We start from the raw sequence: 139,661 nt of genomic DNA on the forward strand, positions 1-139,661 counted from the left end.
AAAGTCCAGAGGGAAAAAAAAAAAAGTCCAGAGAGTGGTTACCGTTGGGGGAGGGGGGTGGACTTGAAGGGAGCTTCTGGCGTTTGTTTTACATTCTTTCTTGACCTGGGTGCTGGTCATATGGGTGTGTTTAGTTTGTAAAAATTTAATGAGCTTTGTAAACTTACGGTATGTACACTTTTCTGTATGTACATTTTAATTTAATGGTTTAAGAAGAGGTGGCCAGTGTGGCTGGGGCCCATGAAAAAGAGGAAAGGTTGCTGTCAGAAAGGGGGCAAGGACATGAATTTTAGGATTTGGTCTAAGTGTAGCTTCTTGTTTGACCAGAATGGAGGTTTTTTGAGAGCCTGAGAGCTTGATGAGGAGGCGGGGGGGGGGGGGGCGGAGGGGGGCGGAGGGGGCGATCAGAAATGCTCTTCCTCAGGGGCTGTAAGCCTGAAGGGCATTGATGGTAGGGAATGGCACCTATAACAGAGGTAACGATACCAATGTGTTGCAGCACATACTGTGCCAATCCCTGCTCTAAGTGAACAGATATACCCAAATACCTGCCCTCGTGGAGCTTACATCCTGGTGAGGGTTAGTGGGGGGACATGTTCTCTGGGCCAAGGGTAGCTATGGCTGCAACAGGCTGAGGTTTATTATGGGGTTATTCCCCCCATATACTCAGGTACTTGGTGGCTGGGATAACATGCCGCTTTCACTTCCACAGTCCCTGTAACTGCCGGCTGGAGAGTGGAGAGTGCTACACATTAGTACTCTCTGCTTTGGAGCTGCCCTCGAGCTGGGAGACTGGCTCCACAAGGAAGCATTCAGGGAGTGACACTGCTCACTTCCAGCAAGGTTCACCCGGCCATTGCTCCCACCTTAGCCTCATACAAGTGAACTAGGGCTCCTCCTGACTCAGAAGCTAGGGTTAGGGGCATCACCTGTAGTGGTGGGTCCATCAGGCCAGATGTTCTTCTGGTAGCCAGTGACTGGGGGCGCCTGCACTCTCCGACGTCCCAGGTAGGGACATGCACAGAGATGGTAGCAATGAGCATGTGATGTGGGAATCTGAAAGTGTGAGCTGTGGAAGGGGGCCACAGGGGAGAGGGCAGAGATGCCAGGGGCACGAAGGGGAGCCCAGATGCCCATAGTTAACGGGGATCTAGGAGAGACTCCCTGGAAAGAAACAAAGACAGAGCCAGAGCAAGTGTCCAACTCCATCTGCCAGATCCAGAGAGAGCCTGAGAATGAGCCCCTGACGCAAGGAGATGGCCTATTCCCAGAGAAAAAGAACGGGGGATGGGGTGGGCAGTGGAGAGAGACTTCCTGCTCGAAAGAGAGACACAGAAAGAGAGAGAGAGATAAGGGGGCAGAGAGAGATAAGGGGGCAGGGAGAGAAACAGACACACATGCACACACACAGAGATGTGCATCTTGAGTTAGAGACCACCCAGATTGGGGTAGAGGGGAAGAGAGAGGCATCCAGACTCACAAAGACACAAGACAGAGGCAGAAACTCCAGAGCTGAGAGAAACAGAGAAGAAGGCAGGGAGGGAGACAAACACTCATCCTCAGCAATAGAAAAGCCCTGCTCTGACCCACCACCCTCAACCCCTGGTCACCCTGGCCCTTCTTCCAACATAGGCGGTCCCAGTGTGGTAGCTTTTTTCTAAATACGGCTGCCGTCAATTTCTTCTCATATGCTACACCTTGATCCAGAGAAGGCCTGAGCCACCACAGAAAAAGCCCAGGCTATTCTGCTGGAGAGAGAGGCCACATAGAAGACTCAAGTACCAAACATGGGAATACAGAAGCCATCTTGGACGTCCAGCCCAGTTGAGCCTCCAGATGATTCCAGCCCAAGCCACCCAAGACCCCAAGGACCACCTAGTTGAGCCTGGTCAACCACAGGACCATGAAAGGTAATAGTAAATTGTCGTTTTAAGCCACTGAGTTTTAGGGTGTTTGTCACATGGCAACAGATAACCAGAATACCCAGAAAAGGCTTTTCAAGCCTGACATCCCACTCCCACATCCCCCTCACAACAAAAGCAACACCAGCCAGTCACAGTTTCAGTCCCTTTAATTAGGTGCTCTGAAGAGAGGGCAGAATGGCAGACAAGGGGTGGAGAAGGTGGTGCTCTTAAGCCCCTTTCAGTAACCGGTCAGTCCTCATCCTCTGGCAGCTGGATCTTGCTGGGGTCGAAGCAGTTGGAGTCCATGATGGGGAGGCCATTGGCCTCTCGGTATTTTACAAGCCTCTCAGCTTCCCGGCGGGCCCACTCCTGCATCCTGGAGGCAGCAGCGTGGGGGTAGACGTGAGGGAGCCTCAATGGACACCAATCCCCATCTTAGCTCCCCAGGGACAGGATTTCTGGCAGTCTCCTTCAATCTCCACCCCTGCTTCTGCCCCGACCCGTCCCACTCTCTTTGACACCCCATGCACCTGTAGTCAGGCAGATAAGCCACAAAGGTGCTGCCGAGGACCAAGACGATGGAGAAGCCAAAGAAGAAGACGACCCGCATGTTCCAGAGGTCCACAGCAGGGTCCCTGTCATAACCGTGGGAGTCTGGGTTCTATGGCAAAGAGAAGAAGAGGTCAATGAGGGCTTCCTGCTGCTCCACAAAGCCTTATGCTGGCACTGCATAACCTGGTCTCCAATTTCACCTTGGACCAATCTCCCCTCCCTCCCTAAATTCCTCTCTATTCTTAGGACTTGTCAAGCTCCTTCCCACCACAGGGCCTTTGCACCTGCTGTTCCCGCCGCCTGGAAAGCCTTTCCCCCAGATCTAGTCGTGGCTGGATCTGTCTCCTCATTCAAGGTTTTGGCTTCATCATCACTCCCCTTAGGAGGCACTCCCTAGTCACCTTATCTATTAAGTTGAACTATAGAAAATTGCCATTTTTACAGGTCAAAAATGTCTCAACCTATTAACTCCCTACCCCCAAGTCACTCTCCATCCTCTTACCTTGCTTAACTTTCTAGCATTTACTAGTTTACCAAAGTAGCATATCCTCCAAATCCTCTGATCACATCATCTTATATTATTGATTACATACTCTATATTACTGTTTCCTAACATTTTACATGTTTATTTTCAGTATTCTCCACTACCACGTAAGCTCTGTGAAAGCAAGGGCTTTATCTGATTTCCATACTGCTGAATCCCTAGCACCCTGAACTTAACCTGGCATTACAGCAGGCCCTCAATACATAATTACAGAATGAATGAATAAATGAATAAGCATCCTATATATCCCAGCCCCTCAACCAGAGATTAGTATTAATGAAGTACCTATTGTATGCCAGGCCTTTTCACAAGCACAAACTGCACAATATCCCAGTGAAGTGGAAAGTGGCAAGAATAATTAACAACCTTCTAATGGTGAGTACTTACTAAGTGCCACCTGCTGTTTTGAGCATTTTGACTCATTTAATTACACGAGGCAGGTGTACTGTAGTATTTTATTTTTTTAGAAGGTGTCCTAATACTTTCCCCATCTTACATAGAAATTGAGGCACCAAGGGGTTTACCTACTTGCCCAAGGTCACTGCCTGTATTCCAACTCAGGCATTCTGATTTCAGTCTCTGATATCGGTATAGCGCAGCAGACCTGGCTCCACCACACATTCAGTTATGTGAGCTTGGACAAGTCACTTAACATCTTTATGCTTCAGTTTCCTCATCTGTAGAATGGGTACACTAATACTACCTACCTCGAAATAAGGTTGTTATGAGGATTAAATGAGTTAATGTATGTAAAGTGTTTCAAACACCTGAGCAAGCACTATATCAGTGTTTAGAATTACTGTTGTTATATTGCTTCAAATGTGTTTTGAGCACTGCCCACTTCAGGGTTGATATCTGTCTGCAAAATAAGGCCAATCTCGCCTCTGGCCCTGAACCCGAGGGTGATCAGGGGACAAAGGAGGAAAACAAGCTAGGCAAAATTCCCAAATCTTCGAGGATTTCGCCAGCTGCGCAATCTTCAGCCGACTAAGAACGTCCTCTACGGCGCCCCATCCGCCGGTCCCCGATTGACCCTTCCGGCGTCCGTTTCCCCTCCCTCTCACCTTCTCATAGAGGTTTTCGTCCTCGGGATCTGGGTCCTCCTGCCAGCGTAAAGTCGGTTCCGGCGGCCGCTTTCCCGCCACAGCAGACGGGGCGATCACAGCCCTGGAGGAGCTGGATTCCCAGCGAACACGGGCAGCCGGGAGCCCTCGCCTCGCCGCCAACGCCAAAAGGCGGCGGCCGCACAAACCTAACATCCCGGCCGCCATGACAGATCGTTCTGCAGTTTCTCGGGGGCGGGGACGGAAATGTGACTGCGCAGCTGCAGCTGGTCCGAGCGCGAGAATTGTCGCTCCGCCCCCGCCGCACTAAATAGGTCCCGAGTCGAGATTTTGTTTTCAAAAGGGCGAGGCGTCCTCTTTCCCTCCCTCCTGTCATGGCCTCACGGAAGCAACCATCTTCTTATCCTCTCGATCAGGCTATGGAATTTCTGACCGAAAGGCTGTGGAATTTCCTTGAAAATAAAGCGGTAGCACTTGCTTGGATTCCGTTCCCAACCAATCGCACAGAGAGCTCCCTCACCCTCTGGCGAAAAGGGCGGAACTTCCATTGATCTTTCATCTTAGAAGGAAGCCAAGCTTTCTTAAAAGCGCCTCGCTGGATTGGCCAATTGCTGCTCCTTTTCTCGACTTGTGGGAGTATGCACGGAGAGCGGGGAGGTGGCGTACACTTGCCAATCAGAGCAAGCCGGGGCTGGCCGACTGCGGATGGCGACCAATAGACTGGGCAGGCCAGAGCGCGCTCCCTTAGTAGGTGGATGGTGGTCGAAGCGCCGGCTCCCTTCTTGTCGTCGCCATTTTGTGCTGGTGATCGCGGCCGGCTGGGAGTAGGCGGCAGTGGGTTTCCAGGGGAGGGTAGCGCGCCTCGCGCTTCTCCCCTTCCTCCCTCCTCCGCCCTTCCCCCCCCTCCTCCGCCCTTCCGCCCCTAGCCTTGGACTTGGTAGCTGTGCGGACCGGCTCCGGCTGAGCTGGGAGAGTTGGAGGAGGTGGCGGCGGGCCGAGGTGATGTCCGAGAGCCCTCCCTTGACAGCCCGGGCCGAGAAGGTGAGCGCCGACGCTGGTCGTGGGGGCGGAGGTAAGGGGCCGGGGTGGGGGAGGGGGTGCGTAGAGGACTGCGGGCGGCGGGTCTGGGCTTCGCGAAGAACCGATCGATGCTTGCACGATCTGAGCCGGGGAGGGGGTGTCTTTTTGTTTTTTGTTTTTCTCCTTTAGAGAGCAGAGGCGCGTGCGCGATTGGGACACTGGATGGGTGCACGCGGGTTGGGGGAAGGGAGGGACGAATGGGAGTGGGCTACTGTGGCTCACTGTGTCTGCGACGCCTAACTTTATCCGTGGGAGGCGGGTGTCTGCGACTTTGCTTTTTATTCATAGAAGTGTGCGCTCTGCTCTCGTGTGTGACTTTGGTACTTACCTACCCATGGGGAAGTGTTTTGTGGCTCTGGTCCTTATTCTTGGGTGGGGGAGGAGGGAGAACGTCGGTATGACTCGGGTCTCTATCCTCGGAGTGTGTCTGTAACCTTGGTCCTTATCCATGGGGAGGGGTCCTTATCCATAGAAAGTCTTCTTACGATTGGCCCTAATCCACTTACTGGGTGGGGGCGGGGAGTGCAAGGAACGTGTGTAAGACTTATTTCCCCTTCTTTTTTTGGGAGGGGTTTCGTATCTGTTACTCTGACGCTCATCCTGTGAAAGGGGGCCTCAGTGTGTGATTATGGCCCGTGTTGATTGTGGGTTCCTGTCTGTGATTTTGGCCCGTAGTTATTCGGGGCTCCAGTCTGTGACTTTGGTCCCTGTCTGTTGTGGATAACCAGTGTATGACTCTGGCCCCTTTGCCAGATCTACTGAGGGTTTTGTCTCTGGCTCTCATCCACTGCGGCCCCTGGTTGTGATTCTAACTCTTACCCATCTGGGAGCAGGTAACTCTGGTTCCCTGTGGCTTGAAGAGGAAGAGAAAATTGGTGTGAGTGTATACAAGGAGGAAAGGTGTGGTGGCAACCTAGTGTTGAGCAGGTGCTGTTAACGCCTGACTTTGCCTGATTCTTGTTTAGAGGGTGGGGCCTGAAAATTCTGGGATACTTCGTGGTGACCCCTGGCCCGATCACATGGCTCTCAGGCCTTCCTTCGTTCTCACCGCAGCCCTGAGGGTTGCGGGAAGGGACTGCCCTTCCATCCCAGCAGAGTAACAGTGGTTCAAAACAGGCTCCGAAAGGGCTCCTTATTACCTCTGAATAACTTGGGCCCAGAGCCCTGGGGAGGGAGCCGCCTTGGGGGACCTGGCTGTGCATAAGAGACAGGGCTCAGGGCTGAGCCAGTTGCCGTGTGAGGGCCAAAACTGTGTTGGCCCGGAGCCTAGGGAGGCGGCAGCTGTCTCATTGCCAAGTTACCCCTTCACCCCCTGAGCCTTTTGTGGTCTCCTGCTGTCTCATAGTGGGCAGCCAGCATCTTCTTGGGAGGATGAAATGGCACCTGAGGGCTCATGGAAGAAGCCTGGTGGGTGCCTGGGACTCCGTTGTGAAGTCTCGCCTCCGTGCCTAATGTGCCTGATCTCAGACAAGTCATCCAGCACTTAGAGCCCCCCTGGGCAGGTAACTCCGGGCTTGACTTGTCTACCAGTCTCAGATGGCAAAGCCCTGATCACAGAATTGGTGGCACCATCGGGTCTCTCTGCAAGATGCTGTCTGCTGAAGGCCATGCTGTTTCTACGGCGGCCGGCTCTAGCCTCACGTTTGTAGGGAAACGAAGCAGCAGGCCAAATAGGGACTGCCTTCCTGCTCTGGTCCACAGGAGCACTAGGAGTTGGGAAACAGCGTCGCTGGGCTCAGGGACAGCAGAAAGCCTTCACAATAAGCGTTTCTCAAGGAGGCCCTCTCTGCCCCAACTGCCTTGACCCCTTTCTTCCTTCTGCTCTCTCCAGAGTCCCTGCAGGAGGCATCACCCAGGCTGGCAGATCATGGTGGCAGCAGCGGGGGTGGCTGGGAAGTGAAACGGAGCCAGCGGCTGAGGAGGGGCCCCAGCAGCCCCCGCAGGCCCTATCAGGACATGGAGTATGAAAGACGGTGAGTTACCCGCTCCCACCTCTGCCAGGCAACCTAGGCTTGTCCCTGTGTGAGAGTTGATCCAGAAAAGTGCTAGGAGGGGGCTTCTGTGCAGAAGAAAACAACAACAGAAAACAGCACAGCAGATGATTGGTTTCTTTTCAGCAGACATTTACTTGGCACTTGTGAGCCAGGACCTGTGCTAGGCTCTGGGAGTGCATTGGTGAATTGAGACAAATAAGATTGTAGCCTTCTCCTTACTTAGGGTCTCACAAGGGAAACCACACAGTTTACAGGTCATTACAAAACAGCTTGATAGGTGCCATGTTTGGTTGCAGGGTGGGAAGGGATCAACAGAAAGGGAGGAATGGAGACTGATGCCTAGATTTCCATAGATCAATGGAACAAGATAGAAATAGTTGGAACACTTGGTAAAATACAGAGATCCTGGGCCATACCCTTACCATACTGGTGGATCACCTCACTTGATTCTAATGAAGGTGATTTATTCCTGACATTTAAAGATTGTATAGGAAAGTAGACCTAATTCTCCCAGAGAGCCTCTATTAAGAGTCAGTAGATTTATGAAAAGTCAGGGAGGAAATAATTTTTTTAATGTCTTACAAAGGGTTTCTGCTACCACCACCTTTTCAAAAATATAGAATTATAATATTTTGTTTTCTGAAAGGTGATGAGCCCAAATTTGAGATGTCATCCTCTAGTGTTATTCAGCCTTGACTTTCTTTCAGAATGTCTTTTGAAAGGCATTCGATTTTGGATGGTATTCACTGGAAGAGCTCTGGTGGCAGTTCCTGAGTTTGAGTAGGTAAGATACTTGCCTCAGACTTTATTACCAAATAAAGCCACTGGCTTTCTTTTGGCTTTTAAAGGACCTCAAGTGCAGAGGTTTGAGTTAATCATACTTTTCCAGTTCAAGGTACATTTCTATCATAGGTTGGTACAAGACCTTCTCTTGCCATATTTATTTTTTCCTTTTTTATTTCCAATCCCCATAGCTGTAGGCAGCTGCTCTGTTGTGTTTGAAACGTATCCTTCTAAAATATGTAGTGTTGTTTCGAGTGTGTGTGTTTTCAATTTACACAGATGGCAGAGTATTACAGTCTTCATTCTGTTTCCTGGACTTTGTATTAATCAGCCCTGCATTTTTAAGGTCTGTCTGTATTGCCATGTGTGTTAGTGCTTTGCTTCTAGTTGGTCCCAAAGACGCCGTGGGGTGTGCCTACTGCCTTTTACTTAATGATTCCCTCAAGGATGGATACCTGTTTTTAATTTTGGTGTGCTGAAATTCATCACTTTTTTGTCCTATAACCTGTCCTTTCAGAATCTTCTCTATTCCTATCTCTGGATCACAAAGATTGTTCTCACTCTATAGTTTTACCTTTTGCATTCACATCTTTAAATCCATCTAGAGTCCACTTTTGAATATGTTATAATGTAGGTTCTGGTTTTATTTTCCTCCATATAGTGGGCAGTTTTCCCAGTACAGCCCCCCAGATAGTCCATTCTTTCTTTATTGATTTGCAGTACCTCATCTCATTTTAAGTTTCCTCATGTACTTGGATCTGTCTTGAGTGATCCGATTTGTTTCATTGGTCTATTTGTTATTCTGGTGCAGAACCTTACTGTTTTTCTTACTGTGGCCTTATAGAATGTCTTAATAGCTCCTACTTTGCTCTTATTTTTCAAAGTTGATTTAGTCATTTTGCAGCTTTATATAAAAAACTTATCAAGTCCTTCAAAAAGTTCAAGAATTTTGATTGAGATTGCATTGAATTTATATATTAATTTGTGGAGAATTGTCAGCTTTGTAAGTAGTCATCTCATCCTCTGAAACAGGCCACAAAGATCTATCAAATGCGTTTAAAGGACATAAAAATCTGAATAAACCAAAATACAGGTCTTTGGTATTCCTTTTTTTAAAATTGATGTATAGTTGATGTATAATATTATATAAGTTTCAGGTGTGCAGCATAGTGATACAGTTTTTAAAGATTATATATTCCATTCATAGTTATTATAAAAGACTGACTATATTTCCTGTGTTGTACAATATATCCTTATAGCTTATTTATTTTATACATAGTAGTTTGTACCTCTTAATGCCCTACCCCTATCTTGTCCCTCCCCCCTTCCTTTTCCCCACTGGTAACCACTAGTTCTCTATATCTGTGAATTTGTTTCTGTTTTATTATATTCATTAGTTTGTTTTAAGTTTTAGATTCCACATGTAAGTAATATACAGAATTTATCTTTCTCTGACTTACTTCATTTAGCATTAATACTCTCCAAGTCCATCCATGTTGTTGCAAATGGCAAAATTTCATTCTTTTTTATGGCTGAGTAATATTCCATTGTGTGGGTGTGGGGGGGTGGGGGTGTGTGTGTGTACACCACATCTTCTTTAGCCATTTATCTGTTGATGGACACTTAAGTTGCTTCCATATATTGGCAGTTGTAAATAATGCTGCTGTGAACATTGGGGTACATGTATCTTTTTGAATTAGTGTTTACATTTTTTTCAGATATATACCCAGGAGTGGACTGTTTTTAGTTTTTTGAGATACCTCCATACTGTTTTCCACAGTCGCTGCACCAGTTTACATTCCCACCAGCAGTGTACGAGGGTCCCCTTTTCTCCACATCCTCACCAACATTTGTTGTCTGTGTTCTTTTTGATGATAGCCATTCTGACAGGTGTGAGGTGATATCTCATTGTGGTTTTAATTTGCATTTCTCTGATGATTAACGATGTTGAACATCTTTTCATGTGCCTCTTGGCCATCTGTATGTCTTCTTTGGAAAAATGTCTATTCAGGTCTTCTGTCCATTTTTAAGTTGGGTTTGTTTGTTTCTGTTTGTTTGTTTGATATTGAGTTGTATGAGCTGTTTATATATTTTGGATATTAACCCCTTATTGGTCATATCATTTGCAAATATTTTCTCCCATTCAATCGGTTGTCTTTTATTTTGTTGATGGTTTTCTTTGCTGTGCAAAAGCTTTTAAGTTTAATCTGGTCGTGTATTGTTTGTTAAAGTAATTCCTAGGTGCTTCAGTAGTTTTTATTTATTCGCATCTTGTTTTTTTATTTTCCAAGCTGGTATTTACTGGGGTAGAGGAAAGCTGTTGGTTTTTGTAAGTTATCTTATCTCTGCTGTGTTCCATTGTTATTTCTACTCATTCATTGTTGACTTTGATGGTCTTTCTAAGTAGTTAGCCATGTTGTATACAAACCAATCCTGGCTTTTCTTATTTCTTTTTCCTCACTTATAGCACTGACCAGGACTTTTGATACCATGTTAAATAGTATCCGTGATGCTGATTAAGATTCATTTTAGTTAAGAATCACAAGTATAGATTCATTTTGGCAGGTTGTAACTGAAAATCCAAAGAATAATGGCTTAAACAATATAGTTTATTTTCTTTCCCATAAAGGACATCTGCAGACAGACAGTCAATCCAGGCCTGATAGGCAGCCCCTTTTGCTTAGCCATCAAGTGTGATGTGTACTGTAGGCTTTTAGAATATAGTCTTTAATAAATCAAGAAAATTCTCTAATTTTAGTTTGCTAAGACTGATCAGAAATGAGTATTGAGCTTCATAATTACATGCTTTTTTTCCTCCTTTTGTCCATCAACTTCATAAATTGCATTCAATTGCATCCTTGATATTATTGAGATATACCCTCCTTGATCATGGTATGTATATGTATGTTTATAACTTCTCATTTTGAAAAAACTTCAGATTTACAAAAAAAGAAATTGCAAGTACAACAAACTCCCTTAATCCTCTACCCAGAACCACTAATTGTAAACATTTTGCCACATTCACTTTACCTACCTGCAAGCCTACTCCTTCCTTCTTCCCCCTTCTCTTTTTTTCTCCCCTCTCCCTTTTCTCCTCCCCTCTCCCTTCCCCTCTTCCTTCTCCCTTCCTTCTACCCCTCCTCCACTTTCTATACATAACATTTTTTTTCTGACTCATTTGAGTTAGTGGCAGACATGACCGGTAAGTACTACAGCATGTTTGTCCCACTTTCTCTTTCATAATCACAGGATGCTTATCAATATGAAGAAATTTAACATTGATACAATAACTTTTGTCTCAAAGTCTATATTCAGATGTCATCAGTTCTTCCAAAAATGTCTTTTATAGCTGTTTTTCCCTAATCCAGTATCCAATCCAAGATCACACACCACATTGAGCTACTTTTGTTTTTTAGTCTCCTTTAATCTGGAATAGTTATTCAGTCTTTGTCTTTTATGCACTTGATGTTTTAAGAGTACATGTCAGTTGTTTTGTAGATGTTTCTCAATTTGTGTTTTTCTAATGTTTACTCATGATTTTTGGAAGAAAAATTATTTAAATAATGTTGTGTATACTTTTAAAACAGTGTTACATTTGATTAGATAATTGTTTTATTTAGGATATTTGCATCTGTGTCCATCAGTGATGGGGTCCTATAATTTCCTTTTCCGGTATTTATCTGGCATTGAATCAAGGTGGCCTCATGACATGAATTGGGCATCTTTTGCTATTTCTCTCTTTATTGGAGGAACTCATATAAGACTTATCTGTCCCTTGAAAGTTTGGTAAAACTCACCTTTAAAGGGGCCTGGGTTTTTGATGATCATTTTGTCTACTTCTGCCAATTATGGCATTTTATGTTTTCCAGAAATATACTCATTTTGTGGAGATCCTCTTATATTATGATTCAGTCCAGCTTCCTAGAAATGTATTATGAATGGGGACTACCTTTGGAAGGTATTTAGTCAAAGTGCTCTGTGGCCAATAAAAAGTATCCCTTACTATCCAAATCTTTTCCCTTCCTGAGTTTAGATAGCAAGAGTTCAGTATCCAAATTTATTTGGTTTAAATGCTGAGTTTCAGTTCAGGATTTCATCTGAACATTTATTCAACTCTATTCAGTTTTTTTTGTTTTGTTTTGTTTTGTTTTTTTTTTTTTTGGCTGTGTTGGGTCTTTGTTGCTATGTGGGGGCTTTCTCTAGTTGTGGCGAGCAGGGGCTACTCTTCGTTGTGGTGCGCGGGATTCTCATTGCCGTGGCTTCTCTTGTTGAGGAGCACCAGCTCTAGGTGCGTGGGCTTCAGTAGTTGTGGCACGTGGGCTTAGTAGTTGTGGCGCATAGGCTTAGTTGCTCTGCGGCATGTGGGATCTTCCTGGACCAGGGCTCGAACCCATGTCCCCTGCATTGGCAGGCAGATTCTTAACCACTGCACCACCAGGGAAGTCCCCAAATCTGTTCAGTTCTTAGATTCTGATAACTAAAGTACAACTATCGAGGGATACCTACATTAAGCAACAATGAAAAACATTGTTCATATCAAAAACCTTAAAAATACTCATATCTCTCATACCAGCCACTTCTTGTCTAGGCATTTATCATTAAGGAAACAATTTGGGTTCTAAGCCAAGCTCACAAGGACAGGGACTTCATTTTGTTCACAGCAGTATCCTCAGCACCTAGAATAGTACCTGACACATAGCAAATGTTACATTACTATTTGTTGAATGAATATATGAACAATTATGAAAAATTGCAAACCAACTGAGATGTCTGGAAACATTTTATTTTTCCCATTTGTTAATTACCTTTTAGCTTTTGGGGGTTTTTCCAGTATTTTATTATGAAATTTCAAGCATACAGCAAAGTTGAAAGAATTTTACAGTGAACACCTCTATATCCATCCACTGGATTCTACCATTAACATTTTACCATATTTGTTTTATCACATGTTTATTTGTTTATGGTATTTTTTATACTCTAGATATTTAAAATTTTTTATGAAGCCAGATTTATCAGTTTTTTTTAAAATTTTATGACTTCTGGGTTTTGCCTTACTTATAAAGATCTTCCCCATTCTTGAGGTAATCAGTTTTTTCTTACGTTTTCTTTCTAGTATTTTGAAGGTGTCTATTCAGGGACTTGTATTTTTGATCCATCTAGAATTTACTTGGTGTAAGAAATGAGGTAGGTAAACAACTTTATTTTCTTAAAGGTCAACAAACTTTTTCTGTAAAGGACCTGATAGTAAATATTTTTTGGCATCGAAGACCATACAGTCTGTCACAACCAGTCTGCGGAAAGCAACCACAGACAATATGTAAATGAACGGGTATAGCTGTGTTCAAGAAAACTTTATTTAGGTGACTGAATTTGGCCCCCTGGCTGTGGTTTACCAATTCCTGAGCTAGACAGTTATCACAACTAGTATTTATTGACTAATCCATTTTCTCCTTGTTCATTTGAAATGCAACCTTTGGCTGATTCTAAATTTCCATATGTGTGTTTGTATACTATGAACTCTATTTGATTTTACCGATCTGTCCATTTGTGTTTCAATTGCTCCACCTTTATAATATGTTTTAATATTTGGTGGGGTTCCTCTCTCCATCATTAGTCTTTTTTTTTAAACAGAATTTTCCTGACTCTTCTCTAAGTTGTTTCTTGTCCTTCGCTGTTATAAACAATGTTGCATTGAGAATACTGTTTCTGTATATGTGCAAGTGTATTAGTACATTAAATTCCCAGAAGGAGAATTGGGGGTCAGAGAGTATATAGATTTTTAGTTTTGCCAGCTATTGCCAAATTCCCCTCCATGAGGATCGTTCCATTTTCACTCCTACTACCAATATGAGAGTGCCTATTTCCCATACAGCCTTGCCAACAGTTTGTTGTCAAACATTTGGACTTTTGCAGATTTGTTGAGTTAAAAACATTCGATCACAGATCTTCCTTACAGAAGAATTCCAAATAATATATGTAGATACTCCCCACTCTAGGAAGTAGAGCTTAATTTTCCTCCTCTTGAGTGTGGGCTGATCTTAGTGACTCGCTTCTAAAGAATAGAGTGTAAGGGAAAAAGAAACTTTACAGCGGAGAAACCTGGCAGACCCCACCATAACCAGATGATCAAGTTCAGTGTCACCAGTGGTAAGTCACGTTGATAGCATGCCCCTGAGATCTGATGTGATCAGAAGGGCACCTCTATTGTATTCTTCAAAAAACCATAACCTCAAGTCTAATCACAAGAACACATCAGATAAACCCAAGTTGAGGTACATTCTACAAAATACCTGACCAGTATGCTTCAAAATTGTGTCAAGGTCATAAAAAAACAAGGCAAGACTGAGAAACTTTCACAGGCCAGAGGAGACTAAGGGGGCATGATGACTAAATGCAATGTGGTATCTTGGATTAGATCCTGGAACAGAAAGGGGATAGTAGTGGAAAAACTGGTGAAATGCTAATGAAGTCTACAGTTTAGTTAACTTTTTAGTTCTGGCAAATGTACCATGGTTCTCTTCACATTAGGAGAAACTGGGTAAAAGGTATATGAGAATTCTATTATCTTTGAACTTTTCTGTAAATCTAAAATTATCATTTCTTGAAAATAAGTTTGACTTTATCAAATTAGAAACTTTTATACATCAAAGAATGCTATTCAAAAGAATGAAAAGACATCCCACAGAATGGGAGAATGTGTTTGCAAATCATATATCTGATAAGGGATTAACACCCAGGATGTATAAAGAACTCCTACAAGAGCAATAGAAAAACCTAATTCAAAAATGGGCAAAAGACTTGAATAGACATTTCTCCAAAGCAGATGTGTAATTGGCCAATAAGCACATGAAAAATACAAAATAACAAGTGTTAATGAGGATGTGGAGAAATTGGAAGCTTTGTGCATTGCTGGTAGGAATGTATAATGGTACGGCTGCTATGGAACACTGTTTGGCAGTTCCTCAAAAAATCTGTTACCATAGGATTCAGCAATTCCACTCCTGGGTGTGTACCCAAAAGAAATGAAAGCAGGGAGTCAAACAGATACTTGTACACCAGTGTTCATAGCAGCATTATTCACAATATCCAAAACAACCAGTAGGTGGAAACAACCCAGGTGTCCATCAACAGATGTGGTATATACCATACGTGCATATATGGCCATAGAAAAAATGAAATTCTGATGCATTCTACAACATGAACCTTAAAAACATTCTGCTAAGTGAGATAAGCCAGACACAAAGGGACAAATGTTATGAGTCCACTTATATGAGGTACCTAGAATAGGCAAACTCATAGAGACAAAAAGTAGAGTAGGGGTTGCCAGGTGGTGTGGGGAATTATTGTTTAATTAGAGTACAGAGTTTCTGTTTGGGGTGATGAAAAGGTTCTAGAAATAGATAATGGTGATGACTGTACAACATTTTGAGTGTACTTTGTGCAACTGAGTTGTACACTTTAAAATGGTAAAGTCCTTGGGCTTCCCTGGTGGTGCAGTGGTGAAGAATCCGCCTGCCAATGCAGGGGACACGGGTTCGAACCCTGGTCCAGGAAGATCCCACATGCCGCGGAGCAACTAAGCCCGTGCACCACAACTACTGAGCCTGCGCTCTAGAGCCCACGTTCCGCATCTACTGAAGCCCACGTGCTCTAGAGCCTGCACTCCGCTACAAGAGAAGCCCATGCACCGCAACGAAGAGTAGCCCCCACTCACCACAACTAGAGAAAGCCTGCGTGCAGCAACGAAGACCCAACACAGCCAAAATAGTAAATAAATAAAAATTTAAAAATTTATTTTAAAAAAATGGTAAAGTTCTTGTTATATATATTTTATCACAATAAAAATGATTTAGGAAAAATATACAAAAATAAATTTTAAGTGTTATACAAATGACCTATCTGGTGTAGTTTTAATTTTCATCTTTCATTATGAGTGAGATAGAGCATCTTTTCAAATATAAACCATCTGTACAGTTGACCCTTGAACAACACAGGTTTGAACTGCATAGGTCCACTGATACACAGATTCTTTTCAATAGTAAATACTACAATGCTACAGGATCCATGGTTGGTTGAATCTGAGCATGTGGGGGAACCACAGATACAGAGGCCTGACTATAAGTTATACTCGGATTTTCAACTGAGCAGAGGGTCGGTGCCCCTAACCCCCGCATTGTTCAAGGGTCAACTGTATTATTTTCTGTGAATTCAGTTCCCTTTTTCTTTTTCCCTTATCTTTTCCCTGTTTATTGTTTGTCTTGACTTGGCTTGTGATGGTTTTTGTTTTTTCCAAGCAGAAATGTTTTATTTTTATGTAGTCAGATTTAATAGTCTTTTCTTCTATGGCTTCTGGATTTGGGTCATAGTTTTCCCCATTTCAAGATTATCAAAAAACTATCTCGTGTTTTATTCTTCTTTTCCTCTATGGTTTCATTTCTTCCATTTAAATCTTTGACCATTTCAAATGTATCCTGGCTTATATGTGTGAAGTATAGTCATAAGATCTTGCACATGTCTAGGTATTTAACCTTTTTGATGCAGTTATACTTGGGATCTTCCTATTTCTTTTTTTTTAAATTAATTTATTTATTTATTTTTGGCTGTGTTGGGTCTTCGTTTCTGTGCGAGGGCTCTCTCTAGTTGTGGCAAGCGGGGGCCACTCTTCATCGCGGTGCGCGGGCCTCTCACTGTCGCGGCCTCTCTTGTTGCGGAGCACAGGCTCCAGACGCGCAGGCTCAGCAATCGTGGCTCACGGGCCCAGTTGCTCCGCAGCATGTGGGATCTTCCCAGACCAGGGCCCGAACCCGTGTGCCCTGCATTGGCAGGCAGATTCTCAACCACTGCGCCACCAGGGAAGCCCCTGGGATCTTCCTATTTCTAAACAGTGGCTCTCTGAATACAAGCACAGTATTTATTTCTGCATGTTAATTTTGAACCCAGCATCTTTACTGATTTATCTTATTATTTATAATCATTTCTCAGTTGATTCTCTTAGGCTTAGGCAGATACATCCTCATATCATCTACAAGTAATGGTAATTTTACCTTCTTTCCAGCTTTTAATCTTTTTTTCCCTTTGTTTAATTGTTTAATAGCGAGTATCTTAGAATAATGTTAATAATGGTGTTGAAAATTCTGACCAGGATTGGGATCCTGCTAGTAGTAGTCTATGGTGGTGTCCATTTTTGTCTTGTTTTAAGTAGATATGTATTGGTTGCTTTTAGAATACTTTTAGAGGGAGTTTCCTGGTGGAGTTTCCTGGTGGTCCAGTGGTTCCTCAGTGCTCTTTAGAGTCATTATTTTATCAAAGAATAATTATTGGGCACCTGCTGAGTATTAGGCACTAAGCTAAGCTTTGGGGAATAGGGCAGTGAACCGAACAGGTGGTTCCCTCATCTCCCAAAACTCAAGTCTAGTAATTTTTTAAATCATCAAAGAAATGCACATTAAATCAATGTTGAGATAATTATTTTACAGTTATTGCAGTAGGAGAAATTTTAACAAAACAGCTGCCAGAGGCTTCCCTGGTGGCGCAGTGGTTAAGAATCCGCCTGCCAATGCAGGGGACACGGGTTCGAGCCCTGGTCCCGGAAGATCCCACATGCCGCGGAGCAACTAAGCCCATGTGCCACAAATACTGAGCCTGCCCTCTAGAGCCCACGAGCCACGACTACTGAGCCCACGTGCCACAACTACTGAAGCCCGCATGCCTAGAGCCTGTGCTCCGCGACAAGAGAAGCCACCACAATGAGAAGCCTGCGCACTGCAACGAAGAGTAGCCCCAGCTCGCTGCAACCAGAGAAAAGCCCGCACGAAATAAATACATACATACAATGAGAAGCCCGTGTGCCGGAACAAAGGGTAGCCTCCGCTCACCACAACCGGAGAAAAGCCCCTGTGAAATAAATACATACATGGATACATACAATGAGAAGCCCGCGTACCGCAATGAAGAGTAGCCTCCGCTCACCGCAACCGGAGAAAAGCCCACGCGAAATAAATACATACATACATACATACATACAATGAGAAGCCCGCATACCACAACAAAGAGTAGCCTCCGCTTCCCGCAACCAGAGAAAACCCCGCGCGAAATAAATACATACATACATACATACAATGAGAAGCCCGCGTACCGCAACGAAGAGTAGCCTCCACTCGCCGCAACCAGAGAAAAGCCCGCGCGAAATAAATAAATACATACATACATACAATGAGAAGCCCGCGTACCGCAACGAAGAGTAGCCTCCACTCACCGCAACCAGAGAAAAGCCCGCGCGAAATAAATACATACATACATACATACAATGAGAAGCCCGCGTACCGCAACGAAGAGTAGCCTCCACTCGCCGCAACCAGAGAAAAGCCCGCGCGAAATAAATACATACATACATACAATGAGAAGCCCGCGTACCGCAACGAAGAGTAGCCTCCACTCACCGCAACCAGAGAAAAGCCCGCGCGAAATACATACATACATACATACATACATACAAACAAACAGCTGCCAGTGCTAGCAAGGTGACCGTGGAACAGAGGGGCAGGGTAGCGCAGTGCACGATGAGGTGGAAGGAAAGAGGTCGGCAGGGACCTCATCCCACAGGACCCTGCAGACCTTGTAGGACCTTGGTGAGCATTTTGGTGTTTTGTAAGGAGCAATATGGTTGGGCTTGATTGACTTTGCCTTGTGAAACCCTCCCTCACACTTGGGGTATAGAGAGTGAACTAGGGGAGGCCTGGGTGGAGGTGAGGAGACCAGTCGGGGTTCCACATCTGAGGGCCCAGTGAGGGAATGGAGAGGTGGGGAAGGGAAGGAGAGAAGTGGGTTGGATTTGAGGGAGAGGTGGGAGCCAGCTTGCCCCACGGGGTCAGCGTGTAGGGATCCCTGTCAGGGGGCGGGGCTGAGGGTCTAGAGGGAGGGGGTGGGTGGGGTCATCCTCACCTCTTGCGCCTTTCAGAAAGGACTGCCCTCTCTTCCCTCCCCATCCTTCTTTCCCCAGAGGGGGTCGTGGAGACAGGACTGGCCGTTACGGAGCCAGCGATCGTTCACAGGATGATGGTGGGGAGAACCGCAGCCGGGATCACGACTACCGGGACATGGACTACCGCTCGTATCCCCGCGAGTACGGCAGCCAGGAAGGCAAGCACGACTATGATGACTCGTCCGAGGAGCAGAGTGCAGAGGTGAGGGCAGGGGAGGGCCAGCTCCTGCAGGGCCTCTGTCTGGCTGCAGCACCGTGTGCAGGTAGCTCTCAGCTCCCATGCCTTCAGACTGTGCTCGGTGGCTTTGCCTCACCTGGAGGGTCTGTCCCCACTCCCCTCTCTGAGGGCTCCTCTCCCAAGTTGGGTCTCCCTAACTTCCACGTGCTTGGCTCTATACTTCTGAGGGCCCCTGGCCACCACCTGTCTCCCTTCTTCCCTGTTGTTCAGGGTTCACTGCAAGCCCTATACTGCCTGCTCCCAGCCAATTTGGGGACCCGGCATCTAGGGTTGGGAGGGCACTTGGATATCACCAAGCAGAGCAGCTCTGGGGGGCTGACCGTGGGCATTCCCAGTGGTGGCAGAGCCTCTAGACAGAAGGGGAAGTCCCCTCAGGCCTCTCCTTTGAGCTCAGAATCTAGCCATTTCCATGTTGGATAGTTAGCCCTGGCCTGAGTGGGGAGGCATGATGCTCACCATCAGGGAGCCCCCATCTGACGGGAAGAAGCAGCCTTGCCTTATGGGAACTCCAAGTTGAGGGGGCATCAGGGCCCTGGTCCACACAAGCAGACAGCTCTCCTTTCCAGTGGGAAGCAGAGTGTGGGCTGCTGGCCACCCTCTGGGGGGTCCAGTGGAAAGACCCCTGTGGTGGGCAACCAAGTTTCCTCAAGTGGCAGCTGTGAGCTGTGCCTGGATGTCTCCAGGGCACTGGCTGGGCCCTGCGTGGACCAGGAAGAGTGGAGCGCTGAGTTATCTGGCCTCCGTGAGGGCAGGAGGGGTGTGGACCCAGGCCTGGCTTGCTTAGTCCTGAAAGGATGGTTTGAGCAACGCCCAGGAATCCAGTGACCACACCCTGTTAGGAGAGAGCCTGGTGGTGATGGAGGACTGGCCAGGCAGAGGGTCAGGGACCCGGGGGGCAGCGCCATAGCCCTCGCACCTTTGCCAGCCCCTGCTGGCTGGCTCTGGCTGAGGTCTTAAGCTATTCCTAAACCCACGACTTGGTGGCAGGGCCCAGGCTGGGAATCTTAAGCAAGGTGTGGCGTTCCATGGCACAAGGAACAATTGTGCACATGCTAGCTGAGCTGGCGAGGGAGGAGGGGGGAGAAACAGAGCAGGGTTTAGTGTGCCAACCCCAAATGGTCTCTTCCCAAGGAGGTTTTAAGTGGAGTCTGGTCACCTGTCTGTGGGAGTTCCTCTCCCACACCGATACTGCCACCGGCCTCTCCCCACTCCCCACCAAAGCAGCCCCCAAAAGCATCCTGGGGAGAATCTCCAACCCCAGAAGGGTTGCAGTCCAGGGCCTACCCACCTTGCCTGCCCCAAGCCTTTAGCCGGAGCCCGCCCACCCCTGGCTTTCAGAGCCTGCCTGCCTCGGAGAGCCAGCGGCCAGCTCCTAGGCCCACCCCAGACTGACTGCCCGTCTGGTGTCTCTCGTCTCATTCTGTTGGCCAGGATTCCTACGAGGCCTCCCCGGGCTCCGAGACTCAGCGTAGGCGGCGGCGGCGGCACAGGCACAGCCCCACCGGCCCACCAGGCTTCCCCCGAGACGGCGACTATCGGGACCAGGACTATCGGACCGAGCAAGGGGAGGAGGAGGAGGAGGATGAGGAGGAGGAGGAGGAGGAGAAGGCCAGTAACATCGTCATGCTGAGGATGCTGCCACAGGCAGCCACTGAGGATGACGTACGTGCCCCCCGTGTCCCTGGGCAGGTGGCAGAGCAGGAGGCCAGGCTGGGTCTCCTCCAGGGCCCTCAGCTTCTCCCTTACCCCCAACCTCAGCACCTTTCATCCCTTCTCCCCACTAGCTTCTGTCCGCCAGCACTGATCCGTCCCCTGGGTAGGCCCTGTTGTCTCCTAGTCTGGAAGGGAGGAGTGTTGGATAGGCTGACTTGGCCCAGGGGCTGTGGTGGTGGGTGGGGGAGGGAACAGAGCATTCCTTCTGCACATTCCACTGGCCATCCATCCATTCTGCAAATGTCCATCAAAGGCCAGATGCTCACCAGTCCCAGTGCCAGATACTTCTGGTGGCAGAGATGATGCGGAGACCCTGCGGCCTGGGAGGTGGGGAGGTTCCCCGTGGGATTTTCTGAGGTTTTATTCTCATTCCCCGCCCTCCTCCCTCTTTTGCCAGCAGCATCAGATCTCCTCACTGGCACGACCACAGAGCCTTGGGTTCTCCTTTGACTTCATTGCTGCTGCAGCCTTCCCACCCTGTTTTCCTGTGTGACATTCCCTCCCATCCTCCTCCCTTCTCATACAGACTTCCCCTAGAGAGCAGGAAAACCCCAAGTGGGCCACTAGAATAGCCTCCTCACTAGCCTCCCCAGTTCTCCCCCTCCTCCCCACTGCCCGTGAATTCTCTGCTCATCTCTCCTCTGAAACCTGCTGGCTGCCTGTGTTGTCGCAGAGAAAATCCCACCTGTGTGTTTGAGAGCTTTCAGGTCTGGCCCACCTGCACTGTTCAGGGTCAGACGGTAACTGAGTGCTGACATCTGCGGAGGATTTATCACAGGGTGGGCCACATGTCAGGTCTGATTTAATCTGCACAGCCACCCTGTAGGGAAGGTACTCTTTGTATTTTCATTCTGTGGATGAGGAAGCCAGGCCCCCAGCAGTGAAGCAGTTTGCCTCAGGTCCCACAGTCAGTGAGTGGCACAGCGGAGTTGGGGTCTGAACCTGGGCAGCTGAACCCCAGAGCCCACGTTCTAGCTGTTTCCTGAGCTCTCCCTGAGTGTTAGCAGTCCTGATCTGCTCCTCTGTGTCTTTCTTTTTCATCCTTGTATGTGTATGTTTAATTTCCCTTCTGTTGTTGAACCTGATGAGGAAACTGAGGCCCAGAGGCATTAAGGCTGCTGCCCAAGAATGCCCAGCACAGGCTCCCAGTCACTTGCGAGAGGCACCACTGGCCTAGAGACTCTGCCTCGCCTGGTCCAAATCCCAAATTTCATCTGCAGCTTCCCTCTGGCTTAGGTCATCCAGGAAGCTTTCCAAATCCCACGGCCATGCCTTTTGGTTTCCACCCCAAGTTACTGCTCCATTTATGGTCTAGCACACATGGCTGGGGTTTGCTCAGACCCCAGTCCTTCCCAGTTTCGTACTTGTGTCATGGGTCTCTCTGGATGCAAGCCGGAGGGCAGTCCCTTTGCAAAGGGCTAGAATTGCTTGCCAGCTTTCCTTGCTCTGTGGCTGCACCAAGCCTGTTGTCAGACCACCCCTGCCCACCATTCTTGAGCTGCTGGCTCGCTTGCTCTCTTGCTGTTCTCCACCCCTGAGGGTCGTTAATGCTGCCATGCTTCACCTTGCACCACGCCCCTTTTTTCATTTGACTCACTCTGCAAGTCTGGGGCTGAAAGCTGAGACTGGGTACTGGTGTGGGGCTGGGGCTGTGGTCACTTGGGGGAAAGCCCTGAGAGAGGGAGAGGAGACAGTGTGTGCACATCCCCTATGACCCTCTGGGGTCCTGGAGGCCTCCAGCCAGCCTCAGGTACCCAGTAGCCCCCTTGTACTGAGCTTGCTCCAAACCGTATCTCCCCGTACAGATCCGTGGCCAGCTGCAGTCCCACGGCGTCCAAGCACGGGAGGTCCGGCTGATGCGGAACAAATCCTCAGGTGAGCTTTTGTTCTAGTACCCTCCTCTTCCGCTGGCCAGCCTCAGCCTCCGAGTGTCCCTCCTGCCTCTGCCTTTTCCCTCACCCTCCCTACCCTGCCTTCCTGCCACAGCTGGGAATGGGCAGCTTGGGGGTACCCTCTCTTCTTCTCTCCCCCTCATCCCACTCTCCTCACAGCTCCGGCCAGTAGCCTCCTGTGCGAGGCTGTCAGGGAGGGGGTGCAGCTCTGAGATGAGCTGAGTGCTCCCCGGGGGCAGGGCCAGGGCCAGGCTCCGGGGAACCTCCTCTTTGGGACTCTGAGTATCTGAGATGGTAACCCCGTCCCCCCTAGTAGCCTCCCTTCCCTCTCCTTTCTTCTCCTTCCCCTGCCCCTTGCTGCCCCCCACATTTTTCTGGTAACAGCCTCTGACCAGAAAGTAGGTCTGACACGGCCCCACCCATGTGTCCCAAGAGGGGAGGCAGGGGATGGCTCTTGTCCAAGGGTGCATCCCAAGGAGCAGCCAGGATCGCTGGCCTCGCTTGTTCCCTCCCTCCCTCTTGCAGGCTGCTTGGAGCTGGCCTGAGGTTAGTAGGGTGGTGGGGGGTTGTCTCTGCAGGACCTCTGGCCCAGGCTCCCCAAGGCAGGCACAGTGGGGCCTCGTTCTGCCTGGGCTTCTCTCTGCATCTCTCAGTCTCTCTCCTCCCCACGCCTCCATCTCTCCATCTCTCCATCTCTCTCTCTCTCTCTCTCTCTCTCTTTAATTATACCATTCCATCCTCCTGTGCATCCTAATGGTTATTCTTTTGGAGATCAAGCATGCCCCTCAAGTCCCGCTGTGTCTAAGCCCTCCCTGTGTGTGTACCTCCAAAGAAGGAGCTACTTTCCTGTGGTCTCAAGCCCTGGATCCTTTTCCCAGCCCTGGCCAGGCCTGGAGTCTCTCTTGATAGCATGTAGGTCTTGCTCTGCTGTACCCCAGCCAAGCTGACAGGATTCTGGTCTCCCTGAGGCGGTGTCCCAGGTGCAGCCCTCTCTGTGGCCCTGGACGCTTCTCCCAGGCACCTGCTGATCTTTAAGATCTTTAAGATCTACCTGGACGATCCTGGCCCCCATTCTCCTGCTGTCTTAGAGGACCTGGACTGTAGGTGGCTGTAATCTTCCCAGCTTGGCCCTGAGGTGGCTCCCTGGTGAGGCCAACCTTCCCTGGACTGTGGTGAGGCTGAGGTGACATTGTGTCCCTAACTCCCTCTGGTTCCTGTTGGGCCTAGAGCCTTCCCAGCCTCACCGAGCAGCCTGGCCCAGCTTCTCTTTTGCTCCTTTGATTAAACACCTGTTACAGGACCCCTCCTGGGCTGCCCTGGCCTTGTGCTGGGCCCCACCATTTGGTTATTTATTCTGGCCCATGTGAAGCCAGCAGCCTGCCCATCTGTCCTCCTTCCTTCTCTGGAGACCTCTCCTTGTACCCTTTCCCTCCCAGCTCCTTCTCTCCGTCTCTGTCACCCCAGGCTGTCCGGGCAGGTGTACCTGAGCCCCATCTCTCTGTCTTTCTTCCCAGCTGGCGTGTGTGTATCCCCTGCCCCCAACCCCTCTCCAGCTCTGTTTTCTTCCCTCCTGCTTCCCTCTTTCCTGCCCCTCCCGACCATCTACCTTGCCTCCCATACCCTGGTCTTTCTTTGCTTCTCTCTCTCCCTTTCTTCCTTTTTCCTCTCCCCACTTCCCTCTCTGCCCCCCAGTCCTCTCCCCTCGGGTCCCGCCCCCGGGAACGCCGTGTGTCCAAAGCTGTTGACTAACCCACTGCGTCTGTATCTGAATGCTGTCTCCAGGTCAGAGCCGGGGCTTCGCCTTCGTCGAGTTTAGTCACTTGCAGGACGCTACACGATGGATGGAAGCCAATCAGGTTGCTTTGCCGCACTTGAACCCCCCCCCCAAACAAATACTACTTTGTAATCGAGCGCTCCCCATCGCCTGATTCTTACGGACACAGTTCCCTGCCCTGTGGCCCTGTGTCCCATCCCCCCACCCCCTCTCTCTCCCCCTTCCTGACCCTCACTATCTCCTCTTCCCATCTCTCGCTACCCACTGGGCTTCCCATCAAGAACCCACACTCACCACTGGCCCTTCCCACTGGCCAGGCACTAGCTCTGCCTCTCTTCCTCTCCTGGCTGAGCTTTCAGAGAAAGGGCTGCCTTGGGGGTGGGGTGGGGGTGGGGTCCTTCCACCTAAGTTCCCACTCCCCGGGGGACCACCCTGCTCTGGGGTCGGGCAGAGCCAGGACTCTGTTCCACTCTTGGGCACCGCTGGAAGTCCAGCCATTGGGGAACTTAGCTGTTGGCACACTAACTAGCAAGTCCTGTTTTGCCAGCTCTGTCCCTGCATGTGAGTTCGGTCCTTTGATTTCCATGGGACAGGCCAGTACCACTCTGTTGATCGAAAGTACCAGTCAAGAGTGATGGTTTCATTCACCAGGACTCACTTCGGTCACCCCACCCCTCCCACTGCACCTAGCTCCCACAGGAGTCACCACTTGCCCCACTCCGCTAGGGACAGGCCTGCCCTCTCAGCGAGGAGCCGTGCTGTCTGGAATGGGGGGAGCCTGCTCCCCCAGCCTGGCACGGGCTCCCAACCCAGCAGCTTTGGGACCTTCAGAGACCCAAGGCTTCTGCTCGCCCACCCAGAGCCCAGCTCACTGGTGTGGGGCACTGAAGGAAAGCCTCAGGGGAGGAAGGGGCGATGTGGTGGAAGGGAGGCTCAGCAGGGGCGGCCCTGGGGCCATCTCTGCAGGTCCACAGGCTAGTGCCATGGGCCCAGGACCCAGCCAGCCACGGGAAGACAGCCTCACAGCAGGACCGTCCATCTTTTAAATATGGCTCTTTCTTTTTCCCCTTCTCCAGCACTAGTGCGCGTGCGCTCTCTCTTTCTCTCTTTCTCTCCCCTCCTCTCCCTCCCCTCCCCTCCCCTCCCCTCCCCTCCCCGTCCCCCCTCATCCCAAGTGTAGCCTGTGTAGTGCTGGCCCTGGGTGTGGCCTGGCAGTGTCAGGGCCGAGTGGGGGCTTCCCCCGCTGTCCGGCAAGCTTCGGGCAGCCGAGCACTGTGTGCCTGGTGGCGTGTGTTCACGTGTGCGTGCGCGTGCCCGGAAAGGCAGCAAGCAGCTGCGCCCGAGGGCTGTGGCGCTTTCCCTCCCTCCTTCCCTTCCTTCTTCCCTCGTCAGTTCTCCGACCTCCCTCCGTTCCCTGTCCCTCATCCATCCAGCTGAAGGGCTCGCTCACTCTCTTCTCCTGTGCTGAGACGGTGCGTGGGGCACTGCTGCCCAGGCCTCACTGTGCTCTGCTTTTCCCCGCAGCACTCCCTCAACATCCTGGGCCAGAAGGTGTCCATGCACTACAGCGACCCCAAGCCCAAGATCAATGAGGACTGGCTGTGTAATAAGGTACAGGGGCGGTGGCAACGTCTCTGTCTCCCCGGGGCCTCTGAGTGGCGTGGGTGTGGAGGACTGGCTCAGCTCAAGCAGCGCTGCTCCTTGCCACCCACCCACCAGTTTGTACTGAGCTTTCACTTGGCGCCAGGCTCTGCCCTCATGCGGCACGATCTTGCCTGAAGCCCCAGTAGACTTGAAACAGATGTTTATGTAAGTGACTAGTGACAGTGGAGGCATAATGTGATCTATAAAATGTGGGCTTCAGAACCAGACTAGCTGAAGTTAGACTCTCCCAAATCTACCTTGATTTTCGTCAGGGTATTTAACCTCTCTTTGCCTCACTCTCCCCATCTCTACAATGCAAATACCAATGACCCCGCTCCCCAAAGGTGGTTGGGAGGATTGAAATGTGGTGATGAGAGGGTAACACTTGGAACGACACCTGGCCTGCTGTTAACGATGTTCAGTGTCAGCTCTTGTCCTGAAGGAACGTGTAGGGTGTTCTGAGAGCCTGTGTCAGGTGACCCGACCTCTGACAAAGCCATGTCCGCCTGAGACTGAGGGTACAAGCTGTAGCTCTTTGCAGTCAATATTCCCTAAGAGGAGGCTGAGGCTCAGAGAGATGGAACCTTGAGTGGTGCCTTGCTCCTGATCGTGGGCCATGGATGCCACCGTGAGTTCAGATCTCCCCTGGGGCCAGCCTCACAAGCAGCCTTGGGACTCTACAGCCTCACCTCCTGCCGCCGGCTGGCAGCCATGAGACCTAAGGGGAGACCTGAGAGCTTGCATAGGCCCTCTCCCCAAGAGGAACTCTGCCCAGTAAGGGGAGTGGTTCCTGCTTATTTCAAAGCCAAAAAAGTAATATCAGAAGGCGGGTGTCCAACCTCTCTGGAGAGGTAGGGACAGAGTGACAGGAGGACTCTATCCCTCCTGTATTTTCAGATACTCCTTGAAACTAGGGGATTCTCTTCTTTTCTCTCCTTTATCCACCACATCCTGTTGCTCTCCAGTCTTGTCACTTCCATCACAGAAATGCTCCCTCTTGCCATTCCCACTGCTCGGGCCAGTCCTCACCTCCTCCCCCACACAGTCGCCACAGGCCCCTCTCTGGTGTGCTGGCCTCTTGCCTCTTTCTCCCACTCCCTCACTGGTGACATTCCTCAGAACCACTTCTGACCACGCCCCTCCTCCTCTGCTGAAAACCCCCACAACTCTGAGCTGGAGTGTGACTACCCTCTGTGATCTAGTGTCACCTTCCCTGTCCAGCCTTTGCTTTTGCCTCTCTCCTCATCCTCCTACACAAAATCTCTTGCTGCCTCCGCCAGCAGTCGCTTCCTAGCAAAACCAAACCAAACTCTTGGACCTCCCAGATCAAACAGCCCTGCTGACTATACGCAGCTGAGTGAGCTGGGCCTCTAGGCCCGCTCCCCTCCCAGAGCCCCTGGGGGGGGACCATTTCCACAGACTCACCTGCTGCCCCTCTGTGCTACATCTGCTCCCCACTGTTAGGCCAGGAGGGCAGAGGCCACGTCCTGCATGGAGCCTGGCACGGGAGCAGTGCTTAGTACCTGACCATGGATCAGAGATAGAAATGTGGTGAAAGCTGGGGGTCTCCAGAGGCTGTAATACCCCAGGCAGATTTATTTCTCAAGAGCGGCAGGATCCAACCCAGTCCTCGAGATGAAGGAGGGGTGGGAGTCTGGCAAGAGAGGGGCTGCTGGATTTGAGGGATAGAAATAACGAAGGTTTCTGAATAGGGAAGTACATTTTGGGAAGAGGAACATACCAAAGGGACTTTGGCGGGGGCATTTCTGGGAGTTGGTACCTCGGAGCAGGCGGCAGTTGGTAACAGAGGTGGGGGAGTTATGGATTCCTGAGTTGAGGGGTTGGCACTGAGGACAAATTTGAGACCATGTAAAGGGAAGATTCACGGGACCGAGGATGACAGCCAGAGCCCCAAAGCCCCCTGCCACCCCTGACCCTGGGACCTTCCTGGGGCGTGGCGGGTTCCCTGGGGGATCTCTGGATCCACGTTTGGAGGGCGCAGTGGAAAGCCCCACCCCCTCTGATAGCCTGGCTTGTGCCTCACAGTGTGGCGTCCAGAACTTCAAACGCCGTGAGAAGTGCTTCAAATGTGGTGTGCCCAAGTCAGGTATGGCCCTCCTACCTCCCTCTTCCCCGGGACGTTGCTGGGAAGGGGGAGAAGGGTGAGGGGCCAGTGCTCTGGGAGGAGGGTGACCAACCTGGGAGCCCCTTCCCCTTTGTCACTGGCCTGTCTTCTGCCGCCCCTGACAGAGGCAGAACAGAAGCTGCCCCTGGGCGCAAGGTTGGATCAGCAGACGCTACCGCTGGGTGGTCGGGAGCTAAGCCAGGGCCTGCTGCCCCTGCCACAGCCCTACCAGGCCCAGGGAGTGCTGGCCTCCCAGGCCCTGTCACAGGGCTCGGAGCCGAGCTCAGAGAACGCCAACGACAGTGAGTCAGTTGTTCCTTCCTTCCTCCCTGCCCTAGGGTGTCTAGGCTGGGCTCTCCAAGGCCAGAGAGATGGTGGTGACCAGGACTTCATCCTCCCAGGGGCCTCTGCCTGGTGGGGGGACAGACATGTAATGTAGGGAGAGCAGAGGAAGAGCATTGCCAAACTCGACTTCGGGGGTGTGTTGAGAAGGTTCTCAGCAGGTGGGCGACTGAGCTGGGACTTGGACTGGCAAGCAGAGTTTATCTGAGAGGAAGAGGTGAGGGGAAGCAGCAGGCGCAAGGACGCGGAGGCCAGGGGAGAGGGAGCAGTGGGGAGCCACCAGAGGGTAGGGCCGGAGCGGAAGCGGAATAGCAGGGGTGCTCCCTAATGCTGGGCCCCTTTCTGCAGCCATCATTTTGCGCAACCTGAACCCACACAGCACCATGGACTCCATCCTGGGGGCCCTGGCACCCTACGCAGTGCTGTCCTCCTCCAACGTACGCGTCATCAAGGACAAGCAGACCCAACTGAACCGTGGCTTTGCCTTCATCCAGCTCTCCACCATCGTGGTGAGGGCGGCACAGGGGGGGGCCGGGCAGCCAGGATCCCGGCCCCCGGGGCAGGGAGGAGGGACCCTGACCCTAGCCCCCCACCGCGGCCCCAAGCCTGGAAATGGGGCAATGGAGCCGGGGACCTCCCCGGGCCTGACCCTTCTGCCCCTGCCCGCCCCCTTCCCCAGGAGGCAGCCCAGCTGCTGCAGATCCTGCAGGCCCTGCACCCGCCGCTCACCATCGACGGCAAGACCATCAACGTTGAGTTTGCCAAGGGTTCTAAGAGGTCAGGGCCCCACCTGTGTCCTTTCCCAGCTGGCCCCCCAGCTTGGGGCCTCCTGTCTCACTCCCAGTCTCTGACATCCTCCCCAGGGACATGGCCTCCAACGAAGGCAGTCGCATCAATGCTGCCTCTGTGGCCAGCACTGCCATTGCCGCGGCCCAGTGGGCCATCTCGCAGGTACTCAGAGACTCCCCTCCACCCCAGCATCCCTGTACCTGGGCCGCCTCCACCCTCCCGCTCCCTCTCTGCAAACAGGAGGGCTGGCTTGCTATTTTGGCTTCCTGTGGCCCCAAAAACCTCTCACAGTGGTCGCTGGTGGGGGCTGTGGGGTCCTCACTGCAGCTCCCTTCCCAGGCACCTCCTCCCAGGCTTTCCTTTTCAGCGCCGTCGCGGCTGCTTTTCTGTTCTGTTTGGTAGTTATATATCATCCTGAATTGTTACAACCTTTCTTGATAAAAGGGAATTTATAAGTGGCTGTAAGAAAATTGGCTGATGAGAATAAAGAAGGGGAGGATGGTATCTTCCTTGGTCTGACACCCAACACATGTATCACGCAACACACGTACCAGTGTCAGCCCTGGGAGCGTTTTGGCACGTGTCTTTGTTCCAGTCTTGTTTTTGTCACCACCCTGCTCTGCTCTGGCCGGGTGGCCCTTGTTTGAGGGCTGCATGCTTTCTGTCAGCAGACACTTGCTTCACCTGTGGGCAGACGTCTCTTAGCCGGTTCCCCTCCCCTCTGTGCCCCCTCCTCTGCTAATGAACCCCTCCCACCTGCCCCTCAGGCCTCCCAGGGTGGGGAGGGTGCCTGGGCCACCCCCGAGGAGCCACCGGTCGACTACAGCTACTACCAACAGGATGAGGGCTATGGCGGCAGCCAGGGCACAGAGTCTTCTCTCTATGCCCATGGCTACCTCAAGGGCACGAAGGGCCCCGGCATCACTGGAACCAAAGGGGACCCAGCCGGAGCAGGTTAGCCTCAGCATCTCTCCCTGAGCCCATGGTGGGGACTGGCAAGCATAGGGTCCTGGGCCCTGCCATTCACGTTCTCCTTTTTCCCTGTCCCCCTTTACAGGTCCCGAGGCCTCCCTGGAGCCTGGGGCAGACTCTGTGTCCCTGCAGGCTTTCTCCCGCACCCAGCCTGGTGCCACCCCTGGCGTCTACCAGCAGTCAGCAGCTGAAGCAAGCGGCAGCCAGGGCACTGCTGCCAACAGCCAGGTGAGGAAAATCAAGGGAGGTCCTGGGGGCCATGGCGGCGTTGGTAGACACTGAGCCCTGTTCCCCTGTCTTGCCCCGTGACTAGTCATACACCATCATGTCACCCGCTGTGCTCAAATCTGAGCTCCAGAGCCCCACCCATCCCAGCTCTTCCCTGCCACCAGCCACGAGTCCCTCTGCCCAGGAGTCCTACAGCCAGTACCGTGAGTAGCCATGGCCTACAGTGAGGGGTGGGGAATTCCTTAACAAAGCAGAGAGGAGTGCGACCCCCTCTTCTCACTCTCCAGCTGTTCCTGACGTCTCCACCTACCAGTACGACGAGACATCTGGCTACTACTATGACCCCCAGACTGGCCTCTACTACGACCCCAACTCTCAGGTGATAGGGCAGTCTGGGGAGCGGGTGGGGTCTGCAGTCCCCTCCTCGAGGTCTTCCCTCACGCTCCTTCTCCCCCACCTCCCCCAGTACTACTACAATGCTCAGAGCCAGCAGTACCTGTACTGGGATGGGGAAAGGCGGACCTATGTTCCTGCCCTGGAGCAGTCAGCTGATGGGCATAAGGAAACGGGGGCGCCCTCAAAGGAGGGCAAAGAGAAGAAGGAAAAGCACAAGACCAAGACGGCCCAACAGGTGAACACTGGGAGTCCAGCAGTCACTGGCTGGCCGTTAGGTGTCTTCTGATGAATGCCATTCTGTCATCTGTTATCCTCCGCTGCCAAGGGAGGGGATGGCGGTGGATGTGCACGTGGGCAGTATTTGTGCTCAGGAGAGACCAGGCTCCCGGTCCAGCTCTGCTCTTTGCTGCGTGACCTTGAGCCAGGGCCGTCTCCCTACCAGGTACATGGTAGGGCTGCCCACCTCCCTGAGGTGGCCAGTGCCATCCAAGTGTGCCCTGTCTGCTTTCCCATCCCCTGGTGGGAACCTTTGTGCTGTTGGTGGCAGTGTGGGCTGGTATGGGCACGCCTGAAGCCAGGCTAGCCCTGCCTGTGGAAAGAAACGCGCATGCATGCTCCTTTGGGCCCAGAACCCCACCTGAGGGTGTGTCCATGTCTGTCTGTGTATATATATCCCAGAGAACTTCTCGCGGGCCCATCAGGGGGTGGGCAGGAAGACAACCATCGCAGTGTTCTGTGGTGGTGGGCAGTTGGAGGGAACCTCAGTGTCTTGTCTGTGGAGGAAGAGTATGACAGTCTGGGTGCAACACTTAGAAGCAAGAACTACGTGTTCCTTTGGCAGCCCGGTAAATTCTAAAAATGGTGTTGTGCCTGGGGGTTGGGGTTGGGCAACGACATGGAACGTGGCATAGTATTACACGTGTAAATTAAAATTATACACAGAGCAAGCCATTCTATGCATTTTAGAATGATAAAATGAAAACACATGGCAAACCTAATAGCGTGGGTGCCCGTGAGGAGAATGGGGGCACAGCCGGGGAGGGGCTTAATGAGGAGCACTGATGACAGGATAACAGAGAAATGGGGACTTTCACCTCCGCCTCTCTCACCTTCTGCTTGAGGCTGCAGGGCAGGAAGGGGCAGGCTGCTGCAAGGGCAGAGGTTGGAGTTGGTGACCCCAGCAGTTGGAGGATTCCTAAGAGCCTCACCCCCACCCTCGCCCCTAGATCGCCAAGGACATGGAACGCTGGGCCCGCAGCCTCAACAAGCAAAAAGAAAACTTCAAAAACAGCTTCCAGCCCATCAGTTCCCTACGAGACGATGAAAGACGGGAGTCGGCCACTGCAGATGCCGGCTACGCCATCCTCGAGAAGAAGGTGTGTGTGGCTGTCCATCCGCGCCCTGCCCCCCGTCTTGTCATCCCTTTGGTCCTTCCGTGGAGTCTCTGAATTTCTGTGTCCCTCCACCCCAGGGAGCACTAGCCGAGAGACAGCACACCAGCATGGACCTCCCAAAACTGGCCAGTGATGACCGCCCAGTGAGTGCCCAGGGCAGAAAGAAGGGCAGGGCTCTGAGCTAGCCAGGCCTGACCTCTCACCCTCACCTTTTTCAGAGCCCACCGAGGGGGCTGGTGGCAGCCTACAGCGGAGAGAGTGACAGTGAGGAGGAGCAAGAGCGTGGGGGCCCGGAACGGGAGGAGAAGCTCACTGACTGGCAGAAGCTGGCCTGTCTGCTCTGCCGGCGCCAGTTCCCCAGCAAGGAGGCACTCATCCGGCACCAGCAACTCTCCGGGCTCCACAAGGTGACTGAGGGAGGCTTGGCAGGGAACCCTGTCCTGGCCCGGCCCAGCCGCTTCACTCCTTCTCCTGTCCTCCTTGCAGCAAAACCTTGAGATTCACCGGCGAGCCCACCTGTCAGAAAATGAGCTGGAGGCACTTGAGAAGAACGACATGGAGGTGAGGTGTGACCCACTCCTGGGCTCCATCCCTCGGTCCCTTACCAAGCGTTCCATCCGTGCAGGCAGCTGGCGCTCAGGTTCGTCAGCTAGACACAGCCTGGCTGCCATCAGCCACCTCACGTCCTGTCCCTGCAAGGCTTCTTCCCGATTCCCCCATGCTGGCTGCTGGCATTCACAGGACCACAGATCTGTTCGCCAGATCTAGCTCCCTGTGGGGGCCCCCCAGCTGTGCCCATGTTTCCTGCAAATAGCGATCAGCTCCTTCATTCTCACACACACTCTTTCAGCAAATGAAGTACCGGGACCGCGCAGCTGAACGCAGAGAGAAGTATGGCATCCCTGAGCCGCCGGAGCCCAAGAGGAGGAAGTATAGCGGCATGTCTGCGGCTTCTGTGTGAGTGCCCGGGGCCAGGTCGGGGGCCTGGGGCCGGCAGGCCAGTCACTCACACTGTGCCACTGTCTCCTGCAGGGACTTTGAGCAGCCCACGCGGGATGGGCTGGGCAGTGACAACATTGGCAGTCGCATGCTTCAGGCTATGGGCTGGAAAGAGGGCAGTGGCCTGGGCCGCAAAAAACAGGGCATTGTGACTCCCATTGAGGTGAGTCTGCGGGGAATCCCATCCCCATCCTCCAGTACTCTCTGCTGTAGGCCTGGCCCCCACCCAACCTGACAGAGTCTGCCTCCCTCACACAGGCCCAGACACGGGTGCGGGGCTCTGGCTTGGGTGCCCGAGGCAGCTCCTATGGGGTCACCTCAACCGAGTCATACAAGGAGACGCTGCACAAGACAATGGTGACCCGCTTCAACGAGGCCCAGTGAGCAGCTGCAAGAGCTACTTATACTTATGTCGGGTGTCCAGCCTGGAGCGGGGGAGGATGAATTGTTGGGTGGTCAGAGCAGGGGCCCTGCACCTGTCTACCAGCCCAACTGCGCAGCCAGAGAGGCCCTGACCAAGTCAGACTTAAGAGTTGGTGACTTTTATTGGAAAACTGGGCTGGGTTCATGTCTTTCTTTTTGTAATAAAAGCTGAAAAGTCCGCAGCTTGCATGTCTCTTTCTCATGTCCCAGAGTGGTTTGTGGCCCACACAGATACAGGGACATAAACACAGATGGACAAGGTCTTGGTCACAGCCCCTCACCATTATCGGGTCCAGCAGGTCATACTGTACCAGGAAACCAAGCACCACCAGGGCACCACCAAGCACCACCAGGGCACCACCAGAGGGTCAGGCTTGAAGACCCTCTGGGTCAGAGCCAGGACTAGGAATTCCCCATCCCCTTGCCTTGCCACCCCGCAGCTGCACTTGCTGTATGGCTGCAAGGCTAAACTGTACTTGGGTCTGGAGACAATGCCTGAGGGCATCTCTGAGTGAACAACAGTAGGCACTCTGGTGCCAGTGGGCCCTGTGCCCTCAACAGGCTGATGACCCCAGAGGTGTGGAGATAAGAGAATGAGCCTGCCAGTCCCAGGGATGCCCCACCAGTTGGGTCCACCCTCGTCCCCATCCGCTCCACGGCTTTTACCGCAGCACCCTATCCCTCCAGTCCCGCTAACCAATCTACACCCTGTGATTCACAAGTATGCGTGTGCTCTCAGCACAGGTCTGAGTGCAGTGGAACACGAAGCTGGGGCCGCCCCCTCCGGGCCTTGGGGGGCTGGGCCGTGAAACGGGGCCAGGAACTGCCCCTCCCCAAAACATACATGCTTTTAAGACAAGAGGGTGGAGGGGAGGTAATGTAGGAAGAGCAAGTGGTTCAAAGCCCCTCCTCCCTCACTTAGTCTGCATTATGACAGCACCCTACACAAGTTGTAAGGAGAGGGATGAAAAAGAGGGGCCCCCTAGAGGTGGGATGGTGCTGATCTGGGGTAGGGATACTGCCCAGTGAGAGAGGGACAGGGAGCGGGAGAGGGAGAGGAAATAGGAATAGAAAGAGGCCACGTGAAAGAGCCTCAGTCTCAGGATGGGTGGCCTTCAGTCTGGAGACACCCCCACGTTCCCTTCCCTCTTCCCATTCCCCAGAACGTAGCTCCCAGGAATCCCACAACAAGGAACCCTCATACTTGGCTGGCAATAGTCAATGGTACAGCCACTCTGGAAAACTGGCTGTTTCATGCAAAGATAAACATAAGCTTACCCTATGACCAAGCAATTCCGTTCTTAGATATTTATCCCAAATAAATGCAAACATATATCTACAAAAGGACTTGTTATATGTATTCATAGCAGCTGTATTCAGAATAGCCAAAAACTGGGAATAACCCAAACATCCAGCAAGAGGCAAATGGATAAATTATGGTATATTCATACAACAGAATACAACTCGGTAATAAAAAGGAGCAAAATACTGATACAAAAGTCAACACAAATGAATCAAACATGTTGAGTGAAAAAAGACATAAAAGGAGTACATACTGTATGATTTCATTTATATGAAGCTCTCAGACAACACATTTATGGTGATAATAGAGGTGGGAAGGGTGTTCATTCACTGGAAAGGGTTACAAAGTAGCTTTCTAGAATAATGAAATGTTCTGTATCTTGACTGGGGTGCTGGTCACATGGGTGTATAATCAGGTAAACATTCAACAAGCTGTATAATGAAAATCTGGGCATTTTATCATATAAATTATACAAGAAGTTGGAAAAAGACCACCAGAGCAAACCTCAGTAAGAGGAAATAATATAGATAGAAGAGCAGAAATAGATGAAGTAGGGAAAGAAAACAACAGATTAATAAAATCAAAAGCAGAAACTTTGAAACAAAAATTAAGAGGAACGGCAGACCTCTCTCTGGCAAGACTGGTCAATTAAAAAAGAAGATGCAAGCAACCCAGAAAATTACAAGGGGGAATTTACTACAGATGCAACAAAGTATCTCTGAAACTACAGATGAAATGAATACATTCCTTGAAGAATATAAAATGCCGAAACTGTTACATGAAGAAACAGGTTACTTGAATAGAGCAAAAAGTAACAAAGAAGTTGAAATGGTAGTCAAAATCTTCCCTCTTCCTGCCAAAAAAAAAAGAACCCAGATGGTTTTTATAGGTGCAATCTACCAAACTCCCAAGGAACAGTCAATTGCTATCTCATAAAAAGTTGTTCTAGATATAAGAAAAAGAACAAAAGATGTCTATTTCATGAGGCTGGCGTAATCTTTTTTAAATTTTAATCAGTTTTTGTTTTTTAATGTATTTATTTTTTATCTATTTTTTTATTTTTGGCTGCGTTGGGTCTTTGTTGCTGCACGTGGGCTTTCTCTGTTGCAGCGAGTGGGGGCTACTCTTTGTTGAGGTGCGCGGGCTTCTCACTGCGGTGTCTTCTCTTGCTGTGGAGCACGGGCTCTAGGCATGCGGGCTTCAGTAATTGCGGCACGCGGGCTCAGTAGTTGTGATATTCCCAGGCAATATGCAGAGCATGAATCTAACCACAAGGAAACGTCAGACAAAGCCAAACTGAGGGACAGTCTACAAAATTCCTGGCTTATAATCTTCAAAAGTGTCAATGTCATGAAGGTCAAGGGAGCACTGAAGAACCGTTCCAGATTGAAGGAGACATCCCATTTGGATGTTCAAATGTTACCTCCTGGCGACCCCATTTAAAGTTCCAAACTCTGCCCTGCCATACTCCCTATGCCCCTTTCCTTGCATTCCTTTTCTCCATGACATTTCTCAATTTCTAACATACTATAAGTTTTCTTACTTTTCTATAGTCTCCTTCACTAGAATGAAAACATCACGAGGGAAGGGACTTTTGTCTGCCTTGCTCACCACTGTGTCCCCAATGCCTCGAACAGGGTTTGGCACATACCAGACCATGGAAGCATGAATAAATACACACACCACAACTGTTCAAATCATTCTCATCCTCAAGACTCCATTTTTTAAAAAATGGCTAATACATAAAGAGTCCCTAGGGACCTCCCTGGTGGCACAGTGGTTAAGAATCCACCTGCCAATGCAGGGGACATGGGTTCGAGCCCTGGTCCGGGAAGATCCCACATGCGGCAGAGCAACTAAGCCCATGCGCCACAACTACTGAAGCCCGCGGCGCCTAGAGCCCGTGCTCCGCAGCAAGAGAAGCCACTGCAATGAGAAGCCCGTGCACCACAACAAAGAGTAGCCCCCGCTTGCCCAAACTAGAGAAAGCCCATGCGCAGCAATGAAGACCCAACACAGCCATAAATAAATAAATAAATAAATAGTGTAACATGTCTGAAAACCAACTCCTGATTTTGCCCCATGCCTGCTCCTAACGGAGTATTTCCCCTGTCAATGACAACTCCATCCTTCCAGCAGCTCAGGCTAGAAACCCACGGGTCAGCCAGGACTCCTCTCTATTTTTCATGCGCTGTATCCGATTTCTCAGCAAATCCTGGTGTCTTTACCTTCAAAATCAATTCAAAATAGAACCCCCCCCCCACTTCCTCTTTTACCACCTTGGTCTGACCCTCTCTCATCACTACCTGGACTCTTGCAGTAGCCTTTCCACTGGCTTTTCTGCTTCCTCTCCCCCACCCCCAACCCCCCACACACAGTTTGTTCTCTCTCCACAGAGAGCAGCCGGATTCTAAAATATAATTTAAATAAAGTGACTCCCCTACTTAAAATCCTTTTATGGCTCCCCATGGATCTTAGAATAAAAACCAAACATCTCAGCCTGGCTTACAATGCCCTGCTTGATATGGCCTCGGATCTCATCTCCCAGTGCTCTCCCTTCCTCACTCCTCTCCAACTACACAGACATCTGTGCTCTTCCCAAACATTTCAAGAACTTCCAGCCTCAAGGCTTTGCCCCTGATGTTCCCTTTGTCTGATGCTTTCCCCTCATGTTACACATGGTTTGCTTCCTCACTTTTCACAGGCTACCTCCTCAGAGAGTCATTCCCTGACTACTTCACATGGGGTATCAGGGGAGGTCTCTCTGAGGTGAGGCAAACAATAAATCAGAAGGAAAGGATCTGATGGAAGAGCGTTCTTAACTATTGCAAGGGCAGTAGTCTCCTTGCTATGTTCTTTGCTATGTTCCCAGTGCCCTGCACTTAGTAGGCATTCAATAAATCTTTTTCAAATGAGCAAATTTGGAGGATTTGAGGACAGGATATGTGATACAGAATTTGGGATAAGGTGATAAAGGCATTTTGTGTTAAATACCTTTGCTGTAACATCACCTTCTCAGGGAGGCCTTCCTTGACCATACTATCTAAAAATGCAACCTGTCCCCAACAGATTTCCCTTTACCTTGTTCTATTTTTCTCCACAGCATTTAGCCGTTATCACATATATACGACATATTTACATATATATTTAATTGTATATTCACATATGAATATAGACTATACACAATGTATTTAATATGACATTTATTATATACAGATGTAACTTTTTTTTTTTTTTTGGCCACAGCACATGGCTTGTGGGATCTTAGTTCCCCAGCCAGGGATTGAACCCTGGCCCTTGTCAGTGAAAGCGTGGAGTCCTAACCACTGGACCACCAGGGAATTCCCTACAGATGTAAATTATTTACATATTGACACTGGCTATCATGTTATGTAAACTATGTAGTATTAACATGTACATTTTATTAGACACAATTTATATTATATTCACATGTATCTAATATAATTTTTATTTATTTTTTACATTTATGGTCTTGTCTCTCGCTAGTCTGTCAGCTCCATGAGGGCAAGGAAGAATCCCTAGCACCTGGCCCACAGCTTGAGCTCCAAAATGTCAAATGAATGAACTCCTTTGGCCACCTGAGCCTCAGCTTTCCCCTCTGTAGGATGGGTGTGCCTTTCCATCTGGAGGTACCCCCATGTTCCGATCCCTTTTCCTACACCTCCCCCCCGCCCCAGAGGGCTGCTCCCGGAACTCCACAGCCCAGGTTTACATTTTCCCATGCCCTGGGCGTTCATGCCCACCACGTGCACTAGGCGCCGGCCCGACCGGACTACCACCCCCAGCATGCCTCGCGCGTTCGGGAAGTGCCACAACCTATAGGGGTATCTGGGTCTGACAAGGGCCCTGATGGCGCAGGAGCAAGGGGGCGAGCCCCTCTAGCTAAGCATCTGTGGTACATCCCAAACAGGGGGCCCTCCAAGGCCCCGCGCTTCCGAGCTCCGCGGAAACTCTGGCTCTTCTTGTACGACGGAGGTGGTTTGCTCTTCCGTTGCCCCGTGGCTTCGGCTCATCTCCAGCAGGAAGGAGAGGCTTCCGCCCGGCACAGGGGGTGAGCTGGAGCACGGTACCCCCAACCCCCTGGACAGCATTTGAGGGAGGGGGCTCAATTTTGGGGATCCCCGAATGGGCATATTTAGAGGCTCTGAGCCCGGTGTGGCATTTAGAGGTGGCTGTTTTTGAGGGGACCCTTAGCAAGTGGCATTTAGGGACTCCGGGGTGGGACTTGGGAGTCTGTTTTAAGGAGCGTCCCTCGGAGGCAGGGTTTAGACCCCTTGGAGACAGGGTTTAGGGGGATGTTTGGGGAGACCCTTAGGGTTCGTGTATGAATACTCTGTCCACGAGGCAGGATTTGGTGTGCTTCCCCAGGGTAAAGGCAAAGTTTGAGGTTCCAGAACTCAAGGCGGAATTTTGGAATTCAGGAAAGGTCCTGGTGACGGTGGGAACGTTTGGGACCGACGTGGCATGTGGACGTATCGAATGGCCTTTGTGACCTCTGGTTCTATTATGATGTCTCACCGCGCTTGGGTATAAAAGGCGGAGAGACTAGACACATCTGGGCCCACAAGTTTTTTTAGGAAGGATGTGGGAGTAACACATCCTAGGTTCTAGGTTCTTCCTGAGGGGACAGTGTGCCACGGGGCCTTCACAGACCATGGATTTATTCGTCATTCGTGAGTAGGTGGGCTGTTGTGGAAGACCATTTTTGCCTTTTTGTAAGTGTCAGCGTATGAATTATTCACGAGGGGGTGGATCAGCGTGCTGAGGGGGTGTGCTGAAAGGGGCGTTCTGCAGCCTGCCGGGCAAATTAGATCTCATTTATTAAGCGTAAAGGTGAGTAGCACCCCGAGTTTTCTGTGGCTTTTCTAGGGGCGTTGTGCATAATTCATGAGGAGCATAGCTTTTACGGCTTCATCTGCATGATCCGCTGTTAGCTTTCCCTTAGAGGTTTCAGGATTTAAATTTTGCGTCTCAGCGAAGGGACGAGGCCTCGCTCATTGTTCATTCCTTACGGCCCAGTAATCCCAGATTATCAGCAAAGGCTCTAGATTCAAGTCCCATCGATCCTTGCCAGCTGTGTGATCTTTGGCAGATTTTTCTGTGAGCCTGAAAAAATGAGTAAGAGCATAATGATGATCAGATTAGTTTACACTCATTTAGCACTTTTTATTAGCCCGTTTAATCCCCACAACAATTATAGGTGGTAGGTTATTATTGTCCCATTTTATAGATGAGGAAACTGGGACACCGGGAGACTAAGTAATTTGCCTAAGGTTACTCAGTCAGTGAGTCTGAGTCTACAGTCCAGAGTCTGTAGTCTTAATCAAGTGTCATAATGTCTGTCTCCCATCCACCCAATTCAATGGTACTACTACTACTGTTAGTCATATAGCACCGTGTGCCAGGCACTGTTCTGAGACCTTTCTACATATTTATTCATTTAAACTTCATCACAAGGTAGGTTACTATTGTTCTCATTTTATGGGTGGGGAAACAGTGGCCCAGAGAAGTGAAGTGTCTGGTCCCAAGTCACACAGCTAGCCATCGGTGGATGGAAATGATTTTTGTGAGGGTTTAAGAACTCTCTAAGGAGGTCACCTTTGAGCTGAGACCTGAACGACAAGAAGGAACCGATTTCCTGCTCTGCATTCCTGAGACCAGTGGCGCAGTGCATGGAAAGGACACACCACAGGAACCACCACATAGTGGGCGATCAGTTAATGTGATCTATTATTATTATTTGACAGAATCATACTGGGTGCTTATCGTGTGCCTGGGGCTTTGGTATACAGTCGTATCTCTGGTGACCTGGTAGTCTGTCCTACCTGTTTAATGGACATTGGTGGCCTTAGCACTCTGTTTTCCAGTGTAATTCTGGAAGGGTGTTTCAAGGCACTATTTTTTTTTTTTTCAAGGCACTATTTTTTAGATAATGTCTGAAGTTGGGGGTTTCTCTAGTGGCTGGGTACACCCTCACCCATAAGTAATTTTATATTAATATAAAATATATTTACAAATCATCTTTAAATTAATATATAATACTTAAAAAGTTTAACAGTGCCCTGTGCCAGCACTGCTCTGAGCTCATTCCATAGTTCATATTCTCTGGTTTTCACAGTGACACATTTTGCCTTTACGATGTAGATGGGTTCTACTACTATCCCCATTTTACAGTTGTAGAAACTGAGGCACCTGCCAACAGTATGTGGTAAACCTGGATTTGGTTGGACCAAGGCAGCCCTGGTTCACGTGCAGTTAGTTAAGGGTGGGGAGGAGGCAGCTGCACTTCCCTTGGGTTTCCCCTGTGTTTCTGCAGCACCTTTCATTATTCATGAACGGGAAGGGGTGACCAAGTTGCCTCGCCTGGAGTACCATAATCCCTACTTGCTGGAGAGGGCTGTCTTGAGTGTATCTGTCCATGCATCTCATGCATAATTCATGAGTAACTGGGTGGGACCTTTCTTGACCTCTCTGAGTTTCCAGGTTGGGCTGCTGCAGCATCAGCATTCATTATTCATGAGCTGGGGGAGTGTGTTTTCCCTGTGTTAGCCCTATTTCCCTGCTTACTGGGTATTAGATGCAGTAATGGGCGGACCTGTCTCTTTTGTTCTTGCCCACCGGGCCTCATGCATTACTCATGATAAGATGTGGCCTCGGTCTCCTTGGCTTCCAGGCTGCTGCAAGGTCATTCATTATTCATGAGCATTGGGGTGTGGCTTCCATGTTTTAACATTGGCTTTCTGGTTGCAGGGTGTTAGTCAACCAGCCACCTGGCCTCGTGCATAATTCACGGTCAGGAAGTGTGGACTTGATGTCCTTTCTTGGTTTCCATGGTAGCCTGGCTGTAACAATGTATTCATTATTCACCTTCCATGGGCGTGCCCTCTATGTCGTTTTACCTGTTTTCCTAGTTACTGCCACAGTAGCCACCAGGTGGAGCTATTCGCCTTCGAAGGAGTCACAGACAGGCAGGGCCCGTCATGTATGATTCATGAACGGGCGCGGCCTGCCTGCATCCGGGTTTCTGGGGGTGGGGCCCAAGGTTTTGTTCCGGCCCCGGGCTCAGCAGCAGCCATCTTGTGTCAGCGGCGGCTCAGGGGAAGGAGGTGGCAGGGACGAGCACAGCTACTACGGCCTGGGGAGGAGAAGGCGGCGACGGCGATCCTAGGCGGCCCAGGCGGCAGGGAGGAGGAGGAGGAGGAGAAGGAGGAGGGTGGCGGCCGGGCTTGGCTTCGGCTCCTAGAGGAGTTGGCGGCGGCGCGACCCGGGGAACCGGCATTGGTAACAAACGGCCTTTCTAAGCGCCGGGGCAGGGGCTTCGGGAAGCATTGGAGGGTCTTGGGCCGGCGCAGGGCCAGGCTGACGTTGGGGCGGGCGGTGATGACTCGGACGCAGAGATCGTTGGAGAGAAGGGGGGGTAGGTCTTGGGGCGGGGCCGACATTTCCCATCCGGGACCAGCCCAGTCCCTCGGGCTCCAAAATCTGACCTTAGGGTCAGACCCCCAGAATCTGCTTTTAGAGACTCAGGCCAGCATTCCTAGTCAGTGACCTGACCCCATCCTGAGCCTTGCATCGCAGAACGGAACTTCCCCCAATCAGCAATAGAGACTTACGGGATCGACATTCCTGGTCAAAGCCTCCTACCAGTGTATGTCATTAAAGACCTTCCCCAGAATCTCTCTTCATTCACTCCTAGTTCCTCAGTATTTGCCGTCGCAGCTTTCAAGAGGGGCCAGACCTCAGGGAGGGTCCATTTGGCTTCATTTTAAGTCTTTTCTAGCATCTTCCTTCAGAACCTGCCCCCCCAACACACACACACACACACACACACACACACACACACACACACTCTCTCTCTCTCTCTCTCTCTCTCTCTCTCTCTCTCTCTCTCTCTCTCCCCCTGCCCTTCTCTCTCTCTCTCTCTCTCTCTCTGCCCTCAGAGCTTTCAAGGGGTCTAGATCCTGTGAAAGGCCATTTGCGCTTGGCCTCCATGTCAGAGAGCACTCCCCCACATCTCAGAGGTCTCCCAACCCACCTTGGCCCAGCATCTTCCTTCCAAAACCCCTCCGGGCCAGCATTTCTATTCAGAGGTTTCCACTTAGCGCTCACCTTTAAAGACTCCTTTAATTCCTAGAATCTGCCCTTAGAGACTTCCTTTACTTTAAGAGAATGCACCCTTTTTTATGGTCCCAGTATTCTCTTCAGAGAGTACCTCTTGCAGGCCTCAGCATCTCCCCCATCAGACACTCATAACCCCCAGTATCTTCCCTCAGAGCCTCCCAGGGGACCAGACACCAGGGAGGAACTGTTTGGACATATAATCTTCCATCAGAGATCTCTCTGCCAGCATCTGCCCTTGCAGACCCTGTTGGCTCCTAGCCCCTTCCATCAGAGTCTTGCCTCTCAAATCCCACCCTTCACTCAGCCTCTGCCTTCAAAAGCCAACCAGGGTTCCAGCTTCTCTCACAGATCCCTTAACCTCACATCAGGCCTAAGAATCTGCCCTCAGAGCCTTTCAGGATTCCAGCATCTTCAGTCAGGCTTTCAGCTTCGTAGGACCCCAACATCATTGTCAGTTGTCCCTTCCCACAACAGGTCCAATTCTCCATCAGAGTAGGAAACCCCTTTCTCTGCATCTACTCTCCGAGCCTCCATGGGGTCCCACATAATTGGTCATAGAAACCCAACCCCACCTGGGGACCTAGCCAGTATCTGCTTACTGAAGTTTTTAGGGCCAGAACTGTCTGGGCTCAGCCGCCCCTTTCCACTCCTCAGAGCAGCTGCAGTACCTAGCACGTACCAATCAGAGATCAACACAAGACCTTTGTACTCCATTAGAAATCCCTCCACGACCCCACCCCGGGCCTCAGCATCCACCCTCATAGCCTCCTGGGACTCTGACAGAAATGTCAGAGACACCTTTTCCCTGCAAGTCCCAGTTATTTTTGGTCAAAGATTTCCCTCTGCCACCAGTGGAGACCCCCCAGGGCCCCAGCATCGTCCTGATGGAGAACACTCCCACCCCCAGACCCCAGCGTCTTCCCACAGCCTCCTTGGGCTGCAGAGTCCCCCACCCATTCCCTGTGCAGCCGCTGGGGCCTCCGGTGCAACTTCCTGGCCCTTTCCTAAAAGCTCCTTTTCCAAGGACCCAGATATGAGTCTTAACAACCTTGCCCAGCACCACCCCTCCTGCCCCCCAGGGCTTCTAACATCCCCTTTCCCATCTCCCTCTGAGCCTCCAAGGGCTCAGACAACCATCTCCTGACTCTTTTATATTCCCAGGGACTTCTCAGTTAATCCCTCTTTGGAGGCTTGACAGGCCCCAGCATCCTGTGCCCTAGCTTCTCTCCATCCTGATAACTTGACCCTGTGTCTACCCTCTCTCAAACCTGCTCCAGGACTCCTACCTCAAACCTTCTTCTCTGGTTTGGGTGGTAGACAATGCTCAGGCTTCAAAATCAGCAGATTGGAGACCTCAGGCAAGTTCTGAAACTCTCTAAGCCTCAGTTCAACTTTGCTGAACAATTGATAGTATATGTGTTCTAATTGGGGCCTGAGCATGTGTTGACAGAGAAAGGTTTCAAATTTATGCTGGGGGTGGAGGATCTTAGCTCCTCTCTGGGGTTTCTGCCCCAGACCCCTTCTGCTTGCCTTGAGACTGGCCTGTTCCAAATCTCTGCGATTGAAATCCACTCTCAGACCATCAACCAAAGCCTGCTTAGACCCTTGCTGCCAGCATTAGGGGTCCAGATGTCAAAGGTCCAGATAGCAGAGATCTCTCTGGTCCTGGATCATCTCTGATTTCGGAAGTGGGAAGATGGTGTGTCCCAAACAACCAAATCAGTGACAAGGCAAGGCGATAACTAAGTAGTGGAGGCCTCTGCAGGTGCCCAGGGAGGAGCTTATGTCCTTAAGTCGCGGAGTTCTGACCACAGACCTTGACTTTTTTAACCTCCCTAGCAGCCCCTTGAGGATATTTCCATTTGCCCCTGCTTTGGGGGAAAGAAAAAGGGGGGCTCAGAGGAAATGAGATACCTATCGCACGTCAGGAAGTCAGTAAATGGAAAAATATGATTTGCCTTGGTCTCCCTACTAACTCACCAAGCCTCTTCTACCCAAGTTGGTTCTTAGCGTTCCCAGCAGTTCAGCTAGATGACTTGGACCTAGCCAGCCTCCTGCCTCCTGGGTCCCCCTCCCTCAACCCTCATCTCTTAGCCCTGTGGGCTGGGCCCTGAGCTGGGTCCTGACTCTGTTCCCCCAGGAGGCATTGGCAAGCAGTCCAGCACCAGCTGCATGACTCTGGGCAAGTGACTGGAGTTCTCTGAGCCTTTGTTTTCTTATTTGTGACATGGGTATAAGGTTATCTGGTTCATGGGCATTGTTAGGATTATACAAAGCCCTTTACTCTGAGATTGACAGGCAGTAAGCTCTTGGTAGATGGTAGGGAGCTCCTGTCATCTTGTTTAGTGCTAGCATGTGACAAGCGCCAAGATGGAATCTTAGGTACAGTGGGGGTACTTGGTGTGATTGGGTGTCAGAAAAGGCTCAGTGTAGGAGAACAGAGGCTCAGAGGAGCATTGGGGGTGAGGGGGAGTGATTGGGGGCCCTGTCGTCTCCAGTGTCTGGATCCAGTCACCAACCCCCCCCCCAATTTCACTTCCACAGCAGCCTGCATTGTTCTGTCTCTGCGACCTAGTCCTCATGAGCTCAGGTTTTTCCATTTGTCTGGCAAGGACACTCGGCCCTGCCTTGCAGGGTCAGGACCATTGAGGGGATGAAACGCCATAACATCAGGAAGCAGCCTGGGTCTCAGGGTCAGCAGATCCCCGGGTGGTTCCAGCTTGGCCACTCTCTTTGTGGGAACCTCGGTCAAGTCACCAAACTTCCCTGAGTGAATTTCTTTTCCTCCAGTATGAGTTGTGAGTGTTACTGATAGCAGTCCAAACCCCACAGGGGTGCCCTGAGGACAGAGTGAGGCACAGATCGTAAAGTGATCTGTGTTTGACATTTGGCCCAGGGAGGACTCCTAATAAATATTCGTTTATCATTATTGTTGACCTGTTTAAGGGACTCCACACGCAGACAAGGCTTGGGAAGTGTGTGTTTTCTCTCTCCCTGCGACCTCTTTTATTGGCCCTGGGTGTTTTCCCCTCCCAGAGCTGGGGGTGGTGGGGAGCGGGTTGGACTTTGTGAAACTCTCCTCCGTGAGCCCCTCTGGGAACTGAGTTCTCGGCACAGTATCTCCTGCGGTCATGCCACCCTGATGGATGTCCAAGCCGCGTTTCCCTCTCAAACCCCTGTCACTGGGGTTAAGGAGGTTAAGGGAGAGGAGAAGGGCTGCTTGCTATTGCCTACCTGCTCTGTAACAGGCTCTCTGGTCTGTGGTATATCCCGTCACCTCAGCAGCTCCATGGAGTACGTAGGTGGTATTCTCACCCCTGTTTTACAGGCAAGGGAACCGAGCCCATAGGGGTTAAATGATGACTGTCAAGGAGTGGCAGGGTCTGACCTGAAGCTACATCCTTTCTCTGACTTCCCCACAAGTACATTCTTTTCACTCCTTTCCCCCCACAGGATTGGAGTCTCTCCCTCATTATGCTGGGCTGGGGAGAAAGGCGAATGGCCTAATGGTTAGCAGCATGGATTGCAAGCCAGACCACCTGGGTTCAGATCTTAGCTCTGAGCTGTGTGACCCTGGGCAAGTCACCTCACCTCTCTGTACCTGTCTCCTTTTCTGTAAAATGGGGATATTAGCCCTTGCGTCTTCCCTTTCCCCACAATTACCACTAACCAACAGGAACACCCACGTGCCCTAGGCTCACCTCTGATCTCTTTTTTTCCTTCCAGATGTCCGGCTCGCCGCTGTCCAAGAAACGTCGCGTGTCCGGGCCTGATCCAAAGCCGGGTTCTAACTGTTCCCCTGCCCGCTCCGTGTTGTCCGAAGTGCCCTCGGTGCCAACCAACGTGAGTGTCTTCTTCCTGGAGACTGGCAGGCGGGGTGGTGGGTGGGAAAGTCTTCTGTATCGCTGTCCCATCTGTCCCTCCCCTCCTCCTGCATGTCTCCCTGAACCCGTTCTTCCCCTCCATCTCTAGGGAATGGCGAAGAACGGCAGTGAAGCAGACATAGATGAGGGACTTTACTCCCGGCAGCTGTAAGTGGGGCCGAGGTTGGACTGTGAGGTGGGAGGGGGCACTGAGTGGATAGGGTCAGAAGGGCCTGGCCCTGACCCGAGACGCCCCCTAACCTGGCAGGTATGTGTTGGGCCACGAGGCAATGAAGCGGCTCCAGACGTCCAGCGTACTGGTATCAGGCCTGCGGGGCCTGGGCGTGGAGATTGCTAAGAACATCATCCTTGGTGGGGTCAAGGCCGTCACTCTGCATGACCAGGGCACTGCCCAGTGGGCCGACCTCTCCTCCCAGGTACCTCTTCCCATCGCCCTTCTCTGCCGAGACCCCATCCCCCGGGCTACACAGCCAGTTCATTTCTTTCCTCGTTCCCCTTTGCAGTTCTACCTGCGGGAGGAGGACATTGGGAAAAACCGGGCTGAGGTCTCCCAGCCCCACCTGGCTGAGCTCAACAGCTACGTGCCTGTCAGCGCCTATACTGGACCCCTCGTAGAGGACTTCCTCAGTGACTTCCAGGTACCTTGGGCCACCGCCCGACCTCCTGCCCAGTTCTCTCAGAGCCCGTCTCTGGTTTATTCATTTGATCAATATTTAATGGGCTAGCCCGGGTGCCAGGTTTCATGCTGAGGCTGCAGCTAGGGGATGCGGGCAGGCTTTAGACGCTGGACCTGCCTCTTCAGGGGGAAGATATGAGCCAGCAGACAGGACAGCATAGTGCATAGACTGGAGCCAAACTGCCTTGGCACAAGTCTCTCATTGTACTAGTGTGACCTTGGGCAGGTCACTGAGTCTCCTGTGCCTGCCTTTTGTCTGTTTGTAGACACGGGAATGGTAGTAATGCCGACTTCATAAAGATTTTGTGAGGGCTAAGCACTTAGAATAGCAGCTGGTTTTTTGTTAAATAAAAACCCTGGGCTGGAAAGAGGAGCTATGGGAGCTGAGATTGTGCCCTGGGGTGTCCCAGCAAGCCAGGACACTGCTGCCGAACCCTGATGTAGCTGTGGGAGCTCACCCTGATGGAATGGGTGGGCATTCAGGCAGAGAGCAAAGTCCCAAGGATCATGGCTGAGCAGGTGTTGTCTTGAGAATTGGGAGCAAGTGGGTGTGGTAGGAGTGAGCTCAGACTTTGGCTGAGGACGAAGTTTTACTTCTGTGTCTCGCAGGGCATGGCAGGGTTGTAGGCAGGCAGCAGTGGGTGTTGGCAAATGAAGGAGTCAGCTGTTGGCCAAACTCTGTCCTCCCAGCTGCCTCTTTACCTTGCCTGCCATAGTTTAGGGATTCACATTTCCCTTCACTGAGTTTCGCCTGGGCTGAATCTGATACATGGTAGAACTTTGTATTTGTGATAGAGAGCTGAACCAGCAAAGCCATAAGGACTCCCTGAGGCCTCGCACCAGCCTTCCTCCACCATCTCCCCCCTTCCCCTTTCCCCTGGTGCTGGGCCCTCGCCTGAGCTGCCACCTCTCCACAGGTGGTGGTCCTCACCAACACCCCCCTGGAGGACCAGCTGCGGGTGGGTGAGTTCTGTCACAGCCATGGCATCAAGCTGGTGGTGGCAGACACGCGGGGCCTGTTTGGGTGAGTGCCCCCACCCTTTTCCCCTGACCCCTGCCATGCCCAGGAAAAGACCCCCAACCTCTGACTGCCCTCAGCCCCCTCAGCCCCTTGGGTTTTGGATATTGTGTCTTTACCTCACCCCATGTAGCATGAGTGCCATCTGATTCCCAGCAGTGATGGGCTGAACTTGCTCAGCAAGTACTTGCTGCATCTTGAGGGACACGTGGGGTCCCTGAGCGCATGGGACTCGAGCATCAGCCCTGTTGCTTCCCTCTACAGGCAGCTTTTCTGTGACTTTGGAGAGGAAATGATCCTCACAGATTCTAATGGGGAGCAGCCGCTCAGTGCTATGGTTTCTATGGTCACCAAGGTGAGGAGGGCAGCCTCAGGGGTCCTGGCAGGCAGATGGGCAGCAGGCTTTCCTGTCTGCTCCTGGTACCCTGGGCCTGCCTCTGAGGTACTCCTCCTTTAACCAGGACAACCCCGGTGTGGTTACCTGTCTGGATGAGGCCCGGCATGGCTTTGAGAGTGGCGACTTTGTCTCCTTTTCGGAAGTACAGGGCATGATTGAACTCAACGGAAGTCAGCCCATGGAAATCAAAGTCCTGGGTGAGCTAGGGCCATGGGGAATCAGGGGAGATAGGAGGTGTTTCCCTGGACTCTGCGTGAGGGGAGACACATCCTGGGTGTCTGAGATGAACCAGAGACAGAGTCCCCTGTGGTCCACCCAGAGCTGGGGACATGGGGGAGAAGTGCTGTCTCGTGTTTGAGCTGTTCCTAGAAGAGGCTCCTGGTATCTGCACTGAGGGGGAAAAGATCTCTGGTGTTTGAACAAAGCAGATCAGAGGATCCACTCGTGTCTGACTGGATTCGGACAGGGAGCAGAGAATGTCTTCTAGTGTAGACTTGGGGTCAGGGACACAGGGTCCCATGGGCTCTAAGCTGGGCTAGAGGGTAGATGGTTTGTGAAGTTCGAGTGGAATCGATTACTCCTGATGTCTGGGCTGGGTCAGGGATGGATTTTTCCTTATCTTGTGGGTGTTGTGGGTTTTAGGGAGGGTGGGTAGCCTGACAGTTTCCCTGCCTACCCTAGGTCCTTACACCTTTAGCATCTGTGACACCTCCAACTTCTCTGATTATATCCGTGGAGGCATCGTCAGCCAGGTCAAAGTACCCAAGAAGATCAGCTTTGTGAGTGTGGGGAGGAGTGGGCTCTGGGGGTGGTGCCAGGCATTTCCAGGTTCTCCATTCTACTCTTCTGGTTCTGATGCTCTGCCCCCGACAGAAATCCTTGCTGGCCTCCCTGGCAGAGCCTGACTTCGTGATGACGGACTTCGCCAAGTTTTCCCGCCCCACCCAGCTGCACATTGGCTTCCAGGCCCTGCACCAGTTCTGTGCTCAGCATGGCCGGCCCCCTCGGCCCCGCAATGAGGTGGGTAGGTGGGTGAGCCAGCCAGGGCAGATGACCTTGGCATCGAAGGCCCACAGTGCCTCTCTACCTAGCCCCCCCCACCCCCAACAGTGGCCTCACAGGCACGCTCTTGGTTCCTTCTGCCTCACCAGGAGGATGCCACAGAGCTGGTGACCTTGGCCCAGGCTGTGAATGCTCAAGCCCTGCCAGCGGTGCAGCAGGACAGCCTGGATGAGGACCTCATTCGAAAGCTGGCATATGTGGCTGCTGGGGATCTGGCACCCATAAATGCCTTCATCGGGGGTCTAGCTGCCCAGGAGGTCATGAAGGTCAGCACAGATAGAGAAGGACAGGGTTGGGGTGGGCCAGACACCTCCCTGATTCCATCGCTTGTCCATCTGTGTCAGGCCCCAGTTAACCACTCACCACTTCCCCTGTCCTGCCCAATCCCCAGGCTTGCTCCGGGAAGTTTATGCCCATCATGCAGTGGCTGTACTTTGATGCACTGGAGTGTCTCCCCGAGGACAAAGAGGCTCTCACGGAGGACAAGTGCCTCCCGGTATGTGAGTGGGGCCCTGGGGGAGATGTCATTGGGGGCATTTCTGGTGAGGCCTCTCTCTGACCCTTCTCCCTTTGCATTCCTCAGCGCCAGAACCGTTATGATGGGCAGGTAGCTGTATTTGGCTCATACCTGCAAGAGAAGTTGGGCAAGCAGAAGTACTTCCTGGTGAGTGATCCACTGGGACAGCCACTTTCTTCATCTCCTGTGGCCTCTGGCTACCTCTTACGGGGTCTCCTTCTGCCTCCTGAGGGCGGGTCTTTTGGTTCTTATATTTCTACCGCATGACTTTTGCCATTTTCTTTTATCTTGAGGGAAAGCCTGGTGTGTCCTTCTGTTTCCACCATCTTGTGCCTCCTCCCTCAGATGCCTGGGTTATTTCTCATAGCCCTGGCACTGGAGGATGTGGCACTAGACACACCTCTCCCCTCTCTTGCTGTCTTCAATGGGAGTGAGAGTGAGGGGTGATGAGTGACTTCACACTGACCTGCATCACCCTGACTAGCCTCTGTCTCTCTTCTTGGCTGTCTTCTAGGTGGGCGCAGGGGCCATTGGCTGTGAACTGCTCAAGAACTTTGCCATGATTGGGCTGGGCTGTGGGGAGGGAGGAGAAATTGTCGTCACAGACATGGACACCATTGAGAAGTCAAATCTGAACAGACAGTTTCTGTTCCGGCCCTGGGACGTCACGGTGAGAGCGGTGGGGGTAGGAGGTGGGACTTTGTCATCTTGTTTTCCTCTTTTGTTCTCATTCTTCTTGGAAAAGGGGCTTTACCACCTTTTTCTTTCCTTCAGCTTCTCTCTGTCACTCGTTCAACAAACATTGAGTACCCTTCCATCGAATCTACCGTTTTTTATCTCCTTTTTTTTTTTTCTTTTTCCTTGACTTCTTATGAGTGCTGGTTGGGACAGTGTGTTGGGGGTCCCAAGTTCAATGATTCACTAGCCCCCTAGGACTCAGCAGTACTCAGCATGTAGTTGTACTCACAGTTAACGATTTCTTCCGGCTAAAGGATGCATAACAAAATCAGCAAAGGGAAGTGGCTCATGGGGCGAAGTCTGGGGGAGACCAGGCACAAGTTTCCAAGACTCCTCTCCCAGTGGAGTCGCACAGGACATGCGTAATTCCCCTAGTAGCGAGTTGCAACAACACGTGAAATGTTGCCAACCAGGGAAGCTCGTTAGAGACACAGTACCCAGGGTTTTTACTGTGGGCTGGTCACATAGGCACCCTCTGCTGGGAATGTCCCCAAATTCCAGACTCCCAGAAGGAGAGCAGGAGTTCAGCATAAACCACAGGGTTTGCATAAGCAGTCTAGGCACAGTGAGCAGCCCTTACCAGGTACTGAATGGCAAGAACCCTCCAGAAATCCAGGTTCCCAGACTCCAGCCAAGGGCCAACCTGGCCAGCAGGCCTCTTTCCTAGGAGAGCACTTGTGCTAGGTTCACTCTTCTCTGCACAGATAGAAGCTGGGTTATACGGTGATCTAGTTAGGAAGCCTTCTGTAGGGGACTGTCATTGTTGCCTGGCCAGGATCGATTCCCCTTTTGTTCATTTATTCACCAAGTAGTTATTGAGTAGGTTCTGTTCTAGGTACTTGCAGTACACCAAGGAAACGAAGATTTTAGTGGGCGGGGACAGACAGTAAACAGTAAGCACAGTACAATAGCGAAGTTTATAGTTAACGTCCATAAGTGCCGTGCAGAGGGAACAACAAAAACAAGATGAAGGAAGTGGGCAGGCCAGGGAGATTGGTTTGCAGTTTTGATTACAGTGGTTAAGAAAGGGCTCATTTCTGCCGACTTGGAGGGCGTGAGGGAGTAGAGTCCCTTCTTCTGGGGAAGAGTGCTCCAGGCCAAGATCCTAAGGTGGGAGGGTAATAGGAGATGAGCTAGAGGAAATGGGGGCCAACTCATTTTGCCTTCAGTGGAGGTGGGAGCCAAGGGAGGGTTTTCAGCAGAGGAGGGACGTGACCTGATTTGGACTTTGAAAGGATCCTCCTTGTCTATGTGCTAAGATTCTGTTTTGTTTGGGGGGAATGTTCCCCAGCCCTGGATGCCGTTAACTGAAAGAACAATGGAAGTTGGGTAGGCAGAAGAACATATGGCTGGCCTATTGTCTCCAGCCTGTCTGTGCACTGCTTCCCTTTTCACTGAGCCCCTGCCATATCCGTCACAGCCCTAGCCATGTGGTACTGTCACGGACTGTCTCCTGCCAAACCAGGGAGCCGCCTGAACTCAGGGCTTGGTTCTTCCCAGCATTAAATAAGCCAGCTTTCAGGAGGACAGCTCTGTGGAGGTTCGCTGGTGCATGCATAAATAACTGAGTTCTGTTCCCCCATTCCTACCCTTGCCCCCCCCAGAAGTTAAAGTCTGACACAGCTGCTGCAGCTGTGCGCCAGATGAATCCGCACATCCGAGTGACAAGCCACCAGAACCGTGTAGGCCCTGACACCGAGCGCATCTATGATGACGATTTCTTCCAAAACTTGGATGGTGTGGCCAACGCCCTGGATAATGTGGATGCCCGTGAGTTTGGAGGCGGGTGAGGAGGTCAAGGGCCAAGTTGCGTGGGTACGTGTGTGTGTGTGTGTGTGTGTGTGTGTGTCTCTTGGAGGTGCCTGTCTTCCCGTCTCCTGATGTTCATTTCCTGGCACTCACGTTTTGTCGTGACCCCCCCACCCCCCAGGCATGTACATGGACCGCCGCTGCGTGTACTACCGTAAGCCACTGCTGGAGTCAGGCACACTGGGCACCAAGGGCAATGTGCAGGTGGTGATCCCCTTCCTGACAGAATCATACAGCTCCAGCCAGGACCCGCCTGAAAAGTCCATCCCCATCTGCACACTGAAGAACTTCCCCAATGCCATCGAGCACACCCTGCAGGTGATCAGTGTGAGGGGAGAGGGCAGGGGGCAGGCACCCGGCCTCGCGGCCACTGGCCCCTGTGCTTTTTCTTTAAACCTTCCTCTCTTACTTTCTATCGTGCAACCTTGGTTTCTAGAATGATTCATTCTTTTTTTTTTTTTTAACTTTTGTTTTGAAAACTTTTCACCGTTTAGACAGATACAGAGGATAGCGTGGGGAACACTCAAATACTCTTAGATTTAACATTTGTTAACGTTTTGCCACATTCTCTTCTTAGATTCATGTGGCTTTTTCTTCTTTGGGTGAAGTATATCGTGGCCATCACAATGCTTCACTCTCTCTGCTTCTTCAAAGGGAGGTTATATTTGCACATAACAGGGTCTCAACCTCAGCACTGGTGACAGTTGGGGCCCGATATCTCTTTGTCATGGGGGCATCCTGAGCACTGTAGGATGTTTAGCAGAATCCCTGGCTTCTACCCACTAGATGCCAATAGCACCCCCTTCCATTTGTGGCAACTAAAAATGTCTTCAGACATTGCTGGATGTCCCCTGGGGGCAAAATCTCTCCCAGGTGAGAACTGCCCCCAGGTAAGAACTGTCAGTGTCTAACCAGAACACCACCTTCATGCTGAACAAAGTTAATGGTTATTCTTACTGTCTCTCCTAGTTACTTATTTGTCTCTAATACTCAGTCCATATACAGGTTTCCCCTGCTGTTGCTCAAAATGGGTTTAACAGCTGGTTTTCCAGGTTGATTTTGTTTGCGTGATGCATATACATACAGAATACAGAACAGTGCACATATTATCTGGCTGAGTTTTTTACAAAGGGAACATATCTAGGTTGTCCAGCACCTAGGCCTACAGACCAGAACCTAAGGATAACCATTGTGTTATCAGATGATTCTTATTACAGTCTTTGAGGGCAAACCATTCAGAATGTTTAGTAAAAGTATGGGGGGGTGGGAACAAAATAGGGAGGGGGAAAAAACCAGTTCCCTCTATCACTTTCCCTTCTGCCCCTGCAGTTCCAGACTGGGTGTCTTTGTATTTGTGCACCCACCACAGACTCACTAGGGCATGAGTGACCTTGGACTTAGCCTCTCCATGCCTCTGATGAAATGGAGGTGACAGTAGTATATACTTCATGGGGTTGTAAAGCATTTAGCATTCACTATGTATCTGGTGCTGTTTTAAATAAACTTTAAATATATACATACTTGCAACCCGTGAGGTACATATTACTGTTACAGTATCTGTTTCGGAAAGGAGGGCACAGAGTGAAGTGTTACTGTGTGTCCCTGAAGTCGCAAAGCTAGATACTGTGTAGCAGAGCTGGTTTTGATCTCTAACATCTATATCCTCCAAACCCCCTCACCAATGACAGCACTTACTGTTCTAGGAGTTCTCAGAGGGCAGAGCCTCTGTCCAGTTTGCTGCTGAGTCCTCAGGGCCTGTATAGGATCGTAATTTTAAATATGTAATGTAATTTAAAAATACACATAATTGAATTGTTTCTTTTTTATTGAGGCATGACATACCTCACGTAAGGTACACAGAACTTAATTTTTTTCACGCATTCACTAGTGTAACCGCTGTCCAGATCAAGTTCATTGGTTTTTCAAATTGAGGTGCTGGGGGTGGTGGAGTGGGGAAGGTTGGGAACAGTGGTTGCGGGGCTTACCTTCTCCCAGAGCAGCTTTGTTCATCCTGTTTGATTTATTCACTGATGGTCTTTCTAATGCCTCCAGAAGCCCATTTTGTCAACTATCGCCCCCTGTAATCTGTTTGTTCTGTCTGCAGTGGGCTAGAGACGAGTTTGAAGGCCTCTTCAAGCAGCCGGCAGAAAACGTCAACCAGTACCTCACGTAAGTAACCAAATGCCCCCTCACCCCACCCCCTGCACTCCAGCCAGGGCATCCTGTCTGCTTTCCTCACCAGTGTGACACCCAGCACCAGGCACACTTCTCAAATGAGTCAGTGAATGCTGGGGCCTCATTCCCCTGGGGGTCAGGACTAGCTTTCCGTGGAGAAAGTAGGGTTGCCCTGGAGCCCACTCTTGGGGCCGCTGTGTAATCCTGCCCCTTTGACCCCTCCAATTCTTGATAGAGACCCCAAGTTTGTGGAGCGGACCCTGCGGCTGGCGGGCACCCAACCCCTGGAGGTGCTGGAGGCCGTGCAGCGCAGCCTGGTGCTGCAGCGGCCACAGACCTGGGCCGACTGTGTGGCCTGGGCCTGCCACCACTGGCACACCCAGTACTCTAACAACATCCGGCAGCTGCTGCACAACTTCCCTCCTGACCAGGTAACGCCCACTTGCCAGGTCCATTTGGCGGGATGCGTTTCCTAGAAACAGGAGCCTGCTGTGAGTTCTCCGTGTGGCTCCTCTCGGTCATTAGTCCAGCTGTGGCAGATGCCCCAAGGCATGGGGGTCTCACACGAATGATTAAACTTGACCTATTTTTGCTGTTCCCTTTCCTTTGAGCAAGAGACTTCATTTCTGTTTCCCTTACCTGTGGTGTGGGCTGACTCACCCACCTCCCAGGACTGTAAGGATCATAGTGGAGAAATTTTGGAGTTAAGAGCTCAGGAATCAGTGGGGGTTCAAATCCCAGCTCCATTTGCACTTGGGCAAGTCACATACTTTCTGTCTGTACTTCAGTTTCCTTATCAGTAGAGATAACAATAATCTACCTCATGAGGGTTTTTGTGAGGATTTATTGGTATTTATTAATATTAACTTAGTACAGTGCCTAGCAATTCATAAGAGTTTGTTAAATGGCTGTGTGGCTTGCACAGAGTGAGTGCCAGGAGTTTTTTTCAGTGAGGCGCCCCTGTTTCATTCAGCCTGGCATCAGCACTTCCATCTACAGGACCCTACAGTCTGGGTTGTTCATGATCGATTCTAGCCCCTTGCGCGTGCCCAGCCAGGAATAGTGAGTCAGGGCCAAGGTGAGAAGTTAGAATTGTTAGAGAGGCCTCCAATCTCAGGTCCTGCTCCTCAAAATTCTCTCTGCTTCCTTAGCTCACAAGCTCGGGAGCTCCATTCTGGTCTGGGCCCAAACGCTGTCCACACCCGCTCACCTTTGATGTCAACAATGTAAGTCTCCTCCTTGGGGCCTCCTAGGGTCAGGTGGAGGGTGCGTGGGTGGGAAGGAGGCCGAGACTCCCCAGGCGAGGGTGGACGTGCTCACCCTTCTGGGCCCTGCCTTCTCCCAGCCTCTGCATCTGGACTACGTGATGGCTGCTGCCAACCTGTTTGCCCAGACCTACGGGCTGACAGGCTCTCAGGACCGAGCTGCCGTGGCAACAGTTCTACAGTCTGTGCAGGTCCCCGAGTTTACCCCCAAGTCCGGCGTCAAGATCCATGTCTCTGACCAGGAGCTACAGAGCGCCAATGCCTCTGTTGGTGAGGATGTTTGGCCAGTCGGCCAGGAGTCACCACCCCAACTTGTCCCCTGCCCAGTCCAGCCTTCTCTGCCCCTGGCACTGCTCTGCAACCCCTGGCCTAAGGCTTCCCCACACCTTCCTTTGAGCCTCCCTTGCTCTGAAATGAGGGTCGGTTGGGTTAAATTCTATCCCTCCTGCCTCCTCCTCCCCACTCTCTGGCCCTCAGGAGAACTAGCTGTTTGTTTCTCTTGCTCTGTGTGTGTTTCCCTTGGAAAGAACAACTTTTTTCTGTTTCTTCTTGATCTGTTTATCTGGAGGGTGTGATTTCCACCAGTGGTCTCGCTCCCTTGGTATCTGCCCCATCTTCCCACCGCCATGTTCCTCTGTGTGCATCTTTGCCATGGTATTGCTCTCCACAGTTTTCCTCATCTCCCTCTCCATATCTCCGCCCCAGTTCCCCATCTCTCTCCATCTCTTTCCCCCAGCCCATGCTGTATATCAGGGGTAAAGGGCCAAACAGTGACTCTTCTAGGCTTGCAGGCCATATAGTGTCTGCAGTTATCACCTCTGCAATTGAAGCACAAAAGCAGCCATACACAACATACAAATGAATGAATGTGGCTTTTTATTTTCTCCCATGTCCCCATCTTCCTCCCCAAATATATATCCGTCATGTTCCTCTCTGTGTATTTCCTCCATCTTGTTCCTCATATACATGCACACGTATGTATCTGTGTGTAATATGTATAAAATGTATATAAAACGTATGCAAGGTGTATGTAAAATGTATATAAACGTGTGTGTGTGTGTATATATATATATATATATATACACACACACACATACACATACACAGCGTATATAGGGTATATATAAGTTGTATCTATCATGTGTATAAAATTTTTTCTCACCTATCTCATCCTCTGTATATGCCCCTATTCTCCACTCTTCATATATTCTGTCCCCCAATATCTTAACCTCTATATCCACATCTGCATATTTCTCCCAACTTCCCCTCTATATATCTTCCCCTGCCTTTTTCCCCTGTATCCTCTTATGTCTCCCCACTTCTCTCTGCATCATTCTTCCTGAGATCTACAGCTCTCCCATCCTGATCTGTCCATCCCTACTTTCTCCTAATGTCTTCATTTTCAGTTCCTTAGAGTCTCTAGAGATACCTCTCTCTTGATATACCTGCCCCCTGCCCCCTGCCCCCCGTCTTACTCAGGTTTGTACTCTGTTGTCCTGCTCTCTCTCTCCCCATTGCTCCTCCTCTCTCCCAGGATGTCTTTCCTTTTCAAATCCTTTATCTACCTAAACACCTTTTGCCCCACCTGGGCTTCTGTTTCTACCTCAGACCCTGGCCTGGGGTCTAAAGGGTTGACGGTGTCCCTCTCTCCCTGCAGATGACAGTCGTCTGGAGGAGCTCAAGGCCACACTGCCCAGTCCAGAAAAGCTCCCTGGGTTCAAGATGTACCCCATTGACTTCGAGAAGGTGCTGGGTGGGGGCCCTGGGCAGGCAGTGGGGATGGGCTAAGCACAGATGGGCTGGACAGAACAGGTTCTGGGGATCTAGAGGCAGCCCCAGGCCTTTGTGGGATTGGATCACAGGCCTGCTACATGGCCCTGAACGAATAGATGTTCCCAGCCATGCCTTTGTGATCTGAGAGCCCAGCAGGTAATTGCAGTGGACGATACTTGTGTCCCCGGAGGCCAGGAATCCTCTTCCTCCTCTGATCCTCTCCTTATTGTCTCCCCACCCTCCTCCCTTAACCTCTCACTCATAAAAGGATGATGACAGCAACTTCCATATGGATTTCATTGTGGCTGCATCCAACCTCCGGGCGGAGAACTATGACATTCCCCCTTCAGACCGGCACAAGGTGAGGGAAATCTAGACTTGACGTTTCACCCCCTCCCAGGCTGCAGTTGCCCACATTCTATCCCTTCTGTAGAATATGAGCTTCTTCTACCCTTAACTTCCTTCCTTGATCCTTTCCTTCCTTACAGAGCAAGCTGATTGCAGGAAAGATCATCCCAGCCATTGCCACGACCACAGCAGCCGTGGTTGGCCTTGTGTGTCTAGAGCTGTACAAGGTGGTGCAGGGGCACCAACAGCTTGACTCCTATAAGAATGGTTTCCTCAATTTGGCCCTGCCTTTCTTTGGCTTCTCTGAACCCCTGGCAGCACCCCATCATCAGGTGAGGGCCTGCATCAGGGGAAGTGGATTTGTGGGTGGGTGTTTCTCTGTAGAGCTGGCTCTAGTTTGCTTCATAGCCTGTCACCAGGAGAGGGTTTCTGTCAGTGTGTACCTGTTCCTTTTGTGTATCCCCTTGTTCATTTATTCACTCATCATATTTTTTTTTTTTTTAGTATTTTCTATGTGCTACGTACCGGTCTGATTCTGCTTGTGGAAGCCCTCAGAAAAGATATTTGAATATTAGATTATGATTAATAACTGCACAATAGTAGCACCCAAAATTTATTGGGTGCTTAGTATGCTAAGTGCTTTTGCTTGCTTCTTCATTCACTCAGATATTTACTGAGCACCTACTGCGTGCTAGGTACTCTTACAGGTGCTAAGGTTATATTCTTGAAATAGAGTAACACAGTAAATGATTTTGGAACCCCAGAAAAAGAACAGGATAAGGAGAACTTGAGAGTACCAGGTGGTGAGGGGATGGGTTTGGGATTTTAGATGTGGGATAATCAGGAGTGGCCTTACAGAGAAGATGACATGTGAGTCCAGACTTGGAGGAGGTGAGGAGACAGGCCATGAAGGATTTGCCGGGAAGGCATTCCAGACAGAGGGGCCAGTCTCTGCGAGGGTACTGAGGTAGGAGTGTGCCTGGCATGTTTGAGGAAGAAGTCATGAGAGCAGAGTGAGTGAGAGGATGAGGGGATAGGAAATGAGGAGAAGAGAATAGGATTCCAGTGACTTAAGACCTTATCTCCATTATCATAAGGGTTTCAGTCTTTACTCAAGGCAAGACAAAAGCCATGAGAAAGTTTTGGACAGAAGAGGCTTGTGATCCGACTTAGCATGTCTGCATGAGTGGAGGGGGAGACTGATGGGGCTGCGCCCTCTGGTGGCCCCCATCCCATTGGCCTGCTCCTTGTTCCACAGTACTATAACCAAGAGTGGACGTTGTGGGATCGCTTTGAAGTACAGGGGCTGCAGTCTAATGGTGAGGAGATGACCCTCAAACAGTTCCTTGACTACTTCAAGGTGAGACCCCTTTCTCTCTCTCACCCCACTGGGGGCAGAGTGTGCAGGTGACTGGCTGGCCTGTCCACCCCCGTGACACTGCTGTCCTCCCCCTTCTCCTCCAGACAGAGCATAAGCTGGAGATCACCATGCTGTCCCAGGGCGTGTCTATGCTCTACTCCTTCTTCATGCCAGCCGCCAAGCTCAAGGAACGGTTGGATCAGCCGTGAGTTGGGTAGTGGGGAGCCTCAACTTGCAGCTGTCCCAGTCCTGCTCACTGCCCTTCACCTCCTCTGCCCTCAGCTACCTGCCCCTCTTCACTTACTTTTTGCCTCCCTGACCCTCTGCTCCCCCGCCCCCAGGATGACAGAGATCGTAAGCCGTGTGTCGAAGCGAAAGCTGGGCCGCCACGTGCGGGCCCTGGTGCTTGAGCTGTGCTGCAACGATGAGAGCGGTGAGGACGTTGAGGTCCCCTATGTACGATACACCATCCGCTGACCCCTGTCCTCTCCTACAGACTGACCCCAGGCCCCCTCTCCAGACCCCTTCCAGCACAGGGCTCCCATTTGGCCTCTGTCATTCCCTCCTCGTCCCTCTATCTGAACCCCTCTTGCCGCTGCTTCCTACCTTGTTTGGGACATGAATCCTAATAAAGCGTTACAAACCCAGATGTGGCATAGCTGCTGGTTCCAGGGAAAGAAGGGACCTCCTGGAGCTGTCTGGTTCAGATAGTAACCAGAAGGGCTCAGCCTCACCCCAGTTGCCAGCTTCCTGGGCAGAGAAAATGTGGGAACTGTCATGTCTTCCTCCTGCCCTTCCTGCTTAGGAAGAAATGGAGGCAGTAGTGAAGCTGTGGAGAGCAGGTACGTAGGTCCTTGTGACTTCACTGGAGGTGGGTTCAAATTCACTTTCTCCATCTCTAGCTCCTAACTCCCTGCCATATTGATTTTGAAAGGTAGTTAAGAGTAGTGTTTGAGCAAGTCCTTTAACTTCTCTAACCTTGTCCCCCCTCTGTGAAGGGAAAAGTTATGGCAACCAGTCGGCCAGGGCTTGGTCACTGTGGCTTATGTCCTTGGGGCACATCCCTTCCCGCCTGGACCGAGGCACTCAGACCCTGGACAAGCCTTTAGCATCATGGTTCCCAGTGCTAGGAATGCCTGTGGTGCCCTTAGTTCAACTTCCCTGCTGCAGAGGGGCCTCAACAGCTCTGCTGGACTGAGGAATGCCAGTGTTTGTGCACACTTTGCAGTACTGATGAAAATATTTGGCTGAGAACATCTGTAAAGGAAAAGCCTCTTTCCTGTCCCTCGGGCCTGGTCTGCTTGTCCTGAGGCCTCCCACCTGTGAGAAGAGAGCGGCTGTGGGTTGTTGATTGGTTGGAGCAGGCAGTAGGAGGCTCACCACAAGCCCCACCAGGACGGCAGAACTGCCCGCACTGCGTCTTTGGTCTCGGCTGAGCACTTCAGACAGTTGAAAGCACCAATCGGACTGGCCACCTGGTGCCTGAGGAAGCCACTCATACCTCTGTCCTTCACCCAGCCAGACTCCAACTTTTTCCATTTAGAAACAGACCCCTCATTCCTTCACTCTAACCCAAGTATTGGGAATCACACAAACTGGCCTGACCCTGACCTGTCACCCATCACAGCCTGTTCCCACATCTGCTGCTTCCTGGGCCAGTTCCAGACTCCAGGCACAGCATATGCCCTTGCCCCACCTCCCTCTGGTTACTTTTTTTTTGGCCGCGTTGGGTCTTCGTTGCTGCGTGCGGTCTAGTTGCGGCGAGCGGGGGCTTCTCTTGTTGCGGAGCACAGGCTCCAGGCACGCGGGCTTCAGTAGTTGTGGCGCACAGGCTCAATAGCTGTGGCTCACAAGCTCTAGAGCAGGCTCAGTAGTTGTGGCGCACGGGCTTAGTTGCTCCGCGGCATGTGGGATCTTCCTGGACCAGGGCTCGAACCCGTGTCCCCTGCGTTGGCAGGTGGATTCTTAACCACTGCGCCACCAGGGAAGTCCTTTTCTGGTTACTTGTTTTTTCTTGGCCTATTCTGTTTGGGTGACCTCATCCTTCTATACTTCCTTTCATTCTCCGCCAGGACATTAGGGACTGAAGTGCTTTATCTCTGGCATCCATTTAGTGGTGATGCTAGCTATCTAGGTCAAGTGGAGAGGTTTTCCCACCACAGGTACTTTTTCCATTATTGCTCCTCTAGAGTACCCCCAAACTCTGCACCTCTGTCCACTGTTTCCACCATTTCCACCTCAGCATCTGAGGCTTGCACACGAACTTGATTTCTCTGCCTCTACTATCCTGGGGCCTTCATGGGTACTCTAGACCTTGTTCACTGTATCCCCCCGCCCCCCACCATTACACCTCCTGACTCCAGACATTGCTGTCCCTTTCTTCACCACCACAGCTCCTGGATCCCCTTGCTACCTAATTTGCATAAGGTTTGAGAACAGCTTCTTCATCAAGAACCCATGTTTTCTGGTTGCATCTTAGTTCCCCACACATGCCATTTTACTTCTCTATCATTTTTGTCTACCATTATAACACCAGGGCTCAGTGGGCAAGGGTTGGGTCACTGCACTGAGCCCCCTGCACACAGCAGGCACAAAGGACAGAGTGGGACAAGGTTGCTTCCTCTTGTCTCTGCCTAGAACTATTTACCATCAGGCATTCAACAAACATTTGTTGACTGCTTACTGTGTGTCAGGCTCTATTGTAGGTGTTGGAGACAGCAACAGATAAAAAAGATCCCTGTCCTGGGGTGGGTTGTGTGTGTGTGTGTGTGTGCATGCGCGTGTGCGCATACTTACGTTTTGCTAGGGCAAGACCCAGAATAGACAATAAACACAGTAAGTAAATTGTATGTTAGAAGTTGATCAGTGCAGTTCAGAAGATCTGTAAAGCCAGGTCTGGGGAATGATGGGGGGGGGTGCAGGTAGGCATTTTTAAATAGGGGAGTCAGGGAAGGCTTCATGAAGAAGGTGACATTGAAACAAGGACTTGGAAAAAGATGAGGCAAGTGGATATCTGGGGAAAGAGCATTCCAGGCAAAGGGAACAGCAAGTGCAAAGTCCCTGAGGCTGGACTGTGCCTGCTTTATTCAGGAACAGCTAGGATACTAGTACGACTGGAGCCGAGTGAGAAGGCTAAGAGATGAGCTCTGGGAAGTGATGGACGCGATCATCTATCACGAGGTGGGCTCTTGTCTTTGTCAAATATTTCCACTCCCGACATGCTCCGGTAAATCCTCGTTAATATGAACTGGTGTGACCAAGGGTACCATAAGGGGAAGCCCAGAAGAGGTGGGGAAGCTGGCTTTGGACTGGGGTGCCGTGTAAAGATGTTCCAGATGGCTTGCCGGACGGAGTCTGCTGCCATTTAAACTGGGCTTGGTGATAGTGTAGGAGTTTTGCAGGCAGAGACGGGTGAGGGATTAAGTCGGTTTGTCAGTGCTTGACACACAACAGGCGCCCAATAAATAAAATGAAAACCGGAGAGCCCAGGAGGTGGGGCAGGGGGAACCATGGGCGGGGCTCCGGCGGGCCAGAAGAGGTAGTTGAGAGGTGGCAGTAAAACCCAATTTAGGGTGCAAATCCTCGCGTGAGGCGGAAAAGAGCACCCCTTCCAACCCAAAGTCCCAAGCATGCGTAGTAATGCACTCGCCCCTGTAAAGGTCCGTCTTTCCCTTCAGCCTAGGCTCCACCCCGTGAGCGTCGCTGATGGAGATGGGAGGGGTTAAAGGCGGGACGAAATTCGATTGAACGATCTTTTGACCAATCACCTTGCGAGGCATTCGACCCATTGTAAGAGAACAAAAGGAGGCCCCGCCCCCTCGACGGTGAAACCAATGAAAACCTGGCAGAGGCGTGGCCGGGACAGCGAAATCACGCCTCTCCAGCCAGGCCACGCCCTTTATTCTTGCTCTGCCTCACCCCAGGGAGCAAATCCGATTGGATGGGCGACAAACTCAAAGGGCGGGGCCGCACACATTCACAGTGGGAAAGAGCTCGCGGTCGGGGAGGAGCGGCTGGGCGGGGCTAGACTCTGTCCTATCTAAGGTGGTAGAGGCCAGTGATTCTCCAGGCCGCTTCTCCTAGAAAAGTCATCTTCTCGCGAACCTTTAAAGTCCCTGCCTCCGGAGGCACCTCAAGGGACTAGGACTGACTGCCTCATCTTTTTCCTCCTTCCAAAAGTCCCGTTTGCTATCATGGGGATGTACCAAGTGAGACGGAGTAGGGGGACCGAGTGGTGACCGGCACGCTGGTCACTGGCTGCTGCCCACTTCAGCGTTAGCAAACTTCTAGCAAGATCGGAACTGAGTACTAAACAACCTCTACACTTCCCCCCGGGCGCCATTCCAGGGCCGGCGCCACATTCCCCAGTGGGCGCGCAATGGCCGCGCCCCCTCCCGCTGCGGACGGGTCTTTTGGTACATGCAGTCCGAGGTGAGTCCCCTCCTTTCCACTTCACCCTTTCCAGCGCGTGCGTGCGCATGCGCGGAGCGCGGCGCGCGCAGCGGCTGGGCCGTTGGCTGTTCGGCCCTGGGATCCGCCGCGTCTCCGCGAGCAGTCGGCTCTGAACCGCGAGCCGCCGTGAGCTCTCGGATTCTAGCCGGCGCCAGCGAGCCCAGGGGCATCGCCCGCAGCGGCCAAGCTCATGGCCGGCTAAGCGGGACGCCGCCTCCGCCTCAGCCACCGCCGCCGCCGCCGCCTCCTCCTCCTCAGCCGGCGGCGGCCCGGGCCCAGCAGCCATGGCCGAAGACTACTGGGACGGGCGCCTGCGGCGAACAGGAGGAGAAGGAGGTCGCGCGGCCTCAGCCCGGGCCGCCGCCCCAGGCGCCGCCGCGCCGGCCCCGCGGCGTTGAGGTTGCTCGCGCGCCCCCGCCGGTGAGCGCGTCCACGAGGCGTGGGGTGGGGGCTGCCCTTCCTCCTACAGAACCAACCCAGACCCCGGGCGTTGCCGGGCTGCACTGCTGGCATGTGTCCCCTCCCCCAGCGAGTTTCCCAGAATGCGCCGGGCCGGGGGTCATTTGGGGCCTCCCTGACCTTGGCCCCGCCCTGGGCCTGGTCTGGGAGCTGGGGATGGGAAGTACTGTGGGTGCTAATGGGGAGCAGGGTAATCGAAGGACCAGAGGGTGTGTAAATGGGTGGCAGAGTGGTGAAAGACTCGAGGTTTGCTAACGGGGGCCTGAGCTGTGGAGGGGTCGGAGCATGTGGTAGTAAGTCTTACCGCTGTGTAAGGTTTTGAGGCCCAGTGTGTGCTAACGGAGGGGCGGTGCAGGGCGATGGAGGGACCTGAGGATGTATAACAAGGGAGAGGACGTCGGAGGAGTGCTGAGATATGCAAATGGGGTTATAGCTGTAGAAAGGCCCCGTGTGTGTTACTGGGGGGATAAGGTGGTAGAGGTACCAGAAGGTGTGCCAGTAGGATCGGGGTTCTGAGGCCCTGTGTGTGGTAAGGGGGGGGGGGTCAGGATGGTGTTAATATTGTGTATTTGTCCATGACGGACTGCGGGGTGTGAGGGTCCAGAGTGTGCTCATGGAGGACAGGGTAGTGGAAGAACTCCAGTGTTGAGAGGGTACTAATGGGGGTCATAGCTCTCGAGGGTATGTGCATATGGTAATAAAGGTCTGGGTAGTATGAGGCCCAGTATGTGCTAACGGGGGCAGAGTAGTGGAAGACCTGAGCCTGTGCTAATGGGGGCAGAGTAGTGGAAGACCTGAGCCTGTGCTAATGGGTATCAGAGTTATGGATATATGTGTGTGGGGGTTGGGGGGTTGCTGGTGAGGGAAGTATCTAAGCACTGTAAGAGGTTCAGTGTATTAAGCATCAAGATGGTGTGAGATCAGTGTGTGTGGGTCCATGAGGTCAAGGGATGTGAGACTCTAGGACACCCTAAGAAGGAGCAGGGTAATATATGAAGTTCTAGTGACTACTAATGTGGATTTAGAGGCATGGAGGCGCTTAAATGTGTGCCAATGGGGGGAGAATCAGAGCAGTGTGAGGTCTGGAATATACTAATGAGCGTCTGAACATTGTGAAGACAGTGTGTTCTTGGGGGACTGAGGTGCGTTGAGGTTCCAGGAGTGCTAATGGAGGGTAGAGCTGTGGAGGGGATCTTGTGTACAATAAGGAAGATCAGGGCTGTGAAGGGATCCAGTTGTCAACCGACAGGGGTTATAGCTGTGGAGGAGTTGAAGCAAAGAGAAATGAAGGACAGGAACGTGTGACGGTCTAGGTGTGCTAAAGTGGATTAGCGCCATGGAGAGCTGAAGTGTGTTAATGAGGTTCTGGGCTGAATGAAGATCTGTGTGCGCTAATGAGGGTCAGGCCATTGTAGAACAGCGTGTTTGTGTGTCCCTGGGGACTAGGGCTGAGTACAGGTTCGGGGTGTGGTAATGGGGAGGCACTGTGAGGCCCGGTGTGTGCTAATAGGGGTCAGGGTGAAGTGAAGGTCCAGCCTGTGCTGATGGGATATGGCGGGACAGGGTAGTGGGAGGACCAGAATATGTGTTAGTGATGATCATAGCTGTGGAGGGATCTGAGTGTGGGCAAAACCAGGTCAGGGATCTGCAAGATTCACTTTGTGTTCATGGGATTCAGGGTAGTGTGAAGGTCCAGTGAGTGCTAATGTGGGTTACCCTCTACTGCTGTAGAGGGTCCCAAGTGCATGTTAATAGGGGTCGGAATCATGTTGGGGGAACAGTGAGTGCTGTGGAGAAGATAACAGGCAGCATGTGGTGCTAAGAGTTAACTTAGAGGGGCCAGTGGTGTGCTAACAGAGCTTAGTGCTCTGTTGAGGCTTTGGGTGCTGATGGGGGTTAGAGATAAATAGGGAAATTTGCGGTGCCGCTGGCAGTTACAATGCAGAGAAGCCTTCTTGAGGGTCCAGTGTGTACTGAAGGAAGCAGGACACTGTGAGAGTCCAGTGTGTGCTTATGAGATGTGCCTGAACAGAATGAGGATGGTATGTTCCTGTGGGAGTTAGTAGAGTGTGATGACTGTGTCCTCAGTGGTTGGTGTGATGTGAGGTGGTGAGTATTCTTGGGTGTGGAAGTATTCTGAGGATGGAAGCATCCCCTCAGGGGGTCAAGACGGACATGTGCCCTTTTCTGAGTGGGGTTGTGTATCCAGTTTCTTGCTCCTTCAGTATTCTAAAACCTAAAAATCTCAGAAAACTGAAATGATATTTAAAAGTTTTACTGCAGATTAATGTTCAAGTGTCTCTGTTCACAGGGCCCTGTCCAGGGTCCCCCTGCTGGGGGCGTTGCATGATACACAGATTTTGTACCCTATCTTCCTAAAATCCCCCCAAAACTGAACTCTGGAATATGTCCAGCCCTTGGGGTTACCACTTAGAGGTCATGGACCCATGGCTCCTTCGGGTTCCTTCCTCATCCTCCGTTCAGCCCTACTTACAGTCCCCCCAGCTCCCCCATTCCCTGCCACAACAGGCAAAGCGGCTGGGTATCCATGCCATATGGACGTATGGAAAACAGTCTTTGGGGGCTGGCCATGCTTCACCTTCCTCAGCCTCAGGTCCAGTGTTCAGCCTCCTGGGTCAGGATTTTTTTTTGTTATTGTTATCTTGGGTTCTTTGGATGGACTTCATCCTCTTTACTGGGTCTTTCTGCTAGGCTGGACCCTCTACCCCTTCTGGGGGTGATGAGCTCAGGCAGGCAGAAGTGGGGTATGGGGACCGCTAGGGTAAGCACCTGAATTCAAGGTAACAGATGACCCACTTCTCTCTTTCGAATCCAGCCCCAGCCTCATCCTCAACCTCCTATCTAGCTCCACTTCCCTTGGGCCCAGGGCCATCTTAGGCCCTGCTGTGAGTCCAGATGGTTCCTGGGCCAGGTCTTTCCCCCTCCTTGCTGGCCCAGAGCCCAGGAGGAAGCAGAAGAAGGCCGGCCTAAGCCTTTTGGTGGCCCCGTTCCCTCTAGCAGCCCCATCTTCTTGCTGATACCAGTGTCCCTGGGCCACCTTGTCTGGGGTTGTTCATGAGTAGCAGGGACTCACCCTGCTCACCCTGACAGATGTTGGTCCTAGGCCCTTAGCCCCCTGCTTCATTAATTTCTGCCATAAGCACTTTTTGAGCATCTACTCTGTGTCAGTCACTGTTCCAGGTCCTCAGGATACAGCCGTGACCTAAACAGACATAAATCTACCCTGGCAGAGCTGATCTTCTAGTTATGGTGGTGAGGAGACAGACGGTAAAGAATAAAGAAACCAATAACTAGATGGTGTCATTTCTGAGGACGTGATAAGTGCTGGGGGGGTAATTGGCAAGGTGAGGGGGCTCAGAATGGTTGCAATTTTAAATAGGGTTATTCATGGTTATCTGTGAAAAAGGTCATATTTGAGCAATGGCCTGAAGGGGATGAGGTAGTGAGCTATTTTGAAATCTAGGGGAAGGGTCTTCTAAGTACCAGGAACAGCCACTGCAAAGGCCCTGAGGTGGGACTTTTGGGTGCGGTTGCAGAACAGCAACTAGCAACGAGGGGGCGGTGAGGCCAGAGAGGTAATGGTGTGAATGGGGGCCTTGTGGGCCACATTAAGGACTGAGACGTTTATTTGGGGTGATAAGGGACATGTGGCACGTTCTCAAGTAGAGGAGAAATGTGACTTGGCTTGTAAAAATCTGGTAAAATCTGGGTTCAACCTGATGGAACCTTTCCAGCAGCTCTCAGGACAGCTGGTAGACTTAGATCCCCTCACAACTCCACCCAGTGGTTGGGTCTGGGCAGGACTCCCCCTCCCTCTCCCTGCACCCCTCACCTGGGTAGTCCTCTAGCCACCTTGACCATGGCTGCTGGGGGAGGCGGGAGGGTCCTTGTGGTCGCGGGGAGCATTCCACCTTGGCAGTTGGGGGTGATGTGGGCTGGTGCCAGTGGAACATGCCATTCTGTGGGCGTGCCCGGGGCCGTGTCAGTGGATCCGGCGTCCTGGGCGAGCCCCCCGCCACACCAATGGCTGGGTCCATCAGTGCTGCTGCACCCGAGAATGCCTGCTGTGGAGCCCTCTGCTCCCACAGTGAGGGTACCCCCATAGAAGCCAACACGCCACCAGTTGGGCCCTTTCCCTCAGCCAGCCACCCAAGCCTCAGTACCCAGGTGGGCTCCTTAGGAGCAGGGTGCCCTGGGGCTGGTCATCGTAGGTGGCAGGCACTGACAAGGGTCTCCATCCATGCCAGGTTTCCAGGAATCCTGAGTGGTCCCAGGACTCCACAGTGGTTGGGTGGGCACTGACACAGGTTCATGTTAGTGCACCTCACTGGGTTGTCATGGGTTTTAGGGGGCCCATGGGTGTCAGGCAGATGCTAATGTGGGACCCATTCGCATCCATACCCCCTGCGCAGGTCGCCATGGATCGGATGAAGAAGATCAAACGGCAGCTGTCAATGACACTCCGAGGGGGCCGAGGTGTAGATAAGACCAATGGTGCCCCTGAACAGATAGGCCTGGATGAGAGTGGTGGTGGCGGCGGCGGTGACCTTGGAGAGGGCCCCACACATGCTGCCCCTGGGGAACCTCGCTCTGGACGGGGCCCACTCAGCTCTGCACCAGGTGGGTCCACTGACCATTCCCACTCCCAGACTGGTCCCAGGGGTGCTGCCTTCCAACCGAGTTCCTCTTAAACTTGCGTTATTTTCATTTTCCTTTCTCCATTTTCTCCCTCATCTCTGCCATCCTCTCTCAACACCCTCTCTCTATTGTCCATTTGTGTCCCTTTCCTTGGCTTTGTGCCCAGGCCTCAGCGGGGAGGAAGGGTGCCCCGCCTGCCACAGCTGCCCCAAGCCTCCCTCTGCCCTTCTCCTGCGCTCTGTGACGGCCCCCTCAGGCCTCCTGGCACCTGCCTGCCCTAGGCCTGCCTTCCCAGGGCATTTGGCTACTTCTGCTGCTGCCTGCCCACTGGCTCTGGGCCAGCCGCAGTTTCAGCTCGCCGCTGACGCGGGGTGCTCCTCTAGGTGACTATTGCCCTCCCAGTTCAACCTGTCTTGACCTGTGTGAACCTCCCTGGGCCTTCCCACCCTCTCCCTGAGGGACTCCAGGCTGCTCTGGGGGCCATGTGCATACGTGTGTGATGAGGGAATGTGTTACGGGAGGGTGGGGGGATTTGTCCTGGGGCTTTTGAGCCCACCCGGCCTGCCCTCCCCCTGTCCCCACTACCAGAGATTGTACACGAGGACTTGAAGATGGGGTCTGACGGGGAAAGTGACCAGGCTTCAGCCACGTCCTCGGATGAGGTGCAGTCACCAGTGAGGGTGCGCATGCGCAACCATCCCCCACGCAAGATCTCCACTGAGGTGCTGAACCCCCTGTCCGGGCAGTGGCGGGGCTGGAAAAGAGGGTCGGACCTGGGGTGTTGGAGCTCATGGTCCTGTTTCTCTCCCATCTTGCCTGCTAGGACATCAACAAGCGCCTATCACTACCAGCCGACATCCGGCTGCCCGAGGGCTACCTTGAGAAGCTGACCCTCAATAGCCCCATCTTCGACAAGCCCCTCAGCCGCCGCCTCCGCCGTGTCAGCCTGGTGAGCATCTTCTCTTCCTGTCTCCTCCTCTTCCTCCTCCCAGTCCCTTCCCCTGAGCTTACTTCAGCCTGCCTCCTTTGCCCCACAGTCTGAGATTGGCTTTGGGAAACTGGAGACCTACATCAAGCTGGACAAGCTGGGAGAGGTGAGAGACAGCCAGGAGGCCCATGGTAGGGCTGGGGGTCAGTGGGAACTCCCTGCAGCTTCATAGCTCGTCTCCTGTCACTCTTTCTCACATTCCAGGGTACCTATGCCACCGTCTACAAAGGCAAAAGCAAGCTCACAGACAACCTCGTGGCACTCAAGGAGATCAGACTGGAACACGAAGAGGGGGCACCCTGCACCGCCATCCGAGAAGGTACAGGCCCCATCCCATCTGCCCCAGGCTTCCCGGGCTCTCCCCATGGTGTGCGCGTGCACGCACACACACACCCATAGTGAGGACAGGGACTAGGGGTTCTGGGACTTCCCTCCTGATGTTCTGGGCTTCATGAGAAAGTGCCCATCACCCACATATCCAGATAATAAATCAGGGTAACCAGGAATCTTCCTGTGTGGAGAAGAGGCAGGTGAATTGTAAAGCAGGATGCTTGCTTTGGTTCTGAGAATATCCCCGAAAGTGCTCACCAGTTTACTTGACACAATAGTTTCTAGTCAGAATTTCACATGGAATGAATCTGAATTGCATAGTAATTGAGTGTGCAAACTCATTTTCACACGAAGCTGCAGGTCTGTGTACTGAGGATTGGAGCAAGGGCGCTTTCCAGAAACCAAAAACTGGTTGTGAAAATCTAGTGTCACATAAGCCTGGGGCTGCAATCCCAGGTTCTTGCTCTGTACTCTTCTCTGAGCCTTAGTTTCCACATCTGGAACTTGGGGACACACCTTCTTCCTGGTATCAGGTGGGTTAGAGCTGGTGGCTGTGAGCCACCACCCCAAGCCACCTGGGCTCGACCCGGTCTAGTCCTCTTCCTTGCCTCTGTTCTGAGGGTGGGCCCTGACTCTTCCCCTGTCCCACCCCCCTGCTTCCTGCAGTGTCCCTGCTCAAGGACCTCAAACACGCCAACATCGTCACGCTACACGACATCATTCACACAGAGAAGTCCCTCACCCTTGTCTTTGAGTACCTGGTAAGGTTGGGTAGCAGTGGGTCCCGGGGGGAGGTGGGGAGATGGCCAGGAGCCACAGGATGTAACCCTCTTTCCTCTACCTGCTCTTTTTTCCTCAGGACAAGGACCTGAAGCAGTACCTGGATGACTGTGGGAACGTCATCAACATGCACAACGTGAAAGTGGGTGTGGGGCAGGAAGCAGGGGCACAAGGGGGCCCCCCACTCACCCACTCCATCCCACAAATCTCCCAGAAACAGACTTTTCCCGTTTGGCTTTTTTGCTGGGAGCCCTTGGAGGGCATTGGGACCCTATCCTCTTTTGTGAGACAAGGCTCTGGGCTCAGTGCCTGTCTTTGGGAGGGGGAGCAGTGCCTGCTGGGGGTCAGGCTGCTGGATACTCTTTGACCTCTGCCTGCCGTTCCTGGGTCCCCAGCTGTTCCTGTTCCAGCTGCTCCGTGGCCTGGCCTACTGCCACCGGCAGAAGGTGCTACACCGAGACCTCAAGCCCCAGAACCTGCTCATCAATGAGAGAGGAGAGCTCAAGCTGGCCGACTTTGGTACCCCTGGCCTCTGCCTTCTTCCCAGTGATCCCCCAGCCTTACTCTCCCAGCCTCCCCCTTCCCCACAACCACCTGGTCTCAGTCCCTCCCCTTCAGCCCCTCCAGGCTTTGCTTAGGATGCCCTCAGTCCTAACTGCATTCTCCCCCAGACTGCCCACAACCTCCTCAATCCCAGCTGCCCCTTCTCTCCACCTACCAGGCCTGGCCCGGGCCAAGTCAATTCCAACGAAGACCTACTCCAATGAGGTGGTAACACTGTGGTACCGGCCCCCCGACATCCTGCTCGGGTCCACAGACTACTCCACTCAGATTGACATGTGGTGAGGACAGGTTGAAGTGTGGCAGGGGCCATGTGGTGAAGGGGGGTGGCTTGGTCACAACAGCCAACCGGCCAACTACCTCCGTATTCACTGTGCCCTCCCTGCCCAGGGGTGTGGGCTGCATCTTCTATGAGATGGCCACAGGCCGGCCCCTCTTCCCGGGCTCCACGGTGGAGGAACAGCTGCACTTCATCTTCCGCATCTTGGGTGAGGAGGCATGAGCCCTAGGAGCTGTGGGGACATGCAGGGAGGCCCTGTGAGATGTTTAGGATAACTCCACTTCCCTGCCAGGAACCCCAACTGAGGAGACATGGCCGGGCATCCTGTCCAATGAAGAGTTCAAGACATACAACTACCCCAAGTACCGAGCTGAGGCCCTTTTGAGCCATGCACCCCGGTGAGGCTGGTGGGTGGGTGGGTGTTAGGGACCAGAGTACCCAAACTGAGTTTAAAACAGGTCCCCTTGTCCTTGTGGTAGACTTGACAGCGACGGGGCTGACCTCCTCACCAAGCTGCTGCAGGTGAGACCATCTTCCTGGGCCAGCCTTGGGGCCTAGCGGATTCCAGGTGTGGGGAAACAGGGAGCTACAGGGGCAGGGTCTGGGGCGGGGAGGAAGAGAAGCCTACTTGTTTAAAGTGTCAATACTCCCCCATCCCAACACACACTCTCAGTTTGAAGGTCGCAATCGGATCTCCGCAGAAGATGCCATGAAACATCCATTCTTCCTCAGTCTGGGGGAACGGATCCACAAACTTCCTGACAGTGAGTGGAGCTGGGGAATGGACCGGCTGGTGGGGGGCTTCGGGGAAGAGGACTGCTGCAGATAGCTGGGCAGGTTGTGTTGGGCTCTGGCTCTGCCACCTCGGGTGGGGTGGGGTGGGGTGGGGGGGTATGCCCTTGTTCACATGTGTGATGTGTTGTTTATTACAGAAGAGTTTTTTAGTTTTCAGTTCCTTTTACCTTTCATGGAAATTTTCAAACGTACATAAAAACCGATGGAACATCACTTTACCTTTTAAAAAAAAGTAAATGGGGGCTTCCCTGGTGGCGCAGTGGTTGAGAGTCTGCCTGCCAGTGCAGGGGACACGGGTTCGAGCCCTGGTCTGGGAAGATCCCACATGCCGCGGAGCAACTAGGCCCGTGAGCCACAATTACTGAGCCTGCGCGTCTGGAGCCTGTGCTCCGCAATGGGAGAGGCTGCGATAGTGGGAGGCCCGCGCACCGCGATTAAGAGTGGCCCCCACTTGCCGCGGCTGGAGAGAGCCCTCACACAGAAACGAAGACCCAACACAGCCATAAATAAATAAATAAATAAATAATTTAAAAAAAAAGTAAATGTTGTGAAATAGATACTGAGAAATGACAGATCATAAGCATATAGCACAATGAATTTTTACAAACTAAACACCCGTGTAACCGGCATACAGGTCGAGAAATAGGATGTGAGAAGCTCCCCTAAAGTGCCCTCTTTTCTCCTTCAGTTATTCCTGGCATCCCCTCTTAGAGTTGCCACTAGTTTGACTTCTAAAGCATAGATATGCTTTCCCTGTCCTTGTACCCTACAGAAATGGAGTCACATGGCGTGTTCCGTTATGTCTGACTTTTTAAAACTTTTTAATATGGACATTTTAAAGTTAGATATATATTAGACCAAATAATATGGTGAGTCCCCAGGTACTCCAACAAGTGATCAACTCATGGCCAGTCTGGTTTTATCTATAATCACTGATTATTTTGAATCAAGTCCCAGATACATCATTCATCTATAAACAATTTCAGCATGTATCTCTGAAATATTTTCTTAAGCATAACAATAATACCATTATCACGCTAAAATTTGATTGGATTAATCTCAATCAAATCCCAAACACCATCCATTGTCTAGACTTTACAGGTGGTAATCGCAATATCACTGTCGCACTTGACAAAGTTAATGATTTCTTGGTGTCATGTAATAGTCTGTATTCCATTTTCCCTGGTTGTAGCTGGTTTGTGTGTGGGATTATTTGACGGATGAAAGTCAAGGCTCGCAAAGAAAAGGCAACTTTTTCTAATTTCCCTGATGGGGCCACATGGGAGGTGGTCCTAGGTGGCCTCATGGGTCATGCTCCACTCCTGTCTCTCCTCCACCCACAGCTACTTCCATATTTGCACTAAAGGAGATCCAGCTACAAAAGGAGGCCAGCATTCGGTCTTCGTCAATGCCTGACTCAGGTAAGGGTACGTGTGGCCCTCACCCTCTTCCCTGCCCTGTCCACCTACCTGCTTGCTCACCAACAGCCATCTGCTCTGCTTTCCCCTGCAGGCAGGCCAGCTTTCCGAGTGGTGGACACCGAGTTCTAAGCCACAGACCGAGGCCCCAGCAGGCAGCAGCTGGAGGGATGCCATACCCCTCACAGGGCAGCCCCCAACTGCATCATCCTCCCTGCTTGCTGCCTGCCTACCTGCCTGACTCATGCTCGCCTGCCCACATGTCCCTTGCTGCCTGTCTGAACACCCGACCATTGGCCTGTCGGCCCATCCATTGGCCTGTCTGCTGGGTGCTAACAAAGTTCTCATCGCTCCTTCGCCTGGTCTGTCTGTCTGTCTGTCTGTCTGTGTCTCTCTCTTTCTGTCTCGGTAGTTGCCGGCGGACAGCATGGCCATGCCAGCCTCCCACACTGAGGCCAGGCCTATACCCCTCCCCATCATACCCCCCCCATCCCCCCGCCGCAGGACCACTACCCCACGGCAAGCCAGGGGTCTGGAGCTAGCCCAGGCTGGGGATCTCGACTCAGACAAGACACGGTGATGCCTTGGGTCTGAGGCTCCCCTGTCTGCTTTCCTGCCTGCCCCACCTGCCTCATGTTGTGTGGGCCTTTTTCTTTTTGTTTGTTTCATTCATTGTTGTTTTTTAATTATTTTAAATGAGGTTTTCATTTTTTAAATGCAATATCTCTGTATACAGGCTGGCTGGGCCCCACCCACTGTGTGGCCCTCCCACAGTATTTTGTGCAATGAAGCCCCGCTCCCAGCCTTTCCATGGCAGGGACACAACCCCTATCCAAAAGCCTGACCATCACCAGACCCTGGGGTCAGCTAAGGGAAAGCATGCCTCAACCACTCGCCTTCCGACCCCCACCTGCCATCCCCAGCTGCAGGGGGACTTGGGGACTACTGGAGACTCTCTGGGAGATGGATGAGGTGGGGGGCCCCCACTCTTTCCCTCCTGCAGTCCCATAGCAGGGGCCTCCTTCTCAGGGTCTCCCTAGCCCAGCCCTCCTGCCTCCGTCCCACTCGGTGCTGTTGAGTAGGGGCCCTGCCAGGAACTGACCAACTCAGCGAGGAGCCATAGTGTGTATATGTGCACAGGCAGGGACAGATGGGCACATGGGGGGGGGTGCCCAGGCGTTACCCCCTAACCCCTGGGGAAGATGAGGCAGGGCAGGGACAGTCTCTGGGGTCAGTCTCCAGATGGGTGGTTACCTCCCCTTCACTCTAAACCCTGGGGCCCTCAAATGGGGTGGGAGGGCAGGGGCCTTCCTAGGGGGGTTTGGGAGGGGTGGGTTCCTGAATGCACCATAATCGCTGTATGAAATATTAAAAAGTCTAAAGTGAAAAACCTGATTGTAAATCCCTGTGGGGGTGGGCTCAACCCACGGTGAGTACTGGGACCTTGGAGAATTCATACCTGGTCCCCATCGTCTAGAAGAGCACTGGGAGTGGGCCAGAGACGCTTCAGGACTATGAAAAAGGCATCTGAGGGGTTGCACACAATGGTGGAACATCGAGTTGAAGCAGGCAGGGCAGGCTGTATAGAGCATAGGCTAAGGATCAAGCGGAGAGAGGAGTTAGATTTACCTGAGAATATGCGGAAGCCAGATAGAGGGTAGACTGGTGGGTGTAGAGAGGCTGTTTGTTTGAAAGACACTTGGAAGGCCCAGTAAAATGAGTTGGGGAGGTGAGGCAGAGAGGCCCAGTATGACCAAGACATGTCTGGCTGGGAGCATGAGAAAGGCCAGTTGGAGAGGGAATATGAGAGGAGGGTAGATTTTGAACCACTGAGTAGATAGGGGAATCCTTTTAATACATGGATCAAATTCAGGAGTAGGGCCATTGATGGATGTTTAGATTACTGGTGTCTAGGAAGTAATGGAAACCATGGACATGTATGAGATTACCCTGGGAAGGATGCAGTGGTTTGTGAGAGGCTAGAGGTCAAGAGACACAGCCTGGGACTTGGTCTCAAGTCGAGGCTTCGATTTCCTCTGTCCTGGAAGTTCTAGCCCCTGTCCACCATCTTGGGCAAAGCCTAGGATAGACTTCCAGGCAGAAGAGGTGGGGTGGGCAGGGCCAGGCAAATGCTACAGGAGATGCAAGCTTAAGTGACTGGTTACTGAAGTCTAGCGGTGGCAGTGGCCGATGGACCTCTACTGTGTCCCTGTAAGCACCTTGGTGATAGCTTGCGGCCTTATAGTTCCATGATGGCTGCCATGTCCCCAAAGACGGGAAAGCAAGCAGGGAAAACATCACCCTCCCTACCTGACCGCTTCCTTGTAACAGGGCTGAAACTTCCACAAGTTCCTCAGCAGACTTCTTATGCCATCCTTTGGCTAGAATCAGTTGACATGGCCACCTCTGGCAGCAAGGGAGGTGGGGAAAACGAAGACCTTGCAAAAGGGGACAAGATTGCCAGGCGGGACTAGAATTCACCCAACTGCTCTGGGAAGTGGTAGGGTCCTTGGTGTGGGCAGATGTTGGTTTCTGGAAAATGGAGAAATCGAGTTTAGGCCTAGGGAGGGAGGCCTCTTGTTGGATTGTAGGAAGGACGGGCTACCAATTAAATGGGGAGGGGGAGTTTGCAGAGGGGCAATAAGAGGCAATTCAGAGAATCTGCCAAGCTTCAGCTGGGCCTGAAGAGCAGCTATCTGCCATGTGCCAGACTGAACTCGAATGCCACTTTGGGGATCCCCAGGTGAAAGGGCTGCTCCCTTTCCTCCCTCAAAGTTTGCACAACTGAGTTGTGACCCCCCTCACCTGTGCCAGGTCTGAGCTGGAGGCTGGAATCACAGTAATATACAATCCCTGCCCTGCAGAAGTTAACCGAAAACAGGTAAATCATAAGATCATGTGTATGGGTGGTAGTGGGGTTTGAAATTGTGCAGGGAAAGGGTATTCTGGACCTGTGTGTGCCTGGGCCTAGAGGTGTGGAAAGGCAAGGTGTGTTTTTGCCTGTGGGTATGGGTGGTGATAGTGAAGGAAATCACTGAAACAGACCCAGAATCGTGAGCCTGTCTTGGGGAGCTTGTGATATGGTCAAGTGGGGACAGCCAATAGGCAGGTAGATGTAGAGAGCCAAAGAGGGAAATTTTAGTTATCACCAACATGTAGGGCTGGGAGCCCTAGCAGAGAAAAGGCTGGCATAGTCTAGTGCACTGGTTCTCAGCAGGAGATAATCTCCCCCACCCCCAGAGGACGTCTGGCAGCGTCTGGAGACACTTTTGGTTGTGTCAACTGGTGGATGCTAGCGGGTAGAGGCCAGGGATGCAGCTAAACATCCTACAATGCTTCCTACAACAGAGAAATGTCAATAGTGCCTAAGTTGAAAAAACCCTGGCGTAGTGGACTGGTTCTCAAACTTCTGGTCTCAGGATCCCTTTATATTCTTAAGAATTGAGGACATCCAAAGAGCTTTTGCTTATGTCATGCAGCCTCTGGAAAATTCCACTGCACATGCAAGAGAGAATGACCATGAAAAAGTATTGTTGTGAATAGTTTTGACTTTGTGAACCCCCTGAAAGGGTTTCCTGAACCGGTAGAAAGCCTAGGACCACAGTTTGAGAATCTCTGGCCTGGTGGTTTAAGGTGCCAACTCTGGAACTGGAATTCCTGAGTTCGAACCACAGCTCCACTACTTACTAGGTGGGGCAAAGTGAATGAACGTTCCTGGTGCTCAGCATCCCCATTGTTGCCCATAGGCAATCTGCTGCCTAAGACTACTATTTACGTGCAATAAAACACCTAAACAGGGCCAACTATTATTAGTACTGCAACTCCAACAAATATACCTGGCCTGGGGCTGACTTGCCTTCAACACGTTTATCAAGAGAATAAATCTAGTTCACGCAGGGAGGAGGCCCGAAGGGCTGGGTGGCGCCCTGTAAGTGGTGACCTCTTTTGCATTAGGTTTTGATGGAGGAGAAGGGAAGGGTAGTGCAATGAAAGAAGGGTATTCTGGTCAGGCTAGCAAAAACGCCGCTCCCAGGATAGGGGCCCGCGGTCCCCAGCAGAGCATGGGACCGAGAAGACCTGGAACCTTTGCGTTCCCCTGAGCGCTCCCCAATACATGTCCTCGTCCACGCCGGGGACCTCTACCTGCACCTTCCACAGAACCGTCTGCCCCGACTCAACATGGCGTTAGAATCCCACAAGACACCTTTGTCTTTAGTTTCCAACTGGAGGCTTTACCCCGCCTATTCGTCACAGAGATCACCGCCCAAGGTCCGATGCCCGCCTAGCCCCTCGACGCGTCCGAGCGAGGAGTCCCTTTTCAAAATGGCAGTAGACCCCCGGCTGTTTGGGGGGGCTCTGTTTCCGTTTCCGGGACCAGAAGCCGGAAGTAGCAGTTGAGGGGCCTCTTCCTATCCCCAGCTGCGGTGACTGTGAGAGGAGGGCGAAAGGCCATGGCGGCGGTCGCAGAGAGTCCGGCGGCTGCGGCTGCGGCCGAGGACCGAGAGCCACAGCGTGAAGCGGTGCCGGGCCTGGAGAGCCAGCGGCGCCAGATCGAGAACGGCGAGAATGGGCGAGGGCCTCCGCTGCGGACGGGCGAGAGCTGGTGAGGCGGAGCTGCGAACGGAGCCTCGGCTTGGGGGGACGATGGGGGCGTTGGGGACGGTGGGGGACGGGGCGGCGTAGGTCCGCAGGAGAGGTGCCTTGGGGCGGGGGAGTGGCCTGTGAGACTGAGGACAAGAGAGGCGGGGAAGTGCCTTGTCTGGGAAAGAGGCGGGGCCGGGCCTGTGTGGTGGAGCCTGCGGCCTGAGAACCGGAGGCGGTTTGTTGTGGAGAGGCAGGGGGGCGGATTTTTTTTTTTTTAAACATCTTCATTGGAGTATAATTGCTTTCAATGGTGTGTTAGTTTCTGCTTTATAACAAAGTGAATCAGCTATACGTATACATATATCCCCATATGTCCTCCCTCTTGCGTCTCCCTCCCACCCACCCTATCCCACCCCTCTAGGTGGTCACAAAGCACAGAGCTGATGTCCCTGTGCTATGCGGCTGCTTCCCACTAGCTACCTATTTTACGTTTGGTAGTGTATATATGTCCATGCCACTCTCTCACTTCGTCCCAGCTTACCCGTCCATTCTCTAGTAGGTCTGCGTGTTTATTCCCATCTTGCCCCTAGGTTCTTCATGACCATCTTTTTGTTTGTTTGTTTTTTAGATTCCATATATGTGTGTTAGCATACAGTATTTGTTTTTCTCTTTCCGACTTACTTCACTCTGTATGACAGACTCTAGGTCCATCCACCTCACGACAAATAACTCAGTTTCATTTCTTTTTATGGCTGAGTAATATTCCCTTGTATATATGTGCCACTTCTTCTTTATCCATTCATCTGTCTGTGGACACTTAGGTTGCTTCCATGTCCTGGCTATTGTAAGTAGAGCTGCAGTGAACATTGGGGTGCATGTGCTTTTTTGAATTATGGCTTTCTCTGGGTATATGCCCAGTAGTGGGATTGCTGGGTTGTATGGTAGTTCTATTTTTAGTTTTTGGTTTTGTTTTTTATTTATTTTTGGCTGTGTTGGGTCTTCCTTTCTGTGCGAGGGCTTTCTCTAGTTGCTGCAAGCGGGGGCCACTCTTCATCGCGGTGCGCAGGCCTCTCACTATCGCGGCCTCTCTTGTTGTGGAGCACAGGCTCCAGACGCGCAGGCTCAGTAGTTGTGGCTCACGGGCCCAGTTGCTCCGCGGCATGTGGGATCTTCCCAGGCCAGGGCTCAAACCCGTGTTCCCTGCATTGGCAGGCAGATTCTCAACCGCTGCGCCACCAGGGAAGCCCTATTTTTAGTTTTTTAAGGAACCTCCATACTGTTCTCCATAGTGGCTATATCAATTTACATTCAGGGGGCCGGGTCTTGAGAAGAAAGGGCCACGGCGGCGGGGTCAGGCTCGCGTGGTGGAACCAAGAACCTGGGAAGGAGGCTGTCTCAGCAACAGAGCGGGACAGCATGGTCTGCGCGACGTAACGTAGCATTTGGAGGCGGCCCGCGGTGCTCCGCTGCGCCTGACAACGGAGGCGAGGCGGGTGACGTCAGGCGGAAGAGCGAAATCGGAGCCGAAAGGCTGTGGGGGCGGGGGTAGTCGGAGCCTGCGTGATGGAGGGAGCTGGAGCCTGGGAACGAGGCTTGTGACGTAGGCCGAGGGGCGTGTCCTGGGGCCGAGGAAAGACTGCAGAGGGGAGGTGGTGCCTTGTGAAGCAGAAAATGGCGCCTGCGAATGAGCAAAGTTTGTGACGCGGCGAGGTTTTTGCCTCTGGCCGAGCCCTTCTTCCCAGGACGGGAGAAAGTGCAGGTGATTGGCACGGGAGGGGCCTTCGATGTTACATTTGTTTTCTGTTTTAGTACTGCTTTGTTTTTGTAATCAGGAACAAATAGCTTTTTAAAATGTCAATGCGTATCTTGATAAATCGGCTTGTTTAATTGATTTGCTAACCAGTGCTTGAAATGTACTGTTCCTGGGTTCATATTTCTCGCCGAGTTGCATCTCGTTTTTTAAGTTGTGAAATACGTAAGACCTGTAAAGATTATATGAAACGTTTACGTAGCCCAGGTTGATGGACATTCTATAAAAATAAACGGCCTGTGCTCTTCAAAAATTTCAAGGTCGTGAGAGACAAAGGATGAAGAACTGTTCCAGACTGAAGAAATTAACGGGATTTAACGAGTCATGATAACTAAATGCAAAGTGTGATCCTGGGTTGGATCCCGGAGCAGAAAAAATAAATTATTTAAAAATCAGTTTTTTCTCATAAAATGAATTTTCTCTCTTTTACTGTAAAAGATATGAATGGGGAAATTGGTAAAATTTTACTAAGGTCTGAAGATTAGCTATTAGTACTGCTAATTTCTTGCTTTTGATAACTGTATTGTGAGTATGAAAGAGAATATCTTTGTTTTTAGGAAATACATGCCGAAATATTTAGGGGTAAAGAACCATCGTGTAAGCAAGCTTACTCTGAAATCGCTGAAAGAATGGCATATATAAAAACGTATTTAAAGAAATAATCGAGCAAATGGGTAAAATTTTAAATTTGGAGAATCTGGATGAAGGGCACACGGGAATTCTTTGTATTATTTTTGCGATTTTTCGGAGTCAATTTCAAAGTAAAAAATTTAAAGAATAATAAAAAATTTGTGAATTAACCAACTAGGTTAAGATTCAGACCGTTACCTTAAGAAATCCTTCTGTGCCCCTCCCAGATGAAGGTCCCCCTCCCTGCCACGGGAAGTTATTACCCTGAATTTTTAATTTCGTTAACGTTTCCCCACCATTGTATGCATCCCTAAATAGTATTTGTGGTCTAAGCTTTTATTTTATTGAGGCTATATATGAAATCAGACTGGACGTACATGGCGTGCCCTTTGCATCATGTCAGGTGGGTACTCGGTATCCACATGACGTCATTGGTGACGTTAGCCTTGATCACTTGGTGAAGGTATCTGCTGGGTTTCTCCACTGCAGGTACTATTTTCCTCTTTCCGTACACAGTAATTCTTTTTAAAAATAATTTATGTCCATCCTTTCCTCAAAATGTTTTAACAGTCTTCCTATTTTATTCAATGTAAATGCTAAACTTCTTACAATGACTTGCAAGGCTTTAGGATTGCGAGGCTGGTCCCTGGCTCTGATCTTCTCCCATGCTCTTCTGATTTCCCTCCCCCTCACTTTCCCCATCCGGCCATATTGGACTCTTGCTGTTCCTCGAACGCCTCAAGCATGCTCTCACCTGAGAGCCTTTAGGAGTGAGGTTTGCTCATTTTACAGAGTTCTTTAATCACAGTACTCGCGAAATATATATTCCTGTTACTGGAGAGACAAGTTGAGATTCCCCACATCGGAAATATGGAACTGAGCAATTTGTTTTACCATTACACTATAGCTCTCCAGCAAGGCAAAACCTCAGTCCATCCTGAGAATAAACAACAATGACAGGAACATTTTTTATAGCCCATTTGGAGGTGTTCAGAAGGGCGGGGGGGGGACTTTGGTTTCTGCCCCATCCTACCTTTACAGCCTTGTGACAATACCCTTTAAAATTATTCCACCAGTACCAGGTTTCCTCTTGGGGTGTTGAAAATGTTTTGGAAGTAGATAGAGGTTGTGGTTGCACAACGCTGAATGTACTAAATGCCATTGAATTGTTCACTTTTTAAATGGTTAATTTTATGTCATGTGAATAAAAAATTATGCTCTGTCAATAAAAAAAATTTATCCCATCGATGTTGGTTCAGTATTGAAGCCAGTTTATCTCTGCTTTTGTGGATAATATCATGCAGCATTTTTCTTTAGCTCCATTTTTTAATGCTTATCTAGAGCAGAGCACCTCAAGATTCTTTAATTTGCTGTCTATTTTATAGGGGTTTGCTGCAGTGGTCAGGAAATTTGTGCTTATAAAGCATTTCAAAGTCATGGACTAACCCCAAGTCATATACCTAATATCCATATTAATATTTGCACCTTCTATCTTTTGTCAGCTGGCAGATCTGGGTGGGGGCATTTAATTAATTTGGCCATCTAAACTGATTTAATTTCTAGGAGAAGCTTAAATTTTAAGAGAAAATTCAAATCTGTGATAGTTTAGCCTCCTCGGCAAATTTTCGAGGATGAACCATCTAAAACAATTAAATCTGGGATAGCTGAAGGAGTCTCTAGGTCTGTGCAGGGTGTGGGTAGTTTCCTAACAGAGGTAAGCAAGCATGAGGTTCTCTTTGTTCAGGTTAAGGAAGGTGGGTGGCTGGGTTCAGTGTTGCAGAATCGACTGTGATGTGTGAAGGGGAAGCAACGTCTCACTGGCGCTTAAGAGACTAGCCTAGAAATGTTGAGGGTTTTCTGTCAATGGAGAAGTCTGCACAGCACGGGGAACCGTTACCTTTAATGAAGACCCTAGAACTAAACCGACTGAAATTTTCACACGTTTGGTTGGCGATTGCTGCTATAGCTCTTACACAAGGTAAATATGCTTTGGCCACTGGATCTAATGAAAGACTGAAATAAACAATAGGCCTCTGACAATTCCCCTGTAATTGAGTCGGCACCCCTAGTACCTGTTCAGACTTTTTGTGAACCAAAAAGGGAAAGGGGTTTGTGAGTCTAGCGTCCTGGAGGGGGGGATCTTTTGGTAGACAGTTACTGTACTAGTCTTTGTTGCTTGAACATGAGTATGCTTTTTAGCTTGAAAAGTATGCAGTTATTGAAAGATATTTATATTAGTATATCTAATTATATATAATTAACAATAACTAATCTAGGAAGATAAACTTTCTTTTTGGTTTGTCATTTTTAAAAATAATCAAGTTTGAAAAATGAAAGCTTTTCTGAAATTTTCAAGTTAATTAAAATTGGGGGAATTTTGGATAAACCTAATGATGCTATTGTCATTCCTTTTATAGGGCAAAGGAGCAGATCTTTGTGGTATCTCCCAGAGATAGTTTAGACAGAAAAGAACATCTTAACAGTGTTGTTATTCTGACTTTGGCCTGAATTTGCGAAAGACAAAGGAAGAATAGTTGTTTTTTAACAAGATATAAATTGAAGTAAAGACAAGAAATATTTATAGTCAACCTCGTAAAACACAGTGATAAACAACAAAGATTATTAGGAGCTTAACTTTTTTTTAAAGCAAGAATTCTTTTTAAAAAATGAGCTAAGGAGATGTTAGAAGGCACCAAGAGTTAACAGTAATTTGGTGACAGAAAAAGGAACTTCCAATCTGGGCATAAATTAATGTAGTCATTTTACAGAAAAGGGCCCAAATTCTAATTTTTCTCCTTTGGTACATTATTCATGTAACAATTTACAGAAAGGATTTATTTATATGCGTGCCTTCTTATTTATGTATGTAGGCTTATACAGATATATAAATAATGAATTTAGAACAAGGTAATAGCACATTTACCATCTGAATAAGCTAACAACCTTTTAATAAAACAAGTAGGAAACCATCTCTTAGTTTATATCCATATTTCTATTTCTCTGTAATTATTATACCTAGTGTAATGATTAACCAGAATAACCAATATTTTCTCCAGACACAAGAGAAATCTAGAGGACAGACAATATTTTTAGTAATTTCTTTCCGTAAGCACATATTTCATATCATTTTAACAAATTTGAGGAAACACAAACATAAGTGACTTTAGGAAGATCCATTTTATTTCTGTATACTAGCAACAAGAAATTAGAAAGTTAAAATTTAAAAGATACCATTTACAGTAGCAACCAAAAAAAAATTGAAGTGTAGGAGTAAATGTAACAATGTGGGTGCTTTTTCATTAGACAATGACAACTCTGTCATGACTGCCACCTGAGCTGACAGATTATGAGCCATCCCAATTCAGAGATGTTAAAGTTTTTGTGTCTTTGAATTGAAAAAACATGGTAGTGATACTTTGTGAAAATTTATGTGAAACTTCAGTCTTCTATGAGGGCTTTAGAAATCCAGGTTGTAGCCAGGTCTGGAGGTTTTGCTTACCACTCTAAAAAGTGATTTTAGTGTTAATCTTCCTTAAAAATCTGCTTTTAAAAAAACCCATTGAGCTGTGGCTCCTTCTGCTTCGAAGCTCCCATTAACAATAAACTAGCTTTACTGAGTGAATTAACCTCATAGACCATCAATGGAGGCAATTAAAACCTTGAAGGGGAGGTGAAGGTGCAAGTGGCAGAGGGTAAGGTCCGTGATGGGGTTTTCTAGATGAGTGATGGGAAGTGTCTGTGGCTTGAGCCACCGGGGTGTGGGGAGGGTGTGTGTCCCTGGCATGAATGAAATACGGGGTCTGGGGGGGGGTCACTGCAACCCCCAAAATAAATAAATGAATAAAAAACAACCCACAGAAAAGTTTGCCTATTTGGGCAACATGTGACTATTCCAGGGTTTTTCTATCTCTCCATCCCCCTACCTTTCTGATCCTTTTTTAAACAAAGAAAAGTTGCCATTTTAAGGAATCCAATTTATAGAGTTAAATCGCTGGAAAACTAATGTTTACGTATTTTTCAGCAGTTTTGTAATTTTTTAAAAAAGTGTTTATTTGAGGCTGTTAAATACTTGGGACAGCCTTTTATGTGTCAAAAATTCCATAGCAGGGACTTCCCTGGCGGTCCAGTGATTAAGACTCCGCACTTCCACTGCAGCGGGCAAGGTTCGATCCCTGGTCTGGGAACTAAGATCCTGTATGCCACGGGTGGGCGCAACCAAAAAAAAAGAAAAAAAAATTCCATAGCAGAGCAGGTTTGTGTTGGGGTTGGAGGGGGGAACGAGGATTATGTGTACATGAACTTTTTTGTCTAAGCCCTGGGATCGGAACAGTAACAGCTAATGTTCATTTAGCACTTATTATATGTCAAGTATTTTGCAGACTTCAGAATTTCTCATGACATTTTACAACGGCAGATTTCAACAGTCCTAAATGTTTATCCTAGTAGTGCATATAAAAGTCTCCTTTAAAAGAGAACAGGTCAAACTGCACTTAAAGGTGGTTCAGGTGGTAAATTTTATATGTTTTTCACCACAGTTTTACACAAAGAGTGAGCTAGTCACCATACACTTAGAAATTTACTCTAAAGCCAAAATAAATCCTAAATAAAAAATTATTTTAAAGATGGCAGTATACAGTTTTTGAAGGAAAACTTTATGATTCTTTTAGCAGTTGAAATTCTTTTTGATTTCTGAGCGGGTTTTCAGAATTTAACAATCCATTTCTTAGCTGAAGATTTTTGTATCCTTTACAAACACTGCACATTTAACAAATGGCTGAAGTCTTACAACATTAGCTGCAAATAGCAGTTATTTTGAACCTAATTTGACTGTGTTACCCCACAGACTAATACAAGTGAATGATTGTTTATTCCATAATAAAATCTCCTGTTTTCTGGCACCATGGGTATGGGTATGGGGTTTTTTTTTTCCCCTTGGTTTTTTGTTTTTGTTTTGTTTTTTTTTTGCCGTTATTGAGCACACTTTCTGTTTTTAATCAAACCTCTTTTAGTATCTTAAGAAGTTAAGCATTCTGTCCGAATCTGGATTTCACTGAATACATTTTGCTTCTAATTTATTTTTATATGATGCTGAAAATTTTTTTAAATGTTGAATTCTGGGAAGAATTTCTTTTTTTAATCGGAAAAATAGTTGGTGTATAGCGCTGTTATTAGTTTCAGGTGTTCATGAAACTTGTCATCTTGACTTGTAAACACGTGTTGATACTTTTAGTCTAATAACCGTGTGAAGTGGTACCACTAACCCCCAGATAGCTGTGTGACACCCCTGTCACCTGTCTGGTCCAGGTTCCTCGTGGAGCGGCACTGGTACAAGCAGTGGGAAGTACACGTGCAGGGAGGAGGCCAGGACCCCAGCACCTTCCCTGGCTGCATCAACAATGCTGAGCTCTTTGAAGGTACCAGGCTTCTGCCTCCCCACATCAGCCTAGCCTGGACTTCTTGTCATCTTTGTCCCAGCAAATGATCATGAGCCCCTTTTCTGTGCTAGGTCATTGGTGAGATGGCCAGAGTGACTCATCACTTTCCTTCCCTGATTGTTCCTCTGCCACCTCCCCCCGCCCTCCTGCAGACCAGGTAAACTGGCGCCTCAAGAAGGGACTGGTGGAAGGTGAGGACTATGTGCTGCTCCCAGCGGCTGCTTGGCATTACCTGGTCAGCTGGTATGGTCTAGAGCATGGCCAGCCTCCCATTGAACGCAAGGTATAGTGGGTGGAGAGGGTGCTGGGGGGCGGCTTTTATAGTGGGGGAGCGTAGGAGGAAGGCCTCATAGGCCCAGGATGGGTCCAGACCTGTGTGTTCACGTATGCTGTATCCATACACCTGGGTCTGCCCTCTCCTCCTCTCCCAGGTCATTAGACGGTATCTTGCTGTGTCCCCTGCATTTGCTCACCTGTGCATGCTCCCCTCACAGAGCCTCGTACATGTGTCTATGCCATGTGTGTTTGTCTGTGTGGATGTTCCTCTGATCTCAGAGGTCGTCGTTCCTGTGTCCGTGTGTGTGTTGGGTGGGTACACCTGTGTGTGCATCCTTCCCTCCTTCCAGGTCGTGGAGCTGTCCAGCATCCAGAAGGTTGAAGTGTATCCAGTAGAACTGCTGCTCATCCAGCACAGTGATATGGACACAGCTCACCCCGCTCAATTCAACCGCACAGATTCTATTGGTGAGTCTAAGGGTCGCGGAATAAGTTGGCATTCCCAGCCACGGTCACAGCTCGGTGACCTAAGGAGTCTGATGCCAAGATGGATGGATCCTCCAGGGTTCCAGGAAGACCTTGAATGTGCTCCATCACCCTCCACAGACCTAGTTCTGCGCACCGCTCAAGAGCAGTTTCTGGTGAGCCCCCAGGAAGAGACACGGCTGTGGATCAAGAACGCGGAGGGCTCTTTTGAGAGGTTGTGCAACACACGTGTCACGGTGCTTGACGCCGCTCTCCAGACTGGGCAGGTAAGGGTGGGGAGGGCTTCTTGGCCCACCACCCGTGCTCAGGTTGGGGGAAGTGAGGGCTAGGTGTCCGTGGGCCCTCCCTGAATGCCTTTCCTGATCTTTACTCCTCTTCCTCCAACCCAGGTGGTCATCATGGAGACCCGAAACAAGGATGGCACTTGGCCCAGCGCACAGCTGCCCGCCATGTGAGCCCTTGGGGTTTCCAGTCCAGAGTGGGATCCCACAGTAGGCAGAACAACTGAGCCCAAGAGCACATTCCACCCACAAGTAGTAGGTCCTCAGCTGATAAGAGTTTCTCATCCGTCCCAGGAGCAGCACGTCGGAGGAGGATGAGGACTTCCAGGGCCAGCCGGGCATCTGTGGTCTCACCAATCTGGGCAACACGTGCTTCATGAACTCGGCCCTGCAGGTTGAGCCATTAGGTCTAGGTCTGGCACTGCACAGGGATGGATTTGAGCATTGGAGATTGGGGACAGAGCTAGGGGGGTACTGCAGGGCAAGGGGTCAGGTTGGAAGCTGGGGCCCCACAGTCTGGCTCGACATGCCCACGTTACTTTCTGAAACGTTAATGCCTCTTCTTTCCACTTGCTCCCTGCTTTCCCTTGTCTTCTCTCCTTCGTCACCACATTCTTCCTTCTCCTGAAATACTGCTCTCTTCTCTCCCCTACTCCCCTGCCCCTTCTCTTTCTTTCCCCTTCCTCCTCCCTCCTGTCTCCCTTTCCTCTGTCCCCACCTTGGTTACCTCTCTCTCCTCTTCATGCACCTGGCCCCTGCCTTCTGCAGTGCCTCAGCAATGTGCCACAGCTCACCAACTACTTCCTCAAAAACCGCTACCTGGAGGAGCTCAACTTCTGCAACCCGCTGGGCATGAAGGGGGAGATTGCAGAGGCCTATGCGGACCTGGTGAAGCAGGCGTGGTCCGGCCACCACCGCTCCATCGTGCCCCACGTGTTCAAGGTGTGGCTCAGCCCTGGCCGGCTCCTCTGCGCCCCCATCCCCCAACTCCCTCACGCTCTGACGGCCCTGCCCATCTTCTCAGACCAAGGTCGGCCACTTTGCGTCCCAGTTTCTGGGCTACCAGCAGCATGACTCACAGGAGCTGCTGTCGTTTCTCCTGGATGGGCTGCACGAGGACCTCAATCGTGTTAAGAAGAAGGAATATGTGGAACTGTGCGATGCTGCTGGGAGGCCAGATCAGGTGGGTGCTCCTGGAAGACCCCCATCCTGAGAGCCTCATTAAAGCCACTAGGGCCTCTGCCTCAGGAATTTTCTGGCCTCCCTGGAGTATCCCGCACACCACCATTTTCTATTAAGCTCCTCTTCCCTGACCTCAGTCCCAACCTTGGCTCCAATGCCACATCTGCCCTCACACCCAACCCAGAGTTAACCCCCACCTGGTCTCCTGCCCCAAATAACCCCCGGCCCTGACAGTGAATGCAGTCTCCAGATAGCCCTCACTGTAACTCTGCCTCTGGACTTTACCGGTGGCCCTAACCTTAACTTTAATCCCATGCGCATCCACCCCACACCATGGTTTTCCCCGGCCCCGGGCAAGCCTCACCACCCACCACGGCACTCAACAGGAGGTTGCTCGGGAGGCCTGGCAGAACCACAGACGGCGGAACGATTCTGTGATTGTGGACACTTTCCATGGCCTCTTCAAGTCCACGGTGGTGTGCCCTGATTGTGGCAACGTGTCTGTGACCTTCGACCCCTTCTGCTACCTCAGTGTCCCACTGCCTGTGACCCACAAGAGGGTCATGGAGGTCTTCTTTGTCTCCATGGACCCCCGCCGCAAGCCAGAGCAGGTATGGGGGGAATGGGGACAGGGGACGTAATGAGGGACATGTAGTCAGAGTTCGTTTGATTACTCTGCCGTACCTCAGGGTTTCCTTCCCTAGCTCACCACACATCCTTCTGCTCTTTTGTGGATACCGTTCCTCCCTCAGCACCGGCTCGTGGTCCCCAAGAGAGGCAAGATCTCGGATCTGTGTGTGGCTCTGGCCAAACACACTGGTGTCTCGCCAGAAAGGGTGAGGCTCTGCAGATAGAAGGAGGGTGGGATTCAGGGGCAGGGGGGCAGAGAGAGGCAGAAGGGCCTGGGGGAGACCTGGCAGACTGACCGGTCCCCTCTCCGCATCCCATTCTCAGATGATGGTGGCCGATGTCTTCAGTCACCGCTTCTATAAGATCTACCAGCTGGAGGAGTCTCTGAGCAGCATCTTGGACCGAGATGATATCTTCATGTGAGTGAGAGGACCAGGGGAGATGAGGGCTTCTCAGCAACCTCCTCCATTAACCACCTTTCCTCTCCCTTCCTCGGCCTGATTCACAGGGCACCTGCGTGGCTCGGGGCTTCGGCCATGTGTCTTAGTGGGGCAGGGGGCTAGGGGCTGTCAGTGAGTGGGGCGACACATCCTTATACAGGGCGTCCTTGGGTGTTTTCCTCCTTGTTATGTGAGGGAGGCTCCTGTTTCTTTATTTTATTCAGCACTTAACTAGTACCTCGTATGTACCAGATGCTGATCTGCACTCCTTACTCACATTGCAGGCCTCAAAAACCAAGTGATTTTTGAAATGGGGAACACTAAGATGCTTTCTGAGCATAAGAACATTCAGAGCAAGTTTGAAATCTTCGGGTAACTAAAACAGAAGGTGCTTTATGAGTAGAAAAGTTTTTGTAAACCAAGCAGTTTAGTTTTCCAAAAAGAAAATGGTTTTAGATCCCTGTGTCACAAAAAATTTTTGTTAACTCCCTCAGTGCTCTGATAACACCGAAGTACTTCATCTAACATCACATAAACAAAGGGCTGTGTAAATCATCCAACAGTTTGTAAAATGCAGAACCCTGGGTGACTCTTTGGACCCTTTTAAAAATATTTTCAGGCTGTGAGTGGTGAGTGGCTGGAGCAACTGGGGTAGAGTCCTTGAATCCCTCCTGGGTGTCCTGATCAGGTGTGACCTGATGTCCATCCCCCACAGATACGAGGTGTCAGGCAGGGCTGCTATTGGCGAGAACTCCAGAGAGGACGTTGTGCTTCCTATCTATCTGCGGGAGCGCACCCCAGCCCGGGACTACAACAATTCTTACTATGGCCTGATGCTCTTTGGGCACCCACTCCTGGTGTCGGTGCCCCGGGACCGGCTCTCCTGGGACGCCCTGTATCACATCCTGCTGTACCGCCTCTCGTGAGTCTGCCCTTTGGGATCAGGCAGGGAGGTGGGGTCAGAACTCAGACCCGGGTGTCTAGCTGCTTAGTTGCCACCTCCCGTCTGCATCCAGAAGACAGCTCAAACTTAACATGGCCAGAGAGGAACTTGTAGGCTTTTTTCTTTCTCTAAATTTCTGACTTTGCTACCACTTCTCCTAGGTGCTGGGGATACACAGAGGTGAACAAGACAGACAAAATACAGACTTCATCTTGTACTTAATTGTCTCTTCCTTGGAGAGGCTTGGTTGTTTGTGTTTTTACTGATAGATTTTCATCGTGCTTAAAATCCAGAGTCCTTACCAAGGCAAACAACAGTGCGCTATCTGGCTTCACCTCTCTCTCATGTTGCACTTACAAGTGCTCCTCAGAGGCCTTCCCTGATGGAAATTTACAGCTGATCGTGGGCCTGTTTACCAGTGGCTTATCATACTTAAGATCCACGCTCCTTAACTGTGGCGCACAAGATCCTACATTGTCAGGCCGCCTCTTCCCGTGTCCCTCTGGCATCTCCTGAGACCTTCCGGGCTCCTCCTTAAGAACTGTTAGTGTATGGGTTTACCAGTGGCTTCCCATCATAAGCAAAGTAGGATTCTGGACTCTGTCCTCCCTGCCCTCGGGTCCCTCCTTGAGAGTCTCCTCTGCTCTGTCGGCAGACGCTATGTGACCAGACCCAGCTCGGATGACGAGGATGATGGGGATGAGAAAGGTGAGGAAGAGAAAGGAGAGAGGATCAGCAAGGATGAGGGTCTGTACAAGCAGTCCCATGGCCTGAGGAAGGGTCAGGGGGTCTGGGGTCGGTCTGGCCCACACAGGGTCCACATGGATGTGTACTGCAGCTCAACCCCCTGGGGCTCACACATTTCCACCTCTGACATCCTCTCCTGTCCCAGCAGACCTGGAGGATAAGGACAACCTCCCTAAGCCTGGACATGTGGCTGGGGGCAGCTCCCAAGACCCTGGGCCGGAGCAGGCTGGGCCCAGCTCTGGAGTCGCGGGCGGGAGCCGGGCCCCCGTGGACAACGCCCCTGGACCATCTCACTGGCCCCAGAGAGCACGGCGCAAGCACCTCTTCACCCTGCAGACAGTGAATTCCAATGGGACCAGCGACCGCTCGACCTTCAACGAGGATACCCATGGTGTCTCCTTCAGCTGTGAGCCAGGGTTGGGGAGGCGGGAGGGGGGGTTTCCTTGGCAGCAGGGCCCATGACCACCTCCCCTCGCCCCCAGCCCAGCCGTACATTGCCATCGACTGGGAGCCAGAGATGAAGAAGCGTTACTATGACGAGGTGGAGGCTGAGGTAAGCGAGATCCTGGGGATGGGAGGCACTTTCACCTTGTGCCACACACACCCTCCCCCACCTCCGCCGAGCCGAGCCGTGGCCGCAGAGCTCCCAGGGCCTCGGATTCCTAGCTTCAAAGTCCGTGCTCTTAACCACTCGACGTGCGTCTTCCACCCCCACTCCTTTTTATCCCCCCCCCAACCACCGTCCTCATACCTGGCTGTCCACTCCTCCGACCTAGGGCTACGTGAAGCATGACTGCGTTGGGTACGTGCTGAAGAAGGCTCCGGTGCGGCTGCAGGAGTGCATCGAGCTCTTCACCACCACTGAGACCCTGGAGAAGGAAAACCCCTGGTGAGGGACCAGAACGGGGCCTCTGGGGGTGCAGTCGGGTGGGACCACCTCCCCCAGTCCGTCACCACTAAATACACCTCCTTCCCCCTCCCCCTCACTCGAAGCCTTCCTGCCACTCTGGCCACCAACACCCCAAGCCTATTCCTACCTCAGAGCCTTTGCCTGGGCTGTTCCTTCTCCCAGGGTCGTTCTTCCTCTTGTTATCTACAGGATTTGACCTCCATTTTGCTCAGGTCTCTGAGCAAATGTCACCTTATCAGAGAGACCTTCTCTTACTCTTCTGTTAAAAGCCACTCCTCCCCCAGCCATCAGCTCCCTCCATTCCCTCTCTCTAGCTCTGTAACGCCACTTGATGTCACATCCTAGATCCCCTTTTGCATCGTTTTTTGTCTTTTCTGTTAGAGTGAACCCCTTAAGGGGGAAGACTTTTAAGTTCACTGTGTGTCTCTTCTCACTGATTATAATGGTGTGGGCTGTGCAGTAGATACTCGTTAGATCCTTGCAGAATAAACAAAACAGAAAAAGAGAACCAAAAAAGACAAAACCAGTCTCAAAAATAAGAGCGGCATCTCCGTGGAGCAGAAAGGGAATAGAAGTACAAAGTAGTGCCAAAGGACTCAACAGTAGACCGTCAGTAAATACCTGGCGAGTGAGTCAGTGAATAAAATAGAAGAGAGAAAACTGGAGTGAGAGAGGCAGGCTCTAAAAGAAGACTAGTGTCTCACAGACCGGAAGCCAAACAAAAACACACGCCAGTACAAACGTGTATACGGTGGGGAGTTGGTAAGTACTTGGCAGGATTTTAACGTGTCAAGAGAGCAAACTGGAGTAACAGGCAGGCTAGGAGTAAGAGCAGCATCTCTGGACGAGACGTGGCCCACGAAGGCCGCACGGCACAAGGAGCATGCGGTAGGTGCTCAGAAAGTGTCTGTGTCCCGACTCGGGCTCCATCTCTAGGTACTGCCCCAATTGCAAGCAGCACCAGCTGGCCACCAAGAAGCTGGACCTGTGGATGCTGCCGGAGACGCTCATCATCCACCTGAAGCGCTTTTCCTACACCAAGTTCTCCCGCGAGAAGCTGGATACCCTTGTGGAGTTTCCTATCCGGTCCGGGGCCCGGGGAGGCTGGCTGTGGGGGGAAGGCAGGCAATGGGGAAGGGGGCGCCAGCAGTGTTATCCCTCTCCCCACCCACAGGGACCTGGACTTCTCCAAGTTTGTCGTCAAGCCGCAGAACGAGTCGGCCCCAGAGCTGTACAAATATGATCTCATCGCAGTTTCCAACCATTACGGGGGCCTGCGGGATGGACACTGTATGTGCCAGGCCGTGGCAGGGCCGTGTGCCGGGGGGTCAGGATGTCCCCAGTGGGTGTCCCCAGATGTGTGAACGGGTGGCGAGGTCATCAGGGTGGGAGGAGTGAGAGAGCGAACGTGGTCGCCTCTTAGGGGCAGGAGGGTGGGTGAGGACAGCTTCCCCTCTCTTATAGATACGACATTTGCCTGCAACAAGGACAGCGGTCAATGGCACTACTTCGATGACAACAGTGTCTCACCTGTGACTGAGAATCAGATTGAGGTGTGATTTCCATCCTCCCTTCTCCCGACACCCTCCTCCCCGATCCACACTGACTCCTGTCCTCTCCTCGCAGTCCAAGGCAGCCTATGTCCTCTTCTACCAACGCCAGGATGTGGCACGTCGCCTGCAACCCCAGCCCAGCTTATCTGACCCCCCAGCATCCCCAGCCTGTGGTACCCCAGCCAACTTTGAGTTCATGGATATAAACTGAGGGGCCCTGGCCCTGCCACAGGGAAGGAAGCCATGTCTGCTTTCTTCCTCCCCGGCTCCAGCCCTGTCCTCTTACCTGTGTTAGGTGCCCCATGCCAGACGCCACAGGCTTAGTCGTGGCTACTGTTCTCCTGTGCTGCTATATTGCTTTCTCCTGGGGAAGAAGAGGTATGTCTCCTTCCGGCAGTGTGTTCCCTACCTGTGTTTGCCCCTTAGAGCATTAACCCTCCCTTCTATTCTCTATTTATGGTTGTCCCCTTCCCTCTTGTCCTCAACCTGGGGTGAACTGAGGGGGTGGTGGTGGGGTGCACCTGAACACAGAGTGTATTTTCTTATTGAGACTCTGTACTTTCCGCTGTGTACATATAAAAGTGCCAGTGTGTTCCTTGGCAGTGTGGGGTTTTTTCTTTTCACATGATTACCAAGCACCAGTTCTGTGCCTGTGTGCTTACTGAATGCCAGGTGTGTGATGGCTGCTGCTCTGTGTGCCAGGTACTATTCTAAGTGCTTCTGAAGCACCATCTGCGCACCAGACACGATTCTCAGCACCAACTGCATGCCCAGTGTTTTCCAAAGCATTTTGGAAATATTGACTCATGATCCTCACAACAGTCTCACACAGGAGTTGTCATCGCCAATTTCAGATGGGGAAACAGATACAGAGGTCAAGTAATTGCTTGAGTTAGGTCCAGAGGTCAGTACACCTTATCAGTTACACTGGAGTAGTCCCGGAGGGGACGTTTGACCTCCCTGGACCCAGGATGGGAATCTTTGTGGACATGACCTGCACTACAGGTGATGTGGGAAAGGTGTGCCTGGAACAGACAGGCATCCGTGTGGGCAAATGGGTGGTTTCCGGACGTAAAAGATACTAAGCAGACCACCTCGCAGGCCCCCAGTAGTGTCCTCTGAGGAGTGGGTACATCTGGCCCAAGCCAGCCAAACTGACAGGACAGATGTGCCGTGTTTGTGTCGCCCCTATGCCTAGCCTCCCGCCATGACTGCAGCTCCCCCACCAGGCAGGGTCCCTTCAGCCTCATGCCACAGAAGAGTGAGGTGGTGCACCTAGCACAGAATGGGTGCAGCATAGTGTGTGTGAGCATAAGATGCCACCTAAGCACTGCACAGCCCCCACCTGAGCCCTCCCATAGGCACCAGCTCTCACCTCTGAGAAACAGGGCTCCTGTGGGGACAACCTTGGGGCAGCGTGGAGTGGACAGATGTGCAGTATCCGGACGTAGACAAGCACCCCAACCCTTCACACTGAGGAAGGGAATCCTGATCAGGACGGCTGAGAGACCATTCCCACGGGAAGGGCCTCCTCATTCCCCTCAGCCTGCTGCCTTTGCACTGGACCTGGCAGGCTCCCCCCGCCCCCACCTCCAGCTTTATCACCCACAAATCTCCGGTCGTGCTGTTGACACAGGCAAGAATCGAGGTAGTTGCTGTGAGCTCAAACTGACTTAAGCGCAAAGCACAGAAATACTAGTCAAAGGTATGACTGGATCCAGGAACTCATAAGCTGTTGTTTAATCCTCACGAAGACTATATGGTTTAAGCACTATTACCCCATTTTGCAGATGAGGAAGCAGGCGTAAAGAGCTGGTTCAAAATAAGACCTCATTAGCTATGAGTAATCAATCAGTCCTGGACAAAAATTCACCTACAATGAATTCACTCAAAATAACTTCCCGGGTTTAACCAAAGACATTTTGAAAAGACAACACGCCTAAGAATCAGGAAAAGTAAGAGGCAACAGACACAGTTACATGGAGACACCTCATACTAGAATCCTCGGACATCAATGTAAAACAGTTATGCTTGCTCTGGCCATGGAAATAGAGATGATTACACATGAACAAGAAATTTAAAACTTTAAAAAATGAAAATGAGTTGAGAAAGAACCAAGCAGAAGTGATAGATCTGAGATAGATAATAACAAAGTTTGAGAAGTCAATGGATGAGTTTAGCAACACATCAGACATAGCCGAGGAGGGACTCTGAATTGGATACAGTTTAAAGTGTACTAAGTAATGCACTTCTAGAAGATTTTAAGATAGACTAATACTACATTTCGATAAATTAAGGGTATAAAAACTAAAGAATAGAAAAGTATAAATTTCAAACAAGAGGAAGGGAAATAGATGAATAATCCAAAAGAAGGCAAGAAGAAAGGAACATGGAACAAGGTGGATGGATAGCACGTATGCAACCACTTGCAAATAGTCTGCTCTGCCCTCTCCAGTTCAAGGGAGGGGACTGGGAAGGAGGCTGCTGCTTCCAGACCGCAACTGCCACCGTCCCAGGGAGAAGGTGGGGCGAGGGTGAGGAAGAATGCCACAGAACTTTCCCACGACTTTGAAGATGTCTTTTTCTTGATTGGGCACTTGCTCTGTTGCTATAAACCTGTGACTGTTTCCAGAGTACTGACACAATTGGTTCTGACAATTCAGCTTGCTTTCTTTTTTCTTTTCTTTTTAAATTTAATTTTATGTTTTCGTTGGGGAACACAAGCTTGGAGCTTCCTAGTCTGCCATTATGCTGATGTCACTTCCTTTGTGTATTATGTGTTTTTTTTTTAATAGGAAATTTATTGATAGAAATCTCATATTTTTTCATTAGATTGCACATCATTTATTACTTGTTTTTTATTTTTAAAAATTAATTTGTTTACTTATTTTAATTTTTTTTGGCTGTGTTGGGTCTTCATTGCTGGGCGCGGGCTTTCTCTAGTTGCGGCAAGAGGGGACTAACTACTCTTCACTGTGGTGCACGGGCTTCTCATTGCAGTGGCTTCTCTTGTTGTGGAGCACGGGCTCTAGGCTCGCGGGCTTCACTAGTTGCAGCAGATAGGCTCAGCAGTTGTGGCTCGTGGGCTCTAGAGCCCAGGCTCAGTAGTTGTGGTGCACGGGCTTAGTTGCTCTGTGGCATGTGGGATCTTCCCGGACCAGGGCTCGAACCCGTGTCCCCTGCATTGGCAGGCGGATTCTTAACCACTGCGCCACCAGGGAAGTCCCTGAATTAGGTATTTTTAAATGATTCCACTTTATCTCTTTTGTTTGCCTGTTAGCTCTAACTCTTAGTTTTATTTACTGATTGCTTTAGGGTTTATATTTATTATACATTTTTAACTTATCAAAGTCTACCTTCAAGTGATATATACTACTTCACATATAGTATAAGAACTTCACAATAGTGTGCTTCCATTTCCCCCTGCTCAGCCTTTATGCTATTGTTATCATGCATTTTACTTTAACATATGTTATAAATCCCAAAATACATTGTTATTTTTATTTTTTAAAAAAATATATATTTTTTTAATTTATATTTGGTTGCACCAGGTCTTAGTTGCGGCATGCGGGCTCCTTAGTGTGGCATGCGAACTTTTAGTTGCAGCATGCATGTGGGATCTAGTCCCCTGGTCAGGGATCGAACCCGGACCCCCTGCATTGGGAGTGTGGAGTCTTAACCACTGTGCCACCAGGGAAGTCCCTGTTATTTTTATTTAAGCAGTCAATTACTTCAAAGAGATTTAAATAATAAGAAAAGGAATCATATATGTTTACCCACATAGTTGCCATTTCCAGTGCTCTTCATTCCTTTGTGTAGGTCCTGATTTCCATCTGGTATCATTTGCCTTCTTTCTTTAACATTTCTTTTTTTTTTTTTTTAATTATTTATTTATTTATTTTGGCTGTGCTGGGTCTTCGTTTCTGTGAGAGGGCTTTCTCTAGTTGCGGAGAGCCGGGGCCACTCTTCATTGCAGTGCGCAGGCCTCTCACTATCGTGGCCTCTCTTGTTGCGGAGCACAGGCTCCAGATGCACAGGCTCAGTAGTTGTGGCTCACGGGCCTAGTTGCTCCGCGGCATGTGGGATCTTCCCAGACCAGGGCTCGAACCCTTGTCCCCTGCATCGGCAGGCAGATTCTCAACCACTGCGCCACCAGGGAAGCCCCTCTTTAACATTTCTTATAGCGCAGGTCTGCTGGTGATGAATCCTCTGTTTTTGTATGTCTGAAAAAGTCTGTATTTCACCTTATTTTTTGAAAGATATTTTCATGGGTCTAGAATGTTAGGTCAACTGTTTCTATTTCTTCCAGTACTTTAAAGACATTCCTCCACTATCGTCTTCCTTGCATTGTTTCCTATGAGAAATCTGCTCTCATCCTTCTCTTTGTCCCCCTGTGCATAGTCCTTTTTTCCCTCTGGCTGCTTTGAAGATTTTCTCTTCAGCACTGGTTTTAAAAAAATTGATTATGAGATGCCTTGGTGTAGTTTCTTTTTTTTCTTCTTCCAGTTTTATCGAGATATAATTGACATACAGCACTGTGTAAGTTTAAGGTGTACAACATAATGATTTGACTTACATACATTATGAAATGGTTACCACAATGTTTAGTGAATATCCATCATCTCATATAGATACAAAATTAAAGAAATAGAAAAAAAATTTTTTCCCAGTGATGAGAACTCTTAGGATTTACTGTCTTAACAACTTTCGTATATAACATACAGCAGTGTTAATTATATGATGTTGTGTATTACATTCCTAGTAGTTACCTTAGAACTGGAAGTTTGTACCTTTTGACTGCCTTCATCCAATTATCTTTCCCACCATCCTCCTGCCTCTGGGAACCACAAATCTGACCTCTTTTTCTATAAGTTTGTCTCTTTGTTTTTGAAGTATAATTGACCTTCAACACTATGTTAGTTCCTAGTACACAGCATAGAGATTCAATTTTTCTATACATTTCAAAATGATCACCAAGATAAGTCTAGTTACTGTCACCATACAAAGATATTACATAATTATTGTCTATATTCCCCACACTGTACATTTCATACCCATGACTCACTTATTTTGTAACTGAAAGTATGTACCTCTTAACCTCCCTCACCTATTTCTCTCCTCCTCACCTCCCCTCCTCCCTGGCAACCACCTGTTTGTTCTGTTTATGTTTAGTTATGTTTGTTCATTTGTTTTGTTTTTTAGATTCCACATATAAGTGAAATCATACAGTATTTGTCTTTGTCTGACTTATTTCACTTAGCATAATGCCCTCCAAGTCCATTCATGTTGTCACAAACGGCAAGATTTCATTCTTTTTTACGGCTGAGTAATATTCCATTGTGTATATATATACACCACATCTTTATCCATTCATCTGTTGATGGGCACTTAGGTTGCTTCCATATCTTGGCTATTGTAAATAATGCTGCAGTGACCATAAGAGTACACATATCTTTTCAAATTAGTGTTTTCATTTTCTTTGGATAAATACCCAGGAGTGGAATTGCTGGATCGTATGGTAGTTGTATTTTTAATTTTTTTAGGAATCTCCATACTGTTTTCCATACTAGCTGCACCAACTTATATTCCCACCAACAGTGCACAGAGGTTTCCTTTTCTCCACATCCTCACCAACACTTGTTATTTGTTGTCTTTTTGGTAATAGTCATTCTGACATGTATGAGGTGATATCTCATTGCGATTTTGATTTGCATCCCCCTGATGATTAGTAATGTTGAACATCGTTCATGTATGTGCCTGTTGGCCATGTATATGTTTTCTTTGAAAAAAATGTCTATTCAGGTCCTCTGCCCATTTTTTTAATCAGGTTGTTTGTTTTTTTTTAACGTTGAGTTGTATGAGTTCTTTATATATTTTGGATAGTAACCCCTTACCAGATATATTGTTTGCAAATATCTTCTCCCATTCAGTAGGCAGCTTTTTGTTTTGTTGATAGTTTCTTGCCTTGGTGTCATTTCCTCATGTTTCTTGTGCTTGGGGTTCCTTGAGCTTCTTGGATCTGCAGGTTTCTAGTGTTCATCAGATTTGGAAAAATTTCGGCAAGTGTTTCTTTCTTTCTTTCTGAAGCTCCCCTCTCTCTTCTTCTTTATGGACTCCAATTACTCATATATTAGGCTGCTTGAAGTTGTCTCACAGCTCACTGATGCTCTTTTTTTTTTTGATTCTTTTTTTTCCTATGTACTTCATTTTCAATAGTTTCTATTGCTGTGACTTCAAGTTGACTAGTTATTTTCTTCTTCAATGTCTAATGTGCTGTTAATCCTATCTGGTGTATTTTTCAACTGGGGCATTGTAGCTGTTCAATTTGGGTCTTCTTTATATCTTCAATGTCTCTACTTAACTTTGAACATATGGCATACAATAATAACAATAACTGTGTTAACGTCCTTTTCTGCTAATTCTAACGTCTGTATCAGTTCTGAATCAGTTTTGATTGATTACGCTCCTTATTATGGGTCATGTTTCCCTGAAAAGGCATTTCTGATACTCTTTGGTTGGATCTCAGACATTGTAAATTTTATCTTACTAGTAGCTGGATATTTTTGTATTCCTACAAATCTCCTAGAGCTTTGTTCTTGGATGCATCTAATTTTCTTAGAAATAGTTTCATCCTTTCAAGTCTTGCTTTTATGATGTTAGGCAGTTCCAAAGAAGTGTTTAATCTAGGGTTAATTATTCCCCACCACTGAGGCAAGATCTTCCTGAGTCCTCTATCCAATTACGAGTGTTTCCAGTCTTCCTGGTTGGATCAGCCACTGGAACCACCCTGTGTGAGTGCCAGGCCTTGTTCCCTATAACCCTTTTGAATGGCTCTTTCCCCAGTCTTGGGCAGTTTCCTCACACAGATGCACTGCTTGATATTCTGTTGATTGCTCCAGGAAGACCCTCTGCAGATCACCAGAGTTCTCTCTGCAGCTCTCTCCTCTCTGGTACTCTGTCCTAAGGACTCCAGCTGTTCTGGTCTCCACAGACTCTCAGCTATGTCTCTTCAACTCAAGGGCTCCGCCAGGCTCTGCCTGGGTTCCCCTCCCTGAGCAGTGGCCTGGACAATCCCTCCAGGCAGTAAGCTGGGGAATTCACCTCATCTGCTTCCTGTTTCTCAGGGGTCACTGTCCTTCATTTCCATTGTCCATTGTTTTAAAAACTGTTGTTTCACATATTTTGTCTAGTTGTATTGTTGTTTCAGGCAAGAAGGTGAGTCTTGTCTCTGTTGCTTCATCTTGGCTGGAAGCAGAAGTGCTCTCCCACAACTTTGTAAAACTTGCTGTTCAGCTGTTCTTTTTCTCACTTCTTGAGATGAAGGCTTAGTTCATTAATTATTCTAACTTTTTGCCTTGATATGTTTGTACTCCTAGATAATAAAAAACAGAAATATGGATTGTAAAAACCCCATGTAAATAGACTTATTACTTTTGACACTCTTGGATTCTTTAAATAAAAAAAGTAACACATTTGTGAAATGCTTACAGTTTTTTTGGTGCCATCATAGATCTCACCTTGAAAAAAGTTTCCTTAACAACTGGAAAAAAATGTATATAAACATGGGTATCTCTATATTTTAAAAACTTACTGTACCTTTAAAAAATTGTACACTCTTTCTGTGTGGAAAGGGGATAGCAGAGAGAGCAATCTGGAAGTTAAAAAAGAAATATGGAAGGTAGAAGAAAGCAAGGAGAAGAGGGAATAGAAAAGTAGGAAAAATTAGTAGCACATGGATGAGGTTTACAGAAATGGCATGTAACCCTCACTGTTTCTAGATCTTCAGTTATAGTTTCCATAGACTGCAATGCATGGCTGGTCATGGTCCACTTGCATTCACCAGCCACCCCACTGAGCAGACCACTGCCTGTGTTAGCTACTCTATAAAATGGTAAAAACAGTATGTAAATACACTGTAGAAGAAGACTTAATTGTGAATATAGTTTTTTGGTATTTTTAAGAATGGACAATGTCTGAAGTCAGGGCTCCAAGGGAGCATCCTCTTTTTTTTCTACTGCCGTGTAAGATCCCTGTGCTATTCTCTGAGCAGCTCTAAAATCTTGTTTCTTTCCATTCTAGAACCTAACAAAATCTTGGATTTGGTTTGCTCTAGCAGTTACAGTCACTGAGGCGCTTTTCTCTCTCTCCTTCCTTCAGTTAATAGGTTTCCTGTGCCCAGTTGGAAATGGGGCAGGTTGGAGAGGACCTTTCCTCTTTCCAAATGGAGACCGTGCTGAAAGCAGCAGATTTTGTGTCCATTTGGTATCACTGCTACCTCTTCCCAAGCTCCTGTCCCTGTCATCAGCTGACCCTTTCTTTCTGTGATGTATGAATAGGGCTATGAGTTTCAGTGAAGGTAAAATATGTGTTTTCAAATAAAATCTGTTTTTGAATCTATCCTGGGGACAAAAATACTTTCATAATTATTAAAAACTGTGTACTGCTCTGTCATAAAAAACAATATGTATAGGACTTCAGAAATTACAAAAAAGCTTCCAGATACATTCTCATTTGCCCTCTGTGTAACACCGTGGGACGTGGTATTATCATTGCCATGTTGTAGATGATGGAGCTGCCGCTGAGGCAGGTAGGCATTTTGCCCTTGCCCAAGGTCATATAGCAAATAAGCGGTATCTTTTAGCCAAGTCTTAGCTCTACAGCCCCACTCTTTCTACTACTTTATTCCTTCTAACATGTGCCGAAAAGCATTTTTATTTGTTTAAAGAAAAATAAAGTACTTTCACTCCTCCTAATGAATTTTTTAAAAATATTTATTTATTTATTTGGCTGTACCGGGTCTTAGTTGCGGCAGGCGGGATCTTCATTGCAGCATCCTTGTTGCAGCATGCGGGATCCTTAGTTGTGGCATGCGGGATCTAGTTCCCTGACCAGGGATCGAACCACCCAGGCCCCCTGCATTGGGAGCATGGAGTCTTAACCACTGGACCACCAGGGAAGTCCCCTCCTAATGAATTTGAACATGTGTAAGCTTTTTAAAAAATAGAAATGTGTTGGGAATTCCCTGGTGGTCCAGTGGTTAGGACTCCGTGCTTCCACTGCCGGGGCACGGGTTCCATCCCTGGTTGGGGAACTAAAATCCCCGCAAGCCGCATGGCATGGCCAAAAAACAAAAGGAAATGTATTCCTATAATTTGAAAGAATGAGCCATGTTAGTAAGGCCAGCTCTTTAGAGAGCAGTTAATTATTTTAGACCATCTCATTCCCTAGCTTTATCTCTTTGTGCCCTGCCATGGTGGGGTTAATGCCATCCTGGTTAGTGAAGGGCTGTCCATCATAGGGTGGGTAAGGGAGGATGTCTCAGGTTCAGGGGATTTGCTACTTTTTTAGTGGTTCTGGCATTAGGTTTGAAAGTGAGCAGTTTAAGCATTCCCCCCCACCCCCCGCCAGATTTCAGCTATTTGTGGTAGCTCTTTGTTTTAACCCAGTATCAAAAAAAGAAGAGGGTGGTTATTTTGTTGCTCAAGCAGAGACTGAACATCACCTGCTTTGACTGCTACAGTGCAATTCATCCATGTCTCCATCCCTATCTTTGGCATGTTCTGAGGACTCCCATCGTGGAACTACACAGGGCTGCTTCTCCATTTTTACAGGATACAGAAATACTGGAAGCTTCAAATTGTGCTGTTGTATTCAGGCGAAGTAATTTTATTCACAGGAAAACAAGTTAAAGATTATTTTGTGTTTTTGGAGAATGGAGAGTTTATAATAACCATAATCCAAAGTTTACATCTTTTCTGATGCTAAAACTCAGCAGAAAACTCCAGAAGAAATTGTTTTGTTAGAGATAGGACAGGGAACTGCCCAAGGGAGTTAGACATATCAAGTAGGCTACTTTTATTGAATGTATTGAATTAGATGACAAGGAAATGTATTAAGTGCATATATATTACCTGTCACTGACTACATCTGAAGCCCTAAATCTCTTAGCAAAGAGATCTGAGCATGCAGGGAAAGTGAGTGCTGAACCCAAGCTGGTGTGTGTGTGGTGGTGTGTGTTCTGAGGGCTTTTTAAAAATTTTATTTATTTTTCCTTAGTTTTATTGAGATCTAATTTACATAGAACATTGTATTAGTTTTAGGTGTACAACACGATGATTTGATATACATATATATTATGAAATGATCACCACAAGTTAACACCTCTCACCTCACATACTGAGATCTTTTTTATTGAGTTATAATTAACATAAAATATTATATTTCAGGTGTACAACATAGTGATTTGATATTTTATGCATTATGAAATGACCACCACAATAAGTCCAGTTACCACCCATTAGCATACAAAGCTGTTACAGTACTGTTGACTATATTCCCTATATGTACCTTATATACCTGTGAGTTATTTATCTTATAGCTGGAAGTTTGTACCTCTTAATCCTCTTCACCTATTTCATCTGTACCCCCAACCCTTCCTCTGTGGCAACCACCAGTTTGTTTTGAGATCTTTTTGAAGGAAGAATAGATATCTTTAATTTCTTATTGCAATGCTGGGATGTTTCTTATTTTTCCCATGGTATCCTTCTAACACCCCTCCTTATCCCCTCCCCCACTTTTCCTCCAACACTTTCCTAAAGCAGAATTTGTGGAAAACCTATTCTGGTTTATTTATTTATTTATTTAATTTATTTTTGGCTGCGTTGGGTCTTCGTTGCTGCGAGCGGACTTTCTCTAGTTGCCACGAGCGGGGGCTACTCTTGGTTGTGGCTCGCCGGCTCTAGAGTGCAGGCTCAGTAGTTGTGGCACACGGGCTTAGTTGCTCCGCGGCATGTGGGATCTTCCTGGACCAAGGCTCGAACCTGTGTCCCCTGCATTGGCAGGCGGATTCTTAACCACTGAGTCACCAGGGAAGCCCCCTATTCTGTTTTTAAGTTAGAATTTTATAAGCCAGCCCCTTAGGTGATAGCATTCCCAAACAATCAGGAGTTATGTGTCTATTTTGGAAGTACAATTTTTAAAACTGCAGCGATCACTTATTAACATCACTGAAAGCATAGAATCAAAAGGTGATATTTGCACTTTTAAAGCATTATTAGATGATAAAATTAGAGATAAAGGAATAATTCACATTCCAGAGCTCGGTAATGTCTTCACAATAGTGCTTTCTGTATGATAGACATCACTCTCCAATGTCAAAGGGGGCCTCCTTCACCAGAAGTTAGCATTTTCTGGGGGTCTCTTCCATGCCATCTTACTCTAGGGACAAGGGGTGCACTTGGGGTCTAGTCAGAAGCCTGGTCCTAACTCCCATCTCAGGCTTTGACCTCGTTTTCTACAGCTGCAACCATAGTATGTTGGGTGAGGCTCTGGATACAGAACTCTTGCAGCTCTGCGTTTCCATGGTTCCAAGAGCACAGAAGAAATAACAGCATAACCTAAATTTTGTTGGAATACGTTGCTTGACTGTGTTTAGCCTGTGTGTGTGTGTGCACACATGCACACATATGTCTGAGTATTCTAGGAATAATATAATTATAGTGGATGAATTCCTGAGCAATGATGAGCAATAATGGGGAACAGTATGGCTGACTGTCTCTATGATAACCTCAATTAACTATGTGTATGCATATTTTACTTATTTTGGTAATTTGTATTTTATTTAATTAATTTATTATTTATTTATTTATTTGGCTGCACTGGGTCTTAGTTGCGGCAGGCGGGATCTTCGTTGCCACATGCGGGATCTTCAGTTGCTGCATGCGGGATCCTTAGTTGCGGCATGCGAACTCCTAGTTGCGGCATACGGGATCTAGTTCCCTGACCAGGGATCGAACCCGGGCCCCCTGCATTGGGAGTGCGGAATCTTAGCCACTGGGCCACCAGGCAAGTCCAGTAATTTGTATTTTAAAGTATAAATAATTTTATGTTCATGATTGTGCATTTGTGACCATCAGTTACTTGTGATTGCAGCGATTATTGGCCATTATTTCTGCTGTGGAATTGTAAGAGCTGTGGAGGAGGTGGGTAGAGGAGACACAGGGAGAGAGATGACTCATTTTAACCTTTTCTGGAGCAAACAGGTGATCACATCAGAAAAAGATGCTTTTTAGTATTTATTTCCCCTTCCCCCTACCCCCAAACACCTTTATCAGTGATGTATGACTGCCTTTCTGCATCGACTTTGTTCTTCAACCACTGCCTTCAAGCTGGTGCTTCTTTTCAAGTGCCTTGTAGACTTGAGAGCACTTTGCATTTAAGTGAGTCTGAGGCAATCTTTTCAGCAGAGATGCTCAGTTATCATATGCTTCTTGGGGACAACTCTTTGAAGTCCTCATTTGCTAAAGTCTCATCATGAGAATTTAAGGACTGCTACAGAGCATCTTCGTTAGACTTATTAAGCCACATGGCTGAGGGAATTCCCTGGCGGTCCAGTGGTTAGGACTCCGTGCTTCCACTGCAGGGGGCACAGGTTCCATCCCTGGTCGGGGAACTAAGATCCCACATGCCATGCACGTGGCCAGAAAAAAAAAAAAAGAGAAGGGTTCACAGAAGGCAGGAGTCCCTGTGTGATCCATGTTGGTCCTAGGAAGCATGGTTTTATTTTGTTTCTGTGTTGCTGAGGACCAGGAGTTGAGTGGCCTGAACTGTTGTCACAGAGGTGATGGTTTCTTAGAGTTTCTTTTCATATAACACCTGAACAACCATGAAGAAAATGCTAATTAGCTGCTGTCCAAAAATATTTTCAAAAAATGATGCTTTGCCAAGGCATGGAAACAACACAAGTGCCCATCAATAGACGATTGGTTTAAGAAGATGTGGTATATATATATAATGGAATATTACTCAGCCATAAAAAGAATGAAATAATGCCATTTGTAGCAACATGGATGCACCTAGAGATTATCATACTAAGTGAAGAAAGTCAGGAAGAGAAAGAAAAATATTATATGATATCATTTAGGGACTTCCTAGGTGGTCCAGGGGTTAAGACTCAGCGCTTCCAATGCAGGGGACGTCTGTTCGATCCCTGGTCAGGGAACTGGGGAACTATGATCCCGCGTGCCGTGCAGCGTGGACAAAAAATTAAAAAAAAAATTTAAATATATGATATCATTTATTTGTGGAATCTAAAAAATGATACAAATGAAATTATTTACAAAACAGAAACAGACTCACAGACATAGAAAACAAACTTATGGTTACCAAAGGGGAAAGGGAGGGAGAGGAGGGATAAATTAGGAGTTTGGGATTAGCAGATACAAACCACTATACATAAAATAGATAAGCAACAAGGATTTACTGTATAGCACAGAGAACTATATTCAATATATTGTAATAACCTATAATGGAAAATAAAAATAATCTGAAAAAAAAATAACTGAATCACTTTGCCGTATACTAGAAACTAATACAATATTGCAAACCAACTATACTTCAATTTTTAAAAATGCTGCTTTGGGTTTGAATGCCCCATCATACATTTCTTTTCATCAAGAAACCCTAGGCTTTTCCATTTTAAACCTCCCATATTTCCCAAAGCAAGACAACCGGTCTTCATTAGTCTCAAAGGTTAGCAGAGCTTTTCCTCACAGAGAGCTATGGACGCTGAAGAGTTCAAAAGCAATTATAACATATTCAAGACTCTCTTCCTTATGGTTCCAGCAAATATCTCTGCCATCTGTCTGCCTGCTTTTTCTGTCATTGCTGAAATTCTGACACCATGCTCATGGTCAAAGCCACTCCTGTGGCTATTCGAATTTATTTCCTGCTTTTCTCATTCTCTTTCTGTTTTTCATGCTGCTATCAAACTCACCTAGTTATTCACAGTAATTCTCTTAGTGAGAATCAATAAGAGGTTTTGATTCTCAAGACATATAACCTGATTTTTCTGACATATTTTCCTTGTCCTTGTTACTGTACTTAGACCCAGAGAAGTAACATTTTCTTCTGCATTTGTAAAACTCTCTACTTTTTCCCCCAAAGATATTTCACCACAGTTGACTATTTTAACTGATAACATGTAGCATGTACCATGCACTCCTTTCCTTAGTCCTTGAAAATAATTTTCAGCTTTTGTTCTGCTATATCGTTATTCCCAGATACTTTTTTGGCAGTACAGTGTAGTAACTTGCTACTCTTTTAAAGGCCACAGTAAGTTTTTTTCTTTTTCTTTTTCTTTTTTATTTATTTTTTATACAGCAGGTTCTTATTAGTTACCTGTTTTATACATATTAGTGTATATATGTCAATCGCAATCTCCCAATTCATCCCACCACCACCCCCTCCCCTTGCTTTCCCCCCTTGGTGTCCATACGTTTGTTCTCTACATCTGTGTCTCTATTTCTGCCTTGCAAACCGGTTCATCTGTACCATTTTTCTAGATTCCACAAATGTGCATTAATATACAATATTTGTTTTTCTCTTTCTGACTTACTTCACTCTGTATGACAGACTCTAGGTCCATCCACATCTCTACAAATGACCCAATTTCGTTCCTTTTTATGGCTGAGTAATATTCCATTGTATATATGTACCACATCTTCTTTATACATTTGTCTTTCGATGAGGTTGCTTCCATGAGTGGGCTCTTGTAAATAGTGTTGCAAGGGCCACAGTAATTTTAAAAATCCAAAACTTTCTTTTTACCACTTAAAAAATCCTAATGCACCCAACAAGGATTTTGAAATGGCCAGGGAACAGTTCGTGATACACAAAGGATATCTCTGTTTCTTAGCAAAGTGATAGAACATAAACACCTGCAACTCAACAGACTTGTGAGATACTTTCTTAATTGTGAAATAACGTTTAAATTATATTGAGTTAGTGTTATTTTTTGCATTCAAAATCTCTGAAAAATTAATAATCCAAGTGTGGTATGAAGGGTACCATTTTATTAATTAGATTAGTGGGCTGCCAGAGCCGAATATTCCCCACTTTACCAGGCACAAGGGCTTCCTGTAGAATTCTACTAGACCAAGACAGGCCTTTCCTCTGAGCAATAGTGATAAAGTTGTCTAAATATGTGAACTGCAGTGTTTTTGTTTTCTTCAAGTAAAAAGTTGAAAGATGTGTTGGAGGATTTTGCGAGCAGACTTTTTGTTTCTTAATGACTATTTTGCCTCACAGAGAGACTGAGTGACTTGGCTGCTCTCAGAGGTGGCAGAGGCCCACTTGGGGGGTTACAGCCCTCATTTGCTGGGCTTGGGGCAAATATTCAATGAATATTGTTTAGTAATGAGTGTTAGTACAGTTGCAACATTTTTATACGTTTTAAGGTTGGCCCTTTGAACATTTGGATTTCATAGAATATATCAAAATGGTTTAAAACTCTATGGAGGGACTTTCCTGGTGGCACAGTGGTTAAGACTCTGTGCTCCCAACGCAGGGGGCCCGGGTTCGATCCCTGGTCAGGGAACTAGATCCCACATGCATGCCGCAACCAAGAGTTTGCATGCCACAAATAAGGAGCCGGCGAACTGCAACTAAGGAGCCCGCCTGCTGCAACTAAGACCTGGTGCAACCAAATAAGTAAATAAATATTAAAATAAAACTCTATGGAGTAAATATCTACCCCTTCCCCCATTTTTGACACTATAGTGAGATATTTTGAATTGCAAAGTCCCATAATGGCCCTTCTTTTTACTTATAACATTGTATAATTATGTAACAATGGGAAAGTGTTCAGAATAAGTCCTTCCTTTTATGTTTTTATGTTGTGTGAACACTATGGAATAAATCGATTTCTGTTGTCATTGCCATAGGTTATTCTTATCACATGTGGTTTTTCCAGTTACTACGCACATAGCATAATTTAAACCATTCAAGCACTGGAGTCAAGAGAACTGGTCTGAGTTCCAGCTTACTAAGCAGGTGGTGCTCAAAACAGCCATGGGCAAAGGGCCACAGAAGTCCATTCTCTGAAGTTGGTGTGTGATGTGTTAATTTATAGCCTAATTCTCCTGTTGACTTCTCAATTCACTGCATCATAAAGATTTTAGCTGTAGCTAAAAAAGAAAAAAAGAAATCCAGAGACTGATACTTTCCTCATAATTTCCAGAGTTTTAACATGCAGGGTGTATATAAAAAGTATATATATTTGGATTTCATATTATATCTGTTCCATATGACACATATAACATGCATATGTGACACATATACATAGAAAACATATTCATATGATAAAACTGTGGTACAGACTTCAGTAATTCATGTACAACCATCACTACTTTTGCCATATCCATATACCAAATGAACGTTATTACCTAATATGTTTTTTTTAATCTTTATTGAAGTATAGTTGATTTACAATGTTGAGTTAGTTTCTCGTGTACAGCAAAGTGATTTAGTTTCATATATATATATATATATATATATATATATATATATATATATTCTTTTCATGTTCTTTTCCATTATGGTTTATTACAGGATATTGAATATACTTCCCTGTGCTATATAGTAGGACCTTGTTGTTTATCTATTTTGTATATAGTAGTGTGTATCTGCTAATCCCAAACTCCTAATTTATCCCTCCCCCACCCCTTTTCCCCTTTGGTAACCATAAGTTTGTTTTCTATGTCTGTGAGTCTGTTTCTGTTTTGTAAATAAGTTCGTGTCATATTTTAGATTCCACATATAAGTGATATCATATGATATTTGTCTTTGTCTTACTTACTTCACTTAGTATGATAATCTATAGGTCCATCCATGTTGCTGCCAATGGCATTATTTCATTCTTTTTTATGGCTGAGTAGTGTTCCATTGTATATATGTACCACGTCTTCTTTATCCATTCATCTGTCAAGGGAATTTAAATTGCTTCCATGTCTTGGCTATTGTAAATAGTGCTGCTATGAACATTGGGGTGCATGTATCTTTTGAATTATATGCCCAGGAATGGGATTGCCAGATCACATGGCAACTCTGTTTTTAGTTTTTTGAGGAACCTCCATACTGTTTTCCATAGTGGCTGCACCAATTTACATTCCCACCAACAGTGTAGGAGCCCTAATATGTTTCTTTTTTTTTTTTATTAAGATACCATATAATCCACCATTTTATTTATTTATTTTTTATTTATTTATGGCTGTGTTGGGTCTTCGTTTCTGTGCGAGGGCTTTCTCTAGTTGCTGCAAGCGGGGGCCACTCCTCATCGCGGTGCGCGGGCCTCTCACTATTGCGGCCTCTCTTGTTGCGGAGCACAGGCTCCAGACGTGCAGGCTCAGTAATTGTGGCTCATGGGCCCAGTTGCTCCGCGGCATGTGGGATCCTCCCAGACCAGGGCTCGAACCCGCATCCCCTGCATTGGCAGGCAGATTCTCAACCACTGCACCACCAAGGAAGCCCCCTAATATGTTTCTTTAAATTGATGCACATTTCAAAATTTAAATAAAATGATGCTCAGTCCTAAGTGCAGGGTGCGTTTATCACTGGTGGTAATTATGGGCACAGCGCTAAATAACAGAGAATCATAAGTGAGAGAGATGGCCCCTTCCCCAGGTTCTTTCAGCCTCTGTAGGTATCACAGATAGAAAGTCTCAGTTTGGAACTTTGGACAAAAGAAGTACATCTTTTGACAACAGAAGAGTAAGTCTCAGACCCAGAGCCTCCACCGAACAGTAGGATTTAGCTAAAATTCAGTAATGCTACTTTGTTTTCATTGTACTGACCCCAGTATATAAAAGGGGGGGGGGAAAGCAATAACATAGAAAAAAAAGTTTTGTGATCACATTCTCCTTTATTTATTTATTTATTTATTTTATTTTGGACGGGCTGTGTGGCCTGCAGGGTCTTAGTTCCCCGACCAAGTACTGAACCCAGCCCCCGCAGTGAAGGTGCCGAGTCCTAATCACTGGACCACCAGGGAATTCCTAACATTCTCCTTTAAGAACATAAATTGTTAAAGTTAATTTTATTTAAAAAGACATAAGTGGGGCTTCCCTGGTGGCGCAGTGGTTGAGAGTCTGCCTGCTAATGCAGGGGACACGGGTTCGAGCCCTGGTCTGGGAAGATCCCACATGCCGCGGAGCGGCTGGGCCCGTGAGCCACAGCTGCTGAGCCTGCGCGTCTGGAGCCTGTGCCCCGCAGCGGGAGGGGCCGCGATAGTGAAAGGCCCGCGCACCGCGATGAAGAGCGGTCCCCGCACCGCGATGAAGAGTGGCCCCCACTTGCCGCAACTAGAGAAAGCCCTCGCACGAACCGAAGACCCAGCACAGCCAAAAATAAATAAATAAATAAATAAATAAATAATAAATAAAATTAAAAAAAAAAAAAAAAAGACATAAGTGAACATGTGAGAATTTACCATGTTAGTACTACTTTAATTTAATCTAGGCAATTCATAATTATTATAGGGATTTTTCAAATAGTCATGCTGGAACTCAGAAAAGAAATAGGAACACCAGGTAAAGAAGCCAGGTCTTTCTAGTATTTTGCTTTTTACTCAAATATTGAGACTATTTTACATAACTAATTATAAGTTGCTATATAACTATGGTTATGGCAATTATAAGTTTGATTAATGTGTAGGATCAAAAACTGCAAATACAATAAGCTTTTGGTTCTCTTGCTAATCCTCCTTCACAAACCCAGATATACATCTGAATATGCAACAGGCACGGATTGAGTGACAGCCTCAGAACAGAGATTGGGAGCAAGAGGGCAGCCAGGCACAAAGGAGAAGCCATTCCAAACTGGGGGCACCAGCCTGCAGGCAAACGGAGCCCTTCATGCATGCGCGCTGTGAGGAGACTGTGGTCTATATATACAGTCATTGCATGACAGCAACTGCCAGGGCTACCTACTGGTGTTGGTGACATTCCAGAGCGTTCTATTGGTGTTGGTGACATTCCAGAGCGCTCCATGCAGTCTCACTTGTGGGGCATGCATTTTCCATAAGAGTGAGAAACTTCATCTATTTGCCTGCTTTCAGATGGTGTTTAACTCTCTGCTTTAACTTGAAAGGGGAAAAGAATCGCTAACAAAAGTGTAAGAACGTATTGTTGTAGTTGTCGATGTTTGCTCCAGCAACTATAGCTTGTGAAAGGGGCCCAACTCCATGGAAGAAAGGGACATTATAAGTCCCAACTCCATGACTGAGACTTTGGGCAAGTTGCCTTACATTTGGGTGTCTCCATTTCCTGACCTGTAAGATGGGTTCAATAATACATACCCATCTGACTTAGGTTGTTGTTGACCGAATTAATCTCCGAATACCCTTTTCACTGTAAAATGTCTGTGATCTGCGTTCTAAGATTACACAGATGAACTAATTTCCTTTCATTGGGGTATTTTCCTAGGAAAATGGTTATGGTTTCCTGTCTTCCCTTTTGGAATCTCTTAAGTAACACTCCACATCTAAGCTCCTGGTGGTGATTTCTGACACACGCAGCAGTGAGCGGTAGCTTGCAGTGAGCAGCGTCTGGGAGCGAGACTTTAGTGCTCTGACTGGGAATCGAACCCTGGTTGCCCGGGTGGAAACCAGGAATCTTAACTGCTAGGCCACAGGGCCAGCAGCCAGAATCTAAATCCCCAGTCCCTGTCTACCTTGAAAGGAGGGATCTGACAAGGAGACAGAAGGTATAGAGGAAAGTAAAGTGCTTATTAGGAAAGAAGAGTACATGCAGAAAGATGCATGGGCGAACTCAGTGAGAGAGTCCTGAGAGTCGCACCTTTGGGAAGTTTAAATCCTTTATAAGGGGGCAGTCTTCTGGGTCTTTGTCTTCTTCTTGACCAGTTGTATTTCTTTGACTCCATGGCTAATTTGTCTCAGGACCCTCCCCTGGGTGCGAATGCACCCCTCAGTCAAGATGGTGTCGGTGGCATTCCATTGCAAAGGCGTCTGGGAGGGAAAATAGCAAGACTCATTATGGTCTGGCATCCCCTGCCTTTTTGACCCCATGGAGGCTTTCTGCATATGTGTAGTGTTTCCCTTGCCCCAAGGATGAGAAGTGTATGACCTCTTGATCTTTTAACAAGGTTTAGTCCCTCTCTGTTCCTGCCATAGAAGTGTCCAATGTCCGGCTATTTGCCCTATTCCTGTTGTTGTTTCTTACATCGAAGTGCAGATCTTGAAATGCAGACAGGAGGCTGGTAGTGAATGTCCGGCCTGGAGCCCATCTATTTGTCATCCCAGGAAGTGTGAACAGGAGGCCAGTTGTAAACTTCTAGCCTGGAGCCCATCTATCTCCTGCCTCAGTGGGCTCACAATGACTAATGTCCTGCCGAGTTCCATAGTCCACACAGGTGGCATCCAGGCGATGTGACTCTGGGAGGTGATGTGGGAAACTGTAAGACAAGGTGACACCGGGAAGATATTTTATCAAAACGCCAAAGTGTGAGAAAGCATATCCTCCTTCGCATTTCAACACATTTATGTCACTTGGGTGACAGCTCTTAAGCAGCAGTGCACTGGCAGCTGCTAAGCTGGCTTGTCACATGTCCACGGATTCAGCCGGAAAAGAGACAGTGAACCCAAACTCACTCAGGCAGTGTAGTCCTTACAGAGACAGCAAAAGTAAGACCAGCGTGATGTCAGCTCCCATGTCCTTAGTCCCACAGTTTGACACTGAACCAGAAGGGCCAGATGACAGGCCGTGGGTCGCTCTGTCATTGAAGAACCAACTTTAAACCACAGCCACGCAATTTTGTAGACTTTACACAGAAGCCTGCAGCTGTACCCTAAGTGTGATCAAGGTGGGAATTCCAGCTGCACCAGAGCCAGGGAGGCAGATGGAAAATTGCCTCTTGGCAGCTCCTCCTCAGGCTGCTTGTCTTGTCATGTCCCAGGGAAAATCCCAGGAGATTCTGCCAAGACTCATTTCAGACTTCAGCCAAACCTTGGCCCATGCGGGCTCCATGGAGATGTGCAAGGTCACCGCCACGGCAGAGCCACTCCCCTACACCTGCACTGCCTGACCTTTCATGGATCCAGCTAGCTAAGAATTCTTTTTATTTTATTTTTTCTATTTTTTGGCCGCACTGTGGCGCGGCCTGCGGGATCTTAGTTCTCCGACCAGGTATGGAACCTGCGCCCTTTGCAATGGAAGTGCAGCATCTTAACCATTGGACCACCAGGGAAGTCCCTAAGAATTATTTTTAGAAGCACAGGCCATCCCATCAGATGCCTCATCAGTCATTGTACTGATAGGGGCTTGGACAAAAACCCTTTCTATTTGTTTTGAGTGAAATCAGATGAGAGTGACTGTGGCTACGACTCCCAGTAGAACAATCACACCTGCCTGGAGGACAGACTGCAGCCAGGATCTTGATCCAGAGCCAAGCCAGCCAAATATGTCATTTAATCCAGATGCAGCAAGAGGTGTTGGCAACTGCACACACCCTGACTTAGTGGCCAGCAGGAAGTCCAGGGTGATGGGATTGTCCATCCCCAGTCACGCTAGAGAGCGTAGACTGGTTCATGTGTGGCAGGCAAGTATAAGCTTGATGTCCATGTCAGAAGTGGTACCCTACTGGGCCATAAACTGTAGCAGAAGTGTTATCATTTATTACGACAGGAGTAAACCAGTTTTATGTCCCTTATGATAGAAACTCAACCGAATTAAACAGTTCCTACCTCAGCCAGCTCAGCCCCCTGCCACAGCCTGCTCAGGGGGAACTAGATTCTACTAATAGGTTTGTAGCGACCTCAGCAGCAGCATTTTGTTGCCTTGGGGTCCAGGACAAGGTTACTACAGCATTCGGAAATGATAGGACAGGTCAGGGGTCCTGCAGGCAAGAGCCAAGAGAGCCTAATGGTGCCCCCCACCCATGCCAACCCCTGGGTCTAAGGTGTTGCTTTCCCACCAGCCCAGGTTGTCACTCTCCTTTTGTGGTCATGTGATGGGTACCCCCAGTCTCCGAAGCGCCCACATCTTCTAATCTCCCCATGTCTTCCCCACACTGTGGGTCTAGGCTCATCCTAAGATGGCCCAGTGGTTTCCTTCTTTGTATACCTTGTGCCCTCCTAGATCATCTTCCGCCTCTGGACGTGTGCACCCCTCCAGGACCAACTTAGAAATTGTCACTTCATACCTATGATCATCATTAACCCAGAGTGAAGAGAAACACCAAGTTAGTAGCTCCAACCTCCCATCTCTTCTGGGCCACTTGCCAAGTCCCGGGTTCCTGCAGGTCGGTGTGGAAGGGAACAGGCAGAATGAAAAGGACTACTTGGGTGGTTTGGGTCTCTTGCAGTCAGTCTGGGCCTCTTTCCCTTCCCCCGAACTTCATAATTAAAACATTTTCTCCAAATGGGAAGTTCTCTTGTGGAGAATTGCCACATCTAGAGCTCATACTGCCTGTTTTTGGGGTTTTTTAAAAAATTTTTTGCCGCGCAGCACGGCTTGCAGGATCTTAGTTCCCTGACCAGGGGAACTGGTCCCTGCAGTGGAAGCAGGGAGTCCTAACCACTGGACCGCCAGGAAGTTCCCAATACTGCCTGTTTTAAATGTATGCGCCACTGGAAACTGAGCCCTGCTGGCCCACTTATCTTTTTTTAAAATTAATTTTTATTGGAGGAGAGTTGATTTACAGTGTTGTGTTAGTTTCTGCTGTACAGCAAAGTGAATCAGTTATACATATACATATATCCACTCTTTTTTTTTTTTTGGCTGCGTCAGATCTTATTTTCGGCACATGGGATCTTTCATTGAGGTGTGCGGGCTCTTCGTTGCAGTGCACGGGCTTCTCTCTAGTTGTGGCACGTGGGCTCCAGAGCAGGCGGGCTCAGTAGTTGTGGCACGCGGGCTCTCTAGTTGTAGTGCACAGGCTCAGTAGTTGTGGCACACGGCCTTAGTTGACCTGCGGCATGTGGGATCTTAGTTCCCTGACCAGGGATCGAACTCACGTTCCCTGCACTGGGAGGTGGATTCTTAAGCACTGGACCACCAGGGAAGTCCCTATCCACTCTTTATTAGATTCTATTCCCATATAGGTCATTACAGAGTATTGAGTAGAGTTCCCTGCACTATACAGTAGGTTCTTATTCGTTATCTATTTTATATATAGTAGTGTGTATATGTCAGTCTCCCAATTTATCTCTACCCCTGCCTTCCCCCTTGGTAACCATAAGTTTCTTTTCTACATCTGTGACTGTATTTCTGTTTTGTAAATAGGTTCATTTGTACCATTTTTAAAGATTCCACATATAAGCGATATCGTATGATATTTGTCTTTGTCTGACTTCACTCATTATGACAGTCTGTAAGTCTATCCATGTCGCTGCAAATGGCATTATTTCGTTCTTTTTTATGGCTGAGTAATATTCTATTGTATATATGTACCACATTCTTTTTAAATTAAATGAGTCTTTCTATTTAGACTCATTTATTTTATTTTATTTATATTTTCACTCTTTTTTAAAACATCTTAATTGGAGTATAACTGCTTTACAATGTTGTGTTAATTTCTGCTGTATAACAAAGTGAATCAGTTATACATATACATACATCCCCATATCTCCTCCCTCTTGCGTCTCCCTCCCACCCACCCTATCCCACCCCTTTAGGTGGTCACAAAGCGCCGAGCTGATCTCCCTGTGCTATGCGGCTGCTTCCCACTAGCTATCTATTTTACGTTTGGTAGTGTATATATGTCCATGCCACTCTCTCACTTTGTCCCAGCTTACCCTTCCCCTCCCCGTGTCCTCAAGTCCATTCTCTAGTAGGTCTGTGTCTTTATTCCCATCTTGCCCCTAGGTTCTTCATGACCTTTTTTTTTTCCCTTAGATTCCATATATATGTGTTAGCACACTGTATTTGTTTTTCTCTTTCTGACTTACTTCACTCTGTATGACAGTCTCTAGGTCCTCCACCTCACTACAAATAACTCAATTTCGTTTCTGTTTATGGCTGAGTAATATTCCATTGTATATATGTGCCACATCTTCTTTATCCATTCATCTGTCAATGGACACTTAGGTTGCTTCCATGTCCTGGCTATTGTAAATAGTGCTGCAATGGACATTGTGGTACATGACTCTTTTTGAATAATGATTTTCTCAGGCTATATGCCCTGTAGTGGGATTGCTGGGTCGTATGGTAGTCCTATTTTTAGTTTTTTAAGGAACCTCCATACTGTTCTCCCTAGTGGCTGTATCAATTTGCATTCCCACCAACAGTGCAAGAGGGTTCCCTTTTCTCCACACCCTCTCCAGCATTTATTGTTTGCAGATTTTTGATGATGGCCATTCTGACTGGTGTGAGGTGATACCTCATTGTAGTTTTGATTTGCATTTCTCTAATGATTAGCGATGTTGAGCATCCTTTCATGTGTTTGTTGGCAATCTTTACATCTTCTTTTGAGAAATATCTATATAGGTCTTCTGCCCATTTTTGGATTGGGTTGTTTGTTTTTCTGATATTGAGCTGCATGGGCTGCTTATATATTTTGGAGATTAATCCTTTGTCAGTTGCTTCATTTGCAAATATTTTCTCCCATTCTGAGGGTTGTCTTTTCTTCTTGCTTATGGTTTCCTTTGCTGTGCAAAAGCTTTTAAGTTTCATTAGGTCCCATTTGTTTATTTTTGTTTTTATTTCCACTTTTCTAGGAGGTGGGTCAGAAAGGATCTTGCTGTGATTTATGTCATAGAGTGTTCTGCCTATGTTTTCCTCTAAGAGTTTTACAGTGTCTGGCCTTACATTTAGGTCTTTAATCCATTTTGAGTTTATTTTTGTATACAGTGTTAGGGAGTATTCTAATTTCATTCTTTCACATGTAGCTGTCCAGTTTTCCCAGCACCACTTATTGAAGAGGCTGTCTTTTCTCCATGGTATATTCTTGCCTCCTTTATCAAAGATAAGGTGACCATAGGTGTGTGGGTTTATCTCTGGGTTTCTATCCTGTTCCATTGATCTGTATTTCTGTTTTTGTGCCAGTACCATATTGTCTTGATTACTGTAGCTTTGTAGTATAGTCTGAAGTCAAGGAGCCTGATTTCTCCAGCTCCGTTTTCCCTTCTCAAGACTGCTTTGGCTATTCGGGGTCTTTTGTGTTTCCATGCAAATTGTGCAATTTTTTGTTCTAGTTCTGTGAAAAATTCCATTGGTAGTTTGATAGGGATTGCATTGAATCTGTAGATTGCTTTGGGTAGTAGAGTCATTTTCACAGTGTTGATTCTTCCAGTCCAAGAACATGGTATATCTCTCCATCTGTTTGTATCATCTTTAATTTCTTTCATCAGTGTCTTATAGTTTTCTGCATACAGGTCTTTTGTCTCCTTAGGTAGGTTTATTCCTAAGTATTTTATTCCTTTTGTTGCAGTGGTAATTGGGAGTGTTTCCTTAATTTCTCTTTCAGATTTTTCATCATTAGTGTATAGGAATGCAAGTGATTTCTGTGCATTAATTTTGTATCCTGCTACTTTACCAAATTCATTGGTTAGCTCTAGTAGTTTTCTGGTAGAGTCTTTAGGGTTCTCTATGTATAGTATCAAGTCATCTGCAAACAGTGACAGTTTTACTTCTTCTTTTCCAGTTTGGATTCCTTTTATTTCTTTTTCTTCTCTGATTGCTGTGGCTAAAACTTCCAAAAGTATGTTGAATAATAGTGGTGAGAGTGGGCAACCTTGTCTTGTTCCTGATCTTAGTGGAAATGGTTTCAGATTTTCACCATTGAGAATGGTGTTGGCTGTGGGTTTGTCATTTAAGGCCTTTATTATGTTGAGGTAGTTTCCCTATATGCCTACTCTCTGGAGAGTTTTTATCATAAATGGGTGTTGAATTTTGTCAAAAGCTTTTTCTGCATCTATTGAGATGATCATATGGTTTTTATCCTTCAGTTTGTTAATGTGGTGTATCACATTGATTGATATGTGTATATTGAAGACTCCTTGCATTCCTGGGATAAACCCCACTTGAGCATGGTGTATGATCATTTTAATGTGCTGTTGGATTCTGTTTGCTAGTATTTTGTTGAGGATTTTTGCATCTATGTTCATCAGTGATAGTGGCCGGTAGTTTTCTTTTGTTGTGACATCTTTGTCTGGTTTTGGTATCAGAGGGATGGTGGCCTGGTAGAAGGAGTTTGGGAGTGTTCTTCCCTCTGCTATATTTTGGAAGAGTTTGAGAAGGATAGGTGTTAGCTCTTCTCTAAATGTTTGATAGAATTCGCCTGTGAAGCCATCTGGTCCTGGGCTTTTGTTGGTTGGAAGATTTTTAATCACAGTTTCAATTTCAGTGCTTGTGATTGGTCTGTTTATATTTTCTAATTCTTCGTGGTTCAGTCTCAGAAGGTTGTGCTTTTCTATGAATTTGTCCTTTTCTTCCAGGTTCTCCATTTTATTGGCATATAGTTGCTTGTAGTAATCTCTCATGATCGTTTGTATTTCTTCAGTGTCAGTTGTTACTTCTCCTTTTTCATTTCTAATTTTGTTGATTTGAGTCTTCTCCCTTTTTTTCTTGATGAGTTTGGCTAATGTTTTATCAATTTTGTTTATCTTCTCAAAGAACCAGCTTTTACTTTTATTGATCTTAGCTATTGTTTCCTTCATTTCTTATTCATTTATTTCTGATCTGATCTTCATAATTTTTTTCCTTCTGCTAACTTTCGGGTTTTTTTGGTTCTTCTTTCTCTAATTGCTTTAGGTGGAAGGTTAGGTTTTTTATTTGAGATGTTTCTTGTTTCTTGAGGTAGGATTGTATTGCTATAAACTTCCCTCTTAGAATTGCTTTTGCTGCATCCCATAGGTTTTGGGTTGTCGTGTTTTCATTGTCATTTGTTTCTAGGTATTTTTTGATTTCCCCTTTGATTTCTTCAGTGGTCTCTTGGTTATTTACTAGTATTGTTTAGCCTCCATGTGTTTGTATTTTTTACAGATTTTTTTTCTGTAATTGATATCTAGTCTCATAGCGTTTTGGTCAGAAAAGATACTTGATACGATTTCAATTTTCTTGAATTTACCAAGGCTTGATTTGTGACCCAAGATATGATCTATCCTGGAGAATGTTCCATGAGCACTTGAGAAGAAAGTGTATTCTGTTGTTTTTGGATGGAATGTCCTATAAATATCAATTAAGTCCATCTTGTTTAACCTGTCATTTTAAGCTTGTGTTTCCTTATTTATTTTCATTTTGGATGATCTGTCCGTTGGTGAAAGTGGGGTGTTAAAGTCCCCTACTATGATTGTGTTACTGTCGATTTCCCTATTTATGACTGTTAGCATTTGCCTTATGTATTGAGGTGCTCCTATGTTGGGTGCGTAAATATTTACAATTGTTATATCTTCTTCTTGGATTGATCCCTTGGTCATTATGTAGTGTCCTTCTTTGTCTCTTGTAATAGTCTTTATTTTAAAGTCTATTTTGTCTGACATAAGAATTGCTACTCCCGCTTTCTTTTGATTTCCATTTGCATGGAATATCTTTTTCCGTCCCCTCACTTTCAGTCTGTATGTGTCCCTAGGTCTGAAGTGGGTCTCTTGTAGACAGAATATATACAGGTCTTGTTTTGTATCCATTCAGCGAGTCTGTGTCTTTTGGTTGGAGCATTTAATCCATTTACATTTAATGTAATTATCGATATGTATGTTCCTATTACCATTTTCTTAATTGTTTTGGGTTTGTTATTGTAGGTCTTTTCCTTCTCTTGTGTTTCCTGCCTAGAGAAGTTCCTTTAGCATTTGTTGTAAAGCTGGTTTGGTGGTGCTGAATTCTCTTAGCTTTTGCTTGTCTGTAAAGGTTTTAATTTCTCCATTGAATCTGAATGAGATCCTTGCTGGGTCGAGTAATCTTGGTTATAGGTTTTTCCCTTTCATCACTTTAAATATGTCCTGCCACTCCCTTCTGGCTTGCAGAGTTTCTGCTGAAAGATCAGCTGTTAACCTCATGGGGATTCCCTTGTATGTTATTTGTTACTTTTCCCTTGCTGCTTTTAATATTTTTCTTTGTATTTAATTTTTGATAGTTTGATTAATATGTGTCAACATGTTTCTCCTTGGATTTATCCTGTATGGGACTCTGTATTTCCAGGGTTTGATCGACTATTTCCTTTCCCATATTAGGGAAGTTTTCAACTATAATCTCTTCAAATATTTTCTCAGTCCCTTTCTTTTTCTCTTCTTCTGGGACCCCTATAATTCAAATGTTGGTGTGTTTAATGTTGTCCCATAGGTCTCTGAGACTGTCCTCAATTCCTTTCATTCTTTTTTCTTTATTCTGCTCTGCAGTAGTTTATTTCCATTATTTTATCTTCCAGGTCACTTACCACATGGCTGCTGAATCAACTAGCCCTGAAAGTGCATGGCACTGGAGCGTGGGGTCCAAACCCACCATTGCTGGCAGTCAGAGAGTGTGAGAGAGGGTCAGGAGTGGCAATGCAGTGTCCTAAGGCGTTTTTATATTTCTTAAGACTTTACTGTTGTCATTTTCCTTTATTTTTTTGAACTTGTTATATATTCAGTACTTTTCAATTCATTGCAGTCATTATTTCTTCTATTGCTCAAACTGTCCAGTTTAGAAGGAGCCAGTTGGAACGCTTTCACATTGGCTTCTGTCTTTTTTCTTTTATTATTGAAATTTTCAAATAGATTTAAAGTAGAAAATAGTAAAACACACACACACACACACAAACCGTGCATGGCTCTATTCTTAAGCTTCAACAATTAATACCATTTTGCCAATTTTGTTTGTTCTTTTCTCCTCACCCACTTTTTTCACTGGGGCATATTAAAGCAATCCCAGCCATCCTGTCATTGCACAGATAAATACCTCATTCTGTATCCCTAACTCATAGGTACATTATATAAGGAACCACAGGGCCATTATATTTACTTAATAAGATTAACAATAATTCTTTATATTATCTAATACTCAGTCCATATTCAAATTTCCATGATTGTCGTTAAAATGTCTATTTACAGTAGCTTTGTTAAATCTATATCCAAAGGTCATTTATTGCTACTGGATGTTTTTCTCTTGAGTCTCCTTTCCTGTAAATCCACTATACACCCCTATCCCCCAATTTTAAAGACCATTGATTTATTGGAGAAACTAAATCATTTGTCTGATTGACAAATGGATTTAGATGATTGCTTCTTTTTTTAATAATTTTTTAAAAATATCTTTTATTTTATTATTTATTTATTTTGGCTGTGTTGGGTTTTCGTTGCTGTGGGCGGGCTTTCTCTAGTTGCGGCGAGCGGGGGCTGCTCTTCATTGTGGTGCATGGGCTTCTCATTGCGGTGGCTTCTCTAGTTGCAGAGCACGGGCTCTAGGCACGTGGGCTTCAGTAGTTGTGGCACGCAGGCTCAGTAGTTGTGGCTTGCGGGCTCTAGAGCACAGGCTCAGTAGTTGTGGTGCATGGGCTTAGCTGCTCCGCGGCATGTAGGATCTTCCTGGACCAGGGCTCGAACCTGCGTCCCCTGCATTGGCAGGCGGACTCTCAACCACTGCGCCACCAGGGAAGTCCTGATGATTGCTTCTTTAAGGTGGTTTTTATTGTGTTTTCCCCTCCCCATGTTTCCTGTTCACTGGCATTTAGAGCTAGAGGCTTGAGTAGATTCAGTTTAATTATTTTTTAAGGGAAAGAATCATTTCATGCAGTGTTATGCACTTTCTTTTGCATTTCATCATGTGTGATTTTATCTTTTTAACTGATGCTGGGATTGATTTGTGTTTGCTGGTGATCTCAGCCTGATCCCTGCATTGTAGCATTTCCTACCAGCCTTTCTCCTGTTGATTTTAGCAGCCACTGAAGATAATTGTCTAAATTCATTATTTCAGTAGTGGTTGGAAAGTAGTGGTCTAATTCTAGCAATCAGTCTGCATTCATTAGCTGGGATTATTTTATAAAGGAGACCTTTTCCTTCCAGCTACTATTTTCATCCTGAAATATGTTTCATGAAAAGAAAGTCAGGATTTACAAACAGAAATAGACTCACAGACATAGAAAACAAACTTATGGTTACCAAAGGGGATAGCAGGGTTGGGGGGAGGGAGAGATAAACTAGGAGTTTGGGATTAATGTATGCATACTACTATATATAAAATAGGTAAACAACAAGGACCTACTGTGTAGCACAGGGAACCATACTCAATATCTTATAATAACCTATAATGGAAAAGAATCTGAAAAATTATGTATATAATATATATATATACACATACACATGTGTGTGTAAATGAATCGCTTTGCCATACTCTTGAAACTAACACAATATTGTAAATTAACTATAATTCAGTTAAAAAAAGAGTTAATGTTAAAAAACAAAAGGATACTTTTTTATCATTTATTAATTTTCAGAGAATTGGTTTCCTAGAGACCTTCATTGTTTAATATCATTAGGAATTCATGGATTTTTATGTATTTAATGTGTATCCATTGTGATTAAAAAATGTTTTTTACTGTAGTTGGTTTACAATATTGTGTTAGTTTCATGTACAGCAAAGTGACTCAGTTACATTTTTTTTCAGATTATTTTCCATTATAGGTTATTACAAGATATTGAATATAGTTCCCTGTGCTATACAGTAAATCCTTGTTACTTATCTATTTTATATATAGTAGTGTGTATCTATTAGTCCCATACTCCTAATTTATCCCTCTTCCCCCCCCCCCCTTCCCCCTGTGGTAATTATAAGTTTGTTTTCTATGTCTGTGAGTCTGTTTCTGGGTTTGTTTTTTAAAATTTATTTATTTTTATTTATTTTTGGCTGCATTGGATCTTTGTTGCTGAGTGCAGGCTTTCTCTACTTGCAGCGAGCGGGGGCTACTCTTTGTTGCAGTGTGTGGGCTTCTCATTGCGGTGGCTTCTGTTGTTGTGGAGCACGGGCTCTAGGCGAGCGGGCTTCAGTAGTTGTGGCTCGCGGGCTCTAGAGCACAGGCTCAGTAGTCAGAAACAGGGAAGCCATGTTTCTGTTTTGTAAATAGATTCATTTGTATTATTTTTTAGATTCCACCGACAAGTGATATCATATGATATTTGTCTTTCTCTGTCTGACTTACTTCACTTAGTATGATATTCTCTAGGTCCATCCATGTTGCTGTTGCAGTATTTCATTTTCTGAGCCTGAGTAGTATTCCACTGTATATAAATACCACATCTCTTAAGCCAGTAGTCTGTTGATGGGCACTTGGGTTGCTTCCATGTCTTGGCTATTGTAAATAGTGCTGATATAAGCATTGGGGTGCATATATTTTTTTGAATTAGAGTTTTCATCTTTTCCAGATATATGCCCAGGAGTGGGATTGCTGGATCATAAGGTAGTTCTATTTTTAGTTTTTTAAGGAACCTCTGTACTGTTTTCCATAGTGGCACCAATTTACACTCCCACCGACTGTATAGGAGGGTTCTCTTTTCTCCACACCCTCTCCAGTATTGATTATTTGTAGCATTGTGATTTTTTTTGATGCTCAAATTGTGCCATTTTATTTATTTATTTAAAACATTTTTTAAATTTTAATTTTAATTAATTAATTTATTTATTTGGCTGTTTTGGGTCTTCGTTGCTGCACTCGGGCTTTCTTTAGTTGTGGCTAGTCGGGGGCTACTCTTCGTTGCGGTGCGTGGGCTTCTTATTGCACTGGCTTCTCTTGTTATGGAGCACAGGCTCTAGGCACGTGGGTATCAGTAGTTGTGGCATGTGGGCTCAGCAGTTGTGGCTCGTGGACTCTAGAGAGCAGGCTCAGTAGTCATGGCGCACGGGCTCAGTTGCTCCGTGGCATGTGGGATCTTCCCGGACCAGGGCTCGAACCCGTGTTCCCTGCATTGGCAGGCGGATTCTTAACCACCGTGCCACCAGGGAAGTCCTTTTTATATATTTTTTTAATTAATCTTTTTTGGAGTATAGTTGCTTTACAATGTTGTGTTAGTTTCTACTGTACAGCAAAGTGAATCAGCTGTATGTATACATATATCCCCTCTCTTTTGGATTTCCTTCCCATTTAGGTCACCACAGAGTGTTGAGTAGAGTTCCCTGAGCTATACAGTAGGTTCTCATTAGTTACCTATTTTATACATAGTATCAGTAGTGTATACATGTCAATCCCAATCTCCCAGTTCATCCCACCCTCTTGGTGTCCATACATTTGTTCTCTACATCTGTGTCTCTATTTCTGCTTTGCAAATAAGATCATCTATACCATTTTTCTCAATTCCACATATATGTGTTAATATAGGATATTTGTTTTTCTCCTTCAGACTTACTTCACTCTGTATGACAATCTCTAGGTCCATCCACATCTCTACAAATGACCCAATTTGCTCCTTTTTATGGCTGAGTAATATTCCGCTGTATATATGTACCACATCTTCTTTATCCATTCCTCTGTTGATGGACATTTAGGTTGCTTCCATATCCTGGCTATTGTAAATAGTGTTGCAGTGAACATTGGGGTGCATGTATTTTTTAAATTATGGATGTTCTCTGGGTATATGCCCAGTAGTGGGATTGCTGGGTCATATGTTAGTTCTATTTTTTAGTTTTTTAAGGAACCTCCAGACTGTTCTCTATAGTGTCCGTATCAATTTACATTCCCTCCGACAGGGCAAGAGGGTTTCCTTTTCTCCACACCCTCTCCAGCATTTATTGTTTGTAGATTTTTTTTATGATGGCCATTTTGACTTGTGTGAGATGATACTTCATTGTAGTTTTGATTTGCATTTCTCTAATACTTAGTGATGTTGAGCACCTTTTCATGTGTTTTTAAAAAAATTTTTTTTATTTTTTAAATTTTATTTATGGCTGTGTTGGGTCTTTGTTTCTGTGCGAGGGCTTTCTCTAGTTGCGGCAAGTGGGGGCCACTCTTCATCGCAGTGCATGGGCCTCTATCGCAGCCTCTCTTGCTGTGGAGCACAGGCTCCAGATGCGCAGGCTCAGCAGCTGTGGCTCACGGGCCTAGCTGCTCCGCGGCATGTGGGATCTTCCCAGACCAGGGCTCGAACCCGTGTCCCCTGCATTGGCAGGCAGATTCTCAACCACTGCGCCACCAGGGAAGCCCTTCATGTGTTTTTTGACCATCTGTATGTCTTCTTTGGAGAAATGTCTGTTTAGGTCTTCTGCCCATTTTTTGATTGGGTTGTTTGTTTGTTTTTTTTGGTATTTAGCTGCATGAGCTGTTTTGTATATTTTGGAGATTAATCCTTTGTACGTTGCTTTGTTTGTGAATATTTTCTCCCATTCTGAGGGTTGTCCTTTTGTCCTATTTATGGTTTCCTTTGCTGGGCAAAAGCTTTTAAGTTTGATTAGGTCCCATTTGTGTATTTTTGTTTTTATTTTCATCACTCTAGGCGGTGGGTCAAAAAAGACCTTGCTGCATTTTACATCAAGCAGTGTTCTGCCTATGTTTTCCTCTAAGAGTTTTACAGTGTCTGGCCTTACATTCAGGTCTTTAATCCATTTTGAGTTTATTTTTGTGTAAGGTGTTAGGGAGTTTTCTAATTTCATTGTTTTACATGTAGCTGTCCAGTTTTCCCAGCACCACTTATTGAAGAGGCTGTCTTTTCTCCATTGTGTATTCTTACCTCCTTTGTCATAGATTAGGTGACCATAGGTGTGTGGGTTTATCTCTGGGCTTTCTATCCTGTTTCATTGATCTATATTTCTGTTTTTGTGCCAATACCATACTGTCTTGATTACTGTAGCTTTGTAGTATAGTCTGAAGTCAGCGAGCCTGACTCCGCCAGCTCTATTTTTCTTTCTCAAAATTGCTTTGGCTATTCAGGGTTTTTTGTGTTTCCATACAAATTGTAAAATTTTCTGTTCTAGTTCTTTGAAAAATTCCATTGGTAGTTTGATAGGGATTGCATTGAATGTGTAGATTACTATGGGTATGATAGTCATTCTCTCAATATATATTTTTTAACATCTTTATTGGAGTATAATTGCTTTACAATGGTCTGTTAGTTTCTGCTTTATAACAAAGTGAATCAGCTATACATATACCTATATCCCCATATCTCTTCCCTCTTGCGTCTCCCTCCCTCCCACCCTCCCTATCCTACCCCTCTAGGTGGTCACAAAACACTGAGCTGATCTCCCTGTGCTATGTGGCTGCTTCCCACTAGCTACCTATTTTACATTTGGTAGTGTATATATGTCCATGCCACTCTCTTACTTCGTTCCAGCTTACCCTTCCCCCTCCCCGTGTCCTCAAGTCCATTCTCTACAGCTGCATGTTTATTCCTGTCCTGCCCTTAGGTTCATCAGAACCATTTTCTTTTTTAGCTTCCATGTATATGTGTTAGCATACAGTATTTGTTTTTCTCTTTCTGACTTCAGTCTGTATGTATATGTACCACGTTTTCTTTATCCATTCCTTCGTCGATGGGCATTTAGGTTGCTTCCATGTCCTGGCTACTGTAAATACCACTTATCTTTTATTTTTAGTTTTTTCTTTCATAAGTCCATTTTATTTTTTAATGGCATTCGCCCCTGAAATGTTCAGTGTATGGCCCCCAACCCAGTGATGTTTGCTAAAAGGTGGCACCATTTGGTGGTGACCGGGTGTATTTGGGGAATCCAAAATGTAGCACCACCCATCTAGGAGTCCTTGGATAGCATGTCCCCTCCTGACGTACAGACAGGGGTGGCAGTGCCATGCCCTAAAAACGCACCTACTGCAGTTGGTGCCCGGCCAACCTCATGCGACAGGAGGGAAGGGGCCTGGAGGGTCTATTGTCAAGATGGGCCAGGTCCAGTGCCCTGAAGCTCTCCTTGCCACCCAACTGTGTAACTGGCAGTCTCAGCACATTGGCCAGGCTTCTTTGGCTTTGTGTGCTGAAATCACCAGGTCTTGCTCTGGGGCCCAGTCCTGAACTATAGCAGAGTTACTGTACCCTGTGCAGCACTGTGTCCAGGCACCCATGGTCCTTACCTGGGCAGTGTGGAGCTAACCAGCTTGTTGATCCATTGCTGCAAATCCCGAAAGGGTCCCATTCCATGGACATCCACCACATGGGTCACAAACAGGGCTGTGGGTCTTGTGCGATCTGCTGCCATAATGTTTGTTCCCATGGAGGCTGGTCATCCAGTGGCCTTGATACCAGGCTACTGTCCATGAGTCCAGGGCAAGCTCCACAGCCTGCAACTCTGTCCATTGAGCGCAGTTCCCCTCTCCATGCACAGGTTTTCTTTTAACTTTTAATTTTGAAATAATAATAAATTCACATGAACTTGCAAAAAAAGTACAAAGGGGTTCCTGCACAAAAAAAAAGTACAAAGGAATTGCATGTATCTTTTACCCAGCTTTCCCATAACTATAGTACAATATCAAAATGAGGAAATTGACATTGGTACAATCCACTGACTTATTCATATTTCACAAGCTTTACATGCCGTGTGTGTGTGTGTGTGTGTGTGTGTGTGTGTGTGTAGTGCTGTGCAGTTCTATCACATGTGTAGATTCATGTAACCACTACACAGGCACAGAACAGTTCCATCAGCACAAAGAACCCTGTTCTGTGCCTTTATAGTCCCCCACCCCTCTCCCTGTCCCCTTGGCAACCACTAATCTTTTCTCCATTTCTATAATTGTGTTATTGCAAGAATGTTACATAAATAGAACCAAACAATATTAAACCTGTTGAGATTGGCTTTTTTCACTCATTACAGTTCCTTTGAGATCCAACTAAGTTGTTTCGTGTGTCAATAGTTTATTCCTTTTATTTATTTATTTATTTTATAATATTTATTTATTTATTTAGGTTGCACCAGGTCTTAGTTGCAGCATGCGGGATCTTTAGTTGCAGCATGCAGGATCTTTAGTGGTGGCATTTGGACTTCTTAGCTGTGGCATGTGGACTTCTCAGTTGTGGAATGAGGACTTCTCAGTTGCGGCATGAGGACTTCTCAGTTGTGGCATGTGAACACTTAGTTGCAGTATGCATGCAGGATCTAGTTCCCAGACCAGGGATGGAACTGGGCCCCCAGCATTGGGAGCATGTAGTCTTACCCACTGGACCACCAAGGAAGTCCCAGTTTATTCCTTTTAATTGCTAAGTATATTCCATCATATGGATGTTACCACCATTTGTTTAACCATTCATTCACTGAAGGATATCTTGGATAATTCCAGTTTTAGGTATTATGAATAAAGCTGTTAAGACCGTTTCATATACAGGTTTTGGAGTGAACATAAGTTTTCATTTCTCTGGGATAAATGCCCAGGAATGCAATGCTGGGTCATATAGTAGTTGCAGGTTTAGTTTTATTTTTTTAATTTTTAAAAATAAATTTATTTATTTATCTTTGGCTGCATTGGGTCCTCACTGCTGTGCTCAGGCTTTCTCTAGTTGCAGCGAGCGGGGGCTACTCTTCATTGTGGTGCGTGGGCTTCTCATTGTGGTGGCTTCTCTTGTTGTGGAGCATGGGTTCTAGGCATGTGGGCTTCAGTAGTTGTGACATGCAGACTCAGTAGTTGTGGCTCTTGGGCTCTAGAGCGCAGGCTCAGTAGTTGTGGCGCATAGGCTTAGTTGCTCCGTGGCATGTGGGATCTTCCCGGCCCAGGGATCGAACCCATGTCCCCTGCATTGGCAGGTGGATTCTAAACCACTGTGCCACCAGGGAAGCCCGCATGTTTAGTTTTATAAGAAACTGCCAAACTCAAATTATTTTCCAAAGTAGCTGTACCATTTGAAATTCTCTCCAGCAATGTGTAGGTGATCTCTGCATCCTCTCCAGTGTTTAGTGTTGTAACTATTTTTTATTTTAGCCATTTTGATAGTTGCGTAGGTGTATCTCACTGTGGTTTTCATTTGCATTTCCCTGATGGTTAATGATGTCCAACATCATTATTTGCCATCTGTATATCCTCTTTGGTAAAATGTCTCTTCATGTCTTCTGCCCATTTTCTAATTGGATTTTTTTGGTTTTCACTGTTGAGTTTTGAGTGTTCTTTACATATTTTAGATACAAGTCCTTTGTCAGATATACATCTTGCAATTATTTTCTCCCAGTATGTAGCTTGTGTTTTCATTCTCTTAACAGAGTCCCTCCCAAGGCGAAAATTTTTAATTTTGATGAAACCCAATTAGTCACATTTCCCTTTTATGGATTGTTTTTGGCATCATGTATAAGAACTCTTTGTCTAGCCTGATGTCCTGAAGATTTTCTCCTATGTTTTCTTTTAAAAGTTTTAAAGTTTTATGTTTTACATTTAAGTCCGTGATCCATTTCGAGTTAATTTTGTGTAAGGTGTGAGGTTCCAGGTTTTTTCCCATTGATATCCACTTGCTCCAGCGCCATTTGTTGACCAGGCTGTCCTTCTCCTGTTGAATTGCTTTCACTTCCTTGACAAAAGTCAATTGGGCGTATTTGTGTGGGTCTCTGTCTGGACTCTCCATTCTGTTCCATTGATCTATTTGCCTCTGCCAGTACCACACTCTCTTGATCCCCGTAGCTCTATAGTAAGCCTTAATATCAGGTGGAGTGGTTCCTCCTGCGTTTTTTCTTTTTCCAAAATTGTTTTAGCTATTTTAGCCTTTGCTTTTCCATATAAATTTTAGGAAAAGCTTATCTATATCGATGACATTTTCATAGTAATTGCATTAACCTATAGATCCGTTTGGGGGGAATTGACATTTCTTACCACGTTGAGTCTTCCAATCCATAACACGATGTATCTTTCTAGTTATTTAGAGCTCCTCTGATTTCCGTCATCAGTATTTTGTAATTTTTAGCATACAGACCCTGTACAAGTTTTGTTAACTATATACCTAAGTATTTAATTTTTTTTGGAGCAATTGTATATAGTATTGTGTTTTTTTTTTTTTTTTAATTTTTTTTTTATTTATTTATATATTTTTGGCTGTGCTGGGTCTTCGGTTCGTGCGAGGGCTTTCTCTAGTTGTGGCAAGTGGGGGCCACTCTTCATCGCGGTGCGGGGACCGCTCTTCATCGCGGTGCGCGGGCCTCTCACTATCGCGGCCCCTCCCGTTGCGGGGCACAGGCTCCAGACGCACAGGCTCAGTAGTTGTGGCTCACGGGCCCAGCCGCTCCGCGGCACGTGGGATCCTCCCAGACCAGGGCTCGAACCCGTGTCTCCTGCATTAGCAGGCAGATTCTCAACCACTGCGCCACCAGGGAAGCCCTAGTATTGTGTTTTTACCTTTGATTACAATTAGTATATAGAAATGCCATTTGTGTGTTCATGTGTGTGTTTTCCAATTAAACTTTATTTACAAAAAGATGGGACTTCCCTGGCAGTCCAGTAGTTAAGATTCTGTGCTTCCATTGCAGGGGGCACGGGTTCGATCCCTGGTTGGGGAACTAAGATCCCATATGCCATGCAGCATGGCAAAAAAAACCAAACAATTTTATTTACAAAAAGAGACAGTGGCCCGTATTTGGTCACGGGCCACAGTTTGCCAGCCCCTACTCTAAGATATATTCAGAGTTTCTTCTCAAAGGCAGATTTCCATTATTAGTAAATTAACAAAAAGAGACAATTGTCTTTTACATTTAAAAAACTTTCTAATGTATAAATCTCATTAGTAATATTACTATGTGCCTGTGGCCTACAGGCACATAGGCTAATGCATATCTCCGTGGTTAAGCCATATAAATTTTGAATCCCTTTTATACTGAAAATAATCTCTTTGATTTATTTTTCCCTGGATGAAATATTTAGACAGATCATGCATGGCCAGAAATGTAAGTAGCTTCTCTGTCTTTGTTACTGTGATGTTGTGATTTATAATAAGAAATATACATTTGGTCTTTACCCCCCAGTTTCTGGCACAGAGCTCCCAAAACCCTTGTAATTTCTTTGTTTGTTTTTGAAGTTTTTTTTTTAAATTAATTCATTTTTGGCTGCATTGGGTCTTCGTTGCTGCACGCGGGCTTTCTCTAGTTGTGGCGAGCGGGGGCTACTCTTCATTGTGGTGTGTGGGCTTCTCATTGCTGTGGCTTCTCTTGTTGCGGAGCACGGGCTCTAGGTGTGAGGGCTTCAGTAGTTGTGGTGCGCAGGATCAGTAGTTGTGGCTCGCAGGCTCCAGAGCGCAGGCTCAGTAGTTGTGGTGCATGGGCTTAGTTGCTCTGCGGCATGTGGGATCTTCCTGGACCAGGGCTTGAACCCGTGTCCCCTGCATTGGCAGGCGGATTCTTAACCACTGCACCACCAGGGAAGCCCCCTTGTAGTTTCTTAAGTGATAAGAGCACAGGAGAATCTTTTCTTCTAATATTTGGTCTTTCACCCTGGTTCCTGACACAGGGCTCCTAAATCCTTTGGAATTTCTAATGAGGTGGCTCTGGGTGGGCTCCTGGATGGTCACCAGAAAGACCAAACCATGATTAGAAGCTTGGCATTTTCAGCCCCAACCCCCATCCTCCAGAGAGGGGAGAGGGCTGGAAATGGAGTTAATGATCAATCATGCCTACGTGAGGAAGCCTCCATAAAATCCCAATAGCATGGAGCTCCAGGAGCTTCCAGGTGGGCGAAGCATCCACATACCAGGAGGGTGATGCACCCCAACTCCATGGGGATGAAACTCCTGTGCTCAGGACCCTCCCAGACCTCGACCTGTGTGTCTCTTCATCTGGCTGTTCATCTGTATCCTTTATCATATCGTTTAATAAACTGATAAACGTGAGTGTTTCCCTGAGTTCTGTGAGCCTCTTTAGTGAATCCAAGGGGGAAGAGGTCGTGGGAATCTCCCATGTGTAGCTGAGTCAGACAGAAGTGGTGGGTAACCTGGGGACCTACTACTTTCGATTGGCATCTGAAGTTGTGAGGGCAGTCTCATGGGACTGAGCCCTTAACCCATGGGATCTGATGTGATCTCCAGGTAGATGTGTGTGTCAGAATTAAGTCATAAGACACCCAGCTGGTGTCACAGAGAATTGCTTGGTGGGGGAAAAACCTCCACACATTTGGTGACCAGAATTATCAGAAGTGGGAATTCCCTGGCGGTCCAGTGGTTAGGACTCTGCGCTTTCACTAACAAGGGCCCGGGTTCAATCTCTGGTCGGGGAGCTAAGATCCTGCAAGCCACACAGACAAAAAAAAAAGAAAGTTATCAGAAGTGGTGTTCTGTATGAAAGTAAAGGAGAAAGGTAGGAGGAGAACTTAGATTTGCCTTAACACAGGTACACATAGCAAGTTTATCAGTCCCGACATTCACCTTCTTGCTCTCTTATTAGGCCACCTCTCGCCTGATCCTTTGGGAGAAAAGGGTTTCCTGGGTCTTTTCTTGTCTGCACTACTTAGTGTTTTGGGGTTGCTGGTTTCTCCATCACCTTGTCTTGGATCTATTATGCAAAAGAAAAGCCAGGGAACTCACCACCATGTCATTCCTTGAGTCTCGAGACACTAGCCAGTCTGCTGTCTTTTCTCCACCTTTCAGAGTCTTCCAGAGTCTTGTTTATATACAATATCCAGGTTTTTAGCTGTACTTAGTGGTAGAAATAGGGAGAAGCATGTCCACTCCATCATCTCCAGGAACCAGAAATCTGGTTGTTAGAGTTTGTCAAATCCTGTTTTGGGTTTTTTTTTTTTCCCATCAATTGATATGATCATATAATTTTTCTTGATATGGTGGCTGACATTGGTTGATTTTTGAACATTGAACCAGCCTTTCATACCTGGAATAAATCTCACTTGGTTGTGGTGTATAATTCTTTTTTTTAAAAAATAAATTTATTTATTTTATTTTTGGCTGCATTGGGTCTTCGTTGCTACGCACGGGCTTTTCTCTAGTTGAGGTGAGCAGGGGCTACTGTTCGTTGTGGTGTGCAGGCTTCTCATTGCGGTGGCTTCTCTTGTTGCGGAGCACGGGCTGTAGGCGCACGGGCTTCAATAGTTGTGGCACGCGGGCTCAGTAGTTGTGGCTCGCGGGCTCTAGAGAGCAGGCTCAGTAGTTGTGGCACACGGGCTTAGATGCTCTGCAGCATGTGGGATCTTCCTGGACCAGGGCTTGAACCTGTGTCCCCTGCATTGGCAGGTGGATTCTTAACCACTGTGCCACCAGGGAAGCCCCAACTGTGGTGTATAATTCTTTATAAACATTGCAATATTTGATTTGCTAATATTTTGTTGAATTTCTGTGGATAAGTTCAAGAGAGGTAGCAATCTGTATTTTTCTTTTCCTTGTTGTCCTTTTTTTCTGGTTTTGATAGCAAGGTAAAACTGGCCTCATAAAATGAGTTGGGAAGTGTTCTCTTATCTGGAAGAGATTTTATAAAATTGGTTCTAATTTCTCTTTAAAACATTTGGTAGAATTCTTCAGGGAAAACATCTGGGCCTGGAGATTTCCATTTTGAGGGCTAAAAATAACAAATTCAATCTCTTTGATGGTTATAGGACTATTTAGATGAGTTGGGTAGTTTGTGGTTTTGGAGTATTCAGTGCATTTCTTCTAAGTTGTTGAGTTTATGAGCCTACAGTTGTTCATAGTATTATTATCTTATAATCCTTTTAACAGCTACAGGATCTGTAGAGATAATTCCGTCTTATTCCCAATATTGGTGATTTGTATCATCTCTCTTTTTGTCTTTCTAGAGGTTTTTCAATTTTATCAATCTTTTCAAAAATCTATCTTTTTATTTCATTGATTTTATCATTTTTCTGTTTTCAATTTTATTGATTTTTGCTCTTATTTTTATTATTTCCTTCCTTCTGCTTGCTTTGGATTTTTGCTCTTCTTTTTCTAGTTTCTTGGGGTAGGAACTTTGATTATTGATTTGAGAACTTTCCTCTTTTCTAATGTAAGCATCTAGCGCTGTGACTATCTCTCTCAGCACTGCTTTAGTGCACTGCACATATTTTGATGTTGTATTTTCTCTTTCCTTTCAGTTCTATGTATTTGTAAAAATTTCCTTTTGACTTCCATTTTGACCCATAGATGATTGAGAAGCATGTTTTTAAATAAGTGTTTTAGAGGTTTTCCTGTTGTCTCTTTTTATTGATTTCTAGTTTGATTCCATATGGTCAAGACCATATGATATATGTATATGCTATATGCAACAAATTCTTCTAAATTTGTTGAGATTTGTTTTATGGCTCAGGTAATGGTCCATCTTGGTAAATATGTTCCATGGGCACTTGAAAAGAATGTATATTCTGTTATTGTTGGGTTGAATGTTTTATAATGTTTTATAAGTATCAATTAGATTCTGTTGATCAGTGGTGGTGTTCAGTTCTTCTTTATCATTGCTGAATTTCTCTCCACTAGTTCTATTAATTGCTGAAGTCCTCAATTATAATTGTGGATTTATCTATTTCTCCTTTCAGCCCCATCAGTTTTTGCTTCATGTATCCTGAAGCTATTTTCTCTAGTGCAGACACATTTAGGATTGCTATGTCTTCTTGGTGGACTGATTCTTTTATCATTATGCAAAGTTTCTCTTTGTCTCTAAGTTTATTTGCTCTCAAGTCTACTTTTTAAAAAATGTATGTTTGCATTGCTTATCTTTTTCCTTTCTTTCTTTCTTTTTTTCTTTTTTTTTTCTTTTGGCTACGCTGCATGGCAGGCGGATCTTAGTTCCCTGACCAGGGATCGAACCTGTGCCCCCTGCTGTGGAAGTGCAGAGTCTTAACCACTGGACCGCCAGGGAAGTCCCTGAAGTGAATTTCTTTTTTTTTTTTTTTTTTTTTTTAATTTTTTCCCCCCTACTTTATTTATTTATTTATTTATTTATTTTGGCTGTGTTGGGTCTTCGGTTCGTGCGAGGGCTTTCTCCAGTTGCGGCAAGCGGGGGCCACTCTTCATTGCGGTGCGGGGACCGCTCTTCATCGCGGTGCGCGGGCCTTTCACTATCGCGGCCCCTCCCGTTGCGGGGCACAGGCTCCAGACGCGCAGGCTCAGCAGCTGTGGCTCACGGGCCCAGCTGCTCCGCGGCATGTGGGATCTTCCCAGACCAGGGCTCGAACCCGTGTCCCCTGCATTAGCAGGCAGATTCTCAACCACTGCGCCACCAGGGAAGCCCCATGAAGTGAATTTCTTGTAGACAGCATATAGTTGGGTTGTGTTTTCTATTCACTCTGCCAATCTCTGGTATATTTGGACCATTTAAACTTAAAGTAATTAATGAGATATGTTTGGGTTTATGTCTCCCATTTTATTATTTGTTTTCTATTTGTTCCCTCTGATTCTTATTCTTCTGTTTCTTTCTTCTTGCCTTCCTTTGGGTACATAAGCATTTTTTAGAATTCCATTTTTATTTATTTACATTATTTTTGAGTATGTCTCTTGTGTGGTTTTCTTAGTGGTTGCTCTAGGTATTACAATGTGCAGGTGTAACTTATCACAGTCTACTGATAGCAATGTTTTACCACTTTGATTGAAGTGGAGAAAACCTATTTCACTTTAGGTCCCTTTATCCTTCTGACTTTTAAAACATAATTGTCCTAAGTGTTTCCTCTATATACACTGAGCTCCATATCAGATGTTGTTATTATTTTTGCTTAAATCATCAAATATGGTTTAAAAAGCTCATGAGGAGAAAGACATTCACTCCATGTTAACCCATTCTGTGGTTCTTTTTTTGCTTCATGAAGCCTTTGTCTGTTATTATTTTATTTTTATTTGGAGAACTTCCTTTAGCCCTTCTTGAAGGGTAGATCTACTAGCAACAAATTGTTTTACTTTTCTTTCATCTGAGAATGTCTTTATTTCCTTTTCATTCCTGAAGGATAATTTTGCCCAATATAGAATTCTCAATTGACAGCTTTTTTTCTTTCAGTACTTGAAAAATGTGCCATGTCCTTTAGTCTCTGATTTCAGATGAGAAATTCACTGTTATTCTAATCAGTGTTCTCCTATACATAATGTGTCATTTTCCTCTAGTTGATTTCAAGTTTTTTTCTTTGTTTTCAGTTTTCAAAAGCTTAATTATGATGTATTGGCATGGCTTTCTTTTGGTTTCTCCTACTGTGGTTTTCTCAGCTTCTTAAATCTGTAGGTTTGTGTCTCTTGCCAAATTTGGGAAGGTTTCAACCATTATTTCTTCAAATACTTTTTCATCACTACTCTCTTTCTCCTCTACTTCTGGCAGTCTAATTATATGAATCTTAGATCTTTGTTATTGCCATATAGGCCCCTGAGACTCTATTCACCTTTTTTTTCTTCAGTGTATTTTCTCTCTGTTGTTCAGATTGGGTAATTTCTATTGTTTATCTTCAAGGTCACTTCTCCTCTGTCAAATTCATCCTGCCATTGATCTTTTCTGCCTGAGTTTTAAATTTTGCTTATATTTTTCAGTTCTATCTTTCCATTTGGTTCTTATTTTATAGCTTATATTTGGTGAGAATTTCTATTTCTTCATTTGTTTCAAGTTTATTTGTAATTCCTTGTTAAATCATTTTTATAATAACTACTTTAAAATCCTTCTCAGATAGTTCCAATATCTGATTAATCTTGGTATTGGCTTCTATTGATTGTCTTTTCATTCACATTGTGATTTTTCTGGCTTTTGGTATGACCTCTGATTTTTTATTGTATCCTGCACATTTTGTCTATCATGTCAGGAGACTCAGGATCCTATTTAAATCTTCTGTTTTAGCAGTCATTCTGTCTAGGTTTATCATATAGGTCCTGACCTTTTGGGGCTGTGGTTCCAATGATAATTTAGTTTTCAGAGACCTTGCAATGTCATTCTGGTCTGCTTTGTTTGCCTGGTACCACTGGAGCACCACATCAGTCTTTGTTGGTGCCAGGGGTGGATGTTGATTTCCTGGTTCTGTCTGGTGCCCATGGGTGTGGGATGGAAAATGTGGGACTGGGAGGTGGGAGCACTTTTTTTGGTTTCCTAGTGCCTCCTGCCACATCTGTGCTGGTGCTACCCTCAGGGATTCAGGGCCCTTTCCTTGGTCTGCATGCTCCATGCTAAGTTTCAAATGGTTG

At 47.8% G+C, this 139,661-nt stretch overlaps 5 protein-coding genes across 22 annotated transcripts; 4 read left to right on the forward strand and 1 right to left on the reverse strand.

The window, feature by feature from the left end:
- Nucleotides 1-2,053: 2,053 nt before the first annotated feature.
- NDUFB11 (NADH:ubiquinone oxidoreductase subunit B11) lies at nucleotides 2,054-4,474 on the reverse strand. The gene is made up of 3 exons (XM_007183641.3): nucleotides 4,065-4,474; nucleotides 2,435-2,565; nucleotides 2,054-2,280 (listed from the first exon to the last, which is right to left on the reverse strand). Exons 1-3 carry the CDS (start codon nucleotides 4,269-4,271, stop codon nucleotides 2,154-2,156), a joined length of 465 nt encoding a protein of 154 aa, XP_007183703.2. The 5' UTR covers nucleotides 4,272-4,474; the 3' UTR covers nucleotides 2,054-2,153.
- Nucleotides 4,475-4,671: 197 nt separating this feature from the next.
- On the forward strand, nucleotides 4,672-34,009 carry RBM10 (RNA binding motif protein 10). Of its 8 annotated transcripts, none has more exons than XM_057537855.1 (24): nucleotides 4,672-5,136; nucleotides 6,976-7,117; nucleotides 18,921-19,104; nucleotides 20,572-20,802; nucleotides 22,659-22,728; nucleotides 24,528-24,601; nucleotides 26,044-26,130; nucleotides 28,210-28,270; nucleotides 28,414-28,590; nucleotides 28,979-29,139; nucleotides 29,310-29,407; nucleotides 29,494-29,581; nucleotides 30,187-30,373; nucleotides 30,477-30,619; nucleotides 30,705-30,822; nucleotides 30,907-30,998; nucleotides 31,086-31,250; nucleotides 32,242-32,391; nucleotides 32,487-32,552; nucleotides 32,628-32,816; nucleotides 32,896-32,970; nucleotides 33,260-33,366; nucleotides 33,442-33,571; nucleotides 33,667-34,009. In XM_057537855.1, exons 1-24 carry the CDS (start codon nucleotides 5,067-5,069, stop codon nucleotides 33,790-33,792), a joined length of 2,991 nt encoding a protein of 996 aa, XP_057393838.1. In that variant the 5' UTR covers nucleotides 4,672-5,066; the 3' UTR covers nucleotides 33,793-34,009. The 8 variants fall into 8 exon arrangements, with proteins under 8 accessions (XP_057393838.1, XP_057393840.1, XP_057393839.1 ...); XM_057537857.1 differs by having other exon boundaries at nucleotides 30,259-30,373; XM_057537856.1 differs by having other exon boundaries at nucleotides 28,979-29,136.
- Nucleotides 34,010-39,045: 5,036 nt separating this feature from the next.
- Nucleotides 39,046-60,945, forward strand: UBA1 (ubiquitin like modifier activating enzyme 1). Of its 3 annotated transcripts, XM_057538569.1 has the most exons (27): nucleotides 42,219-42,436; nucleotides 46,730-46,853; nucleotides 47,003-47,119; nucleotides 47,249-47,307; nucleotides 47,408-47,576; nucleotides 47,664-47,798; nucleotides 48,754-48,860; nucleotides 49,119-49,209; nucleotides 49,316-49,448; nucleotides 49,933-50,030; nucleotides 50,125-50,271; nucleotides 50,403-50,579; nucleotides 50,705-50,809; nucleotides 50,897-50,977; nucleotides 51,345-51,500; nucleotides 53,173-53,338; nucleotides 53,499-53,695; nucleotides 55,482-55,546; nucleotides 55,788-55,983; nucleotides 56,704-56,778; nucleotides 56,898-57,087; nucleotides 58,475-58,563; nucleotides 58,859-58,951; nucleotides 59,079-59,270; nucleotides 60,197-60,298; nucleotides 60,403-60,503; nucleotides 60,640-60,945. In XM_057538569.1, exons 3-27 carry the CDS (start codon nucleotides 47,003-47,005, stop codon nucleotides 60,773-60,775), a joined length of 3,177 nt encoding a protein of 1,058 aa, XP_057394552.1. In that variant the 5' UTR covers nucleotides 42,219-42,436; nucleotides 46,730-46,853; the 3' UTR covers nucleotides 60,776-60,945. The 3 variants fall into 3 exon arrangements, with proteins under 3 accessions (XP_007183707.2, XP_057394552.1, XP_057394551.1); XM_007183645.2 differs by lacking the exons at nucleotides 42,219-42,436; nucleotides 46,730-46,853 and adding an exon at nucleotides 39,046-39,206; XM_057538568.1 differs by lacking the exon at nucleotides 46,730-46,853.
- A 3,387-nt stretch (nucleotides 60,946-64,332) lies between these two features.
- Nucleotides 64,333-75,378, forward strand: CDK16 (cyclin dependent kinase 16). 2 transcript variants are annotated; one of them, XM_028166862.2, is made up of 16 exons: nucleotides 64,333-64,729; nucleotides 69,643-69,850; nucleotides 70,457-70,590; nucleotides 70,692-70,817; nucleotides 70,906-70,962; nucleotides 71,061-71,175; nucleotides 71,853-71,947; nucleotides 72,046-72,108; nucleotides 72,362-72,485; nucleotides 72,688-72,808; nucleotides 72,918-73,015; nucleotides 73,100-73,205; nucleotides 73,287-73,329; nucleotides 73,481-73,571; nucleotides 74,946-75,023; nucleotides 75,115-75,378. In XM_028166862.2, the coding sequence occupies exons 1-16, from the start codon at nucleotides 64,718-64,720 to the stop codon at nucleotides 75,150-75,152; spliced, it is 1,509 nt and encodes a 502-aa protein (XP_028022663.2). In that variant the 5' UTR covers nucleotides 64,333-64,717; the 3' UTR covers nucleotides 75,153-75,378. The 2 variants fall into 2 exon arrangements, with proteins under 2 accessions (XP_028022663.2, XP_007183708.3); XM_007183646.3 differs by lacking the exon at nucleotides 64,333-64,729 and adding an exon at nucleotides 64,768-65,170.
- Nucleotides 75,379-79,391: 4,013 nt separating this feature from the next.
- USP11 (ubiquitin specific peptidase 11) lies at nucleotides 79,392-95,522 on the forward strand. Of its 8 annotated transcripts, none has more exons than XM_057537809.1 (22): nucleotides 79,483-79,623; nucleotides 80,917-81,363; nucleotides 87,349-87,458; nucleotides 87,551-87,762; nucleotides 88,106-88,223; nucleotides 88,320-88,507; nucleotides 88,631-88,692; nucleotides 88,817-88,916; nucleotides 89,291-89,464; nucleotides 89,547-89,705; nucleotides 90,091-90,315; nucleotides 90,457-90,540; nucleotides 90,659-90,753; nucleotides 91,490-91,696; nucleotides 92,373-92,425; nucleotides 92,613-92,870; nucleotides 92,947-93,017; nucleotides 93,241-93,353; nucleotides 94,311-94,460; nucleotides 94,549-94,664; nucleotides 94,839-94,927; nucleotides 95,001-95,522. In XM_057537809.1, exons 5-22 carry the CDS (start codon nucleotides 88,178-88,180, stop codon nucleotides 95,136-95,138), a joined length of 2,328 nt encoding a protein of 775 aa, XP_057393792.1. In that variant the 5' UTR covers nucleotides 79,483-79,623; nucleotides 80,917-81,363; nucleotides 87,349-87,458; nucleotides 87,551-87,762; nucleotides 88,106-88,177; the 3' UTR covers nucleotides 95,139-95,522. The 8 variants fall into 8 exon arrangements, with proteins under 8 accessions (XP_057393789.1, XP_057393790.1, XP_057393791.1 ...); XM_057537811.1 differs by having other exon boundaries at nucleotides 87,551-87,670; XM_057537812.1 differs by having other exon boundaries at nucleotides 87,551-87,670; nucleotides 88,362-88,507.
- Nucleotides 95,523-139,661: the final 44,139 nt, after the last annotated feature.

Source organism: Balaenoptera acutorostrata, chromosome X (genome assembly GCF_949987535.1).
Source record: "Balaenoptera acutorostrata chromosome X, mBalAcu1.1, whole genome shotgun sequence".
In the NCBI taxonomy this organism is placed as follows: Eukaryota; Metazoa; Chordata; class Mammalia; order Artiodactyla; family Balaenopteridae; genus Balaenoptera; species Balaenoptera acutorostrata.

Coding starts and splice junctions, on each gene's coding strand:
- NDUFB11 (XM_007183641.3), bottom strand. CDS start 4,271: ATGGCGGCCGGGATGTTAGGTTTGTGCGGCCGCCGCCTTTTGGCGTTG. Junction 2,566..4,064: donor ACGAAAACCTCTATGAGAAG/GTGAGAGGGAGG, acceptor TCTTTGCCATAG/AACCCAGACTCCCACGGTTA. Junction 2,281..2,434: donor GCTTATCTGCCTGACTACAG/GTGCATGGGGTG, acceptor TGCTGCCTCCAG/GATGCAGGAGTGGGCCCGCC.
- RBM10 (XM_057537855.1), top strand. CDS start 5,067: ATGTCCGAGAGCCCTCCCTTGACAGCCCGGGCCGAGAAGGTGAGCGCC. Junction 22,729..24,527: donor GATGCGGAACAAATCCTCAG/GTGAGCTTTTGT, acceptor TGCTGTCTCCAG/GTCAGAGCCGGGGCTTCGCC. Junction 33,367..33,441: donor GGCATGTCTGCGGCTTCTGT/GTGAGTGCCCGG, acceptor TGTCTCCTGCAG/GGACTTTGAGCAGCCCACGC.
- UBA1 (XM_007183645.2), top strand. CDS start 47,003: ATGTCCGGCTCGCCGCTGTCCAAGAAACGTCGCGTGTCCGGGCCTGAT. Junction 47,308..47,407: donor GGACTTTACTCCCGGCAGCT/GTAAGTGGGGCC, acceptor CTAACCTGGCAG/GTATGTGTTGGGCCACGAGG. Junction 48,861..49,118: donor GACACGCGGGGCCTGTTTGG/GTGAGTGCCCCC, acceptor TTCCCTCTACAG/GCAGCTTTTCTGTGACTTTG.
- CDK16 (XM_028166862.2), top strand. Junction 73,016..73,099: donor CTTCATCTTCCGCATCTTGG/GTGAGGAGGCAT, acceptor CTTCCCTGCCAG/GAACCCCAACTGAGGAGACA. Junction 73,330..73,480: donor TCCTCACCAAGCTGCTGCAG/GTGAGACCATCT, acceptor ACACACTCTCAG/TTTGAAGGTCGCAATCGGAT.
- USP11 (XM_057537806.1), top strand. CDS start 79,472: ATGGCGGCGGTCGCAGAGAGTCCGGCGGCTGCGGCTGCGGCCGAGGAC. Junction 87,459..87,631: donor CAATGCTGAGCTCTTTGAAG/GTACCAGGCTTC, acceptor GCCCTCCTGCAG/ACCAGGTAAACTGGCGCCTC. Junction 92,426..92,612: donor GGATGATGGGGATGAGAAAG/GTGAGGAAGAGA, acceptor CTGTCCCAGCAG/ACCTGGAGGATAAGGACAAC.